Raw genomic sequence first — 115032 nt, 5'->3', positions numbered from 1 at the left:
AGTTTTTCTATGATGGGTCAAGCCACTCAGCCTCATCTATAATGAACGCTTTTATTATCCATCAAAACTGAGACTGTCTATGAAGAAGCGATGTGGCTTCAGATATAACCTGTCACGATTGAGGGAATATGTAGCAGTGATGTGCCGTCAAAGAGTTTTGAGCCAATTCCCAACGTATCCCTAAATTTACGCATGCTCCTTTATTTCTCTAAGATGTGTTTCATCCCTTGTATATCTCTAATAATATAATATCATATAGAATATTGACAAAATTTTTGCAAAAGAAGTGAACTATAACAATACGTGGCTTCATGTAAAAAGGAATGGAGGGAGTAACTCCATGTGCAAGAATATCTAGATAATTATTCAATGCCGGTGGAGCGGTAAGATTGACAAGATGGCTATGGTTTTAGAAAGCCTAATATTAGTATGTTTTTAGATAATGAAGAGATTTATTACGGTCCCTGCATAAGGCATGCACCCGTTTGTTTATTATGAATTTATGGTGGTATGTGTTCTCCTGACATGGAGGGATTTACATCAACGTTGATCATCGGTATACTGCTCAAACTGAAAAATGTTTCTTCGTCCAAAGACTAGCTTTGTGTTGACGCTGAAAATAGTAACAACAGTTACACACGTAGGCTTGAGAATTAATCTTAAACCACTCCAGTGCAGGACCTAATTCTTAGAAACGTTGGCCGTGCCAGTCAGTTTGATCCTGTAACTGACAAGATATAGCATGGAAAACAGTTAACCCCGAAATAGCTATCGGCCGGGTAGCCGATACCGTCCTAGGAGCCTAGCCGATGGACTAAACGACCGGCTTTACAAGAATTTCATGATAGTAAGTATAAATATGCTCAATCGGCTAAGTCAGAAGTAGGATAAACGCCAAACAGACGAACCAACCAATTAATCTTAAAAGATCGGACCTAACCAAGACAGTCTTAAGATTAATTAGTCGATCGGACGTTCGGTGCTTATTGTACATGAAATTGTCAGCCGATAGGAGACTAAACAGGGAATTTAATATTAAACCGGACTGCTATACCAATTTCTAGCAAAGGGACAATAATAATTAACTACACATGTGCCTATACTAGATCTAGAAGATCAAACCCAATCGAGACAGTACAGACCTAAACATAGTCATACGTGAAATCAACTAATCATTGTGGCATGCGAGTAACAAGATAGCAAATTAGCGTAACCTATCAACTTATTTATTAACCCAGTTGATTGGACAAACCTCCACAAGCAGATCGCACCACATACACATAGATCAGACCTAACTAAGACAGTATGCGATCTAGTGCGATATAATCATAGAATACGAAGATCGATGGATCTAATAAATAAATCAACAGATTACTTAAAATAATACTAGCTAGAACTCCAACGATAAATCCTCACGAGCCCTTGATCTAATCTGACAACAGAAATCCAGCCAACTGAATTGATCGGACCGAAACAAGACAGAATCGAGTTATCTAGAATCATGGTAGCAGATCAAACAGAAGAACTCGAGAGGATTTGATCGAGAACTATAAACAGATCAAAGCAATAATAGAACTGAGCTCGCCGATCGACCAGACAGGAGATCGGACTTAACCGAGATAGTCCTATTCTAGTTGATCGACGGGTTTTGACAAACATGAACTCACATTGCGAAGCTGATAAACCTTGCTCCGAAAGCCCAAGCAAGTCAAAGATTTTGTGGCGATGCGCCGAATTTGGTTGACCTGAAGATGATTTTACAATGTCCCCGGGCACACATATTTATACCTCGGGTGCTAACTAACCTACCCGGATAATAATCCGTTACTAACTAACTTGTATCATCCGGACTTTAATTAAACCTAAAATCTTAAACAAACTCTAAGATAAAGCCTAATTAAATTACAAGGACTCACAACTAACACCAAACATATCTCTAAACTCCAGGCCCAATCGGACTCCACTTCCTGTCCGATTCGGACTCTATCGGCTACATCAACACTGCTTCCGCTTTCCTGCCTTCAGCCGAGTCACCCTTTCCTTGTCCGATTCGGTCTCTAGTTGTGTTTCAATCCATAATGGTAATTTGCAAAAAATCTGACGTTAACACTTTCTCACTATATGTGGCGGGTGGTGGGTGACATGGTTGGTAAACAAATTTAATGCGTTGAAACTAACTAATGGCCACTGTGTATTTCTTTTAAATAATAATGGCTACTATGTATGTCTACTCGTTCTATATATATGCGGCCTACTGATCTTAAGAGGAGAATCAAATTCATTCTTTTTCATGCTTCTAGTGACCAAAAAAAAGTTACAGCAACAGAACATACGCATCATAGTACATTGCATTGAGAATGAGAGGAATTAGAAAATTACATGCTGCGAGATGCTGCTATGTAGTCGAAGCAGTCTATCATTTTTCTACGTAATGGAAGCAATGTCCGGCCACATAAGTCAATCCATTCTTTTAGCAGCATCGAATGTGGTACATGCTGAAGAGCTTAGCTGAACTCGTGAGTCAAGCGCTGCCTTGATTGATAATAATGTGTGCAGAAGCTTGATTTGATGCTTCAAGGTTAGTCTAGACATCAATGTCGATGTGCACATGGGCAGCTGCGCCTCTCCGTGGTGGATTAAAAGGTCTCAAGCCAGCGGCGACAAATCTTGTATAAAGTGGTCAATCAATCTAATCTGAAAAAAAAAATACCAGCCGGCAAAATTATGGTGTAATTAAATTGGTTGCTATGACAAGCATATGCACTGTGTCGAGCTTTGGCGAACAGAACCAAGGATATGTGTGCGCATTTTTGTGTACTCATAAAAACAAGGATTAATTAAAAACCTGTCGTATGCTTGGTTTGCAGCAGTTTTAAAAACACATTTAATACAATGCAGGGCAGAGTCAGAAAATTTTGAAGCCGGGGCAAAGCAATTACGCAAACCATCTGCTATAAACCTCTTATTACGAATTCGAATAAAAACATCAAATTCTACGGTATTTGTCCTGTCATCGAAATATCTGAGTATTAGTTTGCCTCTGACACTGAAAGAATAATTGGACCATTTGGTGTATGCCCATCTAAGCATTAGTTCTGATTGTCTAGGTATTCATAAGAGCGGGGTGGTCTTTGTCAAATAATAATATTTTTTTGTAAAAAAATGTATTTATGACAGAAGTTTGATGACGTTTACTAATTAAAAAGAATAATCTCAACTAAATTATACAAACAATATGCAAAAAGCAATGGATTTTTCATAGAATTGACAAGATATTGCATTGCTTGAGTGAAATGAATGGTATTTATTTGGTAAACAAGGACTTGGTGTTCAACAAATTTACTCACCATGACTTAGGCCGTGTTCGGCCACCCCAATTAGATATCTATCCCCCTCCTTTTCCGTGCGCACGCTTTCCCGAATTGCTAAACGGTGTATTTTTTGCGAAAAATTTTCTATAGGAAAGTTGTTTTAAAAAATCATATTAATCTATTTTATATTTTTTAATAATTAAAAACTAATTAATTATGTACTAATATATTACTACGTTTTCCACGCCAGATAACTAACCCACCTCCCACCTCCCCTCCAAAGGAACAGAGCCTTAATGTTGTTGAGTGTTGATCACTACACACCTTCAAATGTTCCCTTGGAAGCACAGAACAGTTGCCACGTAGGAAGAACTAGAAAATGGGCCAGAATAATTGTTGAATGATACATTTCCAACATGTACCAGTGTTTGAGCATATAACTTTTACTGAATTAGGCCAAACTTCAATTGAACAGAATGTTACATATCAGTTGAATTGTCTTGATGGTTCTGAAAATATCATGAGCCTAGAATTTGCTATGTGCAATAGGTTGTGAAATAGTTGGTATTTATAATTTCTCAAAGATTTCATCTAGGTCATATAAGGAGACCTTTGTCCATATTTGTTATGTATATATGAGTAGACAATTGCACAATATAATCATTTGTTGGAACTACAACTATATATACATGGACACTCAACTGCAATAGAAACCTACTAGGCAACAATGAATCAGCTAATTAATGCTCCAAAGACTACCATCTTTTGTAGTTTATTTAGAGAATTTAAAACACTGTGGTCCATCCTTTTGCTGTTCCAGCTAGTGCTCTCATGAAAAATTAACAACCATAACAAATATTTTTAAAATGATTTTTTTTGCAAAGATTTTGTGTGTGTGTTGGAGGGGGGGTGGCGGTGTGCTAAAATTTCCGAAATCTCATTTCAAGATAAATAACCCTGCATAGGATACTCCTGGGGGAAAATATGATAGGTCTATGTGGATATATTTTCCAGTTCAAGTACCTACTCATAGGTGTACAACTAGCACCATGCATGTTTTTTTAAGGTCATCATGGAAAATTTTGTGGTCTCTTTCTGGAAAAAAAAAGAAACAGGGTCTTAATAAATACGTGATGCAAATACTTCATTTCTACTGCTCTTTAACTATTTGGAGAGAAAATGGTTTTAGTGCTATAAAATGTTCCATGCTGTTTTGGAAAGATTTAAGGCTGCTTTCGGCAGCTGGCTTATAGTTGGCGTGTAAAACGTGGTAATAGATTAGTACATGATTAATTAATTATTAAATATAAAAAATTAGAAAAATAGATTAATTTGAATTTTTAAAACAATTTTCCTATAGAATTTTTTTTAAAAAATACACCGTTGTACAGTTCGGGATACGTGCGCGTAAAAAAAGAGAATCTATTAATAAGTTTGGGGGCAAACAAGAACGGGGCCTAGGACCTATTCGTGTTGGAGAAAAAAAAATAAAGGATGGGATTCTTTAAAAAGGCATTTGGTCTGTAGAAATAAAGTATAAGAAAATTAAAGAAAAAAATTTCATTCCTATGAGGTGTAGAGTGAAAACATAGGAGCATTTTGATCCACTAAAAGCTCTTAGAAATATTTCTATTTATTAATGCGGGCATGCATTCCCATTCTCTGTACTACAATAGCGGCATGCTAAGTCAAATTGCAACCGCTAAGTTCTAGTATGCTATGTCCACCCTGATACATCGTAGCAGTAACGTTATAGGGCCACTACCGCTATAGTGGGCACTATAGCGCTGGCTATGAACAGTATGTGTTACCTTGTCGACAAGATAAATTGTTCTATTTTTATGTTTTTAGGAAAAGCTATATGCATGTGGTGAAAGCTGAGTGATTCCCTAGGTTATGTATATATGTTTTGTGGAATCATAAATTATTTTGAAGAATTTATGACAAATGCAGAGACACCCACTTAGATCTGCCATTTGAATATTGAGTTTCCATATGGTTCAAATTGTTTGTATCTAAATCCCAAATTAATTTCGCATTAGCACAGATCAGTCAAAAACTCACTTAGTGACTTTTAATCTTTCGTTCAATCATTCTATAAAAGCTACATCAACGGTGAACTGAGGCCGCCATTGATGACTGTCAGTAAGCTGAGTTATGGTTTAGTTCATAGTTTCCTCAGATTCTGTCAAAATAAAAGTTATTGGTAAACACTATTCGACAAAGTTGAATATATAGTTGATTTAAAATGTTTTTGCAATATGTGTTTAATCCAGCAAGTGAATTGTTAACTTTCTTGCTGCTCGTTTGAACATTTGATATACAGGCTCAAGCTGCAAGGAACATTAAAAGGGGAAATAGTCTGGAATGTAACAAAACGACCCAAGGAATCTCCAAGATGAAAAATGTGATAAAATAAATCATATATTTGAAGGGATGTTTTTGGATTGGGATTTCTACCATGTTATAAATTGTATTTATGACTTCGAAGTTTGTATGCTTACATGAGTCCCGTTGTAATTTTTTTAAACAAAATGTGTTTCCTGTGAGATTAACAACATAAAATGTATGTTATGCAATGGTTGGCATTATCTAAAAATGGTTATTTATGTTTCTGTTATTAACACAGAACGATTTAGCCAAGCCGATGCAGCGCATTTGTATTTGTTTATTACAAAAAATGCAATACAATTATACAACGTCTATATAAAATGCATCTTTATCTGAGTTCCTATGGAAATGTTTATTGAAATGTAAGATATAAATCAGTATCAGTATTGAGACTGGACGAATGGACGATAGGTTGGTCCAGTATATAACCGGATCGACTGTCCAATCATCCCTGCTAATTGGTGTTACTATACCCACTATTTTATCTCTAACATGGAGCTGAGCTTCTTAGTCGGAATTTGTTTCACTCAGATAGGTTCATAGTCAGAGAATCAATTGCGGTAGTGAGGCGGGAAAAAATAAAATATTACTCGGGTAAGAAGAAAATAAGATTTAGTTCTTCAATACTCCCCGAGTCACCACTTGGCGGTGGTGATGATGACTGATATGAGTACTAGGTCACCAATCGCTGTTAAGATCAGTGACTGATGTGAGGATGCGTCCGACATGGGGGCAATACCCCCACTCAGCGACGACAGCCAATATGAAGGCGATGAAAAAAATAACCGGTGTGTGGACAAGGCCACCACTCGGCGACAGCAATGGATAGGGCCAACATGGTGACGAGGTTACCACTTAGCAACAACAAAGGCAACTAACCGTGGGATGGTGAATGTTCGATAGCTACGATGATGGCTAGAGCTGACATGGCGGTGTCACGCCCAGAAATTTACACCAAATTTCTGAACAATAGCATGTATTAAATCTCGGTCCAGAAATTAGCCCGAGTACACACTATGACAAATTAATACACAGTTACACGACTTAAAAACAAACAAAAACAATTATCTATCAAAATACAGCAGAAAAAGAAAAACAAGACTAGACCATCTAATCTTGAAGCTGACGAAGACGGCTCCACACCACAGGCATTCTCGACGGCAGACTGAACCTCACTTCAACCTTGGGAACAACCTTCTTCCGACTTCTGACTCAGGCTCTGGCACTTGCTCTGGTGGGGAAAAATTAAGCAAGGCTGAGTACAAACCACCGTACTCAACAAGTATCACCCAAGAGAGGGAGAATAATGAATGCAATAGGGTGTCAAAAATAGGTTAAGGTTAAATTGCACAAAGCTACAGTAATTTAGCAAAACAGTAAATAAAATAGACTGAAATAAAAGTAAAGTAAATATTTAAAAATAAACATCCGCTGTTCAACGTTACATCACGTTGCAATAGGCCCAAACCACCGTCCAGCATTACACCACACTGCAACAGGGTCAACCCTCTGTCCAACATTACACCACGTTGCGACAGACCCAAACCACTGCCAACGTTACACCACGTTGCGCAGGGTCAAACCAGTTCCAAGATTGATCAGGTTATTAATGGTTCAACTAATCCCAGTGAATCTGTCGGTTCGCCCAATAACCGCGGGCACGGCTATTTGAATAGTTTTACTCTGCAGAGGTATACAACTTTACCCAAAAGACATGGCTCCCAAGCATGTTACCATGCCCCAACGTATCACCACGATACCTCAGTACGGAAACCATGATAAGACCTTTCACCTAACCCTCCCTAGACAATCGCACCGCACTTCAGCTTTCACCCCCTCCTTTACACCAAGTCAGGCAGTCCTCTCTTGTGCCTTGGTGAATCCAGAAGTAGCAGAGGCTTTCGTTACACCACGATTGCCCGTCCATACTCCATCACGCTCACCCTTGCTTTGGTACGTCGAATAGGGACAAGCTAGATTACGAATCTCATCGTTGCCCATTCTGGCTTGTGGTTAGTACGTGTAAGACTTCTAGGGTTTCCTGAGAACCGGTCCTTAACTGCCATGGGCACGACTCTCAAAACCATGCACTCACAGCCCACCATAACCAATATTTTAGTTGTATTAATCCTCAACGGGATATTAATAATGATTACAACCATTAAAGGTCTATCAAAGTTTAATCAATAATCAAATAATAATTGGTGAGCTAGTTGAATTAAGCATGGCTAAGCATTGTCTAAGCCTATTTCTAGTCAAATTAACCCTGGGATAACAATAATAAATGGGAATCAACAGATATAAAGGTAATAGCCCAGTAGATAAATACAATAAATAGATTTGCATAAAACAATGCATGTTTGAATGTAAAGCGAGGAATTTTATAAACATCGGGTCAATATGATCAAAGAAGGGTGCCACTTGCCTTGCTCAGACCCACGAGGAAATTCAGCGACGACTTCGAGAATGAACAGCGCTGTGACGAGGGAAAAACCTACGACAAACAAGACAAAACAAACAAAACAGGCTATAAAACTACTGAAACAGAGAAAGAAACTATTTTTAATGGATTCTTGGCATTTTTCTGGATTTAATGAAACTTGAATGGACCTAAACGGAGACTAGATGAATTAACTGTGAATTTTAGAACATTAACTGTGTTTTTAAACTAAACAGGAAACCTTAATGATTTATTGCACAATTAATTGGAGGAGCTGACGTCAGCAAGGAGAGAGAGGGAATGCTGACGGACAGGACCCACTGGTTAGTGGCACGATAGAGGGGAAGGGAGTATGACAAGTGGGCCCGGGGAGGAGAGGAGAGAGAGAAAGGAGGGGGTGGCTGACGGGTGGACCCCGTTGGGAAGGGAGAGAGAGAGGGCAGGGTGTTCGGCTGGCATGTGGGCCCCTCTAGCCGGCCACACAGAACAGAGAGGAGGGGGAGGACGGCTTCGGTCGGGCGGAGGAGGGCGGCGGCATCCGGCGCGGAGGACGGTGGAGGGCGGCGTCCGGGTGGCGAGCGACGTGAACCAGTGGGTGGCGGCGGACGACGACGACCCAGTGGGCGACGACGCGATAGCTGGCGACGACGCTAAGAGCGGCGGCGCCGAAGGGAGAACGGCGGCGGCTCGGGGAGGACGACGACGACGACGCACCGGGAGGGCGACGACGCTCCAGCGTCGACGAGGTCGCGTCGGCGACGACGAGGTGAGGGTAACGACGGGCGGAGGGGTGACGGCGATGTCTGGAGCACGCACACGCGTGGCGGCGGCGGCCTCAGCGATAGCGTGCGAAGGGAAAAAGAGAGGGGAAGGGGGACAGCGACGGCTTACCGGTGGCGGGAACGATGGCGGTGAGTCGGCGTCGTGGCGGGACGGGTGGTGACGGCCGGCGGCACGGACGACGGCACACAGATGGCGAGATCGGGCCCGGCGGCGAGGTGGCTAGGCACGGCAGCGGCTCAGGCGGAGAGGGGAAAAATGGCGGTGGCGGGCAGGGAGGCGAATTTTATAGGGGTGGCGCGGCTAGGGCGGAGGTTGCGGTTAGAGACCGCGTCGCGCACTAGCGGCTGCGGCAGCCGAGCGACGGCGATAGCCGTTGGCCCGACGGTGCGGCACGCGCAATTGGGAGGCGGCACGAGGCGGACGACTTGGCGGTGCAGCGCATGCGCGGGGAGGCAGGGGAGGATGAAGAAAGGGGGAAGCTGGGGCAACGGCGGCCGGGGAGTGGCGGCGGTGTCGGCGTGACATCGTGCGGTGCGGCGGCAACGTCGACCGGTGACCGGCGGCGGAACGACGACGACACACACGCGCTCGCGGCGGCAACTGGATGGAGAAGAAAACGAGGAGCAAGGAAAGGAGAGCGGGAGCTCACCGGGGATGGCACGACGGTGACGATGACGCAGAGCAGCGACGACCCGAGGGCGGCGCGACGGGCACGGCGACGACGACGACATGCGAGAACGAGAGGAGATCGCGCGGGAAGGCAGGAGCGGCACCACGACGGCGTGGCGACGGGGACGTCGGGTGGCGACCCGGCGGCGGCGGCGGCGCGGGGCCCTTGGCGCCTGCCGATGGCATGGGGATCCCGGTGGCGACAGCGAAGAGGATAGAGAGGGCGAGAGGGGAGAGGAGTTGCTCACCGGCGGAGGTGAAGGCGGGGGCGCGTCGGCGAGGTGGTGGCACACGCGGTGACGGCTGGCGGTGAGGTAGATTGGCGGCGGCGACAGAGATCGCTCCGCGGCGCGGGCGCGACCCGAAGGGGAGCGAGCGGTGGCCGAGGGGAGGATTTTATGGTGGCGGCTGGCGCGTGCGGGAGGTGGTTGCGACGGCCGGTGTGCGCGCGGAGGAGGCGGGGAGGTGGTTAGTGGCGGTGCCGGGAAAAGCGGCATGGGCGGTGGTTACGCCGGGCGACGGATTCGGCGGCAACCGGGGAAAGCGGAGTGGTGGTTGCGCCGGTGTGAGGGAACGGGGCGGTGGCGCACGGTGAGGCATGGCAACGGCGCAGCGCGATGGTGCCGTCGCGGTGGCTGGCAGAGGAGGCTGGACGGACGCAGCGCGAGGGCAACGCGGTGACGGGCGACGCATCGTGGGCACTCGGCTCGTGCCGCGGCGGTGAGGGGTGAAGGCAGAGGAGGGCGGCGGCGCACGGTGCGAGCGCGACGCGGCAAGGGCGAGGCGGCGATGCAGCGGCCAACGGCAGCCACGGCGAGGTGGCGGCTGGTGGCTCGGCGCGGCATCTCGACGCGAGAGAGAGGCGGGCACCGGAGGATGAAGACGCCTCCAAAGACGGCGGGGTCGCGTCGGCGACGGCGAGGTGGGGGTGACGGCCGGCCGAGGGGCGACGACAACGGCCGGAGAGCGCGAGAGCACGGCGGCGACAGCGGCTCAGCGTCCACGGGCGGAGGGTGGCTGGCACGGTGCAAACCGGTAGCGTGACGGCGCAGGCGCGCGATCGGCGTCCAGCGGCAAGGCCGAGCGGCGGGCGAATGTAGAGGCATAGGACGCTGGCACGCGCAGCGAGTGCGCGGGCGCAGCGGGCTAGGCGGCTTGACGGACTGACGGTGACATGACGTCGCGGCCGAGGCACGGCCAGCGCGGCGAGAGGCGCGAGCGGGCGCGGCCAGAGGAGCTAGACGGGCCCGACAGGTGGGGCCCACCTGTCGGTGTCCTAGGAGAGGGAGAGGGAGGCGAAGAGGACTTGGGCGCAAGCGCGATGGGCCATAGCCTGGCTTGGCCCAGAGAGGAAAAGAAGAGAGAGGAGGGAGGAGGACAGGACTTCGGGTGCGGGTGTGGCTGTGGGCCGTGGCTCGGCCCACGTGCGGGAGGAGAGGAGGGGCCGAAGGGAGAGAGGCGGAGACTTCGAGTGCGAGTTGGGCCATGGCTCGGAAAATTACGAACAGGACGTGTATTCGCATGACAAAACTAAAACATGCGCGAATATAGATTCGCACGACGAATTAGATCCGAAACACGAAACCGTGCACTGTTAGCGAAACAATGACGGGAATTAACGACCCGTTAAATTGAGATTTAACGACTCGCTAAACTAGAAACTAAACGACTTTAACGTAAAACCAATCTACGTGTACGAAATTGAATTTCATACTGTAGATCAACTTCACGCTAGCTAATAGATTGGAAAACCTAAGCAATTACACGGTAGATCAAAAATAGATTGATTCGCATTAGTAAAATATATGCGAACCTGAGATTTGGTGGAGAGATCAATGACGGATTGCGGTTGTTCCTCGTTGTTTGGCTAGAAAACCTGAACAATTAAACGGTAGATTAATTTAGATTGATTCGCAAGAATAAAATAGATGCGAACCTGAGATTCGGTGGAGAAAACCCGACGAACGGCTGCTGCGAATAGGAACAGCAGCGCTGCCGGTGGCTTGCTGCTAGGAGAGGGGCGGCTGGAGGCGGCTAGAGGAGCACGGGAGACGGAGACGGGTAAAAGAAGCAAGGCTCTAGGGGGTATTTATAGGGGGGAGCTAGAGATAGATCTTGTTACCCATCTCCTATTAACAAGGAATAGATAAGGTTTCAAAGGGATAATAATTGGAGTCCTAATTTATTGGAAATTGGTTTTACCGTGAGGAGAGGGAGTTGGGGCTCATGGCTAGAAGGAGGAATTGGGGTGATCGCACAGGGAGGAGGGCAGGGAGGGAGTACGATAGGGGGAGGTGGAGGTGGAGTTCGGCCAGGGAGGGGAAAAAGAAAAGAGAAAAAGAAAAGGGAAAAAGGGAAAAAGGAAGAGGGGAAAAAGAAAGGAAAAAGGAAGGAGGGGAAAAAAAAAGAAATTGCCTCCAATTTTGCCGATTTTTATTATGTTTATTAGAGCAAATTTTATTCTCTGAAATTCAAATATAAATCCTGTTAATAATTTAAAATGCTTTTGGGACATTTTAGAATATCCGAAAAGCTTCCAATTAAATTAAATTAATTTACACTGCTTTTCTCCTGAACTTTAATTAAACAAATTATTTTTAGTGCATTATTTAATTATTTCTTGGCTAGGGTAAAACTCAGGGCGTGACACGCGGTCACCTCTCGGCGGCGAATACATCATGGTGACAAGGTTGTCTCTCGACAATAGTGAATGCGACTAGTGTGACGGTGAAGTCAACACTCAGCAGTGACGAAGGTGGGACGATGATGAAGTCCGATGACACCGGTAAAGGCAGTTGACCGTGGAGCATAGAATGTCCATTAGCGACAGTGGAAGCCCACTTGACAGCGGCGAAAGCAACCGTTTATACAACGGTAGAAATTTGTGAACAAATATGACCGATGTGGCGACAAGGTTGGTACTCGGCGGTGATGAAGGTGGCTAACGTGGGACATCATGCCCACTCGGTAATGACAAAATACGTGATTGGGATGACATCACCACTTGCTGGTAGAGAAGGTCGTCAGCATGATGATGAGGTCACTACTCAGTAGCGACGAATGTGTCATGTGTAAGGACAAGGTCACCACTTGGCGGTGGTGATGGATGTAGTTGACGTGGTTATGAGATCACAACCTGGCTGCATTGATTATTGTAGCCAGTGTGGTGCTGAGATCACCACTAGGTGGTGACAATTTCAGTGGTGAAAAGGAATGCGACTGACTGGTGATGAGATCACCACTCAGCGACGACGATGGATGTGACCGACATGGTGAGGACGAATACAAAGATAACCGCTTAGGGCAACAATGACCGCTCCATATGAGGGTGATGGAGTTCAATACTAGTAATAGATGTAGCAAGTGTGGCGACAATGTCATCACTTGGCGGTGGAGACATTTTAGTTGGTGCACTTTTCTTCCACTTTGGTTCAATATGGTTTATTGCACAATGTAATGTTATAACAAAGAGTAGATTTCAGATAACAACAATTATTCTATTAAAATTATCAGCTTAATTAACACACCTTTATCTTGATATTTTTGAAAAATGCAACGATAATGTATGTTTTTATCATAAAGCTACAATTTTAGTTGTTTGATGAGATTTGATCCACTTTTCTTACACATGGGATACTCTTCTAGTGTAAGTTGGGTCGACATGCCTTACCGATATAATTGATAGCTATAATTTTGGGATAAATCAATGCTATCATTGCATTTTTTTTTTGAAAAATCCACATTTAAAATTATGGCAAAGTGATAGTTTCTATTAAACAATAATGTGTGGGGACATCACCTAGTCCATAGGTATACCCATGCACTACATAGGGTTCGATGGGATGACGACCACATAAACTTTGTGCCAAAAATAACATGATTTTTTTTAAAATAGTATCATTTATAGGAAAAATCACAAAAATAAGGGTTAAATATCAAAAATTACAAAATAAGGACTCTGTCAAATTGGATTAGGTCGACGTGAGACCTATCAACACGGACCCCTGAGGTGGGGAGACAACTAGTTGAACACCAAATTTTGATAGATGTGGTGTGGAGGGAGCATGTAAAATTAGGGGAGTTCGACAGGGTCTAACATAGACCTAGTGTAGTTCAGTTCGACAGGGTCGTACCATTTATCCTCTGTTTGGTAGGAGCCCTGTTAACCACATTTAATTTAATAGGGTTCAATTTTATATTCTTTTTGTCACATGGCATGGTTTTAAAATTTTCATTTAAATAGTACCATCTAAAAAAAATCAAAATAACACACGCATAGCCTTTCAGCAAGGAATTAGCGGGGAGGACAAAATACCCTGTTATTATCAGTAGAGTAGATGGATAGCTTAGGCGTATAGAAAGAATAAAATTTCTTAATTTACGAACCAATGGCATGTAGCCAAAAGTAGAAGTCGATTTTATTTTATAACAAGCTCAAACCTAAGCAGTTGATTTATTTTGGGTAGACCCTCGTTTTGTGCTGGGCCTAACGGAAGCCCAACTCGGTATAGAAAAACGGGAGAAAGGCTTTACGTGGAAGCCCGTAATGTCGGGCCGTATCTGGCCCGGAAGCCCAATACGACCCAATCTGAGTGTTCGCAGGCGCTAGTGTGGGCCTAACTGAGGCCTAGCAGTCTGTTCCTTTGGGCCTCAAATTATTGGCTCGAAAAGGCCTTAAGCTGGCCCAAGTATTATTAGTTAGTAAGAGGAGGAACCAGTCTAGCAACGTTTCCGGCAAGTGAAGAGAGGCATTAATTAGCCGCTCTCAGGCTCGCAGTCTATGGCAATTTGCATATGCTTTACGTGAACATGCATGTTCGTTGACAATGGTTAGGTAATTAATTACATTAATGTAGCGTGTAAGTCGGAACATTCTCCTTCTTTGCAAAGGAAGCGTGCATGAGCTAGCTATTATACTGACAGGTTTAGTTTCTTATATATAAGAAATGACAATTTGGGATGTTAATTATTTTAACACTTGCATGCCTATACCTACAAAGATGAAGATCATTACTAAAAACAGCAAATGACATGTGAATGGTTGCATCATGCACTGAGCACCGGCAAGTGTGCACTTTGTATCTATTACTACTAATTAAGCAGTTAGAGATGGATCCACCGCCAAAAGGAAAAAGTAATTAGATGGATAATTCATATACACTTGTGCACATACGTATCCTCCATATATAATCTTAAAGCCTTGGTGCATGAACTTTGATGAAGCAAATTAAGCTCTGACCAGAAGGGTTTGCTCGAATTTTCTTTAATTTGGAGGACAAATGTTTATGTTACCACACAAGCAAATTAGTACTAAACTAAACATGAGACCGATGATAATGCACCATTGGTTAACATGTATTACGTGCACGACTTCAAGGATTATATCACATTTATCAAGTCAAATAAAAAAATATAGCGTGCATCGTTTTCCTCTTTATCATTTATTTCTCTCTTATTTTGTTGATTACGGACACCCAAAATTTTGGCATAGCACTACGACGACTGTGTTTTTTCGTTAGATATTCTATAAACAATAAACAATGAAATTAACTACTACAAATTTTAAAAAAATATCAATATGAGATGATCAAATTCTACTTACACACATATATAAAATATTGTTTTGGTTTACCGGTTCGGAAAACATACATGTAAAATAATAAAAACCGAGGAATAATCTGGACAAAAGAACGCGGCTGACATACAGCAGAAAAATGTGATGACTTTTTTTTTTAGAAAAGGCTTAACAGCCCTACTTTTTATAAAGCAAAGATGTTTTACCGCTGGGGACACCAGCTTATAACTTAAAGCGATACGTCGAAACACCAAAAATCATATTATATTATTAGAACACACTTTGCTGATAAAGATGTTATATTATTTCGGAGATATTACTCCTACGTCACATTGGTTGAAATCCCTTTTTATATAAAAAATGAGTTTCGAAATAAATAATAATTAATTTTCAGTTCAAAATTAATAATATTCGTTGAAACAGACAAAATGAAAATCTTATAATATTAAATTATATGAAATGAACTTGTTAATAAATGAAATGCTTAAATAATTTTTAAAATCGTGAAGCTTTTTATTTGTATTTTGCATGAGCAGGAGGACTTTTTTACATAGGTTAATAAATAATATTTTTTATATTTATTATATATATATTCACATAAGTTGAGGATTTTTTGGGTGGGACCACCTCTCTCTCTGTCCGACACGGATCTAGTAATATTGTACCGTGACAATACGTATACATAGGTCCATGTGAGTCTAGACACGTATAGAGTCCACGTGTGAAAGACCCACTTGGAGCAGTAAAAGATCAAGCGAGCGACCAAAGAAACGAAAAGAAACGCAACCATGGGAATCATCGGAGTCAACAGTTTACATCCATCGGGTTCCTCGTCTTCGATCCTGCTCTGGTTGGAAGACAAAACCGGGAGCGGCGGCGGGTGGATAGCATCGGCGGCGTGGGGGTAGCAATGGCGGCAGCGGCGACGCCGGAGGAAGGGGGAAGAACGGGCATCCCGTCTCTGCTCGCCTCCGCCGGGGAGGAGATCATCGCCGCGAACGTCACCCAGGTAAAAATAAGAAATTTTGCTGTGTCTCCTGTGGTTCTCCTTCGCTCCAGAAATCCAAAACAGTTTCTTGCTGCGAATTAAATCAATCCAGCCAAGAGTTGATTCAGCACCTTCAGCGTTGCAAATTATTTTTACAAATGAAAAATAATTTGGAAATTCTTAGCGATCTAAAAACTAAAACTAAAAACAATTTTTTTTTAAATTCCTAAAATCAACTCTAAATTTAATTTAAGTATAAGCATACTTGAAAAGATGATGGTTTATAACTCCTCTCTCTTCCCTTATCTGCCTCATGTCATCTTAATTTTAAAACTACACGACACTTTAGAGAAAGTGTGCTTGGAGCAAGTTTAAGAGTATAGTCAACTACTAGCTTCGAGTAATCTATAGTCAATCTAATAGTCAAATTGTAACCTATAAAACAATAGTACATGTTTCTACATGTCATACACACACTATGTCTTAAAGTCCGTATGTAGCTGGCTACTAATTAGTAACCTATCTCTGTTCTCTCTCCCCTCTTATCTCTTTAAAATATACTTATAGCTTATAGCATACTGTACCTGCTCTTACATGCTTGTTACGTAAGATCCAGGGACTATTTGATACCCTGATATCACAAACCTAGAGAAGAGATCCCTATTAAAAAAAAGAAAAAGTCGGACGGTCAAAATGTTTGGGTTGACCGTAAGTGAAACATCGATTTGTACGTTGTGAAATAAAAAATTTATTGAAATATTTGAGAAAAAATTGAATCATGGTAAATACCAGGCGAAACGTTTCATTCCTGTGTAGGAAAAATCGATTTTAACAGTTGATATATATATATATATATATATATATATATAAACTAGTATGTGCATCCCTTAGAATAAGCTATTTTATGCACCCCTCCCATCATAAGACCCAAATCCACCTCCCACCCCTTCTAAGGATCCAAAACCTCTCAAATAGCCTGGTCAAAGCTCTCTCCGTCGGTCAAACCCGTCCTTTGATCTTTCACCACACCCCACCTTTGTCTAGTCCCGTCTATCTGAAAAGTACAATAACACGAAGGCAAAAGTACATTAACATGCCTTATAAAATGCAATAACAACATCATGACAGATCTAATTTTTTAAATCATATGTTTTTTATCCACGGTAGTAAAAACGGTTTTAAAAAATAATATATGACACATGAGATATTGCTCTTTAAATATTAGGAATACAACATTTTATTCCACATGTATTAGTTGTATTGTAACAATAGTATGCAGTCATACCTCGTGTTACTGCATCGTGTTACTGCACTTTGATCATGATGTTTCTATACTTATATCATGACGTTAATATAATTGTACAGTAACAATGCACATGTTACTATAATTATGTGATAACAATAGATATATTTTATAGTAGCATGACGTTATTGTTATAGAATGTATATTGTTACTACGCTATTGCATAGTATTAGTGTATACTAATGCAAATCATATAGATATTTTAAACTTTAAACAACTTTGTCTCTCATCTTATATATTATTTTTTAAAAATGTTTGTACAGCATTGTTAGAAAAAATGCTTTAAAAAGTAGATCCTCATAGCTATGTTTCGACGTTGTTACTGCAAATTAGTTGTCGTGTTACTGTATTTTTGTCTTTGTGTTATTGTAGAATTACTGTAAGACGAGGGGTGGACTTAGATAAACATGACAGGAAGCCCTTAAGAGGGTTGACCCACGTGGTGAACTATTTGACCAACATTTAATTGAGGTGGGCATGATTTTTGGACCTAGAAAAGGAGCGCCTTTATGGTACCTCTTACTCAAAGACACAATAGTGTAATAACGGTATCCACCGCCGTTGATTTGAAAGGGTATTTTTGTCACTTGTTTTAATAAAGAAAGGGATAAATTAGTCTTTTGTTGTATTTGCTAATTGGGCCAAGATATCAGGCGCGTAACCGAACGGCCCAAGGAAAGAAAGAAAGAGTACACAGCCGTGGGAGAAAGATCGCACCGAGCAGAATCCCGTCGCCTCCGCCGTCCGTCGGCCCCCGCTTCCCATCCGTCTCCGCCGCTGTCCACCGGCACCCGCCTGGCCGCCTCCCATCCGTCGTTGTTTTCCTTGTACTAAATGCAGCCGTGAACAAACATCTAACAGGTGATTATTGTACCATACAGTACAATGGTCGTCGATTAATTCCTTAAATTTTGTTAACATTGTTTCAGCTGTGAGCTTTAGCTTATGCTTTCGCAAAATCCGAGGAATAATCTCTAGTAAAGAACACAGCCCTCACACACGCTTGCGTATTCAATTGTTATCCCTCCGTCCCACAATAAATTACTTGGATTTGAAAAGTTAGTGATAATTCATTTAAGTTTAAAAATTAATATTTTAATCTTTATTGCTTTCTTATTAGTATACGTGTGCTAAACTGAAAAACTATGTTAGGAATCGAAAGAGTATGGATTTGTCAGGAGAAAACAAAGACATGGACGTAGAAAACTCCTTTTGCAGACGCTGATGCCAACTTTCTTACAACGACACCAAAGCACACACAACGGCAAAAACATTGCCATCCTATAATTATAATATTCTAACTATGACAAATTTATGAACTACTAAATTTATCAGATTAACCCCACGGACTAAAAAATTTCTAGTAAATGTACTCATAAATATTATATTCATACTTATTAACAATATTTAAAGTTGGACGTACAAGAACAGTGTCGAAGGAAGGGCAAAAATGTTTTTTGTGCTCAATAATACATGATAGTCCAAACATTATATGAGAATAATATGGTATGAAAGTACAACTATTTTGTGCCCTTTACACCAACCCCTTGGTGATTGTATTTAGGGACTGAATCGTTTTCATTCATCGTGGAACCAACCAATATTGTCGCAAGCTTGCGTCTGAAGACCTATATATCCACCTGCATAGTAAGTATATGTCATTCATAATGCTATTTAATTTGGGGACCAAACAAGATTGTTGACATACTTTCAAACCACATAACATACCGGAGTGAGCTTCCTACACACGCGTATGCGCGCATTGCTTCCCTCCCTTGCTTGAATGATCCCTCCCCCGGAGTAATCATTCCATCAAGCTCGGTCTTACATCCTTGTTCCATTCCAATACTCCATAAACTTCATGACGTACAGACCACATGAAGAACTAAATTACATGGTGAGTAACCAACTTTTTAATTAGAATACAAAAATAAACAAGAATTTATAAACAAAAATAAACAGAAGTGAGAGCATGGCCAGGTACTTCGCTAGGTCCTCGACTCTGTCATCTGCATTTGCAGCCTTCAGATAGAATCTGCAAAGTTGAAGCAAACAATTGTTGGTTCCTTATTCATTCCGTACAATTGACACAGATAAATGAAACAACCACAGACAAGGTTGATAGGAAGTACCAGAGGAAATGGTGAGCTGTTGTGACAAAGCACTAGAAGTTAAGGACCCCCCTGAAACAGACATTCCATGGCAACGACCTCATTTCGGCTGTAAGTATTGCTACCTACTTTGAATGTTTTCTAAGGATACTGGAAGAGATCATATTATTAGGTTCTTATCGAGTGCTACAATGTAGATCCAGGGGCAAACTTATAGGTTCGAAAGTGATACTTCGGTGCAATTAGACAGGTAAAGAAGTTTCTAGGTGCACTTCACATGCTTCCTAGCAGTACTAAGTGGCATGTTCATAAATCATTTTGTTTTTGTAGAAAGCTCTCAAGGATACAAGTAAGGTCTACTTCTTTTCATAAATGCTGAAGATTCATGTGAATTCAACCTTCAAAACTTTAGTGAAAGCACAGACAGCATATAAGCATAGCCCAACAAAACGTTGTTGCCATTGCTTTACTTGTAACTCACAAGAGAAATAGATCTATGCTAAAGAGATATATGCATGTGGTAATTTCTCAACATTTTGATGAAGTTCCTGAAGTAATCAAACAATAATTTGGATCTTACTTTAGAATAACACTCATAATGCCTCTCTCACAATAATGGATACCCAAGTTCTTTTAATATTCTACAAAAATAGCTCAAGCATGCAAACTGGTATGGTCAATTATTTTGAGGGATGCTTGATCATAGGCAACATTTATTTCTAAAATACACACCCTGTGAACCTTTTTATAGAACAATGATTCAGTGGCTGAGTTCTCACATGCAGTTCTAAGTCTTGAAAGTGATAAGTTGCTACTGGATGTGATAGAGTTACAATTACCACCCCTCGCCGCTCGCGCCGCCGGAACCGCTCGTAGCTCTCCTCGACGTCCTCGTTGTCCAAGTCCTCAAATCTCTTCCCCTGATACAATAATTCCCTACTAATTACATCGAATGTCAGCACTGATTCGAGAGAGTATCCAATTTCCAACTAATTTGAGAGAAATTGTGTGGGAACTGCTTACCGTTAGTACAGCGACGTCCGTGACGGCGGGCATTTTGGGATGCGGGCAGGAGACGAACTGCTCCGCGAAGGCAAGGAAGAGGGAGAAGGTGGGGGAGGGCTCGGCGTCATAGTCGGACGAGGAGGACTCATCAAGGGGGCAAAGGAGTAGTCGGCGGATGAAGACGAGGACGCGGGGGCGGAGGCGCCGCCGGAGGCGGAGGCGGCGGCGGCCGCGGAGAGGCGGCGGAGGAGGACAAGGACGCGGGGACGGAGGCAGAGGCAGAGGCGGCGGAGGAGGACGCGGGGGCGGAGGCGGCGGAGGAGGACGCGGGGGCGGAGGCGGCGGAGGAAAGGCAACGGCGGAGAAGGACACGGGGACGGAGGCGGCGGCGGAGGACGACGCGGGGTCGGAGGTGGCGGAGAGGCGACGGCGGAGGAGGACGCGGGGGCGGAGGCTGCGGTGGATTAGGCTGGCTATACCCTTCAAGCAGACAAATTACACTAATACCACAATAATTTTTACCTAAATTACCCTTTACTACACTGCTACATAATTTAATCACTATATTATTAGCCTATCTCAGCCATTAGGTTATTCTTAATGAACGGCTCACATGCACTCAAGTATACCTTAAAAAACCCTAGAAAAAAGGGGTGGGAGGTGAGATAGGCTTTGAAGACCTTAAAAGTGAAGGGTGTAGAATAGCTTATACTAATAGAAGTCCAAATATTAGTCTTGCTATATATATATATATATATATATATATATATATATATATATATAGAAAAACTAAAACTAATATACGCACCTCATTAGAATAAGTTATTCTATACCTCTCTCTCATAAGGCCCAAACCCTCTCTCACCCCCTCTAAAGTCCAAAAATCTCTCTTCTAGCCTGATCAAAGCACTCTCCCGTCGGTTAAACCTGTCCTTTGACCTTTCTCCACACCCCACCTTTGTCAACTCCCGTCTATCTGAAAAGTGCAGTAACACGAAGGCAAAATGCAGTAACACACCTTATAAAATGCAGTAACAATATTAAAATATAGTCACGATGAATCTAGTTTTTAAATCATATTTTTTAACCATTGTGGTGAAAATGGTTTTGAAAAATAATATAAAACACATGAGATATTGCTCTCTAAAGATTAGAAATGCAATCTTTTAGGTCTCTCACATGTATTAGTTGTACCGTAGCAACAATATACAATCATAATGTTATTGTACTTCTATCGAGATGTTACTGTATTTCTATCATGACGTTACTGCAATTGTGCAACAAACATATTACTGCACGTATATCGTAATGTTACTGCACTTTTATTTCTATCACGACGTTACTGCAATTGTGCAGTAATAATACACATATTTTGTAGCAACATAGCGTTATTCCTACATAAAAGACGTATCGTTACTGCACATATAAATATCTTTTAAGATTTCAAACTTTAAACAACTTTATCTCTTACCTCATATATTATTTTTTAAGAACCTTTATACCATATTGTTTGAAAAAAGGTTTAAAAAAGTAGATCCCTCGTAAGTATGTTTCGACGTTGTTACTGTGAATTATTCGTCGTGTACTACATTTTTATCGTCTGTTACTGCACAATTTATATGAGACGAGAGATGAGCTTAGATAGACATGAGAGAAAGCTCACAAAGGGGTTGACCCACGAGGTTAACCATTTGACCAGCCTTTAAACAAGGTAGGGGCTGTTTTTGGGTCTTAGAAGGAGGGTGGGAGGTGAAATGGACCTTGGGAGACCTTGGAATGGAAGGGGTGTAGAATAGCTTATACTAAAGGGGTGCACATATTAGTCTTGCTCTATTCTTTTATTAAAATATGGACAATTTTATCATCATTAACAAAGTACTTTCAAGTATACTCAGATTTCGGTAAGTCGAGGTACATAGCTAGAGATACCAAATTTTTATAATACAAAATATGTAAACTCTGGTACTTTAGTAAGAATGGTAAAATTGCTTATAAAATATTATTATATGACATCTTACTATAAAGATTTATAACCCTATTTTTTCATTTGTGTTTATGCTTATAAGCCAAATTTTAAATTTTCAATGTTAGATTTGGAGTAGACTTGGGGTTTTCTCATGTTAATTTATTTTTCAGTCTGTGCTTTTAGATAGATTAGAACACATATATAAAATTTTATTTGCAAGTTTTTTTATTTAACCCAATGCGTTTGTCCTGAAAAAGACAGGCACCCCTTAAATTAGTTACTATGGACGATGATTGTAATTAATGCACTGCGATTAACCTTTTTTTTCAGCTGATCGGCTGGACTCCATTGATTGAGACGAAGAACATCGCAGTGAAAGAAGGCATAGAAGCCCATTTAGTTGGAAAAATGGAAGCATACCAACCACTTTGCTCAGCCAAGGACAGGACTGCTCTCAGGTGAGTGAACCGAAAATATATAAATGCACCATATTTCTTCAATTCAAAAATTTAACGGTTCTTTAGAAAGTATGTTGAGTACTAAATTTTTAGTGTGAAATTTTGGTAACTCTAGCTACCGATGTTTTACATCAACCTTTAGATAACTTCTTTTAAGGACGTTAAAACTGTCACAGGGCTAACTGAGTATATGTGTTATGTTGCCTTCGTTCTGGCAACTGCCTTTTTGCCCTGCAGTTTGATTGAAGATGCAGAGGAGAAATGTTTGATTACACCTGGTGTTACTACGTTGATTGCACCAACTGGTGGTAATCTTGGTCTTGGTTTGGCGTTGGTTGGTATTCAGAAAGGGTACAAGGTTACTGCTGTTATGCCTGCTGAGCATTCACTTGACAAGCAGATGCTGTTGAAGTTTTTGGGTGCTGAAGTGATATTGACAGGTAAGAACAATGATCTAGCTCCTACAGATGGTCAGAATAATCAGCAAGCACTCAAATTGTTTCATTTAGATTTCTTTTCTAAAGTAAACATTTTCCTGTTATCCAGGCAACTATACTAAACTAATGAATACTGTCTCTTAAGATTGTACTGTCTGTTAAATCTTAAGTATCCCTGGCAAGTGTTCAATAAGACCTATTTTCATTTGCAACAGATCCTGCAGGTGGGTATAAGTGCATGATGGACAAAGTGGAAGAGCTCATGAAGATCATGCCAAATTACCATTGTTTCAATCAAGCAACCAACCCAGCAAACCCAGAAGCACACTTCAAATCGACTGGTACTTATTTACCGAAATTCACATTTTAATGATGTACAAATCACAGATATCTTTTAGCATTCTTTTTTTTTTGATGAGAACGATATCTTTTAGCATTCTATCACACCTGGTCATGGTGCTTCATATTTATTTTCTGAAAATGCCAGGGCCTGAGATTTGGAAGGACACAGCAGGCAAAGTTGATATCTTTGTAGCCGCTGCTGGAACAGGAGGCACATTGTCAGGCGTAGCAAGGTACCTGAAGATGAAAAATCCATCCATATTTATAGTGTGCGTGGAACCTTCCGAAAGTGCTGTAATTTCAGGTAATCTACTAATATCTCTTTGTAGGAACAGTTTCAAACATAATTATTAGAAGAGAAGTATCATCCTAGCTAGAACTATCTGAACTTGTATACCTGTAGCTGTTCTTGTAGGCTGATAAATAGATAAGAAGCAAAGAAAGAGGTACTACTCACTAAAATCTGTAAATTTAGTCTCAACAAAAATTCTCTAAATTTGAACATTTGTCATACCCAGAATTTTCCTACTTGTAAACAGCGCTGTTGCTTGATTTTATTCAGGTGGTTCACCAGGGCCACACAAGATTCAGGGAATTGGGGGAGGTTCTATACCGGAAACTTTGGATCAATCTGTCATCGACGAAGTTGTGACTGTAAGCTCAGAGGAGTCCATGACAATGGCAAGAAGGCTTGCAAAGGAGGAGGGGAGGGACTGCTTGTTGGCATATCTTCTGGTGCAAACGTAGCTGGTGAACAACTCATCTTAGCTGTGGCTGTAAACTGTGATGCATATGTTCATCGACTCTAGGTACCTAATTTAATGGATTTTGGGCAGATTGCATCCAGAGAGGAGAACAAGGGGAAAATGATTGTCGCAATGTTGCCGAGCGGCGGCGAGAGATACATGAACTCTGAACTCTTTGCAACTGTTAGGGAGGAATGTGCTAATATGACCTTCTGAAGTTCTGATTTTTCTTGGAGCAGTCTCTGTGCAGATTTGTGTATGAGAAATTTTACGGTCATTAAGAAGGTACCGCTAGGTGCGGGAAGTTATCAAATTTTACACTAAAATTTAGTATATCTCGATACCTAGGTAAGGACCGTAAAATTGTTCTTTGTGTTTGTTCATATTGTTGCTGCATCTTTGTAGATGAACCAGGGTTTCACTTATCGCGGAGGTCCTCCAAACCGCTCCTGCGCGGAGTCACGATAATCGCTCAAAAACCGCATGAATTCAAATTTAAAAATTAAAACAAAATCGTGACGGTTTTGACCACCATATCGTGTGGTAACTCGCGATTATCACGCAGTTTGGTACGATTATCGCGACGACTGGCAGATTGCGGTTTGGGATGATAATCACGCGGTTTCAGACGATTATCGCGACGATACGACGGTCGCGGTTTGAAGCGATAATCGCACGGTTTCAACTAGAAACCGTGGCGATATAAGTGATAAGCGCGCGGTTTTAGCTAAAATATACAGGCCATTAGGCAGTGAAATTAAAGGGAAAAATTAGAAAATAAGATGGTGAGGCTTATAGTAAAAAAGAAAGTATAATGGCATGACCTTTGTTAATAGTTTAACAAATTAGCAATTAAGAGCACATATAAAAATCACAAATTCACAATTTATGGTATGAAATAAGCATGAATATTAAAAGAAAGTTAGCAACCATAATATATTAATGTTCACAACAATAATCTAGTAAAGTCCATAATGACCAGAGGCTCAGATCTACAACCATAACATAAATTCTGTCATACAAACATAGTCAAGTACACTGATCATGCAAACAAATGGGAAAATGGAGAGATATTTTGGACCATTTCATCGGTCGTGTTATTCTCCCTAGTGGACCAAGTTGGGTCGGATGCGCCGTGCAAAAAAAACATATTTTTCTCCAATTAACTCAAGTCAAGTCATCTTTTCTCAAAGGTATGAATGATACATTGAGTTTTTTGAAAATTTTCTTCACATCTAAGCTCAATAAATATATATCTATCACCTTGTTTTTTTTCTTAATTTTTAATCAAAATTTTTCAAATTTTTTGAATTCGGGCGATTTTTCTCGGGGAAACCGCCCAAAACCGTTATCGGTTCTCGGCGGAGCCCTCGATTATCACGATAATCGTCACGATTATCACGATAAGTGAAACCCTGAGATGAACTTCAAGGATTCCAGTGGAATGTGTTCAAAATTATAAGTTTTTTTCTTGAGAACGCGTAAAAGATTTACGCGTCAATATATTAGAAGAAAATGAGTTGCATACATAGCGCAACAAAGCCAGACCGACATTATGCAGGGACCTCTAGGTACAAGCTTGAAACCACTACGAGCAAACAGACGCGGACTAGACGCCCACAAAGGGTCTCAACGTAAAGGGGGAGGAGTAAGCGGTACAACTAATCTCCCAAAAGGCCACCAAAAGTCGTTGCCCATGTGGTTGCCCAAAGCTGCATTATAAGATCAATGCTAATAATATAACAAACAAACTGGTTATAAGACTTCTTGTAGTTTTTTCTTAGCCCACTTATATAATAGTTAGCTTTTTATCATTAATACATGACCCATATGTCTTTCTCATATAATTTTTTGGTTCTCGTGTCCAAGCTATCAATAAGATTATAGCTCATTATTCCTCTCTCTCCTTCCATCTCTTTCACATAAACATTTAGACACCTTGTAGCCTGCTATTATACTTGCTCTAAGTGTAATCACGATATACGGAGGACTCCCTCCTCATCTTATTTGGTGCATAATAAATGTGATAACTGATAAACCACCCTGATCATCCAAAGATATTCAAATATTTTGTTGTTTGTCTTGATTTTATTTTTGCAAAAACTTTACTTCTCTTAACACAAAGATTTACCGATATTTTTACGCATTCCGAAAAAAAATCTAACCCGATCATCCAATTATCCAATTAAGAGAAAAATCCAAACTTGACGTCTCTGCCATTACCTTGAAACCGTTCTGTTTTATTTATTTTATTGTCCACGTGCTGAAGAAGAAGCGGCATTGATTAACCGGCGAAGCCGATGCGATCTTGGAAACAGTGGATACGGTTCCAATGATTAGATTATATTCGATTGAATTTGTTTGGTTGTATTGCATGCCCTTTGGAAACAGGAGGAGGTGTTGTGATTAGTTTTGTTTGTTTTTGTTGGCCATGCACCATCTTTCGATGATTTGGACCACGGTGATGTACCATTTTTCTCTTTGGGTGATGGCAAGAGGAAGGTGCGTACACTATTTTAAAAATTATCGGTGAAGAAAAAATAGTGTACGCACCGACCTGCACTATTTTTTTCGATGATGTGGACCACGATAGGGACGCGGCCTGCTAGATCTGGTGAAAGAACGGTGCGTGTGCTATTTTTTTCTTTTATGATGTGGACTATGATGACGACGTGGTCCGCTAGATCTAGAGAAAGAACTATGCTAGAGAAGTTTGGGGGTGTACTGGATATAAACTATATGGAGCAAAAGTTCCGCTCGTTCCGCCGACCTCGCACGATTGCACCCGCCACTGGCTGTTTTACGAAAGATGTAATAAGGATGATTTGTTGGAGTAAGAAAATTAGAGAAATGTTGTCTTTGGATGATGAAACTCTATTTCCATTCTCTGATCTGAATCCTAATGCTGCTGGGGCAAGACAGCTGCGATCTGAAATTTCTCATGGGGATGAATTGTTGTTTAACCAAATGGCTAATCCATCCATCCTTGCAAAAATTGACCGTCTGGCGCTTAACAATATTTGTTCAGATGTTGGTACAGAAGATCCCGTCGCTGTGCATGCAGGCGACTCAGATCAGGAGCCATCCTTTGCCTCCCCTGTCCGCACCGACCCAAGTGGGGGCAAGTTCTGACGGCGCGCGCGCAGCAGCAAGCCAGCGCACAGCACATGCATGCGCCGGCACACGCGTCAGGCATGGAAACGGCAACGTCACAAGCAGATGCATGATCAGCCTTCACCCGCCTTGTCAACAGCGAGCAGCACACTGCCACGTCTAATATCTTAAGACCCCGTTTCTTTCATTAGTGATACTGAGAGGTGTTTAGTTGGAGGAACGGAAATTTTATATGTCGCATCAAATATTTGATGGAATATCGGAAATGGTTTTTGGATAAAAATAAAAAAACGAATTTCACGGTTAGCGTGGAAACCACGAGATGAATCTTTTGAGTCTAATTAGTCCGTCATTAGCGCATGTGGGTTACTGTATCACTTATGGCTAATCATGTACTAATTAGACTCAAAAAATTCGTCTCACGATTTCTCACGTAACTGTGCAATTGGTTTTTTGTTTTATCTATATTTAATAAGTGTCCAAAGATTTGATATGATGTTTTTTGGTGAAAATTTTTAGGAACTAAATAGCCCCTGATTTGACTACTACCAGCCCCGTTAAATATCTTAGTCCCTGTTTCTTTCCTTCAACTATTTTTAGGCCCGATATATCGTATCGAATGGTTGGACAGGAAGCAGAAGTATTAAATAAAGAATATTAATAAAACCTTACCTTATATTTGGATAATTTCGCTATACAAATCTATTGAGTCTAATTAGTCTATAATTAGTAAATGTGATGCAATAGTAAACATTTGCTAATCGTGGTTTAATTAGGCTTAAAAATTTGTCTACTGAATTAGCATTTATTTATACATTAGTTTTGTTATCTGTCTATATTTAATACTTCTAATTGACATCCAAACATCTGATGTAACAAGGGATTCTAGTCTGGCCTAAATTTATCATATGATTAATATATATAATTTATATATATATATATTTATTAGTATAATATAAATCTACACAAGATTAGAAAGTCTTATATTATGAAATAAAGGTAGTATTACTGATATTCATACAGGTATATCAGCTAATCAATGATGTTCTAGTGTCGGACAGACCAAGAACTAGATTACAGAACGGGATACGTAAAGAATAGGTATATACCGATGGAACTATCAAATATTCTTGATGAGAAAAGGTATATACTGATGGAATTATCAAATATTTTTGTTTTACCACATCGGGTGAACCATCTAATGATTCGCAAGCTTTACAAGATGAAAATTAGAGACTTGCCATGAATAATGAGTAGGATGCATTGTTGAATAATAAAACTTGCCATCTAGTCCTACCACAGGAAGGGAATAATATTATAGGATGTAAATGGCTATATAAGATTAATGAGTACGTCAGTTTCTCTATTCCCCTACAACTGTTCAAATTTTGAGATATATAAAACAGTGCACGAGAATGGGGATAGGAATAAACAAGTCAGAATCCACTCTTGTCAATGGTTTCTCTGATACAGATTGGGCTAGCTATATAGATGATAGAAAATCTACATATAGTTTTGTAGTTTTTCTGGGTTCAAACCTTGTGTCTTGGAGTGCTAGAAAATAACATGTTGTTTCAAGACCTAGTACCGAGTCTGAATATAAAGCTATAGCCAATGTAATGGTAGAACTTATGTGGGTTGAAACATTGCTTTTGCTGAGCTTGAAGTAAAATGTCCTCGAGCTGCAAAAGTTTGGCGTGATAATTTGGGAGCTAAGTATTTGTCGGCAAACCCTGTTCCATGCTTAAATCAAATATATGGAAGTTGATTATCATTTTATTAGAGAAAGGGTAAGTCATAAATCTTTTAAAATTGACTTTGTTTCTTCCGAAGACCCAGTTGCAGATGGATTCACAGAACCGTTATCCGTGAGATTAATGGAAAAATTCAAATACAATTTAGTACAGTTGGGATCGAGAGAGGGTGTTAACTATATTTGAGTATATCAGAACCGTGACTTCAAGAAACGTCAAGATGAATCCAGCACGTGTGATAACACAAATTAAGCTTCGGCCGGATAGTGTATTTGTTAGTTTGTTACCCTGTAATTATCGCATGCGATATATCTATAAAAATTATATAGTTCTCGGTGAACTACGGATGGATGTTGCATCGCTAGCCACGTATATAACCCTGTACTGTTGCACTGCTCATTCTATTCGTGGCCGTTCGATCAGTCTTTGTATTTTGTTTCTTATTGTTACACTGCAGTACGTAAGATGTTTCACTTCGTTCGGCGCTTCTTTCTGATATATTTTCTTTCAAAGTCAATGAGTAAACTTTTTTTCCCAGTGTATAACTTGATTATTTGCAAACAGGCAATTGAATATTTTGACCGTCTAGTATTTTGGCCTAGATCGAAGTTGCGCTCTCTCTGTATATAAATTAAAATTAAAAAAATGTCTGAAACAATCTTTTTGAAACATGTTGCCTGGATACACGGAATGATACTAATCTGGTGGCCATGTGAGCTTACATCATCGTCTTTTCATTTATCCTTATGCTTATAAGTTAATTATCGTAGTTAATTTTTGGGCTTTAATCATAAAAACATGTATATAAAAAATTATTTATAAAATACTTTTCATTAGCAAATATATCATTTCCTTTTTAATTTCAAAAAGCCAAACGATGCCCTTACAGATCCTCTATAAAGTTAATGGCATACTCTCTTCTCTCACGAAACTACATCATCTTAATTGTTTTTAATTTTAGGATGATACATCAAGGATGTAAATTAAGCCACATCATCTACGTTGTTTTTAGCTTTAGGATGATATATGAAGGGTGTAAATTACATCTCTTCACATCACCTCAATTGTTTTTAGTCTTTGGATGATTCATCAAGGGTGCAATTTGCATATCTTTCCTCAAAAGACACACCATACAACTAAACCATTTATAACTTATGGATAATTAATAAAGGCATAAAAATATATAAGCACATGATAAAAAATCATATAGTAAGTAAGAATTTTTTTAATTCATATCACTGTATTATCATAAAGTTCTCCCGCAGCAACACGCGAGGTATAACGTAGGATACTTGTATGTGCGTACTCGATCAAGAGTACGTTATCTCCTGTAATTGGCTATGGCTGGGGCTACGTACACAACGTAGCACAAAGTTGTGCGGTTGTTTCCTGAAAACATAACACGCTGAAGTATCGTGCGGTGAAAATTTAAATAAACATGAAAGATATATATATTGACTATTTTAAAAAACTATCCACTTTATGCATTGCAACCGCATAAAAATTAGAATATATTATCAAACTTTTGAACTTTCAAATATCTGCCTAGGTGGCCGGCCACTCCACGATTTTCTATCCAGCTCCGTCACGGATCCAAACCACAAGATTTTTATCTATATGTACCCGGCCCTGTAGCTCCGGCGGCTTGAAAATCCTAGCTTAATTTACCATCACCATGAAAATATGGAAAATAAGGACATGTGCGCATTCCATTTTTTTTTCCTTTCCCTACTTTTGGAAAGCAGCGAGTGCATGGAGACAAAAAAAAAAACACGAGATCGGTTCGGAGGAGCGATATATATATACATACACGAGCCGTAGTTGGATAGCTGGGTAGGTAGGTACGTAGCACGTATACTACACACAAAAGGTAGCGATGGCGGGAGAAGAAGGCAGGAGGGGCATCCCATCTCTGTTATCCTCTGCGGGGGAGGAGGACACCATCATCGCCTCCAATGTCACCCAGGTAATCATGCAAATAAATCCCCTCTACGCTCTACTACAACTAGTAGTCAAATGAGCTTTGATTCGGTCCTTTCTTTTATACCGCGAGATACTAGTACTGTAAGATGCTAATATCTTCACTCGTGCTATTCACCTCACGACCAAGTATTATATAATCGTGACCGCTCGATCTATCATCATCAACAGTCAGGATTGTATTACCAGCTTATTGATCGTGAGATGGGTAGCACAAGTGAAGATTTTAATAACTCACGGTACTAGTACCTTGCGGTAAAAAAGAAGGACTAGAGCAAAGCTCTAGTTAAGTGGTTGCTTTGTGGGAATTTGTACGCATCTAGCTACCTGCCTTATTTAGAGTGTCTTTGGTTAGGCTTTTCAACTTGCTTTTGCTTTTACAAAAGCCAAAAGCCAACCAAAGGGCCCAAAAGCTATTGCCTGCTTTATTAAAATGCTACTTTTACTGTAGTACAAATCAAAAGCTCCTCTACCCCTGTTTTCTATGGCTTTTGGGATAAAATATTTACTCATCCGCCACTGATTTTGAGAAAAAACGTTTCGTTTCCTTTTTTTCTACGTCGTCTTCCCATCTCGTACTGGTTTGCGTCGCCCTACTGCCTCCACCCGGGTTATGCAAACCAAATAGGGTTTCTTGCACCTTAGAAAGGAACCACATACCATTTACCAGAATTTCTATATCGTTCAGGACCACCTCAAGGAAAGTACGAGATGTCCAATTTCTTACATTCGTCCCTTCAAAATGTTATTGAAAGGTGTTTTGGAGTCTTGAAAAAAAGTGGCTTATTTTGAAGGGCATCCTAAGTTTTTCACCTACAAAGTTTTTCACCTACTAATCAGAAGCATATCATCGTGGCTTGTCTCGCTTTGCATAACTTTATTCGTGATAGCAATTTACGTGATAAGGAGTATGAGAGATGTGATGCTAATGAGAACTATTTAATAGAAGATATAACTGACAGGTCAGACAATGAGAGTGAAGATCTAGGGAATGATGATACCATGAATACCCTTCGTACTAGGATAACTGATGCTTTGATTAGCGCAAGAGGAGGATAGTTATGTTGAGAGATAGCATCATTGTATTGACCGTTTAACGTTTGTTCTATTTATATGGACAATATCATTTTGATGGATGAAAAACTTATAAGTTTTTTTATTTTCAGATTAGCCATTTCAAATATGGAACAAATTACGAGTAATTTGCATATAAACAGTCCCATAGGCCTTTAAAGGCATTATAGGTATTTTGTCTACAGCCTATATACTCACTGCTGCTCTAACCAAACAAACTTCTACTTTTTCCACGGCTGCTTCTCCACAACTGCTTTTCCACGGCCCACAGCTCATAGCAGCTTTTCCAAAAGCCACAACTCAACCAAACACACCCTTAGTAAGGTCTATTTGATATGGCTTGCTCCAGCTATAGCTATGCCTCTTAGAAAGTAGAAGCATGAACGAATAATTTATAAAAAATATATGTAAAATATTTTATTTTTATTATTATTATTATTATTATTATTATTATTATTATGAGATTTTTGCTAGTCTAACAAAAAGTATCTCGAGGTGCCGGTACTTACAATATCAAATTGTTCTTTGATTGTTGGATCTAACCATGTCTATCCTGCTTATCTAGATCCAATGGTATCTCGAGGTACTTTTTGTTATACCGGAGAAAATCTCTATTATTATTTTAAAAATATAACTCGTTTGTATATGCTACATAATATATTTCTACTGTTGTTTTTATATCAACCATCTTGAATATGCTATGCATAATATTTTTATTGTATTATATTTTCTATACATGTTTTTCATATATGCCACAAAAAAGTAATTTAAAAATGAAATGTGGGAAGGAATATCTTAATCGTGTAGTTGTATAAGGATGCTAACACCTTTTCATATATGTATTATAGTTTAATGGGATAAATCAATTATCAACTTGTATGTCTATGAGGGGAGAATTGCTATTATAACATTCTCAAAATATGACTTCCCTGTTATACCATCTTAAAATTTATATTCACCAAAACATCACTCTTAAATGCGGGACTCTAAAATACAATTCTATTCTTACTGCCATAAATTAAAGCAATTATACCTCATATTACTGAAAAACTGACCAAAGTAGCCTTGCTAGAGTTTCCCGTCCCAAACACGTGTGATGTGCCACAAAGGCGCACTCCCATCACGTCGTCGCCCCTCTCCTCCCAGTCTCGAACCCATCACGCTGCCGCCTTGTGCCATCGTGCATCCACCCCTCCTGTACCGGTGTTCACGCTCCCCCATCCTGCCACCGTATCCACGTCAAAATAATTATTATTTATCACTGAACCTACGTATCATAAATAGATATACGTCGTAAATAATACGTGTCAACTAGAAATAGTAAGAAGTTAAATAAAATAATTATTATTTATCACTGAATCCACCTATCATAAATACATATACATCGTAAACAATACAAGGAGTGGTAAGAAGTTAAATAGCCGGTCCACATCACGTCGCCGGTCCCACCCCGTCCCGTCGTGTAGGCCCGCTGCCCCATCTAACGTGTCCGCATCACACTGCCACCCCCGCACTGTCCCCATCGTGCAGCCGTCGCCGCCGTCCCCATTGCACCGTCCCAGCTTCGCCGTCGCCCATAGTTTAATTGTTTTAGCCAGGGTATTTTGATCAGCACAAATATAAGAACGTGGATATAATCTTTTTAATTTGCAGCGAAGAGGACAAATTAAATGATATTTTAATAAGCTTGGTTTGGTTGGGAGTGATGTTTTGGTGAATGTAAATTTCAGGATGTTATGCCAGCGAAGCACATCTTGAGGATATTATATTAGCAATTTCCTCCAATTATTTAGGTACTTTTGAGAAAGTATTTGGTCAAAAGACTTTTTTTTTACTGAAGCCAATGATATATTGTAAAAAAAAAGAATGATAAACTTAGTAGCATAAAACAGAAAGGGATAAAGTCGATGGCAAATCTCCTTGGATCAATACAAATTTAGTGGCATAGAGTACATTGTCTTCCATCTAAAAATTACTGTGGACAGAATAAGTGGTATCCTATAACTCAACTAATAGTTTAGAACAAGTGGCCTACGTCATACAGTGGAAGAAAGTTTGTTTTTTAATAATTGCGTTTTAGAATAGTGGAGCAAATAATCTGTGGGGACAATCCGGTATGTAAGCAGTCTTTTCATAGAATCCTAGCTACCAGGTTTAAACAAAAGAGGTTAGGCCCTGTTTAGTTCCAAAAACCTTTTCTAAAAACATCACATCGAATCTTTGACACCTAAATAAAACATTAAATATACATAAACATTAAAACTAATTACACACTTATGAGAAAAATTGTCTGATGAATCTTTTGAGCCTAATTAGAATGTAATTAGCCATAAGTGCTACCGTAACCAATATGTGCTAATAACGGATTAATTAGACTCAAGAGATTCATCTCGTGGTTTCCAGGCGTAATCTGAAATTTGTTTTATAATTAGACTACGTTTAATACTTAAAATATGTGTCCAAAACCTTGATGTGATGTTTCTGCAAAATTATTTTGCAAACTAAACGAGGCCTATGTTTAGTTCCCAAAATTTTTGAAGAAAGGTCATGTCAACTCGTACGATCGCATGTTTGAAGTATTAATTATAGTCTAATTACAAAACAAATTTTAGATTCCGCTAAGAAACTGCGAGACGTATCTTTTGAGCCTAATTAATCCGTCATTAGCACCTGTAGGTTACTGTAGCTCCTATGGCTAATCACATACTAATTAGGCTCAAAAGATTCGTCTCACGATTTCCCCCATAATTATGTAATTAGTTTTAATGTTCATGTATATTTAATGCTTCATTTACATATCTAAAAATTAAAAATTCGATGTGATGTTTTTGGTAAAATTTTTTGGGAATTAAACAGGGCCTGACCACTCTAGTTTTTTTATTTTTTCATTGACGCCATTGACTTTTGAATCTATAACCATTCATTTTATTTAAATTTTTTATGTAAATATGTAAAATTTTAAGTTATGTCTAAAGAATATTTAGTAATAAATCAAACATGACAAAAAATAGTTAACAGTTATATAATTTATTTAAATAAACCGAATGGTCATATGTAGATATAAGTAAACTATATTAAAAAACTGGAGGAAGTAACAAATACGCTGCATGAACAGATCAACTTGCAAGCGAGAGGCAAGGTACAATTTAGTTGTTTGTTCTGTTGAACGGACTTGTATAAATGGTATTCTACCCAACCTATAGGACTGTATGCCATCCGCAGCATCTAACTCAAAAGGGTTAGTCCTGCACTCCTACTGTCTTGGCCTTTGCCTGCACAAACTTTACTCTCTCCGTTGCTAAATTTTAAGCACTTATGAGATTTGAATATAAATTTTAAGTATTTATAGGATTTGAATCTAAAATATATGCATTTCTGCTACTATTTATAGGGCCTGTTTAGGAAGCTTTAGATTCTGAGAATCAGCTGCTTGGTAGCTAGCTTTTGAGAATCTGGAAAAGCTTTTAAACCCAGCTTCTCCAGATTATGGATTCTTAGTTCATTTTCCAGAATCTGTAATTACATTCTCAAAAGCTGTGGACTGTTTGGGGCAGCTTCTGATAGAAGCAGCTTCTGGCAAAAGCTACAGCTAAAAGAAACTCTTCCAAATAGGCCCATAGTACTACTACTTTGTTATATCAATCAGTTTCTATTTAAAATTCTTCTCAGTTCATCTCCACCTATCCTCCAGCCCCATCTATTCCCTATTTATTAAGGGACGCTAATTTTTTTAACTATAATTCATACTAAACAATGTAAATAATCATACTAAACAATGTAAATATGTTTATATTTTGGTATGGATATAGTACTAATTAATGTACTAGATCAGGAGTTATACTGTGCTAGATTCAATTGTACCAACCCCTAAGTTTCTGTGGCGCTACCATAATTAACTTAAAAAACAATTTTTAGCTTACTCGTTGTAATTAATCTTATTGTTCACAGTTAATAGGCTGGACGCCACTTATTGAGATGAAGAACATCACAAAAAAAGAAGGCATAGAAGCCCGTTTGATCGGAAAGATGGAAGCATACCAACCCCTTTGCTCGGTCAAGGACAGAGCTGCTCTCAGGTGAGTGAATACAGCTTCAAGCAGCTGCATTTCATTGCATATATATATATATATATATATATATATATATATATAATGCAATTTTACGATACTTAATAAAGCACCTATAGTACCTAAATTTATGTCCAAAATCTTGGTGACTATGTTAAGATATCAAATTTTGTATTAGAAAATACGATACACCTTCTGAATGATAATAAACTTACTCGATCGTATCTTTTTCTTCGGAGCAGATCATTCTTTTTTCAAAGAAAAACTACTTATGTTCGACTATGCTTGCTTCGCTTCTAATTAACATGCTAGCATACTATAACCCTGGAATTGCATATCTGTTTGAAGTTTGATTGAAGATGCAGAGGAGAAAGGCTTGATTACACCCGGTGTTACCACACTGATTGAACCAACCGGTGGCAATCTTGGCACCGGTTTGGTATTGGTTGCAATTCAGAAAGGCTACAAGTTTATTGCAGTTATGCCTGCTGAATATTCACTTGACAAGCAGATGCTAATGATGTATTTGGGTGCTGAATTGATACTGACAGGTGAGAACTAGTATCCCAGCTCCTGCAAATGGTTAGAAAATGGAAAATCAACAAGCACTTAAATGCCTCATTTAGTTTTTTTTTCTTACACATATTTTTCCATTGAATGAACTAGCTTCAGTTCCTTTTGTGTGCCTATATATATTGTTGGTTGCAAAATTATGCTCAACTAATTACTGCATTTGCTGCAGATCCTGCAGATGGATTTAAGGGTTCCATTGACAAAGTGAAAGAGCTCGTGAAGGTCATGCCTAATTATCATTTTTTCAATCAAGTAGCCAACCCAGCAAACCCCGAGGCTCACTTCAAATGGACTGGTATTTATAATTTATTTATTTCTAGAATTATATCTTTCATCACCTATTGTTCATAATTTTGATTATGGGATGCAAAGTGGATTGTGCTTCTTGTTTATTTTCTGAAAATATCAGGACCTGAGATTTGGAAGGACACAGCAGGCAAAGTGGACATGTTTGTAACCCTTGCTGGAACAGGAGGCACGTTGTCAGGTGTAGGAAGATACCTGAAGATGAAAAACCCATCCATAAATATTGTTTGCGTGGAACCTTCAGAAAGTGCTGTAATTTCAGGTAATCGATAATATCTTCAAGCAGTAGGATTTTTTTATGGTACACAAAAACATTCTGGGGCATTCATTCTATCAGATCCAATGTTAGAATGACAAATAATGAGAACATGGTGGACTTGTGTCTTACTAATTGGTTTTAAAATTGCTAAGAGTCCTAAAACTCCCTCGGTTTCAAATTATTTGTCGTTCTAACATTTATTATTTTTCTTAACAAATACATGTCATTTTCACATTCCAAAGCCCCTTCGGCTATAATCTTTCCTCTACCCTCATCAATGCATTGTAATCCACACGCATCCTTGCAATTTTCCCTTTTAAATTGATAATTAGATTTGATTACTATGTACTCCCTCCATTTTAGATTAATTATTATACTAGCATTTTTCAAAGAAAATAGGGATGCGTGAAAAATTAGCAAGCATACCTCTATTAATTACTACCTCTGTTTCATATTGTAAGACTTTTTAGTCTAAATTTATCAATAGATGAATGTATATAATTTATATATATGTCTAGATTCATTAGCATCTATATAAATCTAAACAAGGCTAGAAAGTCTTACCTTGTGAAACGGAGGGAGTATTATAGTAACACTAGACTACTAGTACCCCTTTGATCTAGTTTCCATTTAAATATGAAATAAGAAGGGAAGATAAAATTATCATCGAAGTTTATAGCTTAATTTTAGGAAAGTCCACAAATCTTACCAATTATCATACTTTTATTCAGGTGGCTCACCAGGGCCACACAAGATTCAAGGCGCTGGGCCAGGTTTCATACCGGAAAACTTGGATAGATCTATCATCGATGAAGTCATCACTGTAAGCACAGAGGAATCCATGGCAATGGCGAGAAGGCTGGCCAAGGAGGAAGGGCTGCTTGTTGGCATATCTTCTGGTGCAAATGTGGCTGCTTGCATCAAGGTAATTAAACAACTCATCTTAGCTTGCTAATTAATTGCCCTGATTCAACTGAATGTCTTTCTATCAAACTTGTATCTAGCAGATTGCAGCCAGAGAGGAGAACAAAGGGAAAATGATTGTTACAATGTTCCCTAGTGGCGGTGAAAGATACATGAACTCTGATCTCTTTGCACATGTAAGGGAGGAATGTGCTAACATGACATTCTAATGTCTGGAAGCAGCTCTCCTTTGCTTGGGTTGTAGTATTGTGTTTGTACCATTTTCAAAGTTAAATAAAGTATTTAATTATTACTGAAGGTTTAATTGCATGTAGACAGTGTTAAAACACCAAGTCCTTTAATGTGAGTTTCATTATATTACCGAGAACTTGGTAACAGTGTCAAAACGTTTCATGACCATGAAACTAATTCATTCTCTCTCCTCATAGTTTTATGTAAATATTTCCTTTTATGCTGATGTGACACTTAATTAATGCGCAGAACACCTTTATGAAACTCCATTAAGACTGGCCTAATACGTCCTTCTAATGTCTCAGAGCAGACAGCTATCCTTTGCTGTGTTGTAATGTTGTACCATATATTATTACTGAAGATTTGCGTCAGAATTCAAGCCATACTGTCCATTCCTATTGTTGGTGGTTCTATAACTTCTATGAATTGTTGAGGAAATAATTACTGGTTCCATGTATGGAGCCTCATTATGTTTCGCTAAAATTAACTATAAGCGAAACAACTTAGTAGCGATTAATAAAGTTTTGGATGAAACTGTTATTGGTGATCTACTCCTTCAGTCCTAAAATGTAAGCATTTCAAGGATTCAAATTTTGTGCCATAATATAAATATTTGTACATTGATTTATATGATTTAATCAATCCAATTATTACAGGCCAATCAGATGCTTAAAAAAGAAATCTAATTGATTCAAAATTAAAAAATTAACCACAGAAGCGACTAAAAGGGTATATTTTAATATCTCCTTAGTATGTTAGGGAACTTAGAAATGCTTATATTTTAAGATGGGGTATAAAAACAAAGGCTAAAAAGTAAACTATGATAAAAAAAACAGAAATAACTCAAAATTTAAGTTTTGTAATTCAAATTTTAGTTTATAAGTATAAGCATAAGAAAAAGAGAAAGGATAAAGGCAATTATATGTTTACGGTCATTTTTATTTTTTAAAAAGGTACCGAAAGGTATCAAATTTTACGAGCACCTCTCAAAAAGAATGAAATAAGATTGGACCTTTGCCAGGAAACTTTTACATATGTTAGACTTGGGTGGCATATATATGCTGTTGCAAGCATCCTAACTTAGTTCTGTCATTAGATCATCAGTGAAACCAGTATACATGCATTCTGTTTGTTTGTCTTCGTTCTCTGAATTTTTTTTCCTCCTTAGCATGGCTGCCGTGTGGATGTTTTGGGCCAGAGCTCCTCGGTTGGACGAGCAAAGCCATCAGTAAGGGAATGTACAACAGTGTAGATAGATATTTTCTATTTGATATATACAAACAGCTAAACATACAAGTTATACTGCTTTTTAGATAAATTAGACCTTTTAGAAAGCTTATTTTGAAACTAGTCCATAACAAAAACTTTAACCAAAAATAGGCCGTGGGCTCAGCGCCAAATTGTGTAGCACTGACTTTGTTTGATCTCAGCGTACCATGGGAGAAAAACCACTAGAGGAGAGGAGATGAGGGCATGCACTATGCAAGCCACTTAGAAAAAAAGTAGATGCCACGTGGGATGAGGCTACACACTCTACAGTGCAGAGTACTCCAGGTGGACCCCATAAAACATTTTTTTAATTTCCCTGGCAACTCTCTCTCCCCTCTCCTGAGTTCTCTCCCCTCTCCCGAGCTCTCTCATCTCTCTCCCGATCGCCGGCGGCATGTCATGCGGCGTCAGACAGCATCCGGGGTCAGGGGCGACGGAGCTCGGTGGCACATCGGGCGGCGTCGAGCGGGCGGCAGCGTGTCGGGCGGTGGGCGAGCAGTGACGGTGGATCCAGGCGGCATCGGGGCTGGGACGGTGGTGGATCGGCGGCGTACCGGGCGGTGGCGGCGCATCGGGGGCATATGGGAGACCGCATCCGGGCAAAGCTCATCGGCGTCGAGGCGGGGACGGTCCTCGCTGGTGTCGGGACGGCTCAGGCATCGGGACGGAGGCGGCATTGGCATCGTCAGTCCCCTGTCTCTTCCTTCCCCGGTTTCTCTCTCCTCTCTCTCACTTTGGGTTAAAGCCATTGTATCTTGCAGAGGGGACGTGCACCCCTATGGGGGCACGGTGCACGCTAACGTGGTAAACCAACTCCTATGTGGCGAGCTAGAGCTCCTCGCCATGTAGTAGCACAGTGCGTGCCCTAAGATGAGAGGGAGCAGGTGGTGCAGCTTTTTTATCTCAAATGATTCTCCCTATGCTGCTAACCTGCTGCCTTAGCTAAGCATGTTGACTTGAGACTTGAGACCAATATTTGATTAGTATTGCAAACTTTGCAAATGCTTGTTCTTCCGTCAGAAGTTTAGATCTAATCGAATTGTTCATCCTTGTCAATTGCAGGGTTAAATTGACTACCACGTCCCAAACCTCAAGATTTAGGATCTGCAATAGAGCTAGATAGATCCAGGCCCGTCGATGAGGGTAGGCGAAGTGATCGCCTGCACAGGCCCCCAATTCTTTGGGCCCCCCTACCCTAGCGTCTTTTGTACTTCTCGTCTCGTCGCTTCATCGCTTCATCTGGTCTGGAGCCTGGTACGCGTCGCTTCGCCTTGGTCGCGACTGCACGATGCACATGCACACCGCAGGCAGCAGCACACACGCAGGTGCCAGTAACCTCGACCACTCGATGACTCGGTGTCGGCAGTGGCGCGGCGAGGGCGATTTACCTGCCGATTTCCTCCTGCTGATGGCTGCCTGCACAATTCTATGCTCATGTTTTTTGCCTTAGGGCATGCACTATGCAGGCTCCTCACATGAGGAGCCCCAGCATGCCACGTGGGATGAGTAGCCTCATCCCACGATGCAAAGTGCTCTAGATGGCCCCACAAAACTTTTTTTTAATTTCCCTGACAACTCTCTCTCCTCTCCCTCTCTCCCCTCCCCCTCACTCCCCTCCCCTCTCCCTCCCACTCGCGAGCACGGCGACGGAGCACAGGGACGGCGGCGCATCGGCGGCGGGCGACGGCGGTGGCCGCGGCGGCCGCGGTGGCGACCACGACGACAGCAGATAGAGGTCGGGCGCAGCGGAGTCGCTGGCAACGGTGGCGCGACTCCGACGGCGATGGAGCGACCCAGCGGCGGCGGATCTGCGTCGGGCGGGCCGTGGCGCAACTTCGACGGTGACAGCGACCTGGCGGTAGCAAATCTGCGTCGGGCAGGCGGCGGCACGACCCGACGGCGGCGGATCTGCATCGGGCGGGCGGCAGCGCGACTCCGACTGCGACGGAGCGACCCGACGGCGCTGGATCTGCGTCGAGCGGGCGGCGGACGCCAGATCCGGGCGGCGGCGGCGTCGTGGAGGCCGGATCCGGGTGGCGGCGCATCGCGGACGTCTGAGCTCGCCGGCGACGCGTCGGGCGGGCGGCGGCGTCGTCTGGGACGCCGGATCCGGGCGGCGGCGCGTCGCGGACAGTGGCAGTGGGCGGTGGCGCGTCGCGGACGCTGGAGCTCGCCGGCGGCGCGTCGCGGACGCCGGAGCTCGGCGAGCGTCGGCATGTCTCTTCCTTTTCTTTGATTTCTCTCTCCTCTCTCTCTGACAGGGACACTGGCTCCTGGCGAGGGGACACGCACCCTAGCTGGGGCACGGTCCATGCCGACGTGGCGGACCAGCTTACATGGCGAGCTAGAGCTTCTCGCCACGTAGGAGCACTGTGCATGGCCTTGGTGTCTGCCTGCTTCAGGCCTTTAGCCTTCTACTCATGTTCAGGTATTCTTCAATCTTCAGACTCTCTCCTTTTGGCTAGTTGGTTTCTCGGATTAATTTCTTGCCTCAATCATTTCATCAGATATTCAGATCAGTGCTTAGACACAAGGTAATTTACTAATTTAAATAAAATTTGTATTTACCAATTCCAAATTTACAATGATTGATTATTTGTTTGATTAATTGTAAATTAGTAATTTTCTTACAAAATCACAGGATTTTGTATGACAATTGGATCAGTTATTAAATCAAAAGTAACGTGAATGCTTTCTTTTGTTTACAGAACAGGAAGAATTGTTTTTCCTCACTCGTCATCATGTCTTGAAATAGGAAGTATGATCGATATATTTTTTTAAATACTCATAATACGGTATAAAGTAATATTATCTTAAAGGAATATAGTTAATGTATAAAGTAATATATATCTTAAAGGAATATAGTTAACTCAGATTGTCCCTTGTTTATATTGACATATTAATTTTCTATACTTTAGGGCTCCAACTTGCATTTTGTTCCGGGGCCCCCAAATTCCTGCAGACTGAACTGGATAGATCTCTCAGCCTTTCGGTGAGTTGTTGTATATTTTAGTCACAAAAGGGTATATTCATCCTAACGGTGGCAAAACCTTGATGCAAAATAGAACATGGCTAATCAAAACAAGCATGAAGGTAGACTTCCTTGTCGAAACTTCGTTTCACAAGCCTATGCGGCATGATGAATTAACTAATTAAAGCCAATAATAGAGAATATTCACTAAAATTGAAACAAGTGTTGAACTATGGTGTCTTTTGCATGAAAGTGAGTTGGCTGGGGGAGAGTAGAAATACTAATGATTTATTTATTAGTATTTGGATTTGTTTTTCCAAATCCTATTGATGAACGTAATAGGCTGTGTGCCATTTCAGCAGCAAGAGAGCAAAGTTCCTAACAGAAACTGGCTGGTGACACGCCCAGAATTCATGCGAGTTTCAGCGTCATGAGAAGCACCTTTCCTGACAACCAAAATGGGCTGTTCGCCGCTGTCCATACGCATTGGTATTCTGGGTTTACAAATTGCCAATAGTACAGGATGGTCGTCAGCTTGGCTTGTTTAGTTCTAATGCTAGTATATCAGCGAAATTCAACGGGATGATAGGCCCAAACGGTATATTTACAAACGAATAATAATTTATAAATAGAACTTTTATATACATATTATATTATTAGCGATTCAAGAGTCAAACCTAAAAAAAGTGTTAGAATCAATTTTAAGTTTAAGATTAAAATTTTAAATTTTAGCTTATAAAACAGTCAAACCTAAAAAAAGTGTTAGAATCAATTTTAAGTTTAAGATTAAAATTTTAAATTTTAGCTTATAAAACATAAACAAAACCGAAAAGGTAAGAGTATCTACGTCCTTTTTTTTTTGGTCGAATTGATTTTTTTGGGTTGCTCGCGCTAAAGAGAGCAAGCTCGGATGAACAGACCATGCAACCTCCCTTTTTAGGATCCATTTAAAACGTAAATTTCCAAAAACACAATAATAGGAAAAAAAATTAAGTTTTAACAGGAATGCAAGTATAAAACAGTATATTTAAAACTATAGAAATTTACTTAAAATAAATCATAGAAGAAACAACTAAGAAACTTTCCTGTAGGATAAAAACCGTACAATTTTTCTATGTTTTAATCTACAAACCAAAGAAGCCGTTAGAGTAAACCTAGACTAGCTTAGCTGATTGAATGCCCATGACGGTACTTAAGAAAAACAATCATAGTATTGTCTTGCGTAGTCTTAACTCAGTTGGTGGGGATGTGGGGTTGTGTACGTCCTCACCATCCAAGTTTGAGTTCTACTGATTTGTCTTATTTGAACGAATTAATGTTGTTTTCTTTTTTCACCAAACCTTGGTATGTCGTAGGGAACACTCTCTTGATCATAGTGCTTGCTGATAACGGGGTGATTGTTCCAACGAAATATTTGTAAATAAAAAATAATCTATAAATAAAACTTTTATATACTTAATCTTAGCTATCTAAAAGGCAAGGCTAAAAAATAAACTTTGGTAAAAACCTCTAAAATTAATTTTAAATTTAAGGTTGAAAATTTAAATTTTAACTTATAAGCATAAGTAGAAGCGAAAAGATGGGGTTGAATAATTATGAAACTAGCTCATACCCATACACTATGTATACATGTGACAATTTTGTCATCTTGAACCTTTCTTATCAATTTCACTTTTATGAAGAAATACAAGAAGACGGCACGTCAAAATGTTGGTAAACTTCATTTGGTCGAAAAAAATATCGACGAACCTCATGGAATCATTCATAAAAATGTTGATCAGAAATGTCGATATATATTCTAGATTTATAACCACCGTCACTACCTTATTTTGTTTATTACTCCGTATGTTCGAAAATATAAGTATATATACACATGAGTTATATGCATTAGTTTGGACAAGGAAAATCAAGGTTAGCTTTCTAACCAATTACAAGATGAAATCTACAGATGAAGGAGTGAACAACCTATTTGTAAATAAAAAATAATACAGCTATCTAAAAGCAAAAGGTAAAAAAATAAACTACGATAAAATACCTAAAATTAACTCTAAATTTAAATTTGAACGTATAAGCATAATCCAAGTCAAAAAGATAGGGCTGAAGAGAAGAGACTGCATTTTTGACATTTTGTTCTTTTGAAAAATTTATTTTATAAATAGATGTCTAAAAAACTTATTGTATAAACAGACTTTTTTTTGACCACGCCAACGTCATTGGTGTCATCGTTATATAGGACGGCGTCAATGAGATTGACGCTATCCTTCAAGTGATAATGTTATGTTTATGTGATGGGAGGATGGCGTCAATGTCATTGGCGCCGTTCTATATAACGACGGCGCCAATGACGTGGTCACGATTAAAAAGGTCTATTTATGCAATAATTTTTTAAAAAATTTATTTATAAAATATTTTTTTTAAAAGGACCAAAATATTAAAATTCCAGCTAAAAGAGATCTACTGTGATCAAAGTTGCTGACGAAATTCCAATCGGTGCCGACAGTCCTAGTAGGCCCCAAAGTATCCCCATGTGTACTCGCACCCAACATTTCGCTTCAGTGTCGCCGTCGAGAGGAAAAGACCAAAACGCAAAGTTGCTTTCGTCCCTAAAAAGCAGGCATTCATTCATGCGACTCGGAAAAGTTGGAGGATCTTAAATGATTGGATGCTTCAACTTGCAGCATCCTTCTTTGCCCTTTCTTCCTTCCTTTCTTTCGATCTTTGCTTGCAGGATTTACCGGTCAAGCCATGAAATAGGGCACCGGTCAAGCCATGGAATAGGGCACGATTGTTGGATTAGGATCTCTCTGCGGTCGACTCGACTGCAGAGAGTATTCTCACTGATATGTGGGCTCAGTGTCTTCCGGACCCACATGTCAGTGACGGTTGCAGAAGAAAGTCGACTGCAGAGGATTCAATTCCTGATTGTTACTCGCTCAAGATATACAGGCAAACGAGAGAACGAGATCCTCTGACTTGGAAGGTCATGGGACTGGCTAATCGATATTTGAGGAACTGCAGTGGTGAGTCTCGTATATTAGTGATTATGTTACAATAAAAATATGATTCAGAAATTTAGTACAAAAGTGAAACTTTTTTTACTACAAACAAATAGGTGACCAATATTTTGGGTTTTGTTAATTTTTTAGATTGGTTAAGTTTGGCCCCAAACCACACAAGAATATTACATTATCTTTGCCGGGTAAAAGGTAGTTGGTCGAATCATAAAACTTAATTGTCTTTAAAATATTACTTTTCTCAATTAATTATTTCTGTTGTTACAAATTTATAAAAGGTACTAAAATTACCATATTGGAATATTTCAGTTTCTTAACGACAAATCTGCTCATATTATCTCCATGAATCCAAAATAAACATTGTAAAAATTATTATTACTCCAACTTCAAAAAAAAAACTGAAAATGTGTCCAAAAAAATAGGCATCCGTGGTGGGAGCGTTGTTGGAGAGGTGGGATTTTTTTTCCCTGAATTTTTGAAGAGAATATCATAAAATTTTTAGTCTGCAGATATTGCCATCTCTTATAAATGCAGCGGTACAAAATAAGGGACAAGTTATCTGTTGTTTGTTCAAATGTCAGCAGGCTAAAGTAAAACACACATTTGTTTCTAGGGGCTTATTTGGTTTGGAGGAATTTTAACCCATAGAAATAGAAAAGATGAAGAAATAGTAACGTATGACAACATCAATCCATAAGCATTTCTTTGAGAGGTTTGAGTGGTGAAAATTCCCATATGTTTTCTCTTTACAACTTGTAGTAAAAAAAAAATTTCTTTGATTCCTATGTTCATTTCTATGAACCGAATAACTTTTAGAGAAATCTGATTATTAGGAATTGTATTCTTTGTTTTGCTTTAAAACGAATAGGCCCTACACCTCCAATTATTTTTATTAATTCACACCAATAAGAGAAAAAAAAAGAGAGAGAAAAGGCAGACCCCTCTACAAATTTAAGAGCAAGCCAACTCATCCACCACACCACCATTGCTGCCGTTGCACACCAATGGAGAGGTCAGCCTCCTACTCAGAGAGGAGCAGGAGCCACACCGCCACGGCGGCCGGCGCCGCCTCCGCCGTCGGCAGCGACCTGAGGTGCCACAGCGCCTACTACGTCACGTCGAGGTATGCTCCAGCTCCTCCTCCTCCCATGGAGGACGCCGGCAAGGCCAAGAAGAAGAAGAAGGCGGCCGCCACCTGGCCTTCTTCTTCGTCGTCGTCGTCGGCGTCGGCGGGGGTGTGGGGCGTGCTCGGCGACCCGGAGCTGCAGCGGCGGCGGCGGGTGGCCGGGTACAGGGTGTACGGCGTGGAGGGGAAGGTGAAGGTGTCGCTCAAGAGCGGCATGAGGTGGATCAAGGGCAAGTGCACCCGGGTGGTGGACGGCTGGTGGTAGACGTACGCATGCTGCACCGGTGATCGCTTCTGAATTCCGATCAGATTCAGATGATCCACAGTTCTGAAGGGAAATGGTTCTCCAAAAAAGATTCAGATGTCAGCCTGCTTCTTGCATGCAGGTGTTTGGTTTTTTTTCTTCTTGTCATGCTCTTTCATGTTCTTCTTAGTGATCTGATCTCCTCCTCCATGCATCTTAGCTCGCAGTAATCTGGTGCTGCTGCAAGGAAGCAAGCATGTCAGTGTGAGTGTGATCATACTGCAACTAGATGGTTTAGTGCTGTTCTCTCACTGCTGTAATTAAGGTTCAGATCTGTAACTTCAATTCTGCCTGTGAATAAGTTCGCGCTTGTATATCTGGTCTGAAGTGAAAGGCTACGCAAAGGACCAGTGTATTTTTTTTCATTTATATGTAAAAAGGTTTTTTTTCTATTCTTGAGAAGTATCTTAAGATTAAAAAAATTAGTGTAAATTCTAATATCTTGAGGTATAAAATGTTTTAGCGTAAATTCTGATATCTTGAGATACAAATACATCTTAAGGTAATAAACTTTTGTATTGAAAAATATGGCACCTTAAGATACTTTTAAAAAAAAACTCATTTGAGAATATTGTCAGTAGTAAAGCCCTCTAGATTTGAATATGATGTTGCTTTAGCATCTTTGTCCAGGATTTAGAAGATACTGTCTCCTTTTGCTCTTCACTGTGTAAATTCAGCTTTGGGTTTAATGACGGATGTCTTTGTTTTCATCCCAATCCTGAGGCTGTCCTTGAGAATACAAGAAATTGAACGTACCATTTTTGTCATGAAGTATATATTATTAGTTGCTGTGCAACAAGCACAACTGCAGAAGTAAACGGCATTAATGTATCTTGTACAAGATGAGGAAGAGTTCAAAATTATTAGGATCAAAAATCTTAGTAAATTCGGCAAAATCAGAGCTAACCAGTTACAACATTTCAGTCCATAGCCAGTGGCGTTTCCAAATGTCAAAGTACAGGATTATCCTAAAAAGATAAATATCACAAAACCCCATATACTTTTGTTCAAGTTACACAAAACAACATGGTTTTGGCGTATTACATATAACATGTATAACGTATTACGGCCCTATAGTTGTACAAAACCACACTTTTAACTATTTTTAATTTAATCTAATATTCATATGCATTTTTTAATAATATCTAAAATTTCTGAATTCATTTAATCCATAGTCTAAATGTTGTAGCCACTAATTTTAAGTATTTCTCATTGTGCTAATATTCATTTAATTTTGCTACGCACCCAGGGTTATATGACACCTACTTAAAAATACTTTGGTTTTATGCAACTCTAGCCATAATATCCGGGGGTTTTCAAAATTTACTCTCCTAATAAATATTCTCTCCGTTTCACGATGTAAAACTTTTTAGTCTTGCCTAGATTCATATGGATATTAATGAATCTAGACAGACAGACATACATACATACATATATATATATACATACATACATATATATATATATATATATATATATATTTATCAATTGATTAATTTAGGCAAGGCTAGAAAATCTTACCATATGAAACGGAGGTAGTATAAAATAAGTGCTTGAAATCACAACAGCTTTACTATTCTTCCAGAAAAATTAACACACAATTATGACAGGTCATCCGACATCATTAACATGTTAAATACCAGGTGTGTCCGTTCTTTGTATGTACTACGGCCACTACCCAGTGCCCATTCTCTCCAGGTAATACCTTCCCTCATCCAAAATTGAATTCCAATGCAAATTTGCATTACAAGGTGGTTCATTCATCTACATCTAACTCGGACATTATGTCAACAACACTGCTGAGATACAGGCTATATAAGAAGTATACATAATCCACATGTCCGGAGAACTGTGTACAAATGATCTTCGGCTACAAGACTAGGACATCAGTGCAGTAATGTGCACGCTGCATTGCCGGCATGAGTTCTCTGAAGTCGTTAGGAGTCACCATGAACAGTTTTTATTTCATCCGTTCCACGTTATAATACTTTTTAGGCTAAACGAAATTCATATGAGCACTAATGAATCTAGATACATATATAAAAAATATACATAGATATATGGATAAATCTAAACAAACTTAGAAAGTCTCATGTATAACAAAGAAAAAATAAAAAATGGTAAAAGAATTTAAAAAATCCAACCTAGATAACAGATTGAGCGGTTGCTAAAACTAGAAAACAGTTGTCTCCAACAACACGCGTGGTCCACCGAATTCTAGCATTTTCATATTAGAAAGGTGCTAGAGCACACAAACGTGACATATGTACAACACTGCAACATTACAATCTATATTAGTTCCCATCTTGCAAGCGGTCATGGTGGTGCCGTGTGAACACGGCAGTAGCCCATATCGTTCTGCAAATTTGAAACGACAGTCCGTTGTTTAACATCTCTCTTAATAATAATATCAAATGGCGTTGCAAAGGTATTATCCAATGTTGGGTCAATCGATCAAAAACAAAAAGGACTGAAACAAGAACAGAGTGATGTTGCTTTATTATCCTTTCCAGCAACGTTAATACACAGTTATGGCATGGCATCTGGCATTATATAACATAGGTTAAAAAGCAGGTGTAGCTATCAGTTCTACTATGTATACATGCACCCGTTTTCTCCCCAGGTGAGTCTTCCCGCGCATTCAAACTTTGAATTTCCAACGCAAGTTTGTATTACAATGGTAGTACATTCATGATTCATGTACATCTAACTCGACATTACGTACACAGCACTGCTGACATGCAAACCAGAGGTTATACAGGGCCCACATGTCAGGAGAACCGTTTACGAATGTTCTTCGATCGGCATCAGTATGGACAATGTACACGCTGCGTTGCCGGCATGAGCTGACGGTGAGATGGAGCGAGGGCATTGTTTCCTTGTTGCGAGTAAATTGGCTTCTGATGATCTGTGTAACGGCAGATATTTTTCAATAGGGCTATCGGCTTGATTGGGCCTGTTGCCTGTTCATGACGTCATGGTAGTATAAAAGAACACACATAGGTTGACCGAGGATGCTGAAGAAGAACCAAAATATCATGTTGCCCACCTGTCCATCCCAAACAGTGGTCAGGTAAGATAACACCATGCGAAGAACAAATGCAATGTGAAATAGAACATTATAATGTAAATGGCATACCATTGTGTTATTGAATTTGTCTTGAAGGTATTTAGTCAAGAATACCAGTGGAATCTGAGCAAGACAGATATTAACAACATCAGCCTAAATAATACTAATGGAACATATGATTATTCATGATAATGGTACAAAAATAGCATTATATGGATGTTGTGCCGAGTCCAAGTGCATGAACGAGCTAGCATAGAACAAGCATTTCCATGGATGTGAATTAGAGTCCGAGTCACTGAGTGTATGAATGTATCTCCATGCATGAACACTTTCCAATTCTGTTGCACTTGAATTTCTACTGACTCTACTCTAACGTGGACAGTAAGTTGGTCATGGTCAATTGGCTTTAAGCAAATTCTACATGCCACAGTAAAGACTACTACAGAAATGCTGGCATAACTCAAAAGTGTAAGGGATGATAAAAGAAATTATACTTTGAATAGTTTAAATACCTGAAACATGATCCCGATAAATGCCCAGGATTTAAAAATGTGGCATGGAACAGCAATACATAGCTGCAAATCGATAAGGATAATGAAATAAGGAATACACAAAAAAATTACATAAAGATCATTTTATTAATAAAATCATAAGGAGCTGAGTTGTTTTCCAGTCCTAGTTAATGCCTGGGAAATGAAAATAGAAATGATAGCTCGAAGTATGTTGAATAAACCAGAAACAAGTGTATGCATGTACCTCATGAAATGCAGCTGAAACCAGAAATGAGATGAGGATAGCAACACCCTGCAGTGTAGATAAATCATGAATTTAAAAGATATGTATTTAAAAAAAAACTCACATTTCTTCTATCGGATGAGTATAACAGCTCAAGAAAACATATCTATGATTATTTTTCGTGTAAGTTTTCTATATCATTCTCTTCAAACTTCCATGTTAAATTATCATTTTCAATATGTTACTTATTCAAGTGTGTTGTCCCAATTTCTACATCCATCATGTTGGCATCCAGCCAACAAGCGTAATACTGTAGTTTAGAAAAATTGCATCGTGTGGAAACATATACGTATTACTCATAATGCTGATAAAGGCACTTGTCATTTGAATGGACCACATTATTAATATTCTGGTAATACTGAAATTCGCCACTAGAAGATAAAACATGCATGGCCATCTTAGATGAACTGAAGAAATTACCTTTGACAAACCATTCCTTATGCATGGAAAATATATATGTCGAATGATCCACTTATGAACAGGCTGACAAGAAGCAAAAAAATTGTTAGATGCCAGAATCAAATTAATGTTAATTAATAAAACAACCACCTCAGGCTTACTGAATCAACATTTGTTTAATAGAAAAGCTGGCAGTTATTTCAGAATAACTGTACTCAATTAAGTAATAAAAGTTTTTCCGCAAATAATAAAAACCGAAGATAAAGATAGAAAGCAAATTACCATATTCCACATTCTCCAATACTGAGGCCATCCAAAAATATCATCCCATTTGAAATGCATGAAAAATTAAACGTCAGCTCTACTCAGAGTTCTCTCATAATTGAACAAAAAGTAGCATATACTATTAACAGGTCTTTCACCTCTTCAACTGTTTTAGCGTTCCACCAGTCCTTGTAGAATTCACGATCACCAAAACGGAGGAGCTCAGCAAGAATATTCAACCTTCAAAAAAAAGAGAAACAAAAATGCATAAGCCACATGAGATAAAAGGTTCAAGTCCGGTGATGATAAAACTTTCTTGAAATGCAGAGAAGTGTTCTTGAAATCCATTGAAAGGTTCAAGTCTGTTTTTCCAATGAAAAGCTTATCATGGATGACCATGTAGAAATAATACACCCATCAGAAAAGTGATTGACTATGGTACAAAAAAAACATGGCTATCCAACATGTTGTGAAACGGTTGTTTCTTGTAAGTGGTGTCCAACTGGAAGGTGCAAAGAATGTAATACAGGTATAAAACAAGGTAATCAAGATACTTACCATAGATGGAAAAAACAATAGAACATGCAAAGCCACACATATAATGTTGGCACTGATAATTTTAGTACTCTTTCTATAGCATTCAAGAAATTTCCTTTCAATGGATGCTTGGAGTTCTTCACAATTGGATTTATGTACTGAAAAATAAAGGATCTTTTGAGTATTCAAGCAGCTTTGGAAATAAAATACACAAGGAATCATGTAAAGAGGCTCACTTGCTCAATTATGAAACCCATCAGGCCTGTAAAAACAACGCATTTTATCAGTTGTCGGACCACCCAACCTTTTCTAATATATGTAGTCCGCGGATAACTTGGCTGCATGGTGAACAAGAATGAAATTAGGAAAACCATATATTTTAGTTCATATGCAAAAAAGATGTAATAAACAAATTGATCATGGAAGGTCAGAATTTAAATAACAATAAGCAAAGGTCTAAGCCTAAGAACAGTACCTGGTAACAAAGTGTTGGGGCCCACATGAAGTAGACTAGCCTTTTCAAGTTTGGACCTTTAATGTTCTCAGGATCGATAGAAATTCCATGTGCTGTCCCCTATTGTATAAGAATAAGAGATGGTATTATGAAAGTAATCATAGCCACAATCATGGAAGTGAGTAAAGAACTAGCTAGGCTACAAAATGTGTACTACAAAAGCAATTCAAGTCTTATTGATAGAAAAGAATAATATAGTGGCACTTAATTCAGCTATTATTAAATGATATTACAGTTTATCAGGAAGGACGCGAGAGACAAGTTTAAACAGGAAGTACAGCATGAACCAGTCTTTGTAGAAGGAAGACAACAAAAGTTCAAGACAGCAGTTCATTGCTGACATACGTAAAATCTAAGCTGCTTATGCATTGTTCTCTATGTTTTGTAGTGAATGATTGTAATAGAAACCATGAAATGTGACAAATAATTATATAGCAATGATTTACCTGTTCAATACTTTTGGACAACATTCTTATATCATAATTTGTATGAGCAAAAGAAACAAGCTTCAACCAAATAATGCTTGCAAGAAACATCAATACAAATCCAGATAATACTGCTGAGTCGCACCTGAAATATTAACTGAACTGAGAATCCAGATTCATGCATGCTTCATAAGTAGCATTTCTTGTTATATCAATTCATTGACCCAAAACAGATAAGTATATAAGAATTATTTAATCTCTTTACAATAAACAAAAAGGTGACATATACTTGTAACTTCTGGCCTCTACTACCTCTGTAACTCTGTTTGACATATCAGAGTGACTCAATCGGAATCCTAAGATTCTGAAATGTGATTTGCACAGCATTGCCACAAGCTCACGATTTCAGGGTTGTAGGAATGTGCTGATATCACTCAGGTTAGTTCCAACCATTTGAATCAATGTGATTTACTTTTACTATACACATAGGTTATGGTTTCGGTTCACACTGTAAGTAACAACAAAAATGTTCTAGTTGGGTTAATTAAGAATCAAATTATCCATGACTGTGATGATTTTACTCAACTGAAAACAAGCATTGGACTAGATATATCATATATCACCATATAGAACTAAAGAAAAGAGTTGCATAAGTCGTTTTAGTCCAATTTTTGCATATTTTAGTATCCAGGATAAACAGAATGTTTTAAAAAGTTTGAAACTAACAAATATAAATTAACTTTGCATCCATACTATACCATATAAATACAGCATATTTATGAATAAGACAAATAAAACAAAGTGTATCCCATACCATCAAATATAAGAGCTCAAAGAATGCCAAAAGTAGATGCATCCAAACTAACTGCAAAGTCAAAAAGAAAAATGCTTACTTTAGAATCACAACAACTGGATAGACAAGGACAGATGTTGTAATAACGATATGGAGAAGAATAACCACCTGCAAGAGGTGTACCAAAGTCACGAACCGTCTTCTGACACTTAAAACAGTATTTCAGTGGACAAATCTTTTTTATTGGAGTTCAATAGGCAAACCTTATGCCAGATATGAACTTACACACATCAATTGAAAAGGAAACTTGGATGAAAAGATTCAATAACTCTAGAAATAAGTATTAGCAAAGATGAAAACAAGCTTACATGTTCACTGATAAGTTTTCTTTGAGCCAACTTCTCAGCCACAAGTGCAGCAAGCGGGAAAATTGGTAAAGTGAGACTGTAATTTGCAGATTGATTATTTTAAGCAGTGTAGCACTGTTCATCAAATTTCAAATTAGAAGTAGATGAATAATCTATTATATATGTACCAGCACATAAGAAGAGGCCAATCTCCCAGAGATGTTCCACTAAACCAAAATCCAGCTCTTATTAATAGGCCATACTGCATCAGTAAATACAGACAATGAGAATGAGTTCAATAAGAAAGTACACTAGACAGGACACAAGTACAGAAAGAATTACTATGAAATGCTACTACTACTTGGGGAAACAGATTATGAGAGCGACAAATGTTAATGCACTAGGAAAAGTAATTAAACCTTCATTATGTTCTCAATAATAAGCCTGCTGTTCACTGCAATCAGCACAACAATGCATAGATTCAGAAGGCCTGCATGGCTCTGCAATTAAAAGACTAGCTGTCAATTCAAAGAAAGACCAAGAAAAGGTGACATCTCTGATGATAGTATCATAACAAAGATTTTTGTCATTGGTTCAGTTATAGAATGCCGTTCTTTCAGCTAAAGAAGGAAAGGTGTGATTTGGAAGCATATATGTAGATCAATCCAAGACTGCCATCTTTGAGACTTAAATATTGATTGAAATCATGATATTTCTCACATTTAGGCAACTGGCAAGCATTTATACAAAGTTGCATAGAACCAGTCAACCAGATCAAAGGTTATGGACAAAGTGTTCGGTTCAGATCATTTCCCAGTTCCCACGACCAATATTAGATGGAAATCCCATTAAAGAAACTTGTGCCGATATTGTGCCAACATCCTAGAGTAGCAAATGTAAACAACCAAATCAATGCCGAGCAACATGCCTGTCAAAAAGGGGATATCCAACTAAAACAGCAGTCCTCTGACAGAACACACAGTTTATATGGACCTCATGCAGAAGCAACACACACAGCCCTTTAATGGCAACCCTGCATCTAAACTCCCAAGTATTCCCATGGCCACCAACCTAGTACAAGCCTTTAATGCAATCTTGCACGCACTATTTCAAGCCTAACACGGCAAAAGGCCAAACACTGGTGGCAATAGCAGCAGCTATCCTCGGCCGGCCATCCCTGTCTCTGCCGGCCACCGCGAAATTCTTGCGACGCATGCGTCCGGCGCCCGCCGGTTCCCCCTGATCCCCAAAACGAGCGAAGACAGCGACCTGAATCCGCAGCAGCAGCGTGTACACGCGAAATCTAGGCCACGATTCGGGAGCACACATGTTGAGCACGCGAGATGCTAACCGACAAGGGAACGGCTAACAATAGCACGGCGCAATTTGAAAAAGAAATTGTTTTTTTTCGGGGGGAAAAACGCCGAGTTGGTGAAGAACTGCACAGTAAGTTCAACATTTTTTTTTGTGTGTGTGTGCGAGGCGTTTCCTCCTCCACGGACGCCGCATCGATCGATCGAACAAGGCAGATGGAGATTCACGGCGGAGTGGAGCTGTGGAGGTAGAGGCGGAGATGAGATGAGATGAGGAATCCAATCGGAATCACCCCACCTGGCGGAAGATGGCGTCGGAGCTGAGGGGGCTCTCCCTGACGCGGCGGTGCGCGGGCGCCGACGCGCGGTACCAGAGCAGCTCCGGCTGCTTCTGATGCTGCGAGTCCCCAACGACGGCGTCGCCCTCCCTCCTGTCACCACCACCACCGCCGCCGCCGGCGGGGTCGTCGGGGCAGCCAGCGCGGCCACGCAGGCGGAGGCCGGCGTCGTCGGGGACAAGCGACGGGGGCGGGGCCATCGCCCGCGCAGGTTGGTTCTAGAAGGCTCGAGGTGGAGTGGAAGAGAAGGAGGCAGCGGGGAGAGGAGGGAAGGGGGCGGTGGGTTTTTGATGCCGCGCGCGGTGGTGGTGGTGCTGTGCTGACGCGCGAAAGCGACGGGGAGGACTGCCGAGGTGGAGGTGGAGGCGTCAGCGGCGGGCGCCACGTGGCGGGGCGGGGGTCCGGCGGTGGCGCCAGGCGTCCTCCGCCATCGTCACCGGCTCCCGCGGGATCGGCCGGAGGAGGAGGCGGCGGCGGCGGCGGCCGCTGTCTGCCTCGATCGACGCACCCGAAGCTGTCTGGTGGGGTCCATGGTATAGGTTGGGCCCATGTCGTCTCGCCCTCGCTTGTGCTGTGCTTACGTCAAATTTGAATTTTAAAGAGTGAAGTATACCGGCCGTTTTTAAACTTGTGCGCCTGTGTTAACATATTATTGTACTCTTAGAATGTAACTTTGAGAGAAATTTTTATGTGTAGGGCTCAATCATCTGACTTATATATGACTTCAATTGTTCAACAGCTACAGTATCACTTACTTGACTCATTTGTCTAATTAATGGTTACAATGTTTTAGTCGTACGTAGGTGGTACAATTGGGTCGTACGCGGGACTGAATTTTGGGTCCCCAAACTTATCACATACTCCTTCCGGTACTTTTTTGACGCCGTTAACTATTCTATTTACGTTTGATCTTTCGTCTTATTTAAAGAATTTATCCAAATATACAAAATTATAAATCATACTTAAAGTTACTTTAGTAATAAATCAAATCATAATAAAATAGTCAATAATTATATTTTTTATAAGACAAAGGGTCAAACGTAGATCATATAGTCAATGGTGTCAAATAAAAAAATCGAAGGGAGTATATCATATAGTTCTAAACCCGCTCTGTTTGCTGACGTGGCATATCACGTGACATCTACGTGTAATTACAATTAAATAATAAAATATTGTAAAAATAAAAAATATCTTTCATTACCTCTCTTTGCATTGTCTCTATAGTATCCCTTTAATCTCACTGGAGAGGGCAGGGCGTGTCTTTCTCATCGAGCTAACAGCTCAACATCACCCTTGTCCCTGGCCTCGCACCTCCATCTCCCTCTCACCTACCCTTCTAGTCGATGGCCACAAACGACGATGTTGGTGGATGTTGTGCTTGAGGTGGATGACTGTGGACAGGGTGTGGAAGCAGGTCGATGTCAGTTAGGGGGAGGAGCTCAAGTGGTGTGGCGGAAGCTGAGTGGTTGTTGACGTTCTTGATGTTGTTCACATTGTCTCCACCACCATTGGCTCCATCTTAATTTGGAAAGAGAGGACAAAAGGGAGAAAGGTAGTGTCGCATCCTCACTATCGTCGGAGAGGAGCATCGCATGGACACCATCAGTGCATAGGGAAGCTCGTCAATGTAGCGTCGCCAAATTGCCTCGCCTTCAATTGAGTCCCTCACCAACGAGCCCCCCATGCAACCTCCATCCTAGCCGCTCCCTTCCCTTTCATCCTCCTTCAAATATGGGCATCAAAGGCTTGGATGCCACAGGGCCAAGGATGGCATGTTCATGACCACTCCATCACTGCTTCCTCACCATATGTATGTGCCTTTCCTACCATACTCGCCGATAGACTGGATGGGATCCATAGACAACCATCGTGCTTTCCTACATACCTCGCTGCCAAGAAAGGGTTGTTGTCCTTGACCAAGCGGGCCACCGAGACCACGACGCACCGCTGAATACGAAAGGTCCATCCCTGTTGGAAGAGATAAGGAGAGGGGAAGAGGGAGAAGGGTGCCCCTTCCTCGCCATCGTCAATCGTCAACTCATCATTGATTATAACTACACGTAGGCACCACATGGCATGCCACATCAGCACTGGAGTAGGTTTGGAGCCCAATTTGACGTATATAATACCCGTGACAAGTTCAGGGACCTAAAAATACATTTTGAGATTTCATGGACCTAGATTACACACCTATACAAGTTTAAGGACCACACGTGCACTTTACTCAATTTTAAAATCTGATTTCGAGATAAATTTTAAGGTTTTTCACCATAGTTTATTTTATAATATTTGTTTTTAGAATAATAAGAAGATGGTTGTAAAAGCTTTGCCTATAAAAAATATTTTTAATTACTAATATGGAGTTTCGTTTATACTTATGATAAGCCACTTTCTTATTTTTGTGAGAGATCTAAACCACCAAAAATGTTTTTTTTCTCCAAAAACTTTGTAGTATATAAAAGTTTCTTTGAAAAGCTAATCTGTTTCTCCCTTTCTTTCATTTTGTAAGATTAACTTCACAAAAATTACAGAAAAATATAGAGTCATTTTCAATATAAAACAATATACTTTCACAATATATTAATTATTCTATTTGATGAAACTAATTTAGTGTAGCTGATTTTGCTATATTTTTTCTATAAATTTGGTCTAGCTTTAATAAGTTCGACTATAGAAAAACATCAAAATATCTTATAATATAAAACAAATGGAGTATTAAGTTTATAATAGCTAATATTTGGATAACTAGTAATATCCTAATGACATACCATGTTTTGTGTGGCTATTAAACTCAATGTATAAGTAGAATTAACCCTGCATAGATAGCAAGATTTAATAAGTACTTTCAATTCTTTTCTCTATGGGATAAAATCCATTTGGATTATTTTTAACATTAGTTCTATCAAGTAAATTGTCGGCTAAAAAAATTTGGGTTATGAATGGGAATAAGTTCCATTCAAATCAAATTGAATGAAAATAAGTCAGGGATATGTTTGATTTCCTTGTATTATTGTTTTCAAAATAGATTTAGGAAATCTAAATGACGACGTTATGTTTGAGGTGTTGGATAAATTAGTAAGACGCTTATCCTCTCATCTTTCCTAGCTTGCTCTTTCTTTCCTAGCTTGCTCTTTCTTTCTATGATCATCATGCCTTTATTCCTCCTCCCCCTCATACCCATAAAGAGCTTCTTTGTGCATAGGCATAGTGGCTACGGAGTACACCATCAAAGTCAGATCTAGCCCGAGTGCACATCGGCAAGAAGGGTGGTGGAAAGTGCTAGTCTTGTGGCCTTCTCCATATCATGCTTTTGAGGCACGGTGATGTCCACTTGATCTAGCTCCCATGGAGAAAGGGGTAACCAAGAAAAAGGGAGGCCATCGAGAAGGACGCTAGCCAGTGTGGGCTCCTCCTTCTAGCCGCGTTGTTGATGACGATGAAGGGGTGTGGCCAATGAAGCTATCGAATCTAGAGCTTCTGTTGGCAACAACGTGGTAGTGAGCCATTGTACTCCTCCCTAGAGTTGTTTATATGTATATCATGTAATGTATCATCCTCGTTTGGTACCCGTAGGTACTAAACGTACAACCTGTGTTATCACGGTTGATACCCAAGTATCAAACTCGGTACTCATAAGTACCAAGCATGATACCTATAGTACCGGGTGTCATCCCTAGTGCTAGAACATGTTACTTGTGGTGTCATGGTTGAAATTGATAGGTATCTAATCTGGTACTTGCGAGGTATTAAGTTTGGTGTGGGGGCGCACATATTGCCACTTGGCTCGTTGGCAAGCCATCTGGCTCTAGCGTGTCCTCTCCTTTTTGTCTCTTCCCTTTAGCTCAAGCATTGTCCGTTGTTGTTGCTAACGTGACTAGATCGATACTTGGTGCTGGCTCAAGGCATGGGGGCACAGAGTAGGGCGGGATTGTGATAGACTTACGAGGAGAAATGAGATATGTGGGAGTGTGGGACAACGTCGGGTTCCATAAAGTATCACGTTTGAAAAACATCTTTTACTCTAACGGTTCTCACATAGATTTGACAAACCGTGTCGAAATATGGCTAGTAGCCAAATAGCATGTCGTCTTCCTAATTTCTAATTCTAATTTTGAAAACATTATGGCATTTTGTTCTCATGCCAACCTTTTTGTCTCGACTTCTAATTCAAAAGCAGCCCCTTCACTAGCTTTTTAATTGCAGTGTTAGATGGGTTAATTTGGCTCCTAGACAAACATGGCTCGAAGTGTCGAAACTTGAGAAACACAAAAAACGATTAAACAAAGGAGGCCTTAATACATACGGCTTCGTGCATCCTTAGCAAAACTCGATTGAAAAAATGCGATAACGAGAGTAGGTTGCTGGGCCATTAGAATTTTGTGTTGTCCAAAGTTATCCCAAGATTAATTAGGAGTATATATAATGTTACATGTCACATCAGATAGAGACCAAGCTATACTTTGTGCCGGCAAATGCTACTACTCGCAAGCATCAGTCTGGATGGGCCATACCCACTCACTACCTTTTGTGTTCTTTATAATAAAAGATCCCCACTTACTGAGTACTTTTAATTAATTTCTAATTATAGCTTAACCACCAAGATGTTGACTGGAAAACTTCGCCATGCATGCTGTTAAACTTGGCTTCTTGTGCTCACCATGCATGCATGCTTGTTGATCACTTCATTAGTGTGTGATTTACCATGTTCACTTCATTGATAAAAAAAAGACTTGTTTATCAATAAACACTTGTTATATATCTAGATTAATTCCATTGTGATTGTGGCAAGGCCACACATGTAAGTAAATACTCAATGCCAAAAGTAAATGTCAAGGAAACGTGTTTAGATACATTATCCTTATCTTGACATAACCATATACCTAGATTTTTTTTTTCAAAAAAAAGGGGCCATATTGCGTGATTATTAAAAACTCCCATAATTAACCCCATAGTACCAACCAAACACAAGGGATGTTCATGACAACAAAACGATTCAGAAATATTTATCTGCAAAACACATCATCATACTCCAGTTCCCTGATCACTAGCATGTCATCACCATCTGCCACAAGCCCACAAGGGCCTAATAAACAGGATAATATTATCCTGTTTTTGACGAAAACCCATGGCCAAAAAGCCTGCAAAGCAAAAAAGAAAGAGAGAGAGAGAGAGAAAATCTAGTGAATGGAGTCTACCTGCTCGACTGTGACATGTATCGCCAGTTCAACAAGAAATAAAAACAGTGACGTGCCGCGTGCGCCATCAATCCGGTTAACATTTCAACATCTATTATCGTGTCAATTTGGACAAAGCATATATGCATATGCCATCAAGGCATCAACAACCAATAATAAAATAATACATACTCATAAGGTAAGATGTTTGATTTTTTAGTTATAATGATTGACTACTTGTCTTATTAAAAAATTATGAAAATATTATTTATTTTTCTTATGACTTACTTTGTTATCAAAAGAATTTTAAGCACGACTAATTATTTTTTTATATTTATACTAAATTTTTAAATAAGACGAATGATCAAACTTTATATGAAACGGGTAGTATTTACCATTATCTCTACAAAGGAATCTATTTGTTTTTTATTTAACGTCTCGTTGACTTGTAGACTATGTTTGATCGGATGTATTATTTATTTGTTTAATAATCGAAAATTGTATTCATGTTTAAAGTTACTTTAAATAATAAATTAAATCGTAAAAATTAATTAGTAATTATAAAAATTTGGTAAATAGAAGTAATGGTCAAATATAAATCTAAAAATTAACTCAATTAAAAAATCGGGAGAGCGGTAGAGATAGATGGTTGCAGCGTTTGGAATCATCTCATCTGTCTAGCGTTCGAAGCATGCCAAAACTGACTTACTCCCTTTGGTAAAATACTTTAGAAGTATGGAGTTTATATGTAAGATTGATCTTAAAAGGTACTTAAAAAACATATATCCGTGCATATTTTGTAACAGAGAATAATATTCAAACATATTTGTTTATAAATATATCTTTATTCAAAAGACAAGTATTTATGATAAAAAAAACCTTTGTGCCGTATATTGAGCTCAGTGACCTTTCTTTTGGATCACATTTTACAATGGTCAGATTGTGGTAAAAGGTGATCGGAAAAAACTAACTACATATTTCCAAACGGAAAATAATTTGTGAATAAAAATTTTATATGCATATTCTTAATCTTAACAATCTAAAAGTCAATGTAAAAAATAAATTTTGGTGAGAAAACCCTGAATCAACTCTAAATTTAAAATTAAAATTTTAAATTATAGCTTACGAACATAAACAAAACGAAAAGGAACGGTGAACAGGAATGGCGATGCAAAAATGATTGCCGCTGGTGACCCCTGTCTTGGCACCTTTCCACTTTGCTCAGTGCCTCGGAACTGCAAAGGGCAACTCATGTAGAGCAGGTAGATTAGCAGGCTATAAGCCAGCTATAAACATATTTTAAAGAGATAAAAGAGGATAGATAAGAGAGGTGGGCTGCACATGGACTATGATATGTAGGACCATGTATTGATGTTTTGTAGCTAATTATTGTATGAATTGACTATTAGATTAATTATAGATGAATTGGACCGAATAGTTGACTATACTTTTGAACTTGCTCTTAGGAACACAGGGAAGATTTGGGCCCACCGACCCAGACAAATACTGATTTTTAGCATTTAAATATTTTTAATAAATAACTTTAAAAATAGAAACTTCGAAAACTTATTTCCAGCCAAAAAAATTTTGCCCACGCCACATTTGCGTATTTTTAAGTAAGACAAATTATCAAATGTCATTTTAAAAGTTATAACAACGTCAAATTAGTTTCGTATCTTTTTATTGTGAGAGCTATTTTAGATGTCATGACATGCTTGGAGTATGTTAGTGTTTGCATACTTAAGAAAAGGCTTGTTTTCTGGCTATTATTATGTAAGTTAATTCTAGTTTCTTGAATAGTTACTTCTAGTGTAGTACAGTATATAATAGTTGCTTCTACTTCAAAAGTAGTTAGCATTTAGGATATACTAGTTAACAAACATTCACGTGACTATCTATTGACATTTCTAAGATGATATGTTTTTATGTCTGTGTGAGTCACTTCTATGCATCATTATAATTTTTCCCGCATTTATGATTTATTGTGTAGTATTAATTACTTCTAACATGTGTATAAATTATTAAACTTTCATATAGTTACTTCTGTAATTTATACTTGTGCATACTGTCCCTGTAATTTTTAATTAAAATGCAAAACATTTTCAAATAAAAAATCCAAAGATTATTTTTCGAGTAAGAATTAGTGATATTTCTTTCACATACTGTATAATCTCAATATCTCATTGATCAGATTTTTTTGTCATTGTTTGTATTATTCAGAGAAAAGTCAAACGATATATTTGTAAATAAAAATATTTCATAAATAAAAATCTTTATATACGTGTTCTTAGCGATCTAAAAGTCAAAACTAAAAAATAAACTACGATGAAAAAATCTAAAATCTACTCCAAATTTAAGGTTAAAAAAATCAAATTTTAGCTTACAAACATAAACAGAAGAAAAAAAATACGTGACATAAAACTACTGGGATTCCCTGAAACCGTGAAACATGTGTATCAATGGTTTCCAGGAAAAAAAAAAAAAAAAGCTGAACCAAGATGCCACACGTACGACGGCATTGAATCAGGTGCTAGTAAACCTTTCCAGAGGCATCATTCTGGGAATATATAGACTTATTAGCAAAAATTACTCTAAAACACAGTATAAAGCGAAGCAGCAACTGCTGACTGACACAGATGCCTTGTGTTTGCATGTTCAGAGGATAAGATCACATTCAGCGTTCTTTTCTACAGAACCGTGCAGCTGCTGCTTCATGTAACCACAGATATATAAATGCTACCCCCGCAAAAAAAAAAGATATATAAATGCTATATTTCACATAAAAAAAATTTCCCCCTGTTCATGTTCTTCTCGTGTTTGCTCAACTTGAGCTATTTCGGCATCGATCGCAGAAGATTTGTGATGGCCATGCAGTCCATCCTCGTTCACCTTCTGGTTCTGGATGAGGTGTGTGATCCACACCAATTTCGCTCAGACAATCACAGGAAATAGTTGTAGGGTTTTTGGCTAGGAAGAATATTATGATTTGGTGACGGATCATACGAACTCACCATCCAAATGTAGTAGTAATAGCATGTTGACAAACAATTGCGACATCCCACAAAAAAATAATGAGATGTTCTGACCATGCGGCCGTGCAATTTAGCCTTGCAAAGATCGTGTGTGTCGGTGTGTGCGTATTCAATGCTGCCTTCTCTTAAAGTCAAGAGTTTACAAGAGTAAATTGTACTTTACACCAATTAAAATGCACCACATTTCACTTTGCACCGGGTTTAACATCTATTTTTACTTTATACCAGCTTGTATTGAATTAAGTTTCACAGTTTGAGTCCATGTCCTAGCAGATATGGATTTCATTTGCTTGATATTAACCAACGCAGACGGGACAAATTCATTTGCCCTAAAAAAAGGCAGGAGATAACACAGATTATGGCAAGTTAGATATCATTTCACAGATGCATCGCTTGAACTCCATTCTTGCAAATTCTAAATAGCTATAATATAACCTCATTTAGTGTCACAAAACAAGTCCAGGCCAAACACACAAAATGGAAGTCCTGGTTAAGAATCCCAAACAGCAGTTACACTAGTGCTGACTTATTTCAACGGTCCAATGAATAGAAGAGAAATGATGAAGAATAACTACAATAACTGAGTTATCTATTGTTCAGAGATTTAAGTTCTAAAACAGCTGATTAGCCTCGTCTAATTGGCATTACATGTAAAAGATAATCATACACCCGTTGCAATGCATATTTGCTTATGTCCTTTACTGCAGATATTAGCATAACCAATCATTCCTATCTTCGGTGCCTTCAACTGCTGACTTTGGAATGTACGGCAACTATGATCGCAACTTGGGACCAAAACTTTTGATCATTAGGGCATAATTTACAGATTTACTAAAGAATCAACAAGGGCAGTCACAGCAACACAAGTCTATCTTCTGGGGATCAACGGCCTCTTTTGGCCCCAACGGAGGAATTGAGGACAACATCCTGCACCATCTCTCTGGCTGCATGTGAAGGCCCACGGCCTCCAAGAGCAACACAAAAACAATAAATTTCCTCTAGCACCTTTCTACGCATAATACATATACAAACTATTTGCAGCAGCACATGCAATAGAATTCTCGGTTGGGTGCCATGCAAGATGGAGCAACTTGGTTGAAAAGTCAAATGAATTTCCATTGGCATCAACGCCTTGATTCTCCCCACCTGTCGCATATTACTAACAACGTTAGACAAAGTAGTTGCAATATCATACTATCTCAGTAATACAAATTTCTTGTTATACAAGAAAAGTGGTGTACCTCTTCGCACGCCACGGGCCAGAGAGGTTAGTGTGCGTGTGGGCCTTGTTGGGTTTACAATCTGCCGCCTATGTGTCACAAACCAATGAATAGAACATAAGCTCGGACAAGCCATAATAGCAGAAAGGATAGTTGCAAAAGTCTGACAATTGAAATGTGAAACAGAAGGCCTAAGGTACAGATAAATTTTGAAACAGTGAGATAAGCTATAGGAGTTTTGTTCAATTGTGGAATCCAATTCAATCATATGATCAGCTGATTGACTTTCTCTATGTTCACGTAGCATGAGGAAGGAAAAATATCAATCTGATCATTGCTCCATTAGCATACAAAACATACCTCATGGGGTTTCTGCTTGCTTCCAAAGTAGTTGCTTCTGTGCTTCCAGGAGTACAGCCAAAAACCCGAAACAAATTACTGCAGTCAAATAAACAAGTAAAATCAACTTTTAACAAGCATGATTTCCAAGTACAACGTTACTGTATGTAGCTAAGAATAAGAACAAGTTAATACCCATAGGAACCAGTTGCAACACGAAGTCCATCCCCGCTAAGACAACACTCAAATTTGTCAAATATTGAGTCATTCTCATACAGATCACATAGCTGAAAATTAAAGTACAATCAGATTATGTATCAGACTATCAGTCATCATATAGCTGATTTTTAGTCATTCGGTTGATAAAGTCTCACCCTGGGCCTTAAATGTTCATGGACCTGGAAGGTTGAAACAGGGCCTGAATCCATGTTGAGATCCCATAGCTGAGGAAAAGACAGAGACATTAAACTTTACCTAATCTACTTTATTAACTCACGTCAAATATGCCATCACAAGCCATGAAAATAAAATGGTATCTAAGTCACAATGAAAGGGAGAACAGGATGAAATCTCACATTTAATATATAAAAATAATTTCACAAAAGAAAAGAGGGTTACCATACTTTCTTAACCTTAGTCATTGACCATCTATTAGTTTTCAGGTAGCATTTATATCTAGAAATCAACTATCAGCAGTCAATCAGCCATTCAAGGCAGATCAAACTGAAAGGGGTCTAGCATTAAGGAGATACATACTAGCCTGATAATCTATTTCCTGCTAGTTACCGAGGAAAGGAGGCAAGGACAGAGAACTTAAGAGCATCGAACAATTACTAATCATGCATGTATTACTACACAAACAGACCACCATAACATTTATGTAAACATCATCAACACCTGACTTATTTTAATACAACTGCAAGTTGCTAAGAAACAATTAAAAAACTAAGAATGAATTAGCAAATAAAAGCTAGCAGTGCTGCATCTGAAAGTATACTATTTGTTTTTACCTAAAAATTAACAGACCAAGAATATAATTTATCCAGAAATTATATCTCCATGTATAAAACATTCAGATGTTATGCAATACAACATTAAAAAATGATTTCTGTGTGTTAAAACAAAATGAGTAACCTTTTACATGGAACTACTAGCTAAGTTGCAGTGCTTTGGTACGGATATAAAATAATATAGCTTAAAATAAATATAAAAATACATTTTCCATGAAATATGTTGCCCATATTTTTTATAGGAATATTCATCTTAATTTGATTTTGTATGTGGCTATACATTTAGATTTGATTGTTTCTTAATACTAAGAAGTTCAAGGGGTAATCTGAAAAAATTACAACGGGAGTAGGTGGGGATTCACTTCCACCACCACTACTTTTTTTTAAATGAGTATAGATATACAACACCACATAGATCAAGGGAGAAAGTATACCTTGAGAGTCATATAATCACGACTAAGAATATATCTTCCATCCCTTGAAAACTTTATATCTGAAATTGATGCGATTATCTCTGTGAAGAAGGATCTTGATCCAGGTGCTTCATGTTCCTCAAATCTGTTTTAAAGGCTCTTGTTATCTCATACATCATACTGTGACATAATCCTACCAATATGGAATAAAGAATTGTATGCAGCCCCCAAGTCCCAAACCTCCAAAAAAAGCCACAGGTTTGCCCAATATACAGGGATAGAATGTTGCAGGTAAAAGGCGTAAGATGAATTACTAACATCTTGGAATGGTTGTCACACAAAGCTGATTGTCGCAGATCAATGAGTCGGATAGAACCCTTTGAACTGCTATAGGCCAGTATATTACAATGAGTTGGGTGGAACTCCGCACATGTAATGACCTCTGAAATTTCAACAAAGTTATATCATACATGATGCCAGGACATGAATAACAAACATGAATTACAGTTATTGTAAAGATCAGATTTCAAATGTCTTAAACCCTCAATAATAAAGGTACACTTCTACTCTTAACTTCTATATATCATTAGCAAATAGTAAGATAAAATAGCAGAACATCTTCCTAATGAAAAACCTTGCAATGGCATGGAAAATGTCGTCCTAATTCATTTGGTTAATTCACTTAGTCTACCAATTCTATCACCATATAAATCCTCCATAGATATATGCTCCTTATTTAATTCAACCTGTAGCTAGAAGATGCAAACCGAATCTATAGAGTAGAGCTCCCATAATTTAACAAGTGCCATGTGTCCATGACAATGAGAAAGTAAATCGAAATGAACAGACAACAGAGAGTGAAGAAACATGTGCTTGCAGCCACATACTGCTAAGTTTTTTAAAAAGTATGTCAGCATAATGCCAGACTGCAAATTCAGAATAGTCCATCACAAATACAGAAAACATATTCACATTAATGGTGGGGGCTAAGTAATCATGCCACAAGCAATGGGCAATCTCCTAACCCTAGTTATCACTTAGGATTTAATCAGAGCCTCAGTGAGGCACAGATAATCATCCTGGTTATGAAAAACAATATTCAGTTGTCAAGCTCATTCATGTAACACCAGAAAAATGGGAATATGCTTTGCAATAAAATAGACACTAAGAAAGTTAATCAATCAAGTTTATCCATGGTGCAGTAGTTAATTCAAAGTTGAGCACAAATCATGTAAAAACAGGAGGCCAGTGGAATTACCCGTTAGGTCTTCCATGTTTGGAGGCTTCACATCAACAATATTGAAGCTCTGGCTATTTACCTCCAAATTCCATAGATTTATACGCAGATCATCTGCTGATAGGTATGTCTCGCCATCACTGATGATTAAATGAAAAGAGAGCAGCATATCAATGCAATGTTCACAACTTATATCATTCAAAAAGTAGTTGGAATATATGCAGGAACAAAACACTGAAGAGAACTCTATTGCATTAATGTGGTACTATAAAAATGTGTATGCTTCTACAACGATGATTTGCACAGATTTTAACGCATATTCAATGGGTCATGAGTCATGACTATTCCTTAACCCCTTCATGTGCTTTGACAACCATATGGTTCTAGTTCTGATGGTGTGAGCATAGTAACAGTTCCCAAAAAAATCATGCATGCAAGGATTCATGTGGTTGTGCAATTAATGTCATGCTGCATAGTAGGGAACTAGGGATACATATAGCTACATGAGTGATATAAGCCAACATAAAACTGAATTTTTATTGAAAAGGACAGCTTGGATTTGGTTCGGCAATTAGAAGATTGAAATCGCAGGAAATGTAAAGCTTGCAGAATGGTTGTAAATGCAAAGACTTAAAGATATAAAGTGATAGAAACACCAGCATATTAATGACAATTTACTAAGTCAACAAGACATACTTGCAGAATGCTTAAATATAAAAAGAGTGATCCACAGGAATCGGATGCTCAACTCGATATTATTTTATTTCAACATGACAAGAAATAGATACATAGTTACATACGAACTCATGGGAACAACACGCAAAAGAAATCCAGCTTAATAGGCTAATATTCGATGCAATGGTCATACTGACCTATTGTTTGATATAGAGTTAATATGGTAATCATGAGCATGAGCGTATACACGTCGACATCTAGCAACAAGGTTGACATCTTGACTTGCAACCTGCATGATCAGAAACACGGTCAGTTTTGGGCTCAATCATAGGTTGTTGTGTAAGTAATTATATGCTAGTTAGGACTTCTAAAGCTGATCAAGTCATCTTCTGCAGATTAAGATATTGAGGTTGAGTACAACTACCACAGGTAAACGTAATGAAGGGTAGCCTCCGGGTGGAAACAAAATATCACTGTTCAAGCAACTGGACTTGTCTGAACATCCACCATTTGGAAGAAGAGCCCTAGAACTACTAGTACTTGAACTAGAAGTGCTACCAGTCCCTACACTCCGAGAATTGTTCAAATTCATAACTGAAACTTGTTTTACTTTCTTCTCTTGCACCTGTAAATAAAGCAAAACAACATATAACCAAGGTCAATACAGGTAATACTTGGGTTGTGATACAACCAAGGGTAGCAACAAAGTGATTTGTCTGATATCACAAATAATTTTCCATGGGTAACTAGAGAGTGCTCATCTAACTTTCATAAATTATCCACTAATGATGAAACAATCCACACAAACATCTTGATCAACCAATATGTAGAAATATAAACATCCAAGACAGGCCTAAATATTAAATTAAATGAGCAAGATATTGGCATGCATAAATCTTGAAAACCACTCCTGGATCTTGACATATTTGTATACATACCTTCCAGTATTTGATTGTTTTATCATTTGTAGACAGAAGGGAGAGTGAATTATTGGCTGTCTGGCACCACCTGATCTTGTTGATCTTCTCCTCTATTTCCAAACTTTTGAGATAGTCAAACTAGAACAGATCATTAAGACAACAGAGATGTGAGTTCCAAATGCAAGTAATTCCAGCAAGAATAAAACAAGAGCATAGCACGGCAATGTAATGCTTCATCTATGCTTGCAAGAGCATATAGCCACAAGCCTGTGAGTAAGTTATGGATTTATTTTATCTGAAATAAGAATGCCAACTTCTTAATTTTATTTTAAGATTGCTACAACACCAAATCCAGATTATCAATATACCTCGGGTTCATGACTCTGAAATTCAGTTTTGTAGCGGAACTCTGGATGTCTAGTAATCGAAGCATCTTGTCTCTCCAGTTCTCTCCGACTGGCATTCTGCTAATAGATTGACCTTTATGAGGATAAAATATTGAAGTTTAGCAAGAGAGGCTTATTTATAATCATTTATAATGGTGCTTACATCCCGAGCATCTGTTCTTTCAAATAAAACAACACGGCCTCCTCTATCTCCAGTGGCAAGATAATCACCGGATTTATCAAACTCAATTGCAGAGATGATGTCAACTGAAATAAAACAGCAAGATGATCACCAGATTTGATGCAGAGATTATGTAAACTGAAAGAAAACAGCATAAAGATAAACACACAAAGCAGCAATGAATTGTACATTTGAACTTGTCTAACATTGAAGAAAGTAGGTTTATTATAGAATAGTATGTTTAGCAATTACTCTTCAAACCCAGACTGAACAAGCTAATTACCCAGTGACCAATACTTCCTATTCACATAAATGAATCCACAAAGAAGCATAAGGAAATATACATTATTTTTTTTCCAAATTCTCAATACTCTCTCCACCCCATAATATAAGGCACAACTACCACTAACACAAAGACCAAGAAAGAGTTATAACCACCTTCTCATTTAGATTAACTAGGTGCATGTATGCATGCATGTAATGTGGTTGAACGTTTTGATGGTGAAGAATTGAAAATAAATCAAATTTAGAGAAAAAGATATGTGCTAGTTAATGCATACTTGCATGCACGCTTTATATTATGAGATAGAGAATAAAAGTAGTTATGTCTTATATTATGGGATGGAGGGAGTATTAAATAATTGGGCCACTGAACATGGTCATAAATAAACTTAGAAACCGACAATATAGTATCACAAGAACCGACAAAAATATAACGGTACAACAATTGTGCAACCAAGGGAAGAATTTATGTTTTATTAACATACATCCAAACCTAAAGAGCAAAAGCATCATATCCAATGCCAAATCAACCTTGCTGGCATAACCTTACAAAATGCACATCGTACAAGAAGACAACGCAACAGCACATGCAGGACCTATCTACACAGGCTCAAGAAACACAGCATTACTCTCACTAATAGCACAGCTTCATTGATTCCTTTTAACGGACTCCTAACCGCTCGCGGGCTTTTTATGTGATCAATCCACTTATGGAATTCAGTTAAAATACCGACCTCATCATAGGCCTCAAGAGAACCTTAAGCAGCAGGTCACCTAAAAACAAAGACAAGAACCCGTGCGCTGCACATCATCTTACCGCCTTTGTGCATTCTATAAAAGACAAGATCAAATACTACGTAGAGCTACATTCCTCAAATCCCAATCAAAGCCCTGCGTGGCTAAGCCTTAAATCTGAAAAAAGAAAAGAGAACTATATGATCAACTCGAGCAATTTACTAGCAAATAGATGGTTTACAAATCACGAACACCACTGGTTTCGGCTCATAACAGACCCTGCTGCCAATATAGAGCAGCACCATATTCAACCATCCCAGATTGATACCACGAACACTGCAATAGCCACACCCTCGATCCGAAACTATCCCCTGGCGAACAAAATCAAGCGCTCCCAGGTCAACCAAGCTCGCGCATTCTCCTACGAGTACGAGGCAATCCCAAACCGGGAGCCCAATCCACCACCGTAGCGCGGGTTCCCAAGCACAGCCATCCCGGTCCCCCTACCGCCCCAGCGGGCGGCGCATCACTCCCCGGCGCCGCAACCCCCCCCCCCCCCCCCGAATCGACCAGATCTCGAGGCGGGCGGGGCGGGAAGCTCCTCGGTGGCCCAAACGTACCTTCCTGCACGTCCTCCCCGGCCGCGCGCTCGCCGAAGACCTGCGCGAACCGCCACTCCAAAGGTTGCCCCTGCCCCTGCGCCTGCGCCGACGACGAACCGGCCGCCGCCTCGCCCGCCCCCGCCTCCTCGGGGCGGTCGTCGCCCTCGTCGGGATTCATACTACCCGCCGGCCGGCCGTCAGCGCGTCACGCGATCGCGCCGCGGGGGCATCGCATCGGGGGAGGGGGGCAGGGGGGGATCGGGGAGGGAAGCGAGGCGACGTAGGGTCCCACCGGCAAGGGGGAGGAAGGGGTGGCCTCGGGGGCGATGCGTTGGTGGTGGGAGGAGAGGAGGCGGCGGCGGCGGCGGAGGGAGGGAGATCGAGCCCGAGGAGAGGAGAGGAGAGGGGATGTGTGTGTGTGTGTGTGGAGGTCGAGGGAGGTCTGTCTGTGTGCGTTCGTGCGTGCGTGCGAGTGCTCTTTGTCCGTCTTTCTCTGACATGGTGGGCTCCTTTTGCGATCCGGTCCTCGTGGAAGAGCAGAATTCGTTTTAGGCCGATGGCCAACTCGGTGACGTGGCGGCTTATCGGAGCTGACTGGTCACAGTGATCGTGGGTTGCGAGGATTTGTGGAGTTATATGAAGCTCAGGCCCGTTTGGCACGACCTCACTTCTCAATTTCAACTTATCTATAGTCAAAATTACGTTAAACGGTATAGATTCGGTACAGATTCTAGTTTTTTAGGCAGAACAGAGTTGCTTTTAAGAAATAAACTATAGGCATATAGCTAGTTTTTTTTCTGCTCCACGGCTTTACTCCACACCAAAAGATTCATTACCCTTTATTATTTTATTGTAATTACTCGAATCTGCTATTCATGTACCCTAATCTATTCTCAACGTCTATGTCCATACATAGAGCGCACGGCGATTCGTAGAGGCGACGGTGCTCGCGGCACAATATATTTATATCGTGCTATGTTATTTTGTGCTTATTTTATTTATGTTTATGACAATGGTACTATATATTCTACTATAAAAGCCTCTAGTGGTACCTATTCTCATTGTATTTTTTCAATTTACTCCCTTAATTTCGTAATATTAAAACTCGATCAAATCTAGATGGATATCCACATAAAATCAAATTGAGATGGATATTTCCTATATAAAAAAGATGGTCACATATTTTATGAAAAATATTTTTCTATTCATTCTAGGAATAACATAATATGTTTTTATCCATAGCAAAGTACATGCATTCAGCTACTATTACTAAACATTTATATTGTGTGTTAACTGTCATATATTTCCTCCGTTTCATATTATAAAACTTTCTAGTCTTGCCTAGATTCATTTGTGTGCTAATGAATCTAGACATATCTAAAACATATACATAGATATATGGATGAATTTAGACAAACCCAAAAAGTCTTATAATCTGAAACGGATGTAGTAGTATTTGTAGCCATGTAGTTGTGTTGTTCAAATTCCAAAGAAAAATAATTGGTATTTAATTACATAAAAAATAAACATGATTAAATTATGGATTAACCATAATTACACATAACCCAAAGGGTATTATTGTCAATCTACTTTGTATCCTCTCTTTAGGAGTTCTGAAGCAGACCAAGCTAGTCAAATAGTTTTGATCTGCTATCCGGCTCCCACAGGAGCAGCTCTCACTGGAGTTGAAGTTTGGAGCTAGGATCTAGAGTTCAGAGTCCTACCAAATGGACCCTCAGTATCTCAGATGTGTCTTAAGTACAGGAACACATTTTGTAAGATGTAACGGATATTTGAACTTGTTCCTTGTACCAAGCTAAGACCACACTAGGTTAGGGGTTACCTAATAGCAGTCTTATAGGCTAATACCACTAGTTGAGACTACTTGGCTTGGAGAGGCCCTTAGATGCTTTGGACAACGGGCTACAACCCTCCTGAGATTTTAGCTTAAAAATTAAGTTCGCCACTTTTCAAACTAACCTTATATTTTGTAGCTAAAAGCTTGAGTCCATTATTATCCATAGATTGGGACATCAAAATAGCGGTATATATGTATCAGTGTATGTGCACCCAAATATTCATTAAAAAATTGAACATGCAGTATATTTAATTGTGTTTATACGAAAGTCGGATCTAAATAGGTGCCTTTCCACTCAAAACATTAATTTTCAAACTAGTTTAGTTGCCTTTCCGCTCACAACATTAATTTCCATACTAGCCTTCTTGGAGCACTACAGGTATGTTACATTTTTCCTTTTGAGGTGTATAAAACTTGTATAACTCTTATATAGTTTACATGTATTATTTGCCTTTACGCTTTCACCCTCTGCATAATCTTTTTATGCTAGATGCCAAAGGGGGAGAAATATAAATAGAAAGTGATGTGAAGGTAGGGGTGTAAACGGATTGGATAATATATGATCCAATCCACTTTGTTTCTACCCAAAGTGAGGATATGGTAAGGGTTTTGAAATATCCGATGGAAGAAAATGCAAATGCGGATAGTAGCATGCGGATGTAGAGAAGAGTGTCGTATGGAAAATATCCACTAGATGCGGATAATTCGAATTCATCCCAAATCGATCTAAATATCTAGTCCAACAAACTAATAGCCTAGCCCATCAAATACTAACATAGGTTATCCATTTTCATCTCTCTCGGTGTCAACTCACTTTCAAAGCCATGGGATGCCAGCTGCTAGGCATACTACACATCTATACACATCTATATGTACAGTAGCCAGGGAGGGTGGCATGCTAGCAGCAATGGCAGTAGGCACGTGGGCAGGCAAATTCGCGATAGAGGTAGGCGGGCAGGTACTCTACTGCTAGCGACTGTGGTGCGGCCACCTATTGACTGCAACATGCACAATCAACTCTTTTGTCGCTCTCTGCCTTCCATCTCATCCACCGCTCTCGGCCTTCCATGGCGACCTAGGTACTCTTTCCCTTTCCCATTCAAAACATTCGTACTTTATATTGACTATAGATATTTGATTGTGTATATTGCTTGCTCAGATATGCAAGGAAAAACAACTGGACAAACAATAATGAAGAATTAAAATTGAAGTCTAGAACACAAGATCTTGTCTTTTGGCATTTGTTATGTGTTAACGATTGAGGATTGAAGTTCCAATGTATTTCATGTCTTTTGGCCTTTATTGTTTCACTACTTTATTTGTATAAGCAATGTATGGACAACTGAATACCAGCTGTTTGCATATATACTAATATTGTTTGTTATGCATATTTACCACTTCACTACTTTACTATATTTTTCGTCGTTTTACCATTGAGAATTGATGTCCCGATGTAGTAACTACTTTATACTAATATTGCTTGGCATTATGCATATCGTCCATCATATTGGTGACTCAGTGCTCTATCAATTGCATATATACATCGCATATGATTTTAATATGTTTTCAAGCTAAGCCCATACTGACTCCACACCGTATCCGCCATCCAAAAAAATCCACTCCATATCCGCATCCACACAACCCGCGCATGCTTTGAATCCCCTCAAAAATTATGGTTTATGGTATGGTTTGAACACTATACATCCAAAATATGATTCCTTTGCACCCCTATATAAAAGTGAGAAGTGTCTTCTTGTTTCATTTGTTGAAACTAACCCGCTAGTATATGTTTCATGCAAATGTTGACATGTCCTAGAGCATTATGTTCAAATATCTCATTATGTGATAGTGTTGTCATCATTCACCAAAAAGGGAGAGATTGAAAGATCAAGTCTACTATCCTTGTGTTGTAAAATGCTTTGGTGATTAAAGCCAACATGTGTTGGGACTAACTATTTATATGAGATGGACTGAATAGGTTGAGTTTCGGTATCAAGATAAGGATATTTATATATATCTTAATGAAGAAGAGAAGATATTGAAGATATGGAGAACGAAGTGGCTTCATATGACAATATGCTGAAGCGCGGGTAACACTCGACTGTGATGGACCATGCGGTGGTGAAAGGCAAGCAAATAGCTTGACGCTGGTGGACCAATTCGGTGGTGAAGTACGAGTAGAGGCTTCGTGTCAATAGCTGTGGAGGGCCATGTGAAGTCACAAATGATCCACATCAATAATTTGAAGGGTGCAATATGGAATATTGAAGATCAAGAGAATATGGTACATTGATAAAGGCAAAAGTATAATTGATTTGAGACTAATGTGTTTATTGAGTTATAGGTGAATAGTCCCGATGTTAAAATGGCATTGACGTTGGCAACCCTCAAATGAAGTGAAAAGATGGCATGAAGGAATTCCAAGTGGTATGGCATATTTTAATAGTTTGTTGTCTAACTCATTTTCCCTTTTCTCTTTGGCATGCATATTTTAATCCTTCTATATTGGAAGTTTTTTATGTATCCTAACCATAAGGCACCATTTTGTTAATTATATTAGTACTCCTATCAAAGAGTTATCTACCCTCCCCCCACATATATGCCTGCAAATCATGCATTAGGTATAATGAGATGGTTTTGGGATGCAATTTTAGTTGGAACATGAAAAATATCAAAATAAAACGTTAATTTCTACCTAGATGCATACATACACAAACACATATGGTTAATTGTAATATAGGGGACATGGTGATGAGGACATCACTGCTCTAGTTACACATACATATAATACTCCTCAAGTTATTATACAAAATCCAATTACTAGAGCTCGTGTCCGCCAATTAAATTTACAAGTGAGATTGTTCCTAAGCACCTCTTTTCATAGTTTTGAGAATAAGTTACTACTTAAAGATGTTATCATGCTTAGGAAAAATGGAGAGGATCATGAAGTATTTGGCGAGAGGTGTGGAGTTGGAGAAGACCATCAAAGACTTCCAAGTAAAACGAACAGCCAAGATGCATCAAACTATTTTTGACGATGCATGGAAAGATAATTTTATAATATAATGACTTTTGATTGACATTAAAATTACATCGAATTGATCAACAGGAATCGTTGAGACAAGTTAGCATTCAAAATCTGCCATGGTGTTGTGACACCGTCTTTCGGGTCGTGTAACACCTTAGAGCCCATTAGGGGGTGCGTCCAGGGGGCACCACATCCCAAACTCTCTATACTAAGTCATCAGCCCACATGTTAGGTTTTTGGGTTTTCTTTAGATTAATTTTGTCATCGCAGTTTCATTGATAGATTGGTTTGTGAAACCCCAACTCTAAGTTCTTATTTAATCATTCATCTGCAATTGAGTTTCTATCTTTCTTCATCTTGTTTGTATTCTTCAATTTGTAGTTTCATAGTCCTATCGGGCGTGCCAAAAACGTGTTGATGCCAAACCTTCCCAATCTAGCTCCTGAATACACACGAAGGCCTAAGAGTCTCTGTGTCGCTCTAATGCAGGACCTAAATTCTTATAAGGTGTGTGGATGTGCCAAATCAGTTTGATCTTGCAACTAACAAGATGAAGAATAAAACAAGTCAGTCAGCTATCGAGTTGATAGATATAGAATCCAGCCGATAGGTTGAACAATTGGTCGTTGAAGGCTTGGATCGGCTAGAAATCCGATACAGATAAACTCAAATAGTTAAATAAATAATGAATCCTCTTCTAAGATCGATAGAAACCAACTCGCAGGTAATCCTTATAAACCGATGTAACACCTAAATAACTACCAACATAAATAAAGCTGATTGGTGTAGAGGTAATGCAAAAAGGCTAACAACTATTCAGTTGATATTGATACAATGAGTATGCAGATTGGCAATGATCATCGGTTGTAATCAACTGATTATTGATCAAGATATATAAATATCTAGCCTAGTCTACTGGGAATAATCTTAGAAGATTGGACTAAATTGAGATAGTTCAAGATTACGCCTAGCAATATCAGGCAAGATATTAAACGCAATCCAATGACTGGTAACTTATCAACTAAAACTCCGATAAAATAATGTACAAGATACATCGAATCTAATATAAGCTAGTTGATAAACGCAATCCAATAGATCGGACCGAACCAAGACAGTATTAGATTGAAGACATAAAACAGTAAATATCAAGCCAATGTAAATCACCAAAGTGGTTGACCAGATCAACTTTAAGCTAAAATTGATATAGTGACTAGCAACCGTACAACCAGATCAGAAGATTGGACCAAACCGAGACAATTTTGATATAGTCGATACGTCTGTCAGGGCCGATGGAACGTTGGATTTACCCCTCCGCTAGAGATCGAAGCAATGCGGCCCCGCGTTAGGTGCCAAGTTTCACCGGTAATGAAACCTCGGTAAAGAGGGTGGCGATGCGTTGAATTTATATTTGATATGTGTAGATATATATGTTTTTACAGGACCCTAGGTGTACATATTTATACCCATGGTGAATACTAGTTCACGTTGGACACGATACACGTTTCCTAAAAGATAAAAGGAAACACACAAGTCCTGACCAGACTCTAAATCTAATCTCTATTGGATGTGACACATGTCTCCTAAAGATAAAAGTAAACCTAGTTGTAATCGGACTCAACATGATCTTCTAAACACAAAAGGAAACAAAGTCTCAATCGAACATGGAAGAAAACTTACCAAGATAAAGAAAAATTACTAAATCTTGCCTAATAAATTGATAGAAGCAAACTGTCATCCCATGGTCTTCACAATTCCTTATTGAATTTGCACTCTTCTGGATAAGTTTTCCATCAGCTGATTGTGTCATTTTACTAATCAATTCCACTAAGAAATCTTACCAAACTTTGGCGTTAACACTCTCATATTGTACAGTATGATACAATTTAAATATATTTTTATATGTGCGTATTGATAAAGCCAGTTTCATATATGGCATCTATTTTGTTGGGGGATCACTCCTCAAGCAGGAAGGTTGGTGGCCTTCCATTTTTGTGTTTGGTTCAGAGAGTGTGTGAGAAGCTGCATGTTGTGGACGTAGTGTAGGTGTAGAGTAGAGATGGGGGAGAAGGAGGATGTCTGGTAGAAATCCTACAAACAGACAAATTTATATAGGTTTCAGCCACATAGAGGCGTAATACCATACTCCTGTTATGCAGATGATTGAGTATGATTTTTGGTGAAATACATGTAGGAGGGGAGCTCCCATTTTTTTAATCTTTTTTTACTCATGTATGTTTTCTATCTGGCTATCTCTAGAGACCTCTGCCTGGTCTCCTTATACCTCCTTTGTAGGCATGGTCCTTCTTTTATAATATCAAGGGTATTCTATAGTGACATGGATGTGATAGCTATGGTAGACTAATTAATGTGAGGAGAAAGTATTGTTGATGTGATTAATAGGAGTACACAAGGGTGTTCGTTTTCCCATAGAGGTGTCAGTATGTAGCCCATTGTCTTCAATGTGTGACATGGAGAAAAGTGTGTCAGATACTATATGTGTCTAACACAATATGCATGCAACATTAAATCTTGTAAGTGAAGCATGTTAGAGGTCTTATAGGTCCTCAATAAGGACCTTGTTGCTGGGACCCAGATGATGCCTCAGACTGCAAGGCGTTGGGCCCGAGGTATTAGGGCGTCAGGCATAAGGTGTTGTGTTTGGGGTGCTCGACCCCTCCCTCAGCGAAAGATCCTTCGGGTGGAGGGGTCATTCTAGATGAGGACCCTTCGGGTGGAGATCCTTCACGAGAAGGACCCTTGGCTAGCCTAACGTCTCTTTCGGCACCACAAGCCACTAGTGCGAGGACCTAGTCCATAACATCGACAATGTTTATTTCTATATCTATGCAATCTAGAAGGGGTATCATGGAGAATATATATAGGAAGCCTCTATCCTACTACCAGGTGTAGCTACTCTCTTCACGTCTAAGGTGCATAAACACTTTCATACATATTTCTGCTCTTTTCCAACAGAAAATACAAACTCTATACGTATAGCTGTATCATTCAAATGAGATTTAACTATGTCTATACTTTCTGTTGGGTGGAAGCAGAAACAATTACGAAAGTGTTTCAGCTTCTTAGACATAAAAGGAGTAGCTACACCTGGTAGTAGGATCTAATTTTCATATATATATATATATATATGTATATATATATATATGTATGTATGTATATATATATATGTATGTATGTATGTATGTATGTATGTATGTATACATGTTTGACCCCTTGTTCGTCCATATGCTTCCTTGTATCCGTGGCAAAAGCAAGTAAACACAATCTCCATGTCCTAAAAACAAATAAAAATAGAAAAATAATTTAAAGATGTGGAGGTGGTGTTGAGTTTAACACTTTACCTGTTTTTTGTTATAATTTTCTGAGTAGAACCTTGTAGAATTGCTATATGTTGGTAGTGGTTGATAAGGTTGCGATGGCAAAGTTTTATTTAGTTTTTTGCACTGCCAAATTTTGGCATTTCTAGATTTTGGTATGATTTATTTTGGCAATACATTGAATGAGCCTAAAGTGTCTAATACTAGAGGTAACATGTCCAAACAAAGTCATACTGACAATTATAACTATGATGTGATTAACGAGAATTCTTAGAATACTAAAGTGAATGGTACGATATATCATATATTAGTATTACTATATAAAAGACACACATGTAGATCTTTAGTGAAACAAGATTAGAGAACTGAGTGAGAGTGGGAGAGTATAAGGTGGGATAGAGAGGGCAAGAAGATCCAAAGGAGACGAGGAAGGAGAGGTAGTGTGGTGGAAGAGGTAATGTGGCCTGGAGAAACCTCATTGGCATGAGAGTATGTGAGGAGGGATAACATGAGAGTGTTGCAAGAGACCTGAATTTGCATCCAAAGCATACGATGTCTGACAAAATCTTGAGCAATAGAGATAAAAGATAGCACACGTAAAAAGGAGACAATAATGATGACATTATAAATTTGCCATCAAATTCTTACTTCTAAATTCTTTAGTTTTTTTTACTACAAATTGCACACACACGCGCGCAGCCACTCACTCCCACACAGACACACACCAAAGGGTAGGTCTAATGCATGCATGCATGCATGCAAGTGGCATCAGAAACATGAACATATCCCGATATATGTACACCCAATCCAACTATGAGGCCCATATGGGAACCTACATGTGCTTTCCTTTCAAGGCTTTTTCCTATTACGGACAACATATACATTTTTAGCCCACGTGTGAATTTGAAGTCTACACACACATAAAGCTCATGTGTGTTTGTTTGACCCACAAAAGTTTGTATATGAAATTACTTTATACGTATAAACTTTGTACGTGTAATTTTTTACATACAAACATTTGGTTTAGATATTTATACATAGATAGAAAAATAAAATATAGAAATTTTATACATACAAATATTTGGTATAGAAACTTTATACATACAAATATTTGGCATAGAAACCTTATACATAAAAAATTCCAATAAAACATGAATGGTTTATACATAGGATTTTTAATATAGAAACATTAGGTATAGATGCCTTATACAAACAAACATAAAGTATATAACTTTATACCTACAAAAATTTGGATAAAAAATAACATAAAGGACTATATGACCCGTTAAGCACATGCCATCTTGCTACCAAGATGATACCACTCTAAAGTTGGCCCAAACTTGTACACACGTGAGGCCGAAAAAGGAAAGTGACATGTTTGAAATGGAATAGAGCAGGGCCGAAAATGTAAGGCAGATTGTTTGCATGTTCGAATGGCTAATCCTTGCACATGTACCTCCACCTCTTGGGTTGATATGAGCTTAGATGGCTAATTTAAGTAGATTATTTATGTATTATGGTTTAATATTGTCTTATATTTTTTGATTTAAATATACATTTTTTCCAACTTCACTTTTATTGTTATTATATATGTGTGTGTGTTAGATATATGATCCAGATTTTAATAGGCAATGTATTTGGATTATGATATTAGTTTCCTAATATGACTTATAGTTTTTTTTTCTATCAGGACTCTTAGAGTTTTATAATAAAACTTATAGTGTTTTCCTATTATGACCAGTACATTTCTCCTTTATATATTTCTTTGTAAGTTATATAGAAAGAGTATGACGGACCATTGTGTTTCTCTGTATTTTAATTATCTTCTTACCGTGGTTATTGTAAGTCGGCGTCCATGGTTTTTTCTGTAAGAGATTACACATTTATTTCCACTCGTGTATTTTTTCCTAACAATATATATTTGAAATCCTGCATATAGCTAGTAATCTTGCTAACAAGCATATTAAATATAAACGATCTTACTTATGCTGTACTGAAGTTATGATCATATATTTTGATCTTTAAAGCTTGACTTTCCTTGGACTTTGCAAATTAATGGGAAAAAGAAGTCCTACGATAAATATTTTGGTTTCCACCAAAAAAGCAAGGATCTTTGCCTCTTTGGGTATTTTGGTTGGAAGTTTTTAAAATTCATGCGTCCCAGATCCTTCGTGAACTAAAAATCATTTTTTTAAGGAATCACTAGAATCAAATAGGCCATTAAGGTGAATCTCCTCCAACAAACAGGAGTATGGCCAAACTTCACCTTCACTAATCAAGACAAAACTGTCATTTTAACCAGCAAAAAGGGCAAGGTGAATTATCATAACAGTTTCAATCTCCTTTTAAGTATGGAGTATTATTCTACTGTGAAGTGTGGCAATCGGTTTCCCCTTGCACTTGCTACAAAGAAATTCCACAAGAACAATTCTGTGTTCTACTTGTGGAGACACGCCATTTGTTCTTGGTACCCATCAGCATCAAGAAAGGTACACACCACGGTTGATCAATCTCTAGCACAAAATGCACAAGTTTCTTTGGTTCCTTGCCTCCATAGTTGACATTCCTTGTGGTGTCTACTTGTGATGCCTAGTGTAACCAACACACACCCCTAGGGTTCATGCTCTTGCACAGTGGCGGCTCTAGGATCCGAAGGTTGGAGGGATTGATTATCTTTTTTCACCTTCAGTCCCCCTCTTTTTTCTTCCTCCCCTCTTCTTCCTACTCCCCTCCCATCTATTTTCCACAGGAAATTCGATGTGTGTGGGGTGGGGGGGGGGCGCTGGCGCCGGTAGATCCGCCGCTGATCCTGCATTTCTGTCATGTGCTCTTCATGTCTAACTATGCAAAAGTCATGGAAGAAAAATACAGATCTCAAAGAGCTAATTTTTAGCTTTTCTGCAGACGCAACGACACAATTTCAAGATGGGTCAGGACAGATATCACTGATCACCACAGAATTTCCTGCCCTTAAGTGTTGCAATGTTTCAATTCATGACGAGTTATTAGGGAGTTGGTGTACGTCTGTCCAACTGAATTAGTCGACATAACAGAGTAGTACCCTCTTGGAAAAAGCATAGAAAATGTAATCAAGGAAGCTAAGGGCAGAATAAGCTTATGTGTACCATAATAAAAAGTCTAGAGTTTTTTCTCTGTTACATGAATTTTTCCTGTATCACTCTAGGAACTGGAATGATTATTTTTTGGCGTGTGAAAAAAAGCTATTTTCAGAAAAAAAAATGCTAACTCTCCGTCAGGGTGACATGAATACAACAATACCTGAACTTTTCACAAAAAGGCCATTTTACCAAAAGATTTTAATCTAAACTATTCACGCAGTTTAAACAATCCCTGAATTTTAACTCATAATTGCGGCAGTAATTCGAACGATTTCATATTTAATATCCAGGATAATTTTAGGAGTATTGAGGTAGAGCATTAAAGCTACATAGTAATTAGTCTCCTCATGCGATCGATGCACTGATATATATTTTTTCACATCAACAGCACACCAATTACCAATTGACTAATTATCGTTGTTCTACATTAAATATTTAAGCAGCAAAGCGACGTCTGAACTATCATGGTTGTTTGCCACATGACATTAGGACTGCAGCAAATAAAAACCAAAAATAAGACTATCTTGATTTCTGGACGCAAGCATTATTTTTAGCACTTAGAAGTTTGGTAAGATGTTGGGATGTAACCTTCGTGATAAGAAAATAACACATGCTCTGCAAGAGATGAGACACGCTACAGAGAAATGGTTGCTACTGAATACTGGTTCAATATATGCACATCTTGGTCTTCTCACTTATAGTTCAGAGAAATGGTTGCTACTGAATACTGGTTCAATATATGCACATCTTGGTCTTCTCACTTATAGTTCTGCTTATTAATCAAAATTTAAATTTTAGGCCTTTTCACTATTATTTATTTTTTATCTTGACTTTTAGATCGCTTGACTTTTATATCACTAAGAATATGTGTATAAACATTTTATTCATAAATTATTTTTTTCAAATATATCGTTGAACCTTTTTCGTAAAAAAACCCAACCAACCACCCCTTGGCTTGCTTGATGTCTTTTCAGAATGGAATTGTTCCCAGCATATGTTCCATGTTAAATACATTCCAAGTTGGTTAACTAATTCTAATTTTGTGGATCAAGTAACAATACTTCTAAACTTGTGAGTTGTGAAGTCACTATTGTTCATCAGATTAAAATTAAACCTGATTATGTGAAACATTTATGTACTTTGGCTTGGAACACCCGGCTGCGTGTAACATGTGTGCTAAATTCAAACCAGTGCAGTGCAATATAAATATTTGATAGTTAGGAATATATTTGATTAAACTTTTAAATTATGAGTTCCAATCTTACATTAGAACAGGTATATAAAATCTAATAAATTTAATATTCTGATAGTACTTTAGACAAATCAAAGTATATCATTTTTAAAACTACGTATTTTAAAAATTATCGATACTTGAAATTCTAAAAAGTTTGGTTCAACCATGTCATAAATCTTAAATACTTTTGACCGGATGGCGTATCCAAATAACAAACGTGTACATATGGTTCCAAAAAAAATGGTGGTTACGCATCAAACCAATATAAATTTCTAAAATAAAAAAATGTAAAATTAGAATTTTTTTTGGGAGATACATCCGGTAAATGGCGAGATATGTTATATATGTGTCAAATAAGAAAAAAAATAACATAACACCAATTTTGTATATGCAAAGTCCAACATCTAGTTTTTCTCGTTAGAAGCGTGGATGAAAAATACGTTGCTCGGTAGACATCTTACGCACAGACACTTAGCAGTTAAGCAGTTTACGAAAGAAAGTCGCTGCATCTAGACAAATTGCTAGTTTGTTTTTTGTGATTATTTCCGCATCAATCTTCCTGGCATTTGACGATTATGACACGGCAAGTAGGTCAGTCTCATTTTCCACCGTATACTTATATTTATACGTCAAATTTAAACTTTTAACCTAATTTAAAGTTGACTTTAGAATTTTTCATTATAAGTTTATTTCCAGCTTTTGCTTTAAATCGTCAAGAACACATATATAAAGTCTTATTAATAAATTATTTTTTTACAAATCTGCTATTTGACAGTAACCCCCATTTGCATTTAGACCTACATTTTCCACCTCTAATTTAAATTTATCTAAATTTTGAGAAAGATAGCATCTTTTCAAAAAGGATGAAAGGCAGCATCTGATGAAAGTCATGGAATTGACCTACCGTGGACACCCTCTTGACCGCGGCGGTTTCTCTTGAACGCACCAAAATCCGGACGAAATAATTACAAATACACCCTCGCGACTAGCACTACCATAGACTGATTTGTAATAACGTAAACTTGCAGGGTCCCATCCAGAAACCCGTAGTGCTGGACTGCTGGTGAGTGCTCGGTTTATAAGCTGGGCCAAGAACACGAGAGAGAGGGAGAGAGAGAGAGAGAGAGGGAGGAGCAGGAGCAGGTGGTGCAGGCGGCAGCAGCGGCGGCCGAGGCGGCGGTTGGTGAGAGCGTGCGCGAGGGCAGGAGCCGGTGAGCGCGAGTGTGGGTAGGGGGGGGGGGGAGGAGTGCCCCCGCCGTAGGTGGCGGGCCGGGGATGGGCGACTCCGGCGGCTCCGTGGTGTCGGTGGACGTCGAGCGCATCTCCTTCGGCGGCAAGGTTTGGCGCTCTGCTGCTGCTGCTCCCTTTCTTGATTCTTCGATTCATGTGTAGTTCGGGCAGATTTGGCTGCAAGCATTTGGGGTGGGGGGGGGCGCCGGAAGATGGGAGCTTCTTGGTGGTGGTGGGATTTGGTTCGGTTTCTTGGAAGCTTTCCTTTGTTTCGTTTGGATGGTAGCCAACGAGAGTTGCGTTCTGCTGCTCGGTTCGGTTTGGGGGTTGCTCCAGAGAGGAAGGGCCGTTTCGTCAAGTTTGTTCCTTTTTTTTTTAGCGTATAGTAGTTGTGTATGCTGGCTACATTGCGTTGGTTTTAGATCGAATCCTCGAATTCTTGAAGGATTCTTGGTTGTTTCAGTTAGTTTGCTTGTTTTATTTCTTTCTTGCTTGCTTTCAAGAGTATCTAATTGTGATCTGAGCGGGGTGCGCTTGCCCGTGGATTTTTCTCATCTTTTGCTGTGAAAAAGATGAGAAAAAAATATTTCTTTACTTTCACTGTCTCGCTATCTGCGTCTTGTACCATCAAAGTAGTAAAATTTTCTTTCGTGGCGTCCTCCTGGCCTCCACCTATCTTTGTCCATGGCGAGTTTTTTTTTAATTTGTGTGGTTCTAGTTTGGTTGCGTGGCCCTGTTAGTTTGTGCTTGCGTGCTAGTCAGTTAAACTAATTAATCACCTACTTTGTGTGCTTATCACCAGAAGAAAAAGAAAGAGGGGGAACAAACCATAAAGTATTCGATTTTGATGCTTTTGGGTTGTCGTTTGGGTGTCATAACTGCAATTTTTGTCTGGTGTTTCTTTAATTTGTAGTATCACTTTTGTATTAGTTGTGTTTTCGAGCACCGATTTCATCTACTTATCTTGTTGCTGATAGGAAGCCCTTTAGTTGTTGGAATTAGGGTCCCTGTTGTGTTCAGGTGTTACTTCAATTTTGTTTATTGGTCTGGAATCCCAAATTTGCTAAGGCACTTGGATTTTGCTTATACACAAATCGAAAAATGGCTGTAGAAGAATTTGGATAGTCCTACAAGTATGTCTGGACCGAAAGGCCATGTGAGTTCTATTTAATATCCTAAACCGATTGCATTTTACAAGTTACACTGAATATATGTCGATGGCAACTTCTTCTTCACTGCCAACCGAAGCTCTTCTAACACACACGCCCGCACATGCACGCACACAGGTTAAAGGAATAAAGGCACCTATAATTCTACTGCCCATGATACTGTAAGATTAACAACCCAATTATCTGGATCGAAATCACATTTAGTATCATGGTACTTAAAATATTCTTTTGAGTCGTTTGTTAAAAATGGTTGAATGGCTATGCAAAAGTCCCTATCCTGAAGTTCTTTAGTGATTATTGTTTATTAAAATAGGGCGCTTTTGATGTAATTATCAAATCAATGCTTCCTTGCCACTTTTTGCCATAGTCCACAGACATCCTTCCTAGATAGATTGGAACAGATAGTTGCATTGCCCTAGCCAATGGTTTTTCTCAAAAGTATGCTTCTACCATTTGCTTGTGAAATGGTGGAGGAATCACTTCTAGTGCTTCACTTCCCCTTTTTCTTGGGCCTAAGAGATGTGGTCTAGGAATCATCACTTTAGCACCACATATCACAATGGAGCTATTATTATCCTTATTTCACTCATGAGACCTTAGCCATGTTAGCATGTGTGTAACAACATGCAGGAAATGGAGAACCTTCAATCATGAATTCACAATTCATAGCCTTTGTTTCAGTTTGGAGAAACTTCTTCCTTAAAGCATCCGTGCCATGGCTAGGTTGATATTTCCATTTGGAAGAATGAAACAGTCATATTACTTATTAGAATAGAGTGTGCATTATAATTCCTAAGTATACCGTAATTCACTTTACAACATATAAATAAACGCCATGGCTACCACGACATAACTTGGTTGCAGTCAACTGCTATATTTGCTCCTTTATTTTCATGCTTTTATTTAGTTTTTCTCCTATTTGACACTGCTATGTTTATTAATATTCTTTCCATTTTTGTCTAGATTCATGTGACACTTTCTTCCCTTGTTTTCTTCAGGAACATCATATACAAACAAACCATGGTTCTGTATCTGTTGCTGTATATGGAGACCATGACAAGCCAGCACTTGTTACTTATCCAGATATTGCATTGAATCGTAAGTTCTATAGTTGCATACTTGCATGTTATCAAATAGTATCGTATATTTGATATGCAGCATGATCTGTGTTGTGTTATAAAGAATCATGCGATATAGGCACTTAAGTCCATAATTTTTTTTATCAGATATGTCATGCTTCCAAGGTCTACTCTTCTGCCCTGAAGCATCTTCATTACTGCTCCATAATTTTTGTATTTACCATATCAGCCCTCCAGGACATGAGGTTTGTAGCTGTCTGTATTATTTATATATAATGAATTTTTGATGTTTGCATTTCTTAAGGTTTGAATTGTTTGATGCATTAGGCAATTTCAAATCTATATTTTTTATGAATGCATTGCTTTATTGCCCTTTGCAACAATCTTTCAGTTAGGAGCAGCTCCAATTTCACCTAGCAGTCCTGTGGCATCCGTTGATGAGTTAGCGGATCAGGTTTCAGACGTACTTGATTTTTTTGGGTATATCTTCTCAAATTATATGTTTAAAAATGTGCCATTACTTTTTAGATGTTTCTCAAAATCCCTGAAGTAAATTTCTTGTTATTTGGCTTTTTACAGACTGGGTCCTGTTATGTGCTTAGGTGTCACTGCTGGTGCATACATCCTTACTCTATTTGCAGTACGTATTTCTTCAAATGTAATGTATTTTATAGTGCTGCACAATTGCTTAGTTTATTTATATCTTGAGCACTTTGTTGCAGACGAAGTATAGGGAGCGAGTACTAGGTCTTATCCTAGTTTCACCTCTATGTAGGACTCCTTCTTGGACCGAGTGGTTTCACAATAAGGTACCTATCCTATACAATATCTAGTCTATGTGTCCTAATATTAGTCTCAACTGAAGTTTTCATTTCATAGTTGATGTCAAATTTGCTATATTATTACGGGATGTGCAACATGGTAAAGGACTGTTTGCTACAACGATACTTCGGCAAGGTAACAAGCAGGATTCATTTACTCCATTTGCTTTTTTGCTCAATGTCTTCTCAGCCTTTTTCTTTTTTTCTTTTCTTTTTTTTGCTGCAATTTTCCAACGCTCAGGGAGTGCAGGGAGGATCTGTTGTTCCTGAATCAGATATTGTGCAGGCGTCTAGAAGTGTATGTACTATTCAAAACATTTCATCCTCCCTTATCAATTATTGTGCTTACATATAAATTTATGAGTTTAACTTTTTCTCTTGGTTTATTAAGTTCCTAGATCAACGGCAAAGCATGAACGTATGGCGGTTTATCCACACAGTTAATGAGTATGTTTCTTTTTTGCTTGTTAAATGCTTGTCTGGAGTATATACCTGATATTATGTAATCAAAACTTTTGTACTTCTTTCCAGGAGACATGACTTGACAGAAAGCTTGAAGGAGCTGCAGTGTCGAACTCTAATTTTCGTCGGCCAGAAATCTCAGTTCCACGCTGAGGCTGTTCACATGACCTCAAAGCTTGATGAGAGATATAGTGCCCTTGTAGAGGTATTTATTTGCTGATAATTGACCCTAAGAAAAAAAAAATGTTCCTTGGCTTGAAATATCAATTGATGTTTTCGCAGGTACAAGGTTGTGGATCTGTTGTGACAGAGGAGCAACCACATTCAATGCTTATACCGCTGGAGTACTTCCTTGTGGGATATGGATTGTACAGACCAAGCCAGATAAGCTGCAGCCCTCGTAGCCCTTTGAACCCATTTTGCATATCGCCAGAACTCCTCTCGCCTGAGAGCATGGGAGTTAAGCTAAAGCCGATCAAGACGCGAGCCAAACGTGAAGTTTAGGATCAAAAGAAAAAAAAAATTAAAAAAAGGTGAAATGTGAGAACTTAGGCTAACCCGGCAGTCACTGTACTAATATATCTTCCTAAGTTTTGGTGGTGAGTGAGATTATTGTTGTTATTGTGATGTAGATAGAGGAAAAGCTTAGGTCGGCGGGGTTTCCATTCAATTGATTCGTAGCATTAAACGGTTGTAAATTGTTACAGATTATTTGCCAAAGCAAAAGGAGATAATAAGGGAAGATGAGCTGTTGCCAATTATTAGGTACTGTGATGTTGTCTCTTCTCTTGCCAGTACCATCCAGCCATTTCTTTGCTCTCATGAGCAAGATTGATGAGCCATTGTTGTCTCCAAAAGCAAACATAGATTTTTAGTCCACTGCACTCAATTATTGAACTCTGGGTGGGTGTCCCATATCTTTGTCAAGTTGGACATAAGACCATATCTGTCCGGTCATCTTGTTTTATGCACTTTCTTTATGTCCTGTTGGTATTAGGTGATGTTCAGTTAGTGTGTCAACAAGCATGATAAGTTTTGGTATGAGGAATGGTATTGGAAGACCATGCACACATTGTATAGTGGGCAGAGCCCTATACTAGGTATAGGTAGGTATGTGCAGTAGCTTTCTTTTGCCATTCTGTGTTCCCTGCTTAAAGTTGTAGAGTCACTGATCTGGCAAAGAGGTTAAAAGAGCTGTAATTTTCTGCAGTGGTCGACCCAGAATATCTATTTTGATTCTAGTGCTACCTTTGTTTTCATGACATACCAAATTCTGAGCTCAAATGCATGTAGTAGTGGCATAACCGAAGTTGTCTCCCTGCATGTTTTTGTTCATCTTCAGTGCTCTACTATGTGGCGCGCAACTCCTTGCAGAAGTGGTGTTGTGTGAAGCATTTGTGGGCATATCCTGAAGACAGTATGCATCGAAGCTGGCTGCAACTTCGTTTCAGATTTAGTTGTTTTTTTAAACAGGTTTAGCATTAGCATACATATGACAAATCTCATGTGTGAGCCTACGTATCAATCAGCAGTACTACAACAAAGGATCTCATTTGTTTGAGCCACCGTTGCGCGGTGATCCATGTAGTGACACTTGCCAAACGGCCAACGTGGTATCACGAAAGAAGTCTAGGCCAGGAAAAGAAATGATGTGCTTGTGGCTCACCACTCACCACTTCACCAGGCGCTAGAGCCAACTGAATGTTGAAACTGAAAAGTATGGTAAAACATCTTGTAATGTATTTAACAACAAAATCGACTATGCTCTCGTGGAACTTGTAACAAATTTTTTGGTGTCAATAAAGGCAAAGCTATAATGAATGGGGTGCTACGTGTTTTTGAGTTTGGACTGAATGGGGTGTGCACATGTGTGGGAGATGCAATCTCCCCCATAGGAATGCCTTGAGACCCCTGTTGAGATTAGTCCACGAGTTAGTCGGTGTTGATGTCAAAATGTGCACGTTGATGTGTTACACACGAAGGTCTGGGAGTCGTTTCTCAGAATGCTCCAGTGCAGGACCTAATTTCTTAGAATGTGCAGGCGTGTTAGTCAGTTTGATCCTACAACTAACAAGATGAGGAATAAAACAAGTCGATCGGTTATCAAGCTAATAGATAACAAAATATCCAGCCGATCGGACGTTGATGTAGCAGTGTTTAGCCGATAGGCTGATCGATTGGCTGTTGAAAGCACGAATCGGCTAGAAACTTGATAGAAATAGACTTGAATAATTAAATAAATAATGAATGCTTTGTTGCGATCAGCTAAAACCCAATTTGCGTGTAATCCTCACAAGTCGATGCAACATAAATAACTAATGATCTAACTAAATCAAGCCGATTGGTATAAAAATAACACAGCAAGGTGATCGGCTACTCTATTGATACAAATATGATAAGTATGTAGATCAGCAATATCATCGGCTATAGATGACGGACAAACAATCAAGATCTATAAAATATCTAGCGTAGATTACTAAGAATAATCATAGAAGATCGGACCCAACTGAGACAGTTTAAGATTACGCCTAGCAATGTCAGGCTAGATACTAAACAGATCTAGATTGCTATCAAGCCAATGAGCCGATGACTGATAACTTATCGACTGGTACTCCGATAAAACAATGAGCAAAATACATTACTCTGATATAAACAGTCTAATAAACGCAATCTACTAGATCGGACCGAACCGAGACAATATTAGATTGAATATGTCAAACAGCAAATATCAGACTAACGTAGATCACCCAAAGTGGTCGACTAGATCAACTCAACATACCGAAGTAACTCAAGCTAAAACTAATACGATAACTAGCAATCGCACAACTATATTAGAAGATCGGACCGAACCAAGATGGTTCTAATCTAACCGATACGATTACCTTGGCCGGCGGAACGTAGGAGTTACCCCTCCGCTGAAGATCGAGACGATGCAGCCCCGCGTCAGGTGCCAAGTTCCGCCGGAGTTGAAACCTCGAGAAGGAGAGTGGCGATGCGCCGAAAGTAATTGATCTAAATTATGATGTAGACGATTTACAATGACCCCGGACATACATATTTATATCCTCAGGGGATGCTAGTCCGTATTGGACACGTCATACGACTCCTAATAGATAAAAAGAAATAACAAACTCCTATGTAGACTCTATCTCTAACACACAAGTACTGATTGGACTCTAACTCTCCTAGAGATAAAAAAATCTAAATGAACTCTAATTAACAGATAAAATTAAATTACACGGACTCTGATTATTTCTCGAATCTATCTGTAACATTCTAGGCCTAATCAGACTCTATTTCTTATCTGATTCAGACTCCATCGGCTGAATCCGAGTTGTATTCCGCCTGGTCTTCTATTCGATTGCCCTGTTTCCTGTCCGATTCGGTTTTTAATCACAGTTTAATCTCCAATGGCAATTATCCAAATTCTGGTGTTAACAGTCGGTCAAGGCACAATTGTGTAGTCGCTCAAACTGCTTATTGCCGGTGAATCCAAGGATTAACTCGAGGAAGACTTTGGGCAGTAAGGGTGAGATAACAGAAAAATAAACTTCGAGGACCTACTTTTGATGAGAGAATGCACAAGAGGTTTATACAAGTTCAGGCCACCCCGGAGGTGTAATACCCTAGTCCTGTTTTCTTTCTGATGAAATGAAATATGGTGTTTACAAAGTGTGTTCTATGGGTCCTTCTCCTCTCCTCTTCCAAAGTTTGTCTTCTCCTTTTATAACCTTCGGTAAGGAGCTACCCCCCAACCCAATGGCTAGTACTTGGGAACCTAGGCCTAGCGCATGTTGCTCACGGTAACCAAGAGTGCTGGTATAGGGACCCAAGACATGTAAGCAGGAGATGTAGATGACACCGCTCCAGGTTTTGATCATTCCCCCTTGGTGGCTCTCCTCGGCATCATCAACCCCGGTGTCCTGAAGGCACGGGTCTAGAGTTCATGACGTACATGGCCTTGGGGAGGACCAAGGAACTTCCTTGTATGATACGAAATTCATGATATACATGGCATTGGAAGAGGTCTAGATGCCGGACCACCTTCTTGAACACCTGAGCGGTGTCTATCTCGTGTGTTGCGTCCTTCTCTCAACAAGGGGCTTCATGAGATCTCCGGGAGATGCTAAGCCCTCAAGGTCGGGTGGCCCCCCTAGGGCCTCACTTGGGTCCTTTCCACGAGTGTCGATGTTTCTCCTTTAGGAAAATGAGGGGAAAGAAACTTCAAATTTGGACTTTCGGATAATTGCTAAAAATGAAGGATTTGTTGGAGGAACGCGTGGAGCCGTGGACCACGTATTTGACTATACTTCATTTATTTAAGAAAATTCATTCTTTTCTTCATGGGTATGTGCAGTCCATCATCAGTTGAATAGTTTGTTTTTTCTCTATGTGCATGTGTAGTCCATCATCAGTCGAATGAATCTATTTCAATATATGGATATGTTACTATTATATTTATAAATGGAGGAAGTAATACACAATATCTGTTAAAATTCCATCGTCCACACTAACTTTACATAAGACAAGAATCCGCAACAAAAACTTACCAAAGAGAGCCTCAATTAAACTGAACAAGGCTCCAAAAATAGGGCGTTATATTCGGCGAGTTGCCAAACTATCGCATTTGGAAAACAACAATTATCAAACTATTGGAGTTGCTCTTACATTAGGCTCCATACTTTGCTAAATGAGGCCCATTTGGGCCATCTCTTTATGGGTTGGGCCGAATTACGGGCAGCAGCGCCTGGTCGACGGACAACGAGAATATGCCAATCCAACGGCGCAGAAGCAGCGGCCCATGTGGACGCCGACTAGCACCGTTTATATTCGGGAAAAATTCCAAAAAAACCCCTTACCACCTCGTATTTCTAAAAATGGTATACGGAAGAATGGAAATAGGGGGTAAATTGTAAATCAAGTGAGCCGTGGGGATATTCCGGATTTGCCCCCTCCCATCTCCGTAAGAAAAAAAACGTAAAATAAAAAGGGACAGCCTCCTGCCTCATAGACCCCCCGGTTCTCTCTCTCGCCAACCCTCGCCGCCGCCGCCGCCGCCGCCGTCGCCCCCTCCCCACCGGCGGAGTCGCTCCTCCACCGGCGGAGCCGCCCACCCACCCGCTCCCCTCTGGAGCCGTGGGGACGCGTCACCGTCTCCTTCTCCTTTCTCTCACCTTCGTCCGCCCCGCAGGTAAACCCTAGCGGCTGGTTAGCTCGCGGTTTTAGCCTTTATTGCTTTTTTTCGTGCGTGTATCCATGGATGGAGTGGATGATCCGAGGTTCTTCACGTGCGTCCCTAATGCGGTCTCTGTGTCTAGGTTTATCCCTAAGGGGTGGGGCGGCGGGCGTGCGGGAATTTTTTTTTTCCTTTTTCGGATTGGGTCCGGTGACCCCGCCGGAAAACCCTAGGCGGGCGGCGCGTCCGCCATGTTTCCGCCGAAGGGGTCCAACCCCTATGGGCAGCAGCAGGCGTACGGAGGAGGGCAGCAATCTTATGGCCAAATCGTAAGTCCCTGAGATGCCCGCTTTATCTGGTGTTCGCGCTTCGTTGCTTGATCCAGATGTGTGCCCCGTTCTCATATATGTGTATGTTGTTTTGACTGGACTTGTGCAGCCTGGAAGCAGTGGTGGGTTTTCGGCCTCGGCCGCAGCGGCTGGTGCTGATGGTAGCCGATTTGGTGCCCGTGTCGGGCAGGGGGCTACTGGGCAGTATGGAGGGCCTTACGCTTCGGTGTACGGCACACAGCAGGTCGTTGGCTATAACTGGAAAACGTTCTTTCTTTTAGATTTCAACTGCATGCTATTTATTGAGCCTCTATTGTTGTTTGCTTCTTGTTAATACTCAGCTCTGTTTGCAAATACTTGACACTATTGCCTTTGACTGTTTTCGCTTTTACCATCAATATTTTTTGAACGGTCAGACTACGATGAATGAAAGTTTTGTACTCATGTATAGAGTGTAGCACGCTTTGATATGGCAGCTTTTTAAGTTTTTTTTTTCAATTTTTTGATAGTATCCTAGTGCCAAGTATTTGCAAATGGAGGAAGCATTATCTTTATAAATACTTTGTGTTTTAATGTTTGTACAGTTAATGTCTGATATGTGTCGATGGGAACTGTATAAGGAAGGAAACTAACAAAGGTTATTAGCTACCAAGAAAGCATATTTGGACTTTAAATATTAAAGCGACTACACTCCTACATGCTATGATGAACTTAATGGATCAACAATGAATCTTCCCAGTGCAGAAAGAGCAATCCAAACCATGAAGATGAGGAATACATTTGGTAGCCTTTTATTTTGTGTATGCGTGCTTTTTGGTGGTGGTGGTGGTGGGGGGGGGGGGTCAAAAGAAAGCCAGTTCCATTAGTTTGAAGCAAAAAATTCCCTCAAATCCAGGAGTTGATGATACCCTTGTTGAACATTTTTTTTACAAAATGGTGGGAGCCATGCCCTATCGGCTACACTGTAAAACATGTGGCACATTTTGAAAGTAAACTTTAGTAAACCTCAAGCTATGATTATTTATGTGAATTGGCTGTATTAACTGACTTGGTGTCTTGGCATATCTGGAAACAGGAACTGGCAAACTGTTCATTCCCTTTTTTTTTTCTTTCAGTTATGTCTTGTTTAGGCCTTCTTTTGTCAAGTTCCCTCATTACGCATTGCATTGCATTGCAATGCTCTTCTGTACTTTCTGTTTTAGCTTTATCATTTGATCTCTCTGATGGTTAACCTGACTTCTCATATTTTTTAGCTGCCTTATTGCATATTGTCCCAAGTGAGCTTTCAACTTGCCCTTTCAACAGGTTGGTGGACTTGGTGGCAAAGGTCCAGCTTCTAGTATTCCCAATCTGCCTGAGCCATCCAAGTTCTCATCTGGATCTGTAGGGTCCAGCATGGCAAGACCAAATGATGACTATATGGCTGTGCGTGGTTATGGACAGAAGATAGACCAGTATGGTAGTGACTATACATTAGAGAGAAGAATGTATGGTGATCACTCAGCTAATCTTGGCAGGAGAGATGGGCTTACTGATTTGGATAGAAGATATCCTGAACATATTTCTGGAGGCCATCAGGTCACCCCCGTCCCCCTCTCGGAGCGCTATTTCATTTGTTTTCATTTTTCCTTTAACAATGCATTCAAATAACCCACTTTTACCTTTATGATCTTCAGATCCATGATCGTATGGAGCAGGTAGATTTATTATCTTTCCTCACAAAACTCTGTTCTTTGCCTGTTTACCTGCTCTGGCTTTCCATAAACTTAATCCTGCTGTTTTTTAGGGTTCATCAATGCGCCATCCACAGCTGTTGAAAGCCCAACTGCAGTCTGGATCTGATATAAGGTATGTTAGCTCTTAGTCGGGCCATATAAATGACTGCAGCAGGTTTCTTATTCATATTATTGTACCTAATTACTCTCAGTTAAAATAGTGCATCAAATGAATGAGCATGTGCTTCTTCCAAATATTTCTGCTCTAGGATTATGTTCAGGATTATGTTCTCCTCGTTAGTTATGATCTTACTCAGTGATAACCTTGGAAAAGTAAATCACTAGTGATCCTTGTCTTTATCACTGCAACAAAACATAGCACATGCACTGAGTAAGTATGCATTTCTGGCAGACAAGCCGATTACTTTGCAGGGAGGTCTGCCCCAATTCATCAAGGATCACAAGATATTGGTGCGTATGGAAGAGTTGAAGCTGATCATCGCAACTTGTCCATTCTTGGGACCGCCCCATATGGAGGACAACAGTCAGCTTCGTTGTTGGGAGGAGCTCCTAGGGCAAACATCGATAGCCTCTCCTATGGACAAGGGTCATCAAGCAGTGGTTATGGGATGGGTCTGCCTCCTGGACGTGACTATGCCTCAGGAAAAGGTCTTCTCCATCCTTCTTCGGATTCTGATTACCGAGATAGCATTTTATCCCGTGTACATCCAGGCATCTCCATGGTTGATGAACGTGCTGTTGATCGGGTTGGCTATCGTCGCGAAATGGATCTAAGAGATGAGGAGCGTCGAAGGGACCTAATACTGGAAAGAGAAAAGGAGCGTGAACGTGAACGAGAACGAGAGCTGCGAGACCTACGAGACCGTGAAAGAGAGCGTGAAAGGGAAAGGGACCGTGAAAGACTAAGAGAACGTGAAAGAGAAAGGGAACTTGAACGTGAAAGAGAACGTCTTCGTGAACGGCGCATGAAGGAGAGGGAGCGGGATAGGAAGCACCCTGCTGATTCAAGGAGGGAGCACACTCCACCTAGAACTCCTGCTGATCGGCGGCGTTCTTCTTCTGTTAGAGCTGACAAGCCTTTGCGGCGACTTTCACCTCGGCGTGATGCTGTGCATAGGTGGACCTCCATGTTTTCCCTGTAGTTTTGTGGATGCAATAGGTTGCTGCTTCGTCTTTCGTGCAGCTTTTTAAACTAATGGTTTCGTTTGTTCTCCTGAAGGCATCGTTCACCCGTTAAAGAAATTAAGAGAGAATATATTTGCAAGGTAATAAGCAGTTGCGTTTGTCAGAGTTGTTGCAGAAGTAATGTTGGTTGCCTACTGTCCTCCTTGATATGCTCTGATCTTGAAGCCCCCATTATTCTTGTCCTTCAAAAGCCAGTTCTTTGTTGTATGTTTGCCAAGTTACACAAATACATTCCTATCTTTGAAACTTTCCTTCTCTGATAGATTCGGGGTTTCAAACTTCCAGTTATTTTATCCATCCTTTCACCTATTCTTTGTCTTGTCTTTCCAGTAGTGAATTTGTTTTCTGGTACCTGAAAGATCTCTGATGCCATATTCTTGTGATGTGGAAAATCATTAGAAACCCTCAGTCAAATCTGAAGATCATTCACAACTTAATCAGTATATGATCAAGATTTTGTGAATGGCTGTCTTCCTTTCTCCATTTCCCATTTATTTGCAGATCGCATCATCACATCCTTTATTTTTGTATGTACACTCATGTGGTGGTTTATTTTGCTGCCTATTATGCTGAATGTCTTGATGCTGATTTGACTTCATACAGGTTTTGCCATTTCGCTTGGTGGATACTGAGAGGGACTATTTATCTTTGACAAAAAGATACCCTAGACTAGCAATTGCTCCAGATTTTTCTAAGGTTGCACTCTGTTGCTGCTTGAAAACTCAAAATCTGAATGTTTGAACCATGGGATTCTGGGCAAATTTTTTCCTCCATCTGTTCTTTGGGCTTATTTGTGACTTATTGCATTGTAGATTGTCTTGAATTGGACTAAAGAAAGCCTAAATCTTTCACTACACACACCAGTGAGGTATACTTTTATTGCGAAGACATAATTAGATATTCTTCTGTATTACAAGCTGCTTGGAGTGCTTCTTACTAGTAATGGTGTATTTTGTTATATGTTGCTGCTACTGCTGTAAAATAGTTTGGAGCATGGCATCCATGAAGTTGATGATAGTACTGATGAAGGAGCAGTGATCAGCTCTGGGAAAACATCAAGCACCAAGATTCCCGAAATCATTTGGAATGCAAAGGTTTTTGTCTTCATCTTTGTGATTATTTGAAATTATGAGTTTTACTAAGTTGTTTTCATCAGCATCTAAATAGAGATTTTGTTGTTTTGGGTGATACATCTCACTATTGTGGTCTACATATGTGGCTAAATATTGCACATTGCTTTTAGGTATGATACTTGTGATAGTAAAAGCTTTCAGACCATTTTCTTGTTACTTGCAATGACATGAAGTTCATAACTCCAACCGCTTACCTACCTTACGTCCTTACCTATCCAAATGCATTGAAGTGCCCCTGTGTTTCCTGGGTCATACTTTTCACTTGTGTATTTCTTTCTATTTTAAGAACCATAGAGTTGACCTGGTAGGCTGGTACTAATGCCATGGTTGAGTAGATCTCATTTGAAAGTGTGATGCTTAAGTTTTGATGCCTTATTTTTTCATGGTCATGACCTACCCACATGAACAAAGCAGGTGCTTTTGATGAGCGGCATGAGCAACAGTGCCTTTGCTGACATAACCTCATTGAGAAGTACAGACGAACGAGTGGTGCACCTGAACAATATCTTAAAATTTGCTGTATTCAAGAGGGATCGTTCACTTTTTGCAATTGGGGGCCCTTGGAATGCAGCAATAGATGGTGGAGACCCTGTGGTTGACTCTTCTTGCTTGATTCAGACTGCTATCAGGTACATTACTACATCTATATTTAATAATGCATAAAGGATCATGGATGAAGTGCATCTTGCAGTTATACTGAAACACACTTCTTCATGTACAGACATGTCAAGGAACTGGTTCAAGTTGACCTCTCTAATTGTAACCAGTGGAATCGTTTTCTTGAGGTACTTAAGTAATTATACCCAGAGCTCTCTACGAAGAATTATTTGTTATTTTATGTTTTAATAGAAAATGACATCCTTTTCTTCAATCTCAGGTAAAATGGATGTTCTGCTCGATAGTAGGATATTTTTTTATACTTTTGCAGTTGTCTAACCATGTTGCAATTTGGCTTTAATTTTTTGTTCAAATGAAATGCTTGTGAACAGATGTGCCAATTCTCTACTACCGCTAAGTGGGGATTGAGAAAATACTACTGATTTGCTAGTTTGGAAAAAGGGGTTAACCTATGGTTGTTCTTAGAAAGCTCTGGAGTACTTGTTTTGAATTGTTACACTTCTTTTAATAACCAGTATTTTTTTTTGCTTTCTAAACTTTTCATCCTGACAATATCAACATGATTGAGGGTTTGAGGAATTGAGCTAATATTCCACCAAAACTAGTATAGCTGTGATATTAAACCCTGTTTGTATCTGATATAGGTAATTCCAGGCATGCAATTAGAGCATTTTTCCCAATAATTAAGTTCTCTCACTTACTCTAGATAACTGGCAAAATATTGAGTCAGAGTTACTAATGTGAAACATATTACTGCAGATCCATTACAACAGGGTTGGCAAAGATGGACTCTTCAGTCACAAAGAAATTACTGTACTTTTTGTGCCAAATCTGTCAGAATGCCTACCTCCAGTGGATTTATGGAAGAACAATTGGATTGCATATAGGAAATCAAGGACGGAAAAGGAGCAGCTGCTTGTGAAGGAGAAGGTTAGTTTGCAGTTGCCATGATTACAAGAGCATACATGTTTTCTTTTGAAGCAGTACTAACAACTCTTAATTTATGTTTCCTTGTGCTGTAGAGCCCAGCTGATGCAATCAAACAGAAGCAAGGTTGGAAATTTTCCACTTGTAATTATATTGCCTGTATCCTTGCCTACTAGCCAAATAAATGAACCAACTTTGTTACAATTTCAGGGGAGCTGAGCCAGAGTAAAAGTACTGAGGTTCATCAAAAAGAGGATGCTGGCCATAGTGCTACTGAAAGTATGAAAGTTGATAGTGATATGGATCAGCAGGGCAAAGATGGAAAGGATAATCTTGCTGAGCCTGATGGACAAAATATTGATAAAGTCGAGGAACATGTTGAGAAGAAGGGTGGGGGTGTTGACCATGGTACTGAGGATAAAAAGCCCATGAAAAAGAAAGTGATTAAAAAGGTTGTGAAAGTAATTCGGAAAAAGCCAACCGGCGAAACTTCAGCTGATAAATCATCTCAGGAAAACAAGAAAACTTTAGCAGAAACTGCTAGTATAGCTGTGGAAGAGCAGGTCCAGCAAAAGAGCGGGGATACTGGAAAAGAGGCTGAGGGCAAGAAACCTGGAAAGAAGAAAGTAATTAGAAGGGTTATTAAGAAAAAGGTTCCTGCTTCAGCTCGTGATTCAACTGCCCCTGCTGAAACAAGTAAGCAAGCTGTGGAGGTTCAGCCAGAGAAGAATGAAGGCTTGAGTGGTGCTGTGATTTCAGAAGCTGAACTTGAAGAAGGTTCAAAAGCTCCTGCTGAAGACATCTCAAAACAGAACAAAGAACAGGAACTGGAGGAAACGGGGAATTCATTGACTGTCGACCAGAAATGCGATGGGGATAAAGCTAAGCAGCAAGAGGTTATGAAACAAAAAGATCTAAAGCAAGATGGGAAAAATGGAAAGAATGATAAGACGAAGGATGATAAAGAGAAAAAGAGTAGAGATCAGAAGACGGATTCGAAACAAAAGTCGCTCACTGACAATAAAGAAAAAAAGAAATCTGATGAACCTCCCAAACATCCAGGATTCATTCTTCAGGCAAAAAGGAGTAAAGACTCTAAAGTATGCCTAATATGCTTTATTTCCCTTTTTTTCACTCATTATTAGTTTGTGTGTTATTAGAAGTTGCTTAGATATTTATTGAAGCAATTCTAATTTGCAGGTCCGTTCAACATCCCTTTCATTGGATGGCCTCCTTGACTATACAGCCAATGATCTGGAGGAGTCAGTATTTGAGGTCCATATTTTACTCTGATTTCTTTAGTTAGCAATTTACTTATTTTGTCATTGTGCTTCATATTTGTTAATTTCTTATTTAGGATCATATCATACTTTGAATAAATTTCTTACTGTTGAGGTGATGCTCATATGGTTTTACTGTAATGCACAATTCCATGTCCTTTTCAGCTTTCTTTGTTTGCTGAGACGTTCAGTGAAATGCTTCAACACAAGATGGGTTGTATTATATTATCATTTCTTGAGGTAAATTTCTTTGAGCTCTGCCTGCACATTGTATCTTAAGCACACAATTGCAAGTTAATTTGTTTAAGTGTGTTCATTTTCCATTTTTCCTTTGACTGGTAATATTGGTTCCCAAATAAGTCTACCTCCGTATACTATTCATATACAAAATTTGCTACCTGAGTATCCTTACAAGCTGTGTGAGAGATGTGAATCATACTCGTCCATGATGCTACATACCAATTATATTGCATTGTAATGGTCCAAATTGTGTCATGAATTTACAACTGAGAGGGCATAGTCTGCTTAGCAGCTATCTATTGTGTTTGTGTTCTTCATTCATAGGTTATGTTGCTGATTCAATTTTGTTGTCCCCAAACATTTCTGGTTTTGGAGCATTCTGAAGAAAATGTCTCTTCTTCCTTGATCTTTTACGCTTTTCACAGAAATTGTATAAGCACTATGTTGTGAAGAGAAATCAACGTAAGCGCCAAAGAGAGGAGGATCTAAAGAAGGAAGACAAGAAAGCATCAGAGAAGCGACTCAAGACAAACGATGAAACCTTAAGTGAAAGTACCCCTAGTAATCAAGGGGAAAGTGTTGAAATGATAAAAGTGGGCAAGGGTACAGGTCATTCAGCTGGCCAAGCCAACAAAGATGTTGATACAGAGATGAGTGGAGATCCCTCAGCAGCTGCCCAGGATGAACCGGCAAAAGAGGGCAAGGAGAAGATGAGTGCAGATCACTCGATAATCCCCGCTAAAAAACTGATTAAAGAGGGTGAGGAAAACATGAACACAGATAATTCAGCAGCTGTACATGATGAGCCTGGAGCTGACGAGGAAATGGAGGACGAAGAGCCTGAATATGAAGAGGATCCTGAAGAAGTAGAAATATATGAAGATGATGAGATGGATGAAGCTACTGCCGAAGAACCTGTAGAACAGGTATTGTCTTCTCTCCGTATTTTTGCGTTCTACATATATTCATATCTGCAATACGTCATGCCACTCATTGGCTTGTGTTTACTTTTTAGACCACTTTCTGATTAATGAATAGCTGGCTCTTTCATTACTGTAGGGATGCTTGTTAATGCAGCATTGTACTGTTCGTCTTCTGTCTTCTGGGAGCCTAATATATGCCTTCATCTTTTTTTTTCAATTATTTATTCTTGAAACATAAGTATATAATTCTACTTTAGGAACATACCCAAACGGTTCCAGTTGAATCAAGTACCGGGCTTTAATGTTTAGTGGCAAACAGGCAATTATTCGTCAAGCTTATCCTAGATTGTTGCATACCTTTGCTCTATCTGGTGCCTGAGTTCACTTTTTGAGAATAACTCTACCATAGTTTTTGCACATCTAGTGATTGCTCATTTGCAATAAGTTTCTCTTGTATGTAAAAGTTGTTTGCCTTGGAACTACCTATGCTTATTCTGTGTTTACTATCTTGCACATCATTTTACTATGCTTCAGAATGAAGATAACGTGAATGATAAAGCCAAGCAAGAAGTAACTACTGAAGAGGATGGAAACAAGAATACAGAGGAGCGTGAGTCAGAAAACAATGCTAATGTGCATGAAAAATCTGCTTCAGAAGAGGATAAACAGTCCCCAGCTGAAAAATCCGCTTCAGGCGAGGGCAAGCAATCTGTATCAGATAAAAGTGAAAAGGCAGTTGGTAAGGAGGCAAAGACAACTAGATCACAAAAGGGAGATTCAGCAAAAGATGAGGTCGTTGATAAGGAGCTGCTGCAGGTAATATTTGCTGCTGGGTCCAATGGGTCCAATAGTTTTAAGTACTAACCATAACTCAACCTTTGTTGTATAGACTATCTGCTAAAGTCTGATCTTTTCCCTGCCTTTTAGGCTTTTAGGTACTTCGACCAAAACAAAGCTGGTTATTTGAAGGTTGGATATATAACCATACCTATAATAAACTTAGATTTTTTTTGAAACAATTCCTTTGTCAGGTGCTCAAAGTTGCATTATTCTTATCTTACAACTGCAGGTGGATGATTTAAGGTGTATACTTCACAACTTGGGGAAGTTTTTATCTAACAGAGATGTGAAGGTCAGATACTTCAACTTATTATTTGGATAGTCTGGAGCTTATTCTTTAGTGTTGTCTGAACTTGGCTGATGTTTGCACTTATTCATTGGTTCCATTGTCGACTCAGGCCATGTTCTTGATTGGGGTTGGGAACCGGCTTGGAAAACATAGCAACGGATTGACATACAATTAATTAATTATTAGTTATAAAAATCTTCAAAATGGTTTGGTATGATTTTCTAAAGCAACCTGGAAAACTTTTGCAAAAAAACATACCGTTTAGCAATTTGGAAAGCGTGTATGTGGAAACGGAACTGATAGAATATAGATTTGGAATAAGAGGCTGCCGAACATGGCCTTAACCATGTTTCCGTAATGCTTTGCCCTACAGTAGTAGAGGTTAATAAGATGAAGATCGAGTACTCTACCAACCTACCAACTGCACTTTAATAGTCGTTTCAACATGTTAATTTTTACTAGCAAAATACCCATGCTTTGATATGGAATTATATTACAAAATGTTATAGGGATTTTTTTATCAATTATACTCATATTACTTGTTGAACTGCTATTTCATAATATTAGGAAATACCATGGGCTATTTTGCAAAAGAACTGTAGAGAGCAATGGGGTGTTAGATTTACTGCCACCACCACTATTGGGCTTCTATGAAGAATTATGAATAAATGTCATTTCTTGAGAAGCGCTCACATCAACCCCTGTTTTGGTGGCATTGATTTGATCAAATTTTTAATTCTTCTCGTTGGTGTATTAACACTGGCACGTTGTTTGCTCTCTGCAGGACTTAGTTCAAATCGCCCTTGTTGAGAGCAATTCTGCGAGGGATAATCGCATTATCTATACAAAGCTTGCGAAGAAAGTTGACCTCTGATCATGTCCGGCCGTTGAGATGGAAACGCAAATTATCCACATAACCTTCTTTGAAGATGAGCTGTGAGGTATCGCCAGCCAGGCGATGTCAATTGAAGTTACTTACCGATAGGCTCTCGTTACAGTCATGATAATTAGTAGCTAGATATCATGGTTAGCTGGATGGGATCTTTCTTTTGTGAAAATGTTTTCACCATAAACATGGCAAACGTTGCTATCCGTTTTGTATCATTGCGTGCGTAGTCGGAAAATTTTCATCTGGTTTAAGCATGCCCAAGGAGGAACGTTTTACACTTGCTTTATGATGATGCATGCTTGCTGGTGCCATGATCTTGTATTTATCAAATCTTGAGACCGTGCGTCATGACTCATGGCGTCAAGATATGCTAGGTTAGTTCTTTGTAAACCTGTAGTGATGCATGTATCTGCACAGGTTAGGGTAGCCCTTTTCTATATAAGAGCACCTCTAACGGTCTTGCCCGAATTTGGCTAAGTTAGAATTGGTGATCGCACTAACTCTCTCTATTGGTCTATCCGAACCGATATTGGGACCAACATATCAGTTTGTTTCAATTCTCTTCCTCCTTTCTCCCTTCACTCTACTATACCCAAATCAGGTACAAGACCTCTTCTATTCCTCCCCTCCATTTCCATATCCAAATCAGGTGTAAAATCTATTTCTTCCCATTTCTCCCCTCTAGTATGTCCAAATGAAGTGCCGTCTTGCAGATGCAAAGAAGCAGAGCCAACCAACCTGCGCATGATCTTAGCCAGCGGCGGTGCAAGGAGGTGCCCACACGAATATTGGACGGTAGTGATGGTCCAACTCTCGGCAGTGGCGGTGCTAGATCTACCAACGACAGGTGTGGAGGCGATTGCATGGCCCATCAGGTAGTCATGCTAATGGGTTGACATCCAATCCAATACCACGCCAACCAGTTCTTAGTGAAGCCAGTCCAGCCAACTCAACTATAGATACCGAAACAAACCAACCCATGACAGGATTTAACCCAAACTAAGTAACTAACCCAATCCATTCTAGTAAAATGGACTTGATCCATTTTAGATCCATGGACAGTGCTCGGCAAGATCGACCGTATTCTTTCTCTATTTCTTCTTCATCACTGGGACAATACTGCCTAGTCACACCACCACCTCCATCCATCTCGAAGGCCACCGCTCGGCGTCGTGTCGTCGCGATGGCCAGGAGGCTAGAGAGGACGAGCGAAGGTGGCACCGGCCGGAGATGGAGGTGCAGGTTGCCCTAGCATCGGTAGTTGCTGGTGCCAACTATCCAGGGACAATATAGGTGAGACAACATCGTTTGCCAATTATATATAGCACATGGAGAGGCAACTCGCGGATGCTGGGTAGGTAGCTCTACAACAATGGCGCGGATAATAGGGAGTCAACAACCACAGGATTTCATGGCCGCCTCCTGACGCGCGAGGAGAAGGCTAACCTTTCTTTCTTGTCCAAACTAATCTCCAAGGATGGGTCGATGGGGGTATCTATGGTGAGATTGGCGGCGATCCTCTCAGGTGTTCCTGATGACAACACCGCAATTTGCGTCAACCATGGAGGCTGGTGATGTGACCACGGCTACTACGGATACCACCATTACTCACTTCAAGATCAAGATGCTTAAGTGCTGGAATCCAATTCGGCCACCCGCTACATTGCTATCTTTAAACGACCGTCATATTTGCATACGGGTTCCGTTTTGGCTCCGGGAGTACTTGATGGAAAGCTATTAGAGCCCTCTTTCCAACTGATGCAGCCTCATATCGGAATTCTATTCCGTTGGGTCGCAATCGCAAAAACAAGATGATGCGTCACCTATATTGTGCCAATGGGCTTGTAACTTTGTCTGGGACCCTGGTCCAATAGGGGCCCAAGTGGGGTGCGCCTCAACCTGGTGGAGCACGACCCTAGAGACCCCTAGACATCCTCCTCCTCCTATAAATAGTTAGTTACCCTTTTAGGGTTAGTCGGGTTTTGTTTAGATCAAAGTATAACGTTGCTACTTTGCCGAGTTAATCCCGTGATCAGTTAGATCGCCGGGTTGCTTGTTACTGAACCCCAACATATCATTTGTATTCAATCCTTATTTGAAATATCAGCTTGCTTTTATCTTGTTCTTGCTTGTTTCTTCGATTTGCTTGCAATAATAAGGTTGATTTGCATCGGCAAGATCAACAACCCAAGGAGAGGTGTATCGATCGCTAAGGTGCAACATAACGTCTTGTACGGTTGTAGTCGATCGTCAACGTTTCTCCCAAATGTATGTGTCTTACATTTCATATGTTTTTATTTTATCTTGAAGTTCAAAAATTTTACATGTTAGACCTTATAATTTGAAATAAGTATTTAATCCAGCCTCAACCGATAGCCTCCTCCTCAATTCTTCTCCCTCTCCTTCATCCCCTTCGGCGGCGGCGGCGGATCCAACGTGGATGGCGCAGTATCTGGGGGTGGCGGAGCTCGAGTGGCAGCGGGTGGAGTCAGGGGTGGCGGCGACCGGGGTGATGCCAGAGCTCAAGGTAGCGGGCAGTGCACGGGGCGGGCGGCGGAGGGCAGAGGGCGGAGCCAAGGACGAGGCACCGGCTTGCCACTCGTACTCGAGGCTACGCATGCTCCCGTGTGAATCTGGAGCTCACGAGTTGCCTCCTTTCTGGGTGGACTGACGAAATTGCGCAGTTTCTCTGTTGGACGCGAGTGATCCAGCAGAATCTCATGATTTTGAGCCACGAAGGACACATGCTGAGCCAGCGCTATTGAGCTACACGACACCTCAGCCCACCGTGAAGACTACTCTAATAAGTGATGTAAAACTTAGCTCATCGCCTTTGCTACATATTGCACGTGCCCATGTTGCATTGACCAATTATATCAAAAGATATTAATGCCATATTAATGCCTTCGATTTTTTTATTTAGTACCATTAACTTACCTAATTATCAATTATTCTGTTATAATTTATTTAGCATAAAATGTACTTTAAGTATAATTTATAATTTTACATATTTCTGCCAAATTTTTAATAAGACAAATGATCAAGGGCGTTAAATTAAAAAGACAAATAGAGGGAGTATTACGGTAGCACCAGGTTCACTCCATAACATATACTACCTCTGTCTCTTTGATGCCATTGACTTTTTTATAAGCGTTTGACTATTCGTTTTATTCAAAAAATTTTATTAAATATGTAAATCTATATATATGCATAACAATATATTCAACAATACACGAAATGATATAAAAATAATTAATAGTTAAGTAAATTTTTTAAATAAAACGAATGGTCAAGTTTATATAAAAAAATCAACGACGTACATGTGTAACACCTACTCACGTAATCACCTAGCTTTTGAGTTTCCATGCCCATACATAGAGTCCTAGCTAGACCCATAACACTCCCAAGAGAGATTTCTCAGTAACACCGACGTCGATTTTGCTCGTACGACTCTAACACGCAGGTTGTCGTCAATCGAGATAATACTATGCATACACACACTGGTACTTGTTGGATTGCTAGCTAACGTGGCAATATCCTAGGAGATGAAAGTGTCCAATTCCATTCTTTGTTTTTTTATTCCTTGTACAACCAGATGAGTCCACATCCATGCACACATGCATGCACGCATGACTCCTGCCATTTCATGTATGTGCGGTCAGCTCAAAGCATATACCATCTTCCATATTTTAATGTGTGATGTGGTTGATTTTTGGGCCATCTGACTATTCATCCTATTAAAACAATTACGTGATTATTATTTATATTTTGATAGATTTATATAATTTTTTTAAATAAGATAAATTGTATAAAAAAATTAATGATAATACATAGAGCAAGGTGGTACTTAGGCGTGGGGCAGCTTGAGCTAGAGCCTCACGCCTGGCCAAAAAATCGTATTAGAAAATTACTATTTTTTAACTAAAATTTATTCAAAAGATTTATATTTCATTGTTAAGTCCTAGACTTAATAAAATTTTGGTTCCGCCCTGACATATGTCAGAGAATATATTTGACAGAGGTTCCATCGATGCAGTATTCCTCCTTCGTCTATTTAATTATTACCAATTGATTAGAGAAAAAGTTACCACATTCACTTCGAAGACTAAAAATTCTCATATTAAAGAAAGAAACAGAACAAAATCAACATTGTTTGATCCATATGGGGTGCAATTTATAACCGTGTAGATTGATAAATAACAGTAGTCGTCATAAATACAAAAGGAACTGAGAGTTTAAACTAATCAATTCATACTACTAAAAATATATCCTATACAAAGTATAATTCTGTATATGAAAACAGAACTAAGAACACTGTCTATCAAATCCAATTCAACTAGTCCCATGAAAAAGTTAGCTACTACTATTACCCAAAACAATGCAAAAGTTAGCTGAAAATAAATCACTGGTTATATTAAAAACGAAAAAAAAATAAAAATATTCCTGGTCGATCTCCAACTTGGATGCAAACGCCAAACTAGGCGCCAAACATTTCATGTGCTGATGATGTTTTCTCGGTTTTCAAAATCCGTGAACCATACACAGGGAAGATGGGGCATGATTGCAACAGGCAAGCAACAGTGCAATGCAAAAAAAAGGGATCCAATCAGCAACAGCAGCATGCTTGTACTTGTGGCCACTTCAAAATCTTTCAAACCCTTTTTCTTCTTTTCGGTTTACCGCCATCTGTGTGACTGCGAATCTGTCATGGTGTTTTCCATCACACTGAACAGCCAAATGTGATGGCTTTTTGACCCTGCTTGGTTCAGGTTCAATCTTCAGAATGTGCACTGGATATCTATCTATCTATCTATCTACATTTTGCAGGCATTGTAACTGCAAGATTCCCCCGACCTTGGTTTTGTCAACTTCATGTGTTCACCCAAAGATGCCTAGTACTCTTTACATGCATGAAACTATTCAGTATTGTTCCACTGGTAAACAAGAACTGTAGCAAAATCTGCAATCTGTGGGACAAATGAAGAGACAGAAGAGGGCAACACACTGTCATCCATTCAGGCACCAGAAATTATATATATATTTATATATAATATATATGCAAGGAACAATGACAAGGTTTCTTAGATTAGGGCCTGATCAGTGTAGCCATAGACATGAGTGATAGATAGACACTAGTGTCTAGTTGCTGGCCCTTGGCTGCAGACCTGATGCAACACAATGCTCATGCAGAAGAAGCTCACAAGGCAAAAGCTCAGATTTTGCACATCTGAAACTTAAAGACTTTCTAAGTGATGACACCACCTTTGTTGCTGAATTGCTCCATTTCTGCTACTCCATCGGTGCTGCCTCCGGAGGTCTTATTCAGCTCCTCGTACATGTCCTCTATCATCGGCTTCCACAGTCGGACGCGGGCGTTTATGAACCAGTTTGAGACCTTGCAATGCAAAAAGGAAAGAAAAAAAAAGCTCAGTATTTCCCTTGGTTTTATTCTTTTTGTGATGTTATGAAAGTAGTTTGATGCTGAGAGAGAAGCTTTTCATTACTTGGCTCCTGCTCAGACCACTTCTTGCTGCCAGCATGTCCTTCTCACTGTCCTTTGGATACCTGAATCAGCAGTGGACATGTTATGAAGCTGTGTGGCTTTGAATCATGACATTTGGCATGTTGATTTTTAAAAGGAAAATGGGTAAAACCCAGCCTCTACATCAGCCAATTTGACAATGGCTGATAATATATATGGTTCATTGGATGAGAACGGATGAAAGGTATAGCTTGTCATTTTTTTCATACACATACGAAAGTACATTCAAGTTAAAAAGAAATTGATGACAGTGAATTTAACTTGTTTGAACTAGTTCCATGTCATCTATCCAATCAACGTGTATTGGTCACAAGCAAACATCTCTAAAGAATCATTTATAATCAGGCCAACATGGTAATTTCTATCCTTTGAAAAGGGCACAAATAGCTTTTTCGTTCCATGCTATATCGAATCAAGTGCTCTCAATATGGTTTTCAAACTTTGATGTAATCATTTTCAGACCAATGAAGCTTCCTTCATCTTTAAAAAAGAAATATCGAATGGATTCGTTATGTCACGGCGATCTTCGCCGCAATGGTTAGTTCTTTCTCATATACTCAATGATCTTTAGTTTGAAACAAAAGAAATTTCTTTTCAAAAAAAGAAAAGAAAAGTTTAGCTTTTTTTTTTATAGGTTGTATGTAAGATGTCACTCTTGTCTAGCTTGAGTAGTTGCATTGCATGATGAGCAAATTAGAGAAGTAATCGTGGTTGAGCTTACGGTCGGAGGAAATTCTCGAACATCCAGGCCTTGAGGACGGCGACGGACTTCTCCGGCAAGCCGCGCTGCGGCCGCCACGACTGCTGGTCGCCGCGCCGGAGCTGCTGCAGCGCCCAGTGCTTCTGGATGAAGGACGACTCCCAGCTCCGCTCCTTCTCCTCCAACGCCGCCGTTGGCCTCTGCTGCTGCTGCGTCGCCGCCGCCATGAGCTGGCCCATCACCCGCCTCCTCACCCTCCGGTACGCCGCCGCCACCGCGCGGCCGGCGAACGGCGCGGACAGCCCGCCGCCGGTGGCGATGGCGGAACCGGAACGCACCATGCTGTTGAACTTCGATGCCGTGCTCTGCATCTCGTCGAGGCATTGGTTGAGCTTCTGGTCCATCTGCACGGCAAGTGGAGGTGAGGTGAGCCGCGAGCTCATCTCCGCCATTGCTTCGCTCTTTTAAGTGTTCGACGAGAAAGGCTAAGCGTGCCAAGGAACTCACCAGCTGGAGTAGCTTCCTCAGGCGCCGCGCCTCCGCCGCCCACCTCGCGCCGGCGTACGGTTGCTCCTCCGGTGGCGTCCTCGCCGAGAGGGCTGAGGAGAGAGCGGGGCTCGCCTCGCCGCCGTCGATGCCGCTGGCAGCGTCGGTGGCGACGTCCTGCAGCAGGCAGGCGACGAACCCGTTGAGCAGCTCCTGCGCAATGTGCGCGAGCCCTGACCGCGACACCACCTGCGAGAAATGCAGAGGTGCTGTCGGGTGCGCCTGGGGATGGTACACCTGCCTTAGCTCGCCGTCGCCGTGAGGAGGGTGGAACAGTGCGGCGCCGCCGGCCGCTTGGTGGTAGCCGAAGCCGCCTCCGCTGCTCACGTGGGTTAGGCCGGAGCAGCTCACCTCCGACGACGCGTTCGCCATGCTGCCTGGGGACGAACGCTTGGCGCCGAGCCTCAGCGACAGCTCGCTCGCCTCCGGCGCCGTCGCGGAGGTAGCGGCGAACGGGTTCGAGAAGCCGACGCCGGCGCCATAGGAGAACCCTGACGGGTAGTACGCATCATGGAACGGCGCAACGCCGTTGCCGGGCCCTCCATAGATCCAGCTGCCACCGCACGGCGCCTCTCTGGCGAGCCTACCCATCCTCGACGGCTGGGCAATGGTGACACCCGACGACGGGCCGTACCCGAACTCCACCGAGCCGGCGTCCGCCGCGGCGGGGATCACCGCCGAGTGCACGGTGCTGCAGCTCTCCGCGGCGGCAGCGGCCGCGGCAGCAGCATGCACCCCGTCCTCCGACATGCTCTCGCCATGCCCACCGCTCCCCAGCCGCAGAGGCACGGCGCACGCCAGCTCGTCGCCGCCACCGGCCGCGGCCGGCGAGGCGACCATCATCATGCCGCCAACCAAGAACTCGCCGTCCACATCGCCGAACCCAAAACCGAACCCGCCATCATGCGCCACGTTCGCGCACAAGAACGGCGCCACCTCTGCACCACCGACCATTCCACCGCCGCCGCCGGTGACGAAGCAGCAGCTCATGGCATCCAGCCCCAGCTGCTGATAGGATGGATTACTACTGGACATTGTCCTCCTCCTCCTCCTCCTCCTCCTCCCACAGGCTGAGGCTAGCTAGCACTAGCAAGCTCCAAGCTTGTCAATGGCTTGTAGCAGCAGCACTAGTAGTAGATAGCTCCTCCTAATCTAAAAAAAGACCTGCAAGCAAGCAAGCAAAGCATGCAGGAGCAGGAGAAGCATCAGCCAAATAATTGGTGACATGAACACTGCTCAGACCCAGAGACAGATTGTTCCTTCCACAGAGATTAAAATATGAGATAAGCAAAGGTAATCTGATCTAGTACTGGGCACTAATCACCTCCCTTTCAGATAAGCAATAATCAGCTGTGCTTATTATGCATAGGCCAAATTAAGCCATAGTAGGAATGAATGAAAAGCTATCCTAGCTATCCTAGCACTACATCACATTCTCCTACATAGGCAAAGAGATATCTAAAGCACACAGTAAAACAGGATATGTTTGATTAATTAATTAATTGATTAATTGCTCCACCAGGAAAGAAATTGCAGCACAAGAAAAGCATCAGAATAAACAAATGGGAGGAAGAAGAAAAAGGAGATGAGGGTCAGTTACAGTAGACATTCTTGTAAGAGATTGTGTGCTTATCCGGTTTGCTCACTTCCACATTCTCAGTACCTAGTGCCAGGCTGCAGCTACCTAGTGTGATTGTAGCAAAGATCAACAGTGCGAGCACTAGAGATCTTCCATTATTCTACTAATTCTGTACTTAATTAAGAAACACAGCTGTGTGCATCATGGTAAATTAATGTTCATGTATCCAGGAAGCTCCAGCAAGAAATCAAATCTTGAGGTTTTGAGGCATTTGCATGCATGAATGGATGATGTCCATGTATGTAGGAGGAAGCTTCAACCACACTCTCAATATCAAGAGGGTCACCAAGAGCATCAAAAAGGGAACAAAATCTTGGTGGATGCAGAGCACATTGTGTTCCAACAATGAGTTTAGCATGGCAATAATAATGAATCAGAATCACGAACAGTTCATACAAGAAAAAGTGTTACCACCACTACTACGAGGCTCTCACGACACGAAACAAGGAAATGATTGCCGGCAAAGAGACATTGGCATGCAGAGAACAAAACTGCAGTACTCACTCTGAACAAAGAGCAGGGGCTTAAGACAGAACTGATGAGTGACAGACAGATATTGCAACTCTGCAAGGAACGAACTCCTGCCTGCACACCAAACTATCTCCAAAGTAGCTACGGAAAATGAATCCATGAGCAAGAAAGAAACAAAGGAAGAAAAACTTAAGCTGCTGAGGCAAGAACTGGAGGAGGAAGAAGAGTGTACCGAAATGGAAAGAGGGGCGTTTCCTAATAAAACGGCAGCAAAGAAGGCGAATGGGTTTCTTCAGTTCAGGCGACTCTTCACCTTCTTAATAATACCCCGGGCGAGCAGCAGGCAGCAACCGGGGTCAGGGGCGCCATGAGAGAGAAGGTGCATTTGCATGCCATGCAGAGAGAGAGAGAAGGGCATCAAGAACAAGGAAGAGAGAAGCAGCCACCCCACTTGGAGAGCAGCTAGGGCCCCTCTGATCTTTGGGCTCTGATCAGGGAGATTTGGGGCGCTCTCATCATCACAGGGCCACCCAGGGCCAAGAACCAGCCTCTGAATGGGTCCCACCTCACCTAGCTTGGTGCACTTGCATTTGCCAGTACATGTTGAAATTTTTTTATTAAATAAATCATTTTAGCAAGTAATTTTATTAAAATTTTTCTAAAACTGAACCTTTTGGCCATGACGTGGCAAGACAACATGTCACACAACAGTGTGGGAAGCCGTTTCGTCATGCCAATATTG

General features: G+C 39.9%; 7 protein-coding genes and 1 long non-coding RNA gene across 17 annotated transcripts; 4 read left to right on the top strand and 4 right to left on the bottom strand.

Annotated features, from left to right (window-relative positions):
• The first annotated feature begins 16077 nt into the window (after nt 1–16077).
• On the top strand, nt 16078–38810 carry LOC102699315 (cysteine synthase-like). Its single transcript, XM_006656108.2, has 7 exons — nt 16078–16178; nt 36396–36523; nt 36863–37065; nt 37257–37382; nt 37497–37655; nt 38384–38577; nt 38660–38810. Exons 1-7 carry the CDS (start codon nt 16080–16082, stop codon nt 38783–38785), a joined length of 1035 nt encoding a protein of 344 aa, XP_006656171.1. The 5' UTR covers nt 16078–16079; the 3' UTR covers nt 38786–38810.
• Nucleotides 18836–20819, bottom strand: LOC102722866. Of its 5 annotated transcripts, none has more exons than XR_005812099.1 (6): nt 20595–20819; nt 20411–20507; nt 19593–19721; nt 19445–19495; nt 19189–19345; nt 18836–19100 (listed from the first exon to the last, which is right to left on the bottom strand). It is a non-coding gene; the product is annotated as an uncharacterized LOC102722866 (long non-coding RNA). The 5 variants fall into 5 exon arrangements; XR_001550448.2 differs by having other exon boundaries at nt 19593–19643; XR_001550449.2 differs by having other exon boundaries at nt 19593–20510.
• Nucleotides 38811–44577: 5767 nt separating the features above from the next.
• Nucleotides 44578–47957, top strand: LOC107304512. Its single transcript, XM_040525354.1, has one exon. The coding sequence runs from the start codon at nt 47066–47068 to the stop codon at nt 47450–47452; it is 387 nt and encodes a 128-aa protein (XP_040381288.1). The 5' UTR covers nt 44578–47065; the 3' UTR covers nt 47453–47957.
• A 1932-nt stretch (nt 47958–49889) lies between these two features.
• LOC102716701 (diacylglycerol O-acyltransferase 1-2) lies at nt 49890–56787 on the bottom strand. Its single transcript, XM_006656996.3, has 16 exons — nt 56247–56787; nt 55055–55135; nt 54824–54897; nt 54657–54732; nt 54389–54456; nt 53517–53640; nt 53032–53130; nt 52793–52894; nt 52578–52714; nt 52178–52259; nt 52038–52058; nt 51777–51839; nt 51318–51365; nt 51074–51136; nt 50631–50684; nt 49890–50540 (listed from the first exon to the last, which is right to left on the bottom strand). The coding sequence occupies exons 1-16, from the start codon at nt 56484–56486 to the stop codon at nt 50430–50432; spliced, it is 1443 nt and encodes a 480-aa protein (XP_006657059.2). The 5' UTR covers nt 56487–56787; the 3' UTR covers nt 49890–50429.
• An 8111-nt stretch (nt 56788–64898) lies between these two features.
• On the bottom strand, nt 64899–72922 carry LOC102716424 (serine/threonine protein phosphatase 2A 55 kDa regulatory subunit B alpha isoform). Of its 4 annotated transcripts, none has more exons than XM_040524954.1 (14): nt 72511–72922; nt 70856–70959; nt 70675–70773; nt 70325–70444; nt 69808–70011; nt 69584–69675; nt 68733–68851; nt 67793–67916; nt 67496–67619; nt 66426–66494; nt 66247–66338; nt 66073–66150; nt 65734–65801; nt 64899–65638 (listed from the first exon to the last, which is right to left on the bottom strand). In XM_040524954.1, the coding sequence occupies exons 1-14, from the start codon at nt 72668–72670 to the stop codon at nt 65502–65504; spliced, it is 1590 nt and encodes a 529-aa protein (XP_040380888.1). In that variant the 5' UTR covers nt 72671–72922; the 3' UTR covers nt 64899–65501. The 4 variants fall into 4 exon arrangements, with proteins under 4 accessions (XP_040380888.1, XP_040380890.1, XP_040380889.1 ...); XM_040524956.1 differs by having other exon boundaries at nt 69811–70011; XM_040524955.1 differs by having other exon boundaries at nt 70675–70770.
• Nucleotides 72923–86178: 13256 nt separating this feature from the next.
• Nucleotides 86179–90595, top strand: LOC102722303 (protein NDL1-like). 2 transcript variants are annotated; one of them, XM_006656107.3, is made up of 11 exons: nt 86179–86404; nt 88464–88563; nt 88692–88789; nt 88936–89024; nt 89124–89184; nt 89267–89353; nt 89424–89501; nt 89607–89663; nt 89757–89812; nt 89897–90032; nt 90110–90595. In XM_006656107.3, the coding sequence occupies exons 1-11, from the start codon at nt 86342–86344 to the stop codon at nt 90329–90331; spliced, it is 1047 nt and encodes a 348-aa protein (XP_006656170.1). In that variant the 5' UTR covers nt 86179–86341; the 3' UTR covers nt 90332–90595. The 2 variants fall into 2 exon arrangements, with proteins under 2 accessions (XP_006656170.1, XP_015694350.1); XM_015838864.1 differs by lacking the exon at nt 86179–86404 and adding an exon at nt 87417–87452.
• A 4554-nt stretch (nt 90596–95149) lies between these two features.
• LOC102716141 (protein SHORT ROOT IN SALT MEDIUM 1) lies at nt 95150–105678 on the top strand. The gene is made up of 22 exons (XM_040524826.1): nt 95150–95332; nt 95442–95576; nt 96638–96910; nt 97009–97029; nt 97119–97180; nt 97460–98185; nt 98288–98333; nt 98857–98949; nt 99066–99121; nt 99239–99347; nt 99801–100015; nt 100108–100171; nt 100764–100934; nt 101027–101057; nt 101142–102031; nt 102132–102206; nt 102377–102451; nt 102877–103377; nt 103909–104190; nt 104302–104343; nt 104444–104506; nt 105288–105678. The coding sequence occupies exons 1-22, from the start codon at nt 95255–95257 to the stop codon at nt 105375–105377; spliced, it is 4098 nt and encodes a 1365-aa protein (XP_040380760.1). The 5' UTR covers nt 95150–95254; the 3' UTR covers nt 105378–105678.
• A 4757-nt stretch (nt 105679–110435) lies between these two features.
• Nucleotides 110436–114748, bottom strand: LOC102715865 (homeobox protein knotted-1-like 12). 2 transcript variants are annotated; one of them, XM_006656993.3, is made up of 6 exons: nt 114523–114748; nt 114324–114431; nt 112142–113344; nt 111656–112038; nt 110897–110957; nt 110436–110787 (listed from the first exon to the last, which is right to left on the bottom strand). In XM_006656993.3, the coding sequence occupies exons 3-6, from the start codon at nt 113213–113215 to the stop codon at nt 110638–110640; spliced, it is 1668 nt and encodes a 555-aa protein (XP_006657056.2). In that variant the 5' UTR covers nt 113216–113344; nt 114324–114431; nt 114523–114748; the 3' UTR covers nt 110436–110637. The 2 variants fall into 2 exon arrangements, with proteins under 2 accessions (XP_006657056.2, XP_015693999.2); XM_015838513.2 differs by having other exon boundaries at nt 114324–114416; nt 114523–114548.
• Nucleotides 114749–115032: the final 284 nt, after the last annotated feature.

Source organism: Oryza brachyantha, chromosome 6, assembly GCF_000231095.2.
Source record: "Oryza brachyantha chromosome 6, ObraRS2, whole genome shotgun sequence".
In the NCBI taxonomy this organism is placed as follows: domain Eukaryota; kingdom Viridiplantae; phylum Streptophyta; class Magnoliopsida; order Poales; family Poaceae; genus Oryza; species Oryza brachyantha.
This window is presented reverse-complemented; position numbering and strand designations above follow the sequence as displayed.

Coding starts and splice junctions, on each gene's coding strand:
- LOC102699315 (XM_006656108.2), top strand. CDS start 16,080: ATGGCGGCAGCGGCGACGCCGGAGGAAGGGGGAAGAACGGGCATCCCG. Junction 36,524..36,862: donor AAGGACAGAGCTGCTCTCAG/GTGAGTGAATAC, acceptor ATCTGTTTGAAG/TTTGATTGAAGATGCAGAGG. Junction 37,066..37,256: donor TGCTGAATTGATACTGACAG/GTGAGAACTAGT, acceptor CATTTGCTGCAG/ATCCTGCAGATGGATTTAAG.
- LOC107304512 (XM_040525354.1), top strand. CDS start 47,066: ATGGAGAGGTCAGCCTCCTACTCAGAGAGGAGCAGGAGCCACACCGCC.
- LOC102716701 (XM_006656996.3), bottom strand. CDS start 56,486: ATGGCCCCGCCCCCGTCGCTTGTCCCCGACGACGCCGGCCTCCGCCTG. Junction 55,136..56,246: donor CCGACGCCATCTTCCGCCAG/GTGGGGTGATTC, acceptor TTTTAATTGCAG/AGCCATGCAGGCCTTCTGAA. Junction 53,131..53,516: donor TGTCCAAAAGTATTGAACAG/GTAAATCATTGC, acceptor CTTATACAATAG/GGGACAGCACATGGAATTTC.
- LOC102716424 (XM_040524954.1), bottom strand. CDS start 72,670: ATGAATCCCGACGAGGGCGACGACCGCCCCGAGGAGGCGGGGGCGGGC. Junction 67,620..67,792: donor TGTGACAACCATTCCAAGAT/GTTAGTAATTCA, acceptor CCTTTAAAACAG/ATTTGAGGAACATGAAGCAC. Junction 66,151..66,246: donor GTTGCAACTGGTTCCTATGG/GTATTAACTTGT, acceptor ATTTGACTGCAG/TAATTTGTTTCGGGTTTTTG.
- LOC102722303 (XM_006656107.3), top strand. CDS start 86,342: ATGGGCGACTCCGGCGGCTCCGTGGTGTCGGTGGACGTCGAGCGCATC. Junction 86,405..88,463: donor GCATCTCCTTCGGCGGCAAG/GTTTGGCGCTCT, acceptor TGTTTTCTTCAG/GAACATCATATACAAACAAA. Junction 89,185..89,266: donor ACATCCTTACTCTATTTGCA/GTACGTATTTCT, acceptor ACTTTGTTGCAG/ACGAAGTATAGGGAGCGAGT.
- LOC102716141 (XM_040524826.1), top strand. CDS start 95,255: ATGTTTCCGCCGAAGGGGTCCAACCCCTATGGGCAGCAGCAGGCGTAC. Junction 98,334..98,856: donor AGAGAGAATATATTTGCAAG/GTAATAAGCAGT, acceptor GACTTCATACAG/GTTTTGCCATTTCGCTTGGT. Junction 104,191..104,301: donor TTGATAAGGAGCTGCTGCAG/GTAATATTTGCT, acceptor CCTGCCTTTTAG/GCTTTTAGGTACTTCGACCA.
- LOC102715865 (XM_006656993.3), bottom strand. CDS start 113,215: ATGTCCAGTAGTAATCCATCCTATCAGCAGCTGGGGCTGGATGCCATG. Junction 112,039..112,141: donor TGAGGAAGCTACTCCAGCTG/GTGAGTTCCTTG, acceptor CTTGCCGTGCAG/ATGGACCAGAAGCTCAACCA. Junction 110,788..110,896: donor GTGGTCTGAGCAGGAGCCAA/GTAATGAAAAGC, acceptor TTGCATTGCAAG/GTCTCAAACTGGTTCATAAA.